Below are 132,500 nucleotides of genomic sequence, written 5' to 3'. Positions count from 1 at the left end.
AAACCACACACACACACACAAAACCACACACACACACACACACACACACACACACACACACACACACACACACACACACACACATCTCCTGTATAAAAGTGAACTCTGTCTCACTGGTGGATCGATGATTCAGACCAGGTTTGGTTGTTGCTGTGTTCTTGAGTCCCTCTCCTCTGATGATGTCATACTTCAGGACCAAATCCCAGCACAGAGATAGGGTCTGCGTCCTAAATGGCATCCTATTTCCTATATAGTGCACTACTTTTGACCAGGACCCATAGCGCTCTCATCAAAAGTAGTGCACCATGTAGCGATTAGGGTGCCATTTGTGACACATGCTGGGAGTCCTTAGGGAATGAGGACTGGGAATAGTGCCATAACAACCCCAAAATCAGCCTCACCGGTTCATGGGGATAGAGGAACGTACTGTAGTTAAGGCCGGTCAGCACCGGTGCCATGGAGTTCTCTACCATCCCCGCAGGTGATAGACTCACTAAACACTGCTGAACAAATTAGTGATGGTGTGGTGTTGGGACAAACTGTAAGTGGTTCCATGGTAACCGATAATGACTTCCAGACATGTTTTATTGTTTTCATTTCAAACAAAAGTTAGCATTTATATGGTATTTTCCCTGCAAGAGTAAGGCTGAAAGAATAGTATTTGTGCCCTGTATAATCCTACATGGTAGGGATGTACTGGGTAGGACTCTGTGTGTGTGTGGTAAGTTATATTAGACAGCAGTATGTGTGGTAGGTTTATACTGGGCAGGAGTGGGTATGTACCCGGTAAGATTATACTAAGTAGGAGAGTTTACCAGGTAAGTTAAACTAGGTAGGAGAGTTTACCAGGTAAAGTTATACTAGGTAGGAGAGTTTACCAGGTTAAGTTATACTATAGGTAGGAGAGTTTACCAGGTAAGTTATACTAGGTATGATAGTTTACCAGGTTAAGTTATACTAGGTAGGAGAGTTTACCAGGTTAAGTTATACTAGGTAGGAGAGTTTACCAGGTAAGTTATACTAGGTAGGATAGTTTACCAGGTTAAGTTATACCAGGTAGGATAGTTTACCAGGTTAAGTTATACTAGGTAGGATAGTTTACCAGGTTAAGTTATACTAGGTAGGAGAGTTTACCAGGTAAGTTATACTAGGTAGGATAGTTTACCAGGTTAAGTTATACCAGGTAGGATAGTTTACCAGGTTAAGTTATACTAGGTAGGAGAGTTTACCAGGTAAGTTATACTAGGTAGGAGAGTTTACCAGGTTAAGTTATACTAGGTAGGAGAGTTTACCAGGTTAAGTTATACTAGGTAGGAGAGTTTACCAGGTAAGTTATACTAGGTAGCAGAGTTTACCAGGTTAAGTTATACTAGGTAGGATAGTTTACCAGGTTAAGTTATACTATAGGTAGGAGAGTTTACCAGGTTAAGTTATACTATAGGTAGGAGAGTTTACCAGGTAAAGTTATACTAGGTAGGAGAGTGTGTGTGAGTCAGTACTTTATGCCAGTCTCCAAGTGAAAGCCAGTCCATCTGAATGGCCACGGCTGAGCCTCTCCTCTAAGCCACCTGTCCAGTGTCTATAGGAAACACAAACCGTGGGTTAAGGCCTTGTCCAGGGAAAGCTGGATTTCCTAGAACTGGACCGGAGCCAGACGTTCCCGACGTTCCCTTTTATCCCACAGGAGTGTTAATCCCGCCGGGGATGAACTCGATCAAGGCACTGTAATTCTATTATTACTAATGTAGGAGCTTTCCTTTAAACCAAATGAAAAAACGGATGGAGGAAATAGGAATCTTTAACGTGGCCTCAATGACATGCATGTCTACGCACTGTTATGTAATGAACAGAAAGGTCATGCATGTCTATGCACTGTTATGTAATGAACAGAAGGTCATGTATGTCTATGCACTGTTATGTAATGAACAGAAGGTCATGTATGTCTATGCACTGTTATGTAATGAACAGAAAGGTCATGCATGTCTATGCACTGTTATGTAATGAACAGAAGGTCATGTATGTCTATGCACTGTTATGTAATGAACAGAAGGTCATGTATGTCTATGCACTGTTATGTAATGAACAGAAAGGTCATGCATGTCTATGCACTGTTATGTAATAAACAGAAAGGTCATGGGAAATAAGAATGGATTTTGATCGTCTACATTCAATTTCATTAATCTAAAATGACTGTTTTCCGGTAATTCCGAAAACATTGTGGGGGTTAGAGCATGTTTGAATCGTCATACAGTTCAGGTTATTTTTGTTTTACACATTAAACACTGTTTTATCAATGACATGAATCCAAACATTCTCACAGTAGCCTACATGAACAAGAGCCGTCGGTTTCCAAAAAGTGATGTAAAACATAGTACCAAAACACATGAAACTGTGTGGACAGAGGACACAGCCCATGTGGCGAGGGAGAACTTCAATCATTCAAGAGTCCACATCCCTGTAACCGTCTTCATAAAATATGAATACAAACATTTTTAGAACTCGTGCAAGCGTTCAAACAGTGGACCCATCTTTGTCTCGCCTCAGTACCTTCCGCCTGTCTTTTAGTGTGAATTATTAAGAGCCATAGGGGTTGGGGGAGAGGTAAAACACTCAAAGTAGAGAAACGTTGACCTTTGACGTCCTGCTCATTCCTCTGTGAATCCCCTTCAGATGAGCGAACACCATCACCATCAGAATATAAGGCAGAGAGTCAAATTTGAATGAGGATGAGAGCGAGAGAAAGAGAGAGAGAGCGACAGAGGCACGTGAGCACACACACACAAACACAAATGCGCACACACACATACACACACAAACACACACACACACACACACACTGCAGGACTGTTTTGCCAGCACAGACTGGAATATGTTCTGGGATTCATCCAATGGCATTGAGGAGTATACCACCTCAGTCACCGGCTTCATCAATAAGTGTATCGAAGACATCGTCCCCACAGTGATCGTTCGTACATATCCCTACTGAAAGCCATGGATTACAGGCAACATCCGCACCGAGTTTAAGGCTGGAGCTGTCGCATCAAGGAGTGGGACACTAATCTGGATGCTTATAAGAAATCCCGCTATGCCCTCAGACTAACCATCAAACAGGCAAAGCGTCAATACAGGACTAAGATTGAATCCTACTACACCTGCAGGTCTTGCAAACTATTACGGACTACAAAGGGAAACCCAGCCGTGAGCTGCCCAGTGACGCAAGCCTACCAGATGAGCTTTATGCCTTTTATTCTCGCTTTGAGGCAAGCAACACTGAAGGATGCATGAGAGCACCATCTGTTCCGGACAGCTGTGTGATCATGCTCTCCGCAGCCAATGTGTGCAAGACCTTTAAACAGGTCAACATTCACAAGGTCGCGGGGCCAGACGGATTACCAGGACGTGTACTCGGAGCATGCGGAGGACCAACTGGCAAGTGTCTTCAGTGACATTTCAACCTCTCCCTGACCAAGTCTGTAATACCTACATGTTTCGAGCAGGCCACCATAGCCCCTGTGCCAAAGAAAGCAAAGGTAACCTACCTAAATGATTACCACCTTGTAGCACTCACGTCGGTAGCCATGAAGTGCTTTGAAAGGCTGGTCATGGCTCACATCAACACCATCATCCCATAAACCCTAGACCCACTCCAATTCTCATACCGCCAGTGGTTTAAAGTACTTAAGTAAAAATACTTCAAAGTACTACTTAAGTAGTTTTTTGGGGTATCTGTACTTTCCTTGACTATTTTTGGCAACTTTTACTTTTACTTCACTACATTCTTAAAGAAAGTATGTACTTTTTACTCCATACATTTTCCCTGACACCCAAAAGTACTCGTTACATTTTGACAGGAAAATGGTCCAATTTACACACTTATCAAGAGAACATCTCTGGTCATCTCTACTGCCTCTGATCTGGCGGACTCACTAAACAGAAATGCTTTGTTCGTAAATGTTGGAGTGCCTGGCTATCCGGCAATAACAAAAGAAAACAAGAAAATTGTGTCGTCTGGTTTGCTTAATATAAGGAACTTGAAATGATTTATACTTTTACTTTTGATACTTAAGTACATTTTAGCAATGCCATTTACTTGTGATACTTAAGTATATTTAAAACCAAATACTTTTTTACTTTTACTCAAGTTGTATTTTACTGGGTGACTCACTTTTACTTGAGTCATTTTATATCAAGGTATCTTTACTTTTACTCAAGTATGACAATTGAGTTATTTTTCCACCACTGTATACCGCCCCAACAGATCTACAGATGACACAATCTCAATTGCACTCCACACTGCCCTTTCCCACCTGGACAAAAGGAACACATATGTGAGAATGCTGTTCATTGACTACAGCTCAGCGTTCAACACCATAGTGCCCACAAAGCTCATCACTAACCTAAGGACCCTGGGACTAAACACCTCCCTCTGCAACTGGATCCTGGACTTCTTGGCAGGCTGCCCCCAGGTGGTAAGTGTAGGCAACAACACATCTGCCAAGCTGATCCTCAACACAGGGGCCCCTCAGGGGTGCGTGCTTCGTCCTCTCCTGTACTCCTTGTTCACCCATAACTGAGTGGCCAAGCACGACTCCAACACCATCATTAAGTTTGCTGACGACACAACAGTGGTAGGCCTGATCACCGACAAGGATGAGACAGACTATAGGGAGGAGGTCGAAGACCGGCCGTGTGGTGCCAGGACACCAACCTCTCCCTCAACGTGAGGAAGACAAAGGAGCAGGTCAAGAGTTTCAAGTTCCATGGTGTCCACATCACCAACCAACTATCATGGTCCAAACACATCAAGACAGTCGTGAAGAGGGCATGACAACACCTTTTCCCCATCAGGAGACTGAAAAGATTTGGCATTGGTCTCCAGATCCTCAAAAAGTTCTACAGCTGCACCATCGAGAGCATCCTGACCGGTTGCATCACCTCCTGGTATGGCAACTGCTCGGAATCCGACCGTAAGGCACTACAGAGGGTATTTCGTATGGCCCAGTACATCACTGGGACCAAGCTTCCTGCCATCCAGGACACACAGTATATACTAGGCAGTGTCAGAGGTATGCCCAAAAAATTGTCAAAGACTCCAGTCCCCCAAGTCATAGACTTTTCTCTCTGCTACCGCACGGCAAGCGTCACCGGAACGCCACCCCCCAAATTACCTCGACTAACCTATACCCATTTAATTTAATTTTTTATTTTAGTTTATTTAGTAAATATTTTATTAACTCTATTTCTATAACTGCATTGTTGGTTAAGGGTTACCTGTTGATTTCATTTGAAATTTGATTTCATTTGATTTTACACGCATGGAACTCACGTGAAACCCTCATGAACCCCACATACAGAAGTGAATACTGTATACACACTCACACGCATGCACACAGACACACACACACACCACCACACACTGATGATGAGTCGATATGGCAGTCCCCATCCTAACCCCGAGCAGACACATCTGGGAATCAACTGTCTGCAGATTTAGTCTGTAAGCTTGTCATCCTCCTATGTGTCAGCATAATCGCTCAGTGGACCATGATAGACCACTTTAATTGCATTTATATCATCGGATATTACCTAAAAATGTCTCATGAGAATTCCAAACTGGAGGAAAGGTGGTGCAGCCTACTTCAAGTTTATGTGTATACTGTAATAGCAACAATGCAGTCCAGAACTGGACAGCATTATAGGCCCTTAGTCAAGATCAAAAGTGTTTTAAGGCCTTTCTGAGTGACTAAATATTGTCCTGAGTGACTAAATATTGTCCTGAGTGACTAAATATTGTCCTGAGTGACTAAGTATTGTCCTGAGTGACTAAGTATTGTCCCGTGTGACTAAGTATTTTCTTAAGTGACTAAATCAAATCAAATCAAATTCAATTTTATTTGTCACATACACATGGTTAGCAGATGTTAATGCGAGTGTAGCGAAATGCTTGTGCTTCTAGTTCCGACAATGCAGTAATAACCAACAAGTAATCTAACTAACAATTCCAAAACTACTGTCTTGTACACAGTGTAAGGGGATAAATAATATGTACATAAGGATATATGAATGAGTGATGGTACAGAGCAGCATAGGCAAGATACAGTAGATGGTATCGAGTACAGTATATACATATGAGATGAGTATGTAAACAAAGTGGCATAGTTAAAGTGGCTCGTGATACATGTATTACATAAGGATACAGTCGATGATATAGAGTACAGTATATACGTATGCATATGAGATGAATAATGTAGGGTAAGTAACATTACATAAGGTAGCATTGTTTAAAGTGGCTAGTGATATATTTACATCATTTCCCATCAATTCCCATTATTAAAGTGGCTGGAGTTGAGTCAGTGTCAGTGTGTTGGCAGCAGCCACTCAATGTTAGTGGTGGCTGTTTAACAGTCTGATGGCCTTGAGATAGAAGCTGTTTTTCAGTCTCTCGGTCCCAGCTTTGATGCACCTGTACTGACCTCGCCTTCTGGATGATAGCGGGGTGAACAGGCAGTGGCTCGGGTGGTTGATGTCCTTGATGATCTTTATGGCCTTTCTGTAACATCGGGTGGTGTAGGTGTCCTGGAGGGCAGGTACCCAGGGTCTCGAGCTTGATGACGAGCTTGGAGGGTACTATGGTGTTGAATGCCAAGCTGTAGTCAATGAACAGCATTCTCACATAGGTATTCCTCTTGTCCAGATGGGTTAGGGCAGTGTGCAGTGTGGTTGAGATTGCATCGTCTGTGGACCTATTTGGGCGGTAAGCAAATTGGAGTGGGTCTAGGGTGTCAGGTAGGGTGGAGGTGATATGGTCCTTGACTAGTCTCTCAAAGCACTTCATGATGACGGAAGTGAGTGCTACAGACACAAGAGGTAGTCGTTTGGCTCAGTTACCTTAGCTTTCTTGGGAACAGGAACAATGGTGGCCCTCTTGAAGCATGTGGGAACAGCAGACTGGTATAGGGATTGATTGAATATGTCCGTAAACACACCGGCCAGCTGGTCTGCGCATGCTCTGAGGGCGCGGCTGGGGATGCCGTCTGGGCCTGCAGCCTTGCGAGGGTTAACACGTTTAAATGTCTTACTCACCTCGGCTGCAGTGAAGGAGAGACCGCATGTTTTCGTTGCAGGCCGTGTCAGTGGCACTGTATTGTCCTCAAGCGGGCCTGAGTTTAGTCTGCCTGGGAGCAAGACATCCTGGTCCGTGACTGGGCTGGATTTCTTCCTGTAGTCCGTGATTGACTGTAGACCCTGCCACATGCCTTTTGTGTCTGAGCCGTTGAATTGAGATTCTACTTTGTCTCTGTACTGACGCTTAGCTTGTTTGATAGCCTTGTGGAGGGAATAGCTGCACTGTTTGTATTCAGTCATGTTACCAGACACCTTGCCCTGATTAAAAGCAGTGGTTTGCGCTTTCAGTTTCACGCGAATGCTGCCATCAATCCACGGTTTCTGGTTAGGGAATGTTTTAATCGTTGCTATGGGAACGACATCTTCAACGCACGTTCTAATGAACCCGCACACCGAATCAGCGTATTCGTCAATATTGTTATCTGACGCAATACGAAACATGTCCCAGTCCACGTGATGGAAGCAGTCTTGGAGTGTGGAGTCAGCTTGGTCGGACCAGCGTTGGACAGACCTCAGCGTGGGAGCCTCTTGTTTTAGTTTCTGTCTGTAGGCAGGGATCAACAAAATGGAGTCGTGGTCAGCTTTTCCGAACTAAGTATTGTGCTAAGTGACAAAGTATATCCTAAGTGACTAAGTATTATCCTGAGTGACTAAATATTGTCTCGAGTATTGTCCTGAGTGACTAAATATTGTCTCGAGTATTGTCCTGAGTGACTAAATAGTGCCCTGAGGGACTAAGTATTTTCCCAAGTGACTACGTATTGTCCTGAGTGACTAAGTATTGTCGTGACTAAGAATTGTCCTAAGTGACTAAGTATTGTCCTGAGTGACTAAGTATGGTCCTAAGTGACTAAGTATTGTCCTAAGTGACTAAGTTTTGTCCTGAGTGACTAATAATTGTCCTGAGTGACTAAGTATTGTCCTGAGTGACTAAGTATTTTCCTAAATGACTAAGTATTGTCCTGAGTGACTAAGAATTGTCCTGAGTGACTAAGTACTTTCCTAAGTGACTACGTATTGTCCTGGGTGACTAAGTATTGTACTGAGTGACTAAGTATTGTTCTGAGTGACTAAATATTGTCCTGAGTGACTAAGTATTGTCCTAAGTGACTAAGTATTGTCCTGACTAAGAACTGAGTGACTAAGAATTTTCCTACGTGACTATGTATTGTCCTGAGTGACTAAGAATTGTCCCGAGTGACTAAGTATTGTCCTGAGTGACTAAGTATTTTCCTAAGTGACTAAGAATTGTCCTGAGTGACTAAGTACTTTCCTAAGTGACTATGTATTGTCCTGACTAAGTATTGTTCTGAGTGACTAAATATTGTCCTGAGTGACTAAGTATTGTATTGTATTGTATTGTCCTGAGCGACTAAGTATTGTTCTGAGTGACAAAGTATTAAATTGAGTATTGTCCTGAGTGACTAAGTATTGTCCTAAGTGACTAAATATTGTCCTGAGTGACATAAGTATTGTCCTAAGTGACTAAGTATTGTCCTAAGTGACTAAGTATTGTCCTTAGTGGCTAAGCATTGTCCTGAGTGACTAAGTATTGTCTTGGGTATTGTCCTGAGTGACTAAGTATTGTCTTGAGTATTGTATCAAGTGACTAAGTATTGTCCTGTGTGACTAAATATTTTCCTGTGTGACTAAGTATTGTCCTAAGTGACTAAGTATTGTCCTGAGTGACTAAGTATTTTCCTAAGTGATTAAGTATTGTCCTAAGTGACTAACCATTGTCCTACATGACTAAGTATTGTCCTGAGTGACCAAGAATTGTCCTGAGTGACAAAGAATTGTCCTGAGTGACTAAGTACTTTCCTAAGTGACTAGGTATTGTCCTGACTAAGTATTGTCCTGAGTGACTAAATATTGTCCTGAGTGACTAAGTATTGTTCTGAGTGACTAAGTATTGTATTGTATTGTCCTGAGTGACTAAGTATTGTTCTGAGTGACTAAGTATTGAATTGAGTATTGTCCTGAGTGACTAAGTATTGTCCTAAGTGACTAAGTATTGTCCTTAGTGACTAAGTATTGTCTTGGGTATCGTCCTGAGTGACTAAGTATTGTCTTGAGTATTGTATCAAGTGACTAAGTATTGTCCTGAGTGACTAAATATTTTCCTACGTGACTAAGTATTGTCCTGAGTGACTAAGTATTGTCCTAAGTGACTAAGTATTGTCCTGACTAAGTATTGTCCTGAGTGACTAAATATTGTCCTGAGTGACTAAGTATTGTATTGTATTGTCCTGAGCGACTAAGTATTGTTCTGAGTGACAAAGTATTAAATTGAGTATTGTCCTGAGTGACTAAGTATTGTCCTAAGTGACTAAATATTGTCCTGAGTGACATAAGTATTGTCCTAAGTGACTAAGTATTGTCCTAAGTGACTAAGTATTGTCCTTGGTGACTAAGCATTGTCCTGAGTGACTAAGTATTGTCTTGGGTATTGTCCTGAGTGACTAAGTATTGTCTTGAGTATTGTATCAAGTGACTAAGTATTGTCCTGTGTGACTAAATATTTTCCTGTGTGACTAAGTATTGTCCTAAGTGACTAAGTATTGTCCTGGGTGACTAAGTATTTTCCTAAGTGATTAAGTATTGTCCTAAGTGACTAACCATTGTCCTACATGACTAAGTATTGTCCTGAGTGACTAAGAATTGTCCTGAGTGACAAAGAATTGTCATGAGTGACTAAGTACTTTCCTAAGTGACTAGGTATTGTCCTGACTAAGTATTGTCCTGAGTGACTAAATATTGTCCTGAGTGACTAAGTATTGTTCTGAGTGACTAAGTATTGTATTGTATTGTCCTGAGTGACTAAGTTTTGTTCTGAGTGACTAAGTATTGAATTGAGTATTGTCCTGAGTGACTAAGTATTGTCCTAAGTGACTAAGTATTGTCCTAAGTGACTAAGTATTGTCCTTAGTGACTAAGCATTGTCCTGAGTGACTAAGTATTGTCTTGGGTATTGTCCTGAGTGACTAAGTATTGTCTTGAGTATTGTATCAAGTGACTAAGTATTGTCCTGAGTGACTAAGTATTTTCCTAAGTGATTAAGTCTTGTCCTAAGTGACTAACTATTGTCCTGAGTGATTAAGTATTGTCTTGAGTGACTAAGTATTGTCCTGAATGACTAAGTATTTTCCTAAGTGATTAAGTATTGTCCTAAGTGACTAACTATTGTCCTGAGTGATTAAGTATTGTCCTAAGTGATTAAGTATTGTCCTGAGTGATTACGTTTTGTCCCCCCATACAGTCCCCTACTTAGCCCAAATCTATATCTGTCTGCAGTGGAAGAAATCAGTGCCAATGACTTAAATGGCAGATTCTGCTGACTCATCAGTCCAGGATCCGTCCCAACAGTAAATAATGTTTAGTGAGCACTTAAAGAGATATGGATATTAGGGATTGCCTGTGTGTTTAATAATCCATACTCAGCTGAAATAGATTTTTACTCTGATATAAATCAGCTTACTTTAGCCAACACTAATGTCTCCTGGTATCGAATCTCAGCATTTAATTTGAACTTTAAATGAGTATCAATCAGTGAGCTAAATATGGTGTGTGTGTGTGTGTGTGCGTGTGTGTGTGTGTGTCTGTGTGTGTGTGTGTGTGTGTGTGTGTGTGTGTGTGTGTGTGTGTGCGGCTATATTACCAGAGTAACAAGATAAACATTGACACTCCCAAGAGGTGGGTCAAAGGCTACACAGCCACGCTTGTTGAAGTCAGGTTATCCCAATGTTTGAAGTAAAAGTCAAAGACAATATTTTGGTGTGCGAGGACCCTGGCTCACAGTGGAGTGCTATGCTGTCAGACAAGGGCTCCATTGATGCCTCTGGAGAGGAAAGTGATGGGAGGTTTCCCAGGGGAGGTCCCTGGACTGTTGTATCTGAAGGGGGTCTAGGAAGCTCTGCTGGCCAAACCAACCGTACTGTGATGGCTCAGATATTTTGCGTGCGCACGCATATGTATGAGCAGGTGCCTGTGAGCAGTGGGTCTCTCTTTGGTGTTTCGAGTTGCATTTACCAATTGACTGGGATATGAGAGAGAGAGACAGACAGACAGACGGACAGACAGGCAGACAGGAAAACAGGCAGACAGAGACACAACAACGTGATGCAACAGGATGTAAACTATCTGATAGGAGTTATAGTGGATGGAGGACTCCCTTGACACTTCCATCACTTCTACAGGAAGAGGAGGAAAGGTTCAACTCACATACAAGAATATACCCTATCGTCAGGATCCAGCCAACCCAGTTTAGCTGTAATTTAAGATATTTTATAGAAGGACCATTACAAGAATATTGGTGTCATGATTTTGTCCAAATGAAAATCAGGTAAATTGAAAAAAGCCCACTTTCTTTAACCTCAAAGTCAACTTGTTTTGACATTGTATTGTTGTTTTTAGCTGTATAGATGATGTATTTTGGATGTTTTTGAATGTATTTTCAACTATTTCAGACAATGCCGTTTAGTCACTGCCATAATATTAGTACAATAACATTAAACAAGTTAACTGGAGTTGACTGATGAGCTCTGACAGCCCTATTATGGACAGAGAGAATATTCATCTTTCCACTTCCTCCGTCTATTCTGAACAGTACACTGTAGCACAAGGCCCTCGGGCTCGGCCTGATTGACATATCCAATGGTGAAAAGCATCAAGGTAGCCCACTCTATAGTCTTTAATTCAGATCTACGACTATAATAATTGATCATTGAATCTATTTTGACACAATAACTGTAAAGAACCTTAATGTAATTAGACCCATACAGCAGATACATTAGGCTAGTGCAGCAGGAAACTTCTTCTTAGTTTTAAAGGCAAAATGAAACTAATCTGGCAACACGCCATTTCTGGTCCTCATTCATTCTCAAAGTGGTGGCAAACCTGGCAACCCGCCTGTTTTTTCCTCTCCTGGTTACAGAGGAGCGGAGGGCCCAGAGCCATGGCTGTCACTGTGTTTTTATGCCCCCCTCCTAACAGTACAACCGGGGTCCTGTTCGGTCCAGCAGAATACACAATCACAACTGCTGAGTGTCAAGTCAGCAGAGAGAGGGATTTACAAACTGCCATACGCTTCATATTGATGGGAAGCCATGTCTGAGTCACACTAGAATAGGGAAGAGAATGGGGGGGTATCCATTTTGTGTAACGGAGACATTGGAGAATGAGTGGTGAGTAACCTTGTCTGAGACTAAAGACTTATGGTAGCTGTAATGCCTAGGCTTCAGCTCAGAGGGCTAACAGAGTCTTGTGTTCAAACCCCATCAAGTCACATATGATTATTTCCTATACAAGACCATGAAACCTGTGGAAGGGGTCATCAAATACGAACTCTACTATGGTCAAGCACCAAAACCAGGAACTTCAATACCTGACTAACTACTCTAATTTAATTCAGTGAAGGCATTCCTCTGGATCAGAGCGGTAGCCGTGAGTGAAATTCCACTCCGAACTTTGTAGAGCTTCGTATTGGCCTCTTACTCAAGGATTCAGCTCTTTTGTGTTGATCTGCCCTTCTAGAAAGTACCAAGTCGTTGAGCGAGTGAAGCACCTTTCCTTCCTGTCACAATAAGCCGCCCTGATCTAGAGAAATCAACAGACAGATGGAAAAACAAAACACAAGTCAAACGATGCAGATTATTTCACGAGGAATAGTTCATGTGTGACAGGAAGCGTTTGACTGATGCCTCAAAACCTTGCAGACTTGGCGGCTACAGAGTTAGCACTGAGAGTTAGTTTTCATCTTATATCTGCATGCTGTGGGTGTTACACTGCTACTTTGTGATGCATCGCTGCCAAAAATAATGGCCTTACATTTGTCCTGCATGGTAAGGGAGTTTTGCAGTCGCTGATACGGTCAAAACAAATATTAAGTCATGAAAGGTGTACCCAAACGTGCTTCAGCCCAGCTTGAACAGAAATATAAAGGATGAAAAGTATTCATACAGGATGCTCGACAGGCTTTGCCCCCTCGATCCACATGGTCTGGATTTGCCATCTCCAACCATCTTGCGGTTCAAATACACAACAGCTCTGATTCTCTTCTTTCCTCGGCCGAGGAGCTGGGTTCTCCCTACGACACACTCCTCTCCTCCAGCCTTGACTCTGTTGCACTTCTGATAACACGGACTGTGTCCTTCTCCTTCTCTGCTCCCTGGTTTACCTCTGAGCTGCATTCTCTGGTTTACCACTGGCCGACAACTGGAGAGGCTCTATAAAAAAATCTGGTCACACAGTCCACTCAGAGGCCTGGAGGACTAAACGGTGCTCTCTCCCAGGCCAAATCAATCTACTACTCCAACCTCATCAATAACGGCCAAGGCAATCCCAGAACCCCTTTCTCCACCATCAACAGCCTAGTCAGGCCTTTGGATTCCTCCCCCTCACTGGCTCTTTACAGCCTTGTAATACATGTCTGGGCTTTTTTTCAGTCAAAAATGGAATACATCTGGCAGCAGCTTCAGATGTCCCCCAGCCTGCACCCAGACCCAGTTGTGGTGAACACGACCCACACAGCTTTCTGAAAGGCTCTTTAAATCCCACATATTACTATTTTATTGTTATTGTTTAGGATATGAAAGTGGAAAAGTTTTCGGGCATTTTGGGGGACACATTTAGATCCACATTCGGGTTCTCTTCCCGTTAATGGTTGGGGACTTGGAGGAGACCGCTCTGGGTGTTGTAGGGCAGTGTTGTAGGACAGTGTTGTAGGGCAGTGTTGTAGGGCAGTGTTGTAGGGCTGTGTTAGTGCAGTGTTGTAGGGCAGTGTTGTAGGGCAGTGTTGTAGGGCAGTTTTGTAGGGCAGTGTTGTAGGGCAGTGTTGTAGGGCAGTGTTGTAGGGCAGTGTTGTAGGGCAGTGTTGTAGGGCAGTGTTGTAGGGCAGAGTTGTAGGGTAGTGTTGTAGGGTAGTGTTGTAGGGCAGTGTTGTAGGGCAGTGTTGTAGGGCAGTGTTGTAGGGCAGTGTTGTAGGGCAGTGTTGTAGGGCAGTGTTGTAGGGCAGTGTTGTAGGGCACTGTTGTAGGGCAGTGTTGTAGGGCAGTGTTGTAGGGCAGTGTTGTAGGGCAGTGTTGTAGGGCTGTGTTGTAGGGCAGTGTTGTAGGGCAGTGTTGTAGGGCAGTGTTGTAGGGTAGTGTTGTAGGGCAGTGTTGTAGGGCAGTGTTGTAGGGCAGTGTTGTAGGGCTGTGTTGTAGGGTAGTGTTGTAGGGCAGTGTTGTAGGGCACTGTTGTAGGGCACTGTTGTAGGGCAGTGTTGTAGGGCAGTGTTGTAGGGCAGTGTTGTAGGGCAGTGTTGTAGGGCAGTGTTGTAGGGTAGTGTTGTAGGGTAGTGTTGTAGGGCAGTGTTGTAGGGCAGTGTTGTAGGGCAGTGTTGTAGGGCAGTGTTGTAGGGCTGTGTTGTAGGGCAGTGTTGTAGGGCAGTGTTGTAGGGTAGTGTTGTAGGGCAGTGTTGTAGGGCAGTGTTGTAGGGCAGTGTTGTAGGGCAGTGTTGTAGGGCAGTGTTGTAGGGCAGTGTTGTAGGGCTGTGTTGTAGGGCAGTGTTGTAGGGCAGTGTTGTAGGGCAGTGTTGTAGGGTAGTGTTGTAGGGCAGTGTTGTAGGGCAGTGTTGTAGGGCAGTGTTGTAGGGCAGTGTTGTAGGGCAGTGTTGTAGGGTAGTGTTGTAGGGCACTGTTGTAGGGCACTGTTGTAGGGCAGTGTTGTAGGGCAGTGTTGTAGGGCAGTGTTGTAGGGCAGTGTTGTAGGGCAGTGTTGTAGGGCTGTGTTGTAGGGCAGTGTTGTAGGGCAGTGTTGTAGGGCAGTGTTGTAGGGTAGTGTTGTAGGGCAGTGTTGTAGGGCAGTGTTGTAGGGCAGTGTTGTAGGGCAGTGTTGTAGGGTAGTGTTGTAGGGCAGTGTTGTAGGGCACTGTTGTAGGGCAGTGTTGTAGGGCAATGTTGTAGGGCAGTGTTGTAGGGCAGTGTTGTAGGGCAGTGTTGTAGGGCAGTGTTGTAGGGCAGTGTTGTAGGGCAGTGTTGTAGGGCAGTGTTGTAGGGTAGTGTTGTAGGGCAGTGTTGTAGGGCAGTGTTGTAGGGCAGTGTTGTAGGGTAGTGTTGTAGGGCAGTGTTGTAGGGCAGTGTTGTAGGGCAGTGTTGTAGGGTAGTGTTGTAGGGCAGTGTTGTAGGGCAGTGTTGTAGGGCAGTGTTGTAGGGCAGTGTTGTAGGGCAGTCACTGACCTAAAGAAAAGGAAGAAGAGAAAGTCAACAGAGTTTCTTCTTTAAAACACTTTAAAAAAGCATCTTTCCTGCCCGTATTATCATTAAAAGTGAATGTTTTTGTATAACAGCAACGTGTGTGACTGAATAATATCAACACTTTTATTTAAGCTTTTTGCTGACACTTGCAAATATATTTTGTAACATTTCCCATTAATAAAGCATTTGTAATAATACTAATACAAAAACGTAGTTATAACTGTTAGTAGAATGTCCTATTACTACCAGAGCAAATGTATATTAGGAGACAAAGTATAAAAGCAACCATTCTGTCAAGTAGCCTTATCAATATCAATTAGAACCGTATCACGCCCTTACATCGAGAGTGACCATTCTATCCAAAGGGGGGTGCGCATCTCTCACTCTGACTAGAATGAAAACACAATTATATGACTGAAGAAATTAGTTTGAAGAAAAAGGCTCTGGGTTGTTAAAAGTTAGCCTACCTACAATTAAATTGTGACAAACATGTCCTTAATTTGAGATTTAAAACACCCTCAAACGATTCGTAGGTTCAAAACTCCCCTTTTAACAGCTGTAGTGGGATCTCCGCACAACATCACAGCGCCTGCAAAGCCAGCCAGGCAGATAGCCACTTGGTAGGAGAGAGACACGTACCGGACAGTGGATACTCTATGGGCTACTGTGCATAGGCCAACGCGCTCTGCTTCAGCCTTCGTATGAAACTAACTTTCTCCAGCAACGTAAATGCACCGATAAAGAAAGGTAAGGTTTGTAAAAAATAAATACAAATAAAATGGTCGTGAGACAGCAATTGAATGAACTTATTTTTCTGGAAAGTTTGACTGCCAGGCAATTTGATCATATTTGAGTAACCATATTTACATTTCGTAGAAGATGCTTATGTCAAATAATTATTGACTGAACAAGCAACTTCATATAAATGGTGTTATCAGAATGACAAACGCGGTAGAATCTTTGTTATTTGACTCTAGGACGTCTCGTGTTGCGTCAATGTACTGTCCCTTCGATAGATTTTTCAGATCAATTCTGTTATTGGATTTTCGGTTGAGGTCAGTATGTGCATCCCGAATCGATTTTAGGCTACCTATGCGCGCAAGATGTTGGCCGGATAGACAAAAGGCAAGAGGTTGGAATCATACCACTAGAGTAAGACTGTCTGATCACTCTGCGGACTGCTTTAGGGCATTAGATACAGTATCATGCACATCTTTACGACGCAGCCCTTGACATAATTGTCATGTTATTGTCTGTTCCAGGCCATATAACATCGATGTTGCCCCAAACTTTGCAACTTTGCTCATCATTTTGGTTAATTATTGCCACTCGTCGATAGAGTGCAGAGTTGAGCAGCAGTTGTCCTTGGGTTTACAGTAGTCTCTGGGTTTACAGTAGTCTCTGGGTTTACAGTAGTCTCTGGGCTTACAGTAGTCTCTGGGTTTAGAGACTACAGTAGTCTCTGGGCTTACAGTAGTCTCTGGGCTTACAGTAGTCTCTGGGTTTAGAGACTACAGTAGTCTCTGGGCTTACAGTAGTCTATGGGTTTACAGTAGTCTCTGGGTTTACAGTAGTCTCTGGGTTTACAGTAGTCTCTGGGTTGAGATACTACAGTAGTCTCTGGGTTTACAGTAGTCTCTGGGTTTACAGTAGTCTCTGGGTTTACAGTAGTCTCTGGGCTTAGAGACTACAGTAGTCTCTGGGTTTACAGTAGTCTCTGGGCTTACAGTAGTCTCTGGGTTTACAGTAGTCTCTGGGTTTACAGTAGTCTCTGGGTTTACAGTAGTCTCTGGGCTTACAGTAGTCTCTGGGTTTACAGTAGTCTCTGGGTTTACAGTAGTCTCTGGGCTTACAGTATTTGTGTTGATACTGTAATGTCTAAAATGTTTCCTGCACCAGTAGACAGCGAGATAGTTTATCACGATGTTTGAAAATACCACCGTGATGTATTTCTTCCTCACCTAATGGCTTTAATATCACACTTGGTGGCTGGTTCATGATGTTTCATGACTACAGCTATAATGTGTCTAAAGTTATCTCATTCTCTGTAAATTCTCATCTGTAATGTAATCTGTGATGATGTACCATGTATATCCCTCAATGAGTGATACTGTATTCTTTGGGGCAAAGACCTGGTTTGTGGCACTCTGTGTCTCAATTCAATTCAGAGCCTACATTGGCATCCATCCATCCATCCGTCTCTCTCTCCATCTCTCTCTCTCTCTCTCTCTCTCTCTCTCCATCTCTCTCTCTCTCCATCTCTCTCTCTCTATCTCTCTCTCTCTCTCTCTCTCTCTCTCTCTCTCTCTCTCTCTCTCTCTCTCTCTCTCTCTCTCCCTCTCTCTCCATCTCTCTCTCCATCTCTCTCTCTCTCTCTCTTTCAATTTAATTCAATTAAATTCTATTTGCTTTATTGACATGACGTAACAATGTACATACTGCCAAAGCTTACTTTGGAGATTTACAATATTAACATAATTAATAAAAATAATCAATATTGTCAACGGAACAACAGTAACAACAATAACCAAGGGTCAAAATAACCACACATTGACCAATACCAATAATCATAGAGGACATGTGCAGGTTGATTGGTCTGTCAGACACTGTCCCTCATCTTATGGCAGGCAGCAATGTAGTGCGCTGCCAACCCACAGCTCTCTGCTCCTCTGTTTAATCTGTTCTAAACAGACCTATTGAGGAGTCAATGATTCAATAGCTTCCCTCAATTCATCTCCCTCAGCGCAAGTCCAGTTCACGTTTACAGATCTGTTCATAAAGGCTGTAATGACTGCCTCACCCTGTCCTACCTGGCTACAGAAGTGGAACATGAGCTTCAGTGATAAGGGCTAGAAAAGGTCAGGGGGTAGACAAGAACTTGTGTCCATTGTGAGTTGGCGCACCTTCACAGACAAGAGCAGTACAGCAGTCAACTACAAGACCTGAGGAGAGAGGAGGAGAGAGACATTGATTATATTCCATTCTAAACAACTCTGGTAGCATGTCTGTGTACAACATGATCGGAGCTGAGAGAGGAACGTGGAGAGAGGAGAGGAGAGAGATGCTTGTTACTGCATGTTAAAACTATTGTCTGGTGGAGTATGCTACAACAGAGATTTAATGGCTTGGACCTGCGGGGCTCAGCTCTGGTCTGTCTGTCTGTCTGTCTGTCTGTCTGTCTGTCTGTCTGTCTGTCTGTCTGTCGGCCTGTCTGTCTGTCTGGCTGCCTACATGTCTCTGTCTGTCTGTCTGTCTGTCGGCCTGTCTGTCTGTCGGCCTGTCTGTCTGTCTGTCCGTCGGTTGTCCTGTCTGTCTGTCTGCCTGTCTGCCTGTCTGCCTGTCTGCCTGTCTGTCTGCCTGTCTGCCTGTCTGTCTGCCTGTCTGTCTGTCTGTCTGTCTGTCTGTCAGCCTGTCTGCCTGTGTATTCTTAGGTCTCAGGAGTAGTGTTTCTCTGCTGAATCGCTTCAGCTCTTGTCCCAACAACACAGAAACAAAAGTACTACTCCCCAGGCTGCTCAGAAGAGTACCTCTGATGTATTTGAGTACGGCTTGGTGCCATGACTTATCCATGTGTTTAGTTACATCTGCGTGTTTCTCATCGGAGAACACAAAGAATGCTCCCCCGTACCCTGTCAACACACGCTCGCTCACTTGCTTGTACACACACACACACACACACACACACACACACACACACACACACACACACACACACACACACACACACACACACCTCTCAGTGATCTGCTGTAACAGACTAACTGTGACTCCATTGCATTTGGGATTGTGATTCTTGCTCTGTAGGTCTCTGGTGTTTGATGGGAAACGGTCAAATCTAGAGGACAGTTTCCCCTTCCACTACATTAATAATACAGTAAGACTGTTGAATGATTCATTGATACAATCCCCACTAAACTCAACCTCTGTGACCTCTTTCACTTGCCCATTTAATTCCTAGTAATTTCTCATCTCCTGTTTATGTTTAACAGGTTGGATTAAATGTGTATTTGATGTGTATGGACATATATACAGTAGGGTGTTAATTTGAGCCAGTTTACCACAGCAGGAACAAGACATGTGAAATGTGGATTATTATTAAGGGACTGTTTTATGGATGGAAACATTATTAGTAAGGGAAAATCAAGTCGAACATTTCAAAGTGGAAATGACAAACTTCAGAAGCCTTTTTTAAACCTCATATACAATAAAAGTTGAACATGTTCTGCATTGCAGGAAAGTTCTCCTGCAAACAGGGTGATCAAATGAAGATCCTACATCTGTATGGCAACCACCTGGCCCAGACAAACAACGCTGCTCTCTCTCAGCATCAGGTCTACAGAATACAGCCTTTACTATGCGGCTGGTGGAAGCAGCCATTAAATCATTTTAGTGCCAGACAGACCGCCACAGGCTGACTCTCAAATGGCACCCTATTCCCTTTGTAGTGCACTACTTTAGACCAGGGTCTCTGGTCTCCAAAAGTAGTGCACTGTATAGGGAGTAGGTTAGCCAGAGACCACAGCTCCCCTCTCTCTCTCCACTGCTGTTTTACTGGGATGGCGGGAGGGGGGAGGGCGGGGGGAGGGGGGAGAGTCACCTGGCCAGGGGGGCTATGGTGGTCACCCTGCACAGACCATGTCATTCACTAAGGGAGCTTAGATGTGTGTGTGTGTGCGTGTGTGCGTGTGTGCGTGTGTGTGTGTGTGTGTGTGTGTGTGTGTCTGTGTGTGTGTCTGTGTGTGTGTGTCTGTTTGTGTATGCATGTGTGCAGCTATATTACCAGAGTAACAAGATAAACGTTGACACTCCCAAGAGGTGGGTCAAAGGCAGCACAGCCACGCTTGTTGAAGTCAGGTTATCCCAATGTTTGAAGTAAAAGTCAAAGACAATATTTCGGTGTGCGAGGCCCCTGGCTCACAGTGGAGTGCTATGCTGTCAGACAAGGGCCCCATTGATGCCTCTGGAGAGGAAAGTGAGGGGAGGTTTCCCAGGGGAGGTCCCTGGACTGTTGTATCTGAAGGGGTCTAGGAAGCTCTGCTGGCCAAACCAACCGTACTGTGATGGCTCAGATATTTTTGTACATTCCAGTACAGTTCCATCAACTATGGTAAATGGGTAAGTCTAGCACAGACTTACCCATCGCTGTCAACCCTGACCTAGCCTTGACTCCTGTACCCTGACCTAGCCTTGACTTCTGTACCCTGACCTAGCCTTGACTCCTGTACCCTGACCTAGCCTTGACTCCTGTACCCTGACCTAGCCTTGACTCCTGTACCCTGACCTAGCCTTGACTCCTGTACCCTGACCTAGCCTTGACTCCTGTACCCTGACCTAGCCTTGACTCCTGTACCCTGACCTAGCCTTGACTCCTGTACAGTGTGAGTGTGAGTGTGAGTGTGAGTGTGAGTGTGAGAGTGTGAGTGTGAGTGTGAGAGAGAGAGAGAGAGAGTGAGAGTGAGAGTGAGAGTGTGAGTGAGAGAGAGAGAGAGAGAGAGAGAGAGAGAGAGAGAGAGAGAGAGAGAGAGAGAGAGAGAGAGAGAGAGAGAGAGAGAGAGAGAGAGAGAGAGAGAGAGAGAGAGAGAGAGAGAGAGAGAGAGAGAGAGAGAGAGAGAGAGAGAGAGAGAGAGAGAGAGAGAGAGAGAGAGAGAGAGAGAGAGAGAGACAAGACTTCACAAACACCAAATTGAGACTCTGCACGCAGAATTCTGAAAAAATATCCTCCGTGTATAACAAAAAACAGAGCAAAAAACAGAGTAAACTAGGATGCTATTTGGCCCTAAACAGAGAGTACACAGTGGCAGAATACCTGACCACTGTGACTGACCCAAACTTAAGGAAAGCTTTGACTATGTACAGACTCAGTGAGCATAGCCTTGCTATTGAGAAAGGCCGCCGTAGGCAGACATGGCTCTCAAGAGAAGACAGGCTATGTGCTCACTGCCCACAAAATGAGGTGGAAACTGAGCTGCACTTCCTAACCTCCTGCCCAATGTATGGAACAATCTGTAGTTTCCAAGTAATGGTAACTAAGCCTTATAAGGCATTATGAAGGGTCATGCATGCTTATAACAACTAATGAAGCGTTATACCTGCATGTTGGCTTTAAGTGAAGTCTTAGGATTATATCTGTCAAAAAGTCTTACTGAAATTTATTTTTCTTTATTTAACTAGGCAAGTCAGTTAAGAACAAATTCTTATTTTCAATGACAGCCTAGGGGTTAACAGTGGGTTAACTGCCTGTTCAGGGGCAGAACGACAGATTTGTACCTTATCAGCTCGGGGGTTTGAACTTGCAACCTTCCGGTTACTAGTCCAACGCTCTAACCACTAGGCTACCCTGCCGCCCCCAAATAAAAAACATTATCTGACTACTCTATTTTCTCCCCCATTTCCACTTCGATTTGTCTGCAAAAGTTGCTCTCCTAAGTGTCTGGCCGTGCTACAAACTCTATCTCTCAACCTGAGGTGATGACAACAGCACTGTGAAATCACTTTACACTGTGACTCTGGGGTTGGGCTGAAAGTTTAGCAAAAGCAAAAGGCCCCCCTCAGTCTCTTGGGGTTGGGGTAGTCTACCGAGCCAAGCTAAGAAAGATGAACGAGCCGCCTCCCGCGTCTTTCAAGGTTAGGGGTTCAATCGCTGGAGACTATTTGTCTCTGCTCTGCTGGACAGACGGGCCAAGTGGAGGGTTTTTTCAGCTGACGTGATTTATGGTCACTGTGAATTGCTATAATATGTGTTTGAGCAGAGGGTTGTTCTCCTACCTTGTGTTTTCCTGTTAGATTGGCGTTTAATTCCTTGGTTGGGAGACTCTTGTAGTACAATGACACATCATAGGGGTTTGTGTCTCAATGTAGACGTGTTGTTGTCACTGTCCTGCCCTTTGAGACTTCCTGTTAGCCACTTCTAAGCAGGGCTCTGGATGTGCTCTGTCACAGGTGAAAGATTCAACCTTTTACAACTGACACTTTTGGCATAATGATAAATTGTCATTTCAAAAAGGTAAACTAATATTTCTCAAAGCTAATCAGATGTGGTATTGTCTTTGTGACGCACTCGCCCCTTCATTTACACATTAATGAGACGTATTCCTGCTCCCTGGAGCGATGGCGTTGATTTCCGGCCCAAATTAAATGTCCACCTTTAGGTAATGGCTTTACAAATTAATTAATCAGGAAAATCAATTTGGAAGTGAAAAAAAAATCTGGGAGATTGCACACAATGTGGAAATAAAACATAAACAATCATGTCTTCAACCAGAATATTTTTGGTGATCTTCTCCTTTCCTCTCCTGTCTCTCTCTCTCTCTCTCTGTGTTTAGTTGAAACAGCTGATGGATAGTAGGTAGTTCATCTTGTGAACAGATCATCATTTTTTTTCACCTTCCCTCTGATGTTTGACAGAAGAGAAAATCTTTATCTCCATAACTCTTGTCACTCTCTCCATGTTCAGTCTCTCTCTATCTTTTTCTCCTGCCCTGCCTTCCCAGTGGGGGTTCTCTCTGTCTCTCTCTGTCTCTCTCTGTTTCTCTCTGTCTCTCTCTGTTTCTCTCTATGTCTCTCTCTGTCTCTCTCTGTCTCTCTCTGTCTCTCTGTTTCTCTCTGTCTCTCTCTGTTTCTCTCTGTCTCTCTCTGTCTCTCTGTCTCTCTCTGTCTCTATCTCTGTCTCTCTCTGTCTCTATCTCTGTCTCTCTCTCTCTCTCTCTCTCTCTCTCTGTCTCTCTCTGTCTCTCTCTGTCTCTCTCTGTCTCTCTCTGTCTCTCTCTGTCTCTCTCTGTTTCTCTCTGGCTCTATCTCTGTCTCTATCTCTGTCTCTATCTCTGTCTCTATCTCTGTCTCTATCTCTGTCTCTATCTCTGTCTCTATCTCTGTCTCTATCTCTGTCTCTATCTCTGTCTCTATCTCTGTCTCTCTCTGTCTCTCTCTGTCTCTCTCTGTCTCTCTCTGTCTCTATCTCTCCTTCCAGTTGTATTGGTCTGTATTGACAGACTGTTTCTCCTGCCCTGCCTTCCCAGTGGGGGTTCTCTCTGTCTCTCTCTGTCTCTGAAGGTTAAGCTGTTGAGAGACACACACACCAGGCCTCCAGACCAAGCTCCCAAACCACCAGAGGACAAGACACACACGTACACAAAAACAAGCACACACACACGCAAGCGGACACATGCACACACACGCTCGTACACACATACCTTAATGCGAACACAAACACACACGTAAATTGTGTTTAAACTTCAACTTTATATAAAAGTTTCAACAGAACATTCTGCGTTGTTTTCATTGTTGCCTCCGTCGTATTCTCCTCTCTTGCTAGTTTGACGTTTCCTGACCTTCAACCCCATGGTGTTTCACTCAGAGGGAATCCATACATCATAAGAATGGCTGCAGATGCTATGCCCATCAGACATGTGACAAAATGGGGCGGCAGGTAGCCTAGTGGTTAGAGGGTAGGGGCAGCAGGTAGCCTAGTGGTTAGAGGGTAGGGGCAGCAGGTAGCCTAGTGGTTAGAGGGTAGGGGCGGCAGGTAGCCTAGTGGTTAGAGGGTAGGGGCAGCAGGTAGCCTAGTGGTTAGAGGGTAGGGGTGGCAGGTAGCCTAGTGGTTAGAGGGTAGGGGCGGCAGGTAGCCTAGTGGTTAGAGGGTAGGGGCGGCAGGTAGCCTTGTGGTTAGAGGGTAGGGGCGGTAGGTAGCCTAGTGGTTAGAGGGTAGGGGCGGTAGGTAGCCTAGTGGTTAGAGGGTAGCGGCGGTAGGTAGCCTAGTGGTTAGAGGGTAGGGGCGGCAGGTAGCCTAGTGGTTAGAGCATTGGACTAGTAACGAAAGGTTGCAAGACCGAATCCCCGAACTGACAAGGTCAAAAAAAATCTGTCGTTCTGCCCCTGAACAAGGCAGTTAACACACTGTTCCTAGGCCGTCATTGAATTTAAGAATTTGTTCTTAACTGACTTGCCTGGTTAAATAATGGGTGAAAAAAAATATTTAAAAAACAGTCCTGTAAAAGTTTTAAAAAGTGGACAACCACTTCCAACAACAGACACAAATGTCCCAGTGGTTAGAAAACATGAGACTTTTCTTAGATGCACACAGATTGACCCTCTTTATTCATGTAGTCTAATGGTTCTCTATATGTTTCCCTTGTAGATTTAACTAGACATACTGAATTAGAGTGATATAAATCATTTACAACCTCAACGCTATTACTGTAAATATTAGCCTATGTTCCCTTATTCCCTGACTACACTGTCGTGTGCGCAAGCGAAATAAATGTAGGAATCCATGTTATTCAATTATTGCACCCACACTGCTCACGCGCGTCAACGAGCGTCTGCGTTGCCAAGGGCTAAAATAGAAGTCATTGCTATTTCTGACGCAGATCGCACTGCTAGTCCTGCCTCTCCCATCTCCTCATTGGTTTATAGAAGCAGGTACCCACGTGCCATCTCCTCATTGGTTATACCCACATGGGTGATTGAAAGACAAACTGTTTCCGGTTGTCGTGGTAATACTATGAAAGTTTAGATGCCAATCACCATATAAGTTAAACGATGAAAAAGCCTGGAAGGAGGAGAGTTGACTAGAAACGATTCGGTTGACCGTTTTTATGTATGGATTAATTGTCGGAGTAGAGGACCTTGTGCATTTCAGGTAAAATAACAACCTAATGTTTATATTCCAGGACAAATTAGCTAGCAACAGCAAGCTAGCTAAATAGGACAAATTATAGAAGGTCAAAACCAGATTCTGAGTCCAGGAAGTAAAGAGTGGCAGACAGGCTAGATGTCAGGGCAGGCAGAGGGGTCAGACAGGCTAGATGTCAGGGCAGGCAGAGGGGTCAGACAGGCTAGATGTCAGGGCAGGCAGAAGGGTCAGACAGGCTAGATGTGCAAGCTAAATTGCCATAAGTGTTTAATGCTTTTCGACCTGTTGTCACGCCCTGACCTTAGAGCAATGTCTCTATTTTGGTTTGGTCAGGGTGTGATTTGGGTGGGCATTCTATGTTCCCTTTTTCTATGTTTTTGTATTTCTTTGTTTTGGCCAGGTATGGTTCTCAATCAGGGACAGCTGTCTATCGTTGTCTCTGATTGGGAACCATACTTAGGTAGCTTTTCCCACAGGGTTTTTGTGGGTAGTTAATTTCTGGTTAGTGTTTTGCACCTTTCAGGACTGTTTCGGTTATTCCCTTTGTTATCGTGTTCAGTTTTAATAAAGACAGCATGAACACTTTCCACGCTGCGCTTTGGTCCGATGATTCCTCTTCTTCAGACGACGAATACCGTTACACCTGTCCCCAAGTTAATGTTTATTGGTTCAGAGTTTGTTTTGATATTTTAACCTGCGTGTCGTGATCAGGTTTGGTGTAGGGGGACAAAATACATTTATGCACAATGGCTCCGCCGGTTTGGGTTACGTGTCAGGTTTTTAAATGTAAACCTAACCAAGAGACACGCATGAATACACACACACACACACACACACACACACACACACACACACACACACACACACACACACACACACACACACACACACACACACACGTGCCTGTATGCACCCCATTGTTTGTTTGGGTATTATTTTTCCTCTGTTGTCCTTCTTGTCTCTCCTGGAGGACCGTTTGTTAACTGACCCCAATCAGGTCCTCCTGGGGGACAGAGGTTAAAGGAGGTTTAAACACTGCAAATCCTCACACACACAAACACACACAGACAAACACACACAAACACACAGACAAACACACACAGACAAACACACACAGACAAACACACACAAACACACAGACAAACACACACACAAACACACACAGACAAACACACACAAACACACACAGACAAACACACACAAACACACAGACAAACACACACAGACAGACACACAGACAGACAGACAGACAGACAGACAGACAGACAGACACACACACACACACACACACACACACGCTCACACACAAACACACAGACACACAGACAAACACACACAGACAAACACACACACAGACAGACAGGCAGACAGGCAGACAGACAGACAGACAGACAGACAGACAGACAGACAGACAGACAGAGACACACACACACACTTGGTCACACATGAGTGCACCAGCAAATCTTTAGCCATCAGACTGCACCCTACTGTGAAGCCTGCAGTCCCCTACCAGAGGAGACTGGAGGGGAGCTAGGTGGGGGGCTGGGAGGTTCCCCTAACAGAGGAGACTGGAGGGGAGCTAGGTGGGGGGCTGGGAGGTTCCCCTAACAGAGGAGACTGGAGGGGAGCTAGGTGGGGGACTGGGAGGTTCCCTTAACAGAAGAGACTGGAGGGGAGCTAGGTGGGGGGCTGGGAGGTTCCCTTAACAGAGGAGACTGGAGGGGGGCTAGGTGGGGGGCTGAGAGGTTCCCTAAACAGAGGAGACTGGAGGGGGGCTAGGTGGGGGACTGGAAGGTTCCCTCAACAGAGGAGACTGGAGGGGAGCTAGGTGGGGGACTGGGAGGTTCCCTTAACAGAGGAGACTGGAGGGGGGCTAGGTGGGGGGCTGAGAGGTTCCCTTAACAGAGGAGACTGGAGGGGGGCTAGGTGGGGGGCTAGGTGGGGGACTGGGAGGTTCCCTTAACAGAGGAGACTGGAGGGGAGCTAGGTGGGGGGCTGAGAGGTTCCCTTAACAGAGGAGACTGGAGGGGAGCTAGGTGGGGGACTGGGAGGTTCCCTTAACAGAGGAGACTGGAGGGGGGCTAGGTGGGGGGCTGAGAGGCTAGGAAAAACAATACTGATCAACCAGATGTCCCTGGCCTGTAGCTCAGACATATAGGGAACTGTTGTAATCTGATGTAACCCTCTTCTCATCAGACATATAGGGAACTGTTGTAATCCTCTTCTCACCAGACATATAGGGAACTGTTGTAATCTGATGTAATCCTCTTCTCACCAGACATATAGGGAACTGTTGTAATCTGATGTAACCCTCTTCTCATCAGACATATAGGGAACTGTTGTAATCCTCTTCTCACCAGACATATAGGGAACTGTTGTAATCTGATGTAATCCTCTTCTCACCAGACATATAGGGAACTGTTGTAATCTGATGTAATCCTCTTCTCACCAGACATATAGGGAACTGTTGTAATCTGATGTAACCCTCTTCTCACCAGACACTCATGCAAGACTACTTGTATATTGTGTTGTTACAGCGAGATAAACTGCCCTATATCAGATTTTTGGATTTATTTTTGATATAAACTTCATTTAACTAGGCATATGAGATTGTTACCTGGTTGACTTGGTTGAAAACGCTGATCTGATGTGGCTGGATATTTGTTATCCTGGACATTGGCTGATGTTTTCTTATCTGGCTATTTGCCCTCTACATTATACAGATAATGTCTGAACAGTATTAATTGGGGATCTGGATCAGTTGCTATTCTCTATCACCATCCTGCTGTGTAGATAATGAGTGGCTTAGTCATGTACACACACACACACACACTCGCTTGCTACTTTGGTATATTATCCCCCTCCGCAGAATGCCCTGCAGCGCATGCTAATTGGGCTTACTGTAATTAACACTAGACCAAAGCTCCTGGTACTCCTGCTCATTTAATTAGTTTTTCACAATGTGTTCATTTAGAAATGAGAAAACACAGGCCTCAATCTTTAAACTCAACCTTAACCATTTTCCCATCTTCCTTGAACTCTGAACAGTTTCTGAGAAAATCCAGAGAGAGTATGGAGCAGTCAAACACACACACACACACACACACACACACACACACACACACACACACACACACACACACCACATTCCACCAGGCTACTTGGTCACTTGCTTGTTGGCTCAGTGTGTGTGTCACACCCTGATCTGTTTCACCTGTCCTTGTGATTGTCTCCTGTCTCTCCGTGCCAGTGTATTTATCCCAGTGTTTCCTGTCTCCCTGTGCCAGTGTATTTATCCCAGCAATTACTGTTTCTCTTTGCCAGTGTATTTATCCCAGTGTTTCCTGTCTCTCTGTGCCAGTGTATTTATCCCAGCGTTTCCTGTTTCTCTGTGCCAGTGTATTTATCCCAGTGTTTCCTGTCTCTCTGTGCCAGTGTATTTATCCCAGTGTTTCCTGTCTCTCTGTGCCAGTGTATTTATCCCAGTGTTTCCTGTCTCTCTGTGCCAGTGTGTTTATCCTAGTGTTTCCTGTTTCTCTGTGCCAGTGTATTTATCCCAGTGTTTCCTGTCTCTCTGTGCCAGTGTATTTATCCCAGTGTTTCCTGTCTCTCTGTGCCAGTGTATTTATCCCAGTGTTTCCTGTCTCTCTGTGCCAGTGTATTTATCCCAGTGTTTCCTGTCTCTCTGTGCCAGTGTATTTATCCCAGTGTTTCCTGTCTCTCTGTGCCAGTGTATTTATCCCAGCGTTTGCTGTTTCTCTGTGCCAGTTCATCTGGTACATCTAGCCTGTCTGACCCCTCTGCCTGCCCTGACATCTAGCCTGTCTGACCCCTCTGCCTGCCCTGACATCTAGCCTGTCTGACCCCTCTGCCTGCCCTGACATCTAGCCTGTCTGACCCCTCTGCCTGCCCTGACATCTAGCCTGTCTGACCCCTCTGCCTGCCCTGACATCTAGCCTGTCTGACCCCTCTGCCTGAGATCTAGCCTCTCTGACAATCTTTACTTCCTGGACTCAGAATCTGGTTTTGACCTTCTGCCTGTCCAATACCATTCTCTTGCCTTCCCCTTTTGGATTATAAATACACTACAAAGACTCTAACCATCTGGCTCCTGTGTCTGCATCTGGGTCTCGCCTTGTGCCCTTATAGTATGAGCTGCATAATGTGCTTACTGTGTGGTGTTACAGTCTGGGGGTGTTTCACAGGATTGTGTTGTCCAGCCAATTCAAAAGGTGGAAACTGAGCCGGTGTTCAGTCTGTCAGTGGACAACACACAATACTTTCCCAACGCAGGAGAGCAGTATAATCAGTGTATGTACTGTATATACCTGCTGTGTTATTGCCACTCCTGTGCTGAGCAGTACCGATAGATACTTTACTGTCCATTGTGTGATGGGAATTAATCTGCTGCCTTTCCCAACTCCCCCCAGACACACACACACACACACACACACACACACACACACACACACACACACACACACACACACACACACACACACACACACACTGAAAGACACAAGATCAGTTCTGGGGTTAAGAGGGTACAGCGGCAGGAAATGTACCTGGGATCTGACCAGCAGCCCTACGGTTGACTGTTTAGTTCCCATTTCTTTACATTTAATTTCAAGTGGTAGCGAGAAGGCAGCAGTGGTACGTGAGGACAGACAGACAGACAGACAGACAGACAGTTGTCAGAGAACAGCCCTTACTAAGGTGTGATGTCAACAACTGCTATAGCAGTAGTGTCTGTGTAAACCTGACTTCCTGTCATACAGGGCCCTTCACTTTTTCCACATTTTGTTACGTTACAGCCTTATTCTACAATGGATTAATTAAAGACACGAAAAAGAGCTCAGGTGCATCCTGTTTCCATTGATCATCTTCGAGATGTTTCTACAACTTGATTGGAGTCCACTTGTGGTAAATTCAATTGATTGGACATGATTTGGAAAGGAACACACCTGTCTATATAAGGTCCCACAGTTGACAGTGCATGTCAGAGCAAAAACCAAACCATGAGGTTGAAGCAATTGTCCGTATAGCTCCGAGACAGGATTGTTTCGAGGCACAGATCTGGGGAAGGGTACCAAAACATTTCTGCAGCATTGAAGGTCCCCAAGAACACTCTGGCCTCCATCATTCTTAAATGGGAGAAGTTTGGAACCAACAAGACTCTTCCTAGAGCTGGCCGCCCGGCAAAACTGAGCAATTGGGGGAGAATGGCCTTGGTCAGGGAGGTGGTCAAGAACCCAATGCTCACTCTGACAGAGCTCCATAGTTCCTCTGTGGAGATGGGAGAACCTTCCAGAAGGACAACCATCTCTGCAGCATTCCACCAATAAGGCCTTTGTGGTAAAGTGGCCAGACGGAAGCCACTCCTCAGTAAAAAGGCACATGACAGCACGCTTGGAGTTTGGAAAAAGGCACCTAAAGACTTTCAGACCATGAGAAACAAGATTCTCTGGTCTGATGAAACCAAGATTGAACTCATAAGCCTGAATGCCAAGCGTTACATCTGGAGGAAACCTGTCACCATCCCTACGGTGAAGCATGGTGGTGGCAGCATCATACTGTGGGGATGTTTTTCAGCGGCAGGGACTGGGAGACTAGTCAGGATTGAGGCAAAGAAGAACGGAGCAAAGTACAAAGAGAAACTTGATGAAAACCTGCTCCAGAGAAGCTCAGGACTTCAGACTGTGGCGACAGTTCACCTTCCAACTGGACAACAAACCTAAGCACACAGCCAAGACAACGCAGGAGTGGCTTGGGACGAGTCTCTGAATGTCCTTGAGTGACCCAGCCAGAGCCCGGACTTGAACCCGATCAAACGTCTCTGGAAAGACCTGAAAAAAACTGTGCACCAATGCTCCCCATTGAACCTGACAGCTTGAGATGATCTGCAGAGAAGAATGGGAGAAACTCCCCAAATACAGGTGTGCCAAGCTTGTAGTGTCATACCCAAAAAGACTCAAGGCTGTAATCGCTGTCAATGGTGCTTCAACAAAGTACTGAGTACAGGGTCTGAATACTTATGTAAATGTCATATTTAAGTTTTTTATTTGTAATAAATCTGCAAAAAATTCCCAAAAACTGTTTTTGCTTGGTCATTATGGGGTATAACACCTAGATTGATAAGAGGGGAAAAAAATATTTAATCAATTTTAGAATACGGCTATAACCTAACAAAATGTGACAAAGTCAAGGGGTCTGAATACTTTCCGAAGGCACTGTAGAGAGGCAGGAGGTACTGTATAAATGGTCCAGGGAATAAACAGTCCCCTCCTCCCTTCCCCCATCCCCCTCCTCTCCTCCTCCTCCTCTCCCCCTCCTCCCTTCCCCCATCCTCCTCCCCCAACCTCTCTGTCTGGCTCAGAGCGGGCACAGTTGGGCAGCCCCATGCCCCCCTCCCTCCATCCCTCCTTCCCTCCCGTCTCTTTCTCAGTACACACTCACACCCCCACTCCATTGAGAAAGTTAACGGTTTGTTTTTCACAAGCGAGGAATGCTTTACGGTGGAGGGAGCGGCCAGCCAGTTTGTGTGCTGATGGGTTACAATGTTTCTCTCTCTCTCTCTTTCTCTCTCTCTTTCTCTCTCCCTCCTTCAATGTTTCTCTCTCTCTCTCTCTTTCTCTCTCTCTCTCTCTCTCTCTCTCTCTCTCTTTCTCTCTCTCTCTCTCTCTCCCTCTCTTTCTCTCTCCCTCCTTCAATGTTTCTCTCTCTCTTTCTCTCTCTCTCTCTCTCTCTCTCTCTCTCTCTCTCTCTCTCTCTCTCTCTCTCCCCCTCCTTCAATGTTTCTGGAGGGTTGATACATGAAAATATGCTCTGGTTTATTTGAACATCTAATCAAATGGCTACCCAGACTATTGGTATTGCCCCCCATCTACATGTACATATTACCTCAATTACCTCGACTAACCCCCGCACATTGACTCTGTACTCTGTAGATAGTCTCGCTATTGTTATTTTACTGCTGCTCTTTAATGTAGGTGCCAGTCTTTCCCTCTAAGAATGAGTGTCTGTGATGCTGTGCTGCTTCCTCCTCCCTCATTGGCCAGTGAAGGACTGTCCATGTGACCTGGTTTGTCTGTTTCTCCCCCTCCCTCATTGGCCAGTGAAGGACTGTCCATGTGACCTGGTTTGTCTGTTTCTCCCCCTCCCTCATTGGCCAGTGAAGGACTGTCCATGTGACCTGGTTTGTCTGTTTCTCCCCCTCCCTCATTGGCCAGTGAAGGACTGTCCATGTGAACTGGTTTGTCTGTTTTCTCCCCCTCCCTCATTGGCCAGTGAAGGACTGTCCATGTGAACTGGTTTGTCTGTTTCTCCCCCTCCCTCATTGGCCAGTGAAGGACTGTCCATGTGAACTGGTTTGTCTGTTTTCTCCCCCTCCCTCATTGGCCAGTGAAGGACTGTCCATGTGACCTGGTTTGTCTGTTTTTTCCCCCTCCCTCTATCTGTGGTGGACACATGGTCATCAGGGTTGGGGTCAATTCCATTTCAAATTTCAATTAATTTAGGAAGTTTAGGATGTATACAGTTAAATTATGGCTTTTCAGTAAGAAATATTTTTCTGACATTTCTCAAAATGAAACTGACCCCAACCCTGATGAACATCACTCCCATATCACTGTACCCCCCCCCCCCCCGTCTCTCCTGCGTCTACAAACCGGATGTTATTGGACACACTGTTGTCTGTCAGTGTGAGCGTGTATGGATCAGTATCCCCTCTGTGCCGTCACCCCGGGGCTCTCTCCTGCGTCTACAAGCCGGATGTTATTGGACACACTGTTGTCTGTCAGTGTGAGTGTGTATGGATCAGTATCCCCTCTGTGCCGTCACCCTGGGGCTCTCTCCTGCGTCTACAAGCCGGATGTTATTGGACACACTGTTGTCTGTCAGTGTGAGCGTGTATGGATCAGTATCCCCTCTGTGCCGTCACCCCGGGACTCTCTCCTGCGTCTACAAGCCGGATGTTATTGGACACACTGTTGTCTGTCAGTGTGAGCGTGTATGGATCAGTATCCCCTCTGTGCCGTCACCCCAGGGCTCTCTCCTGCGTCTACAAGCCGGATGTTATTGGACACACTGTTGTCTGTCAGTGTGAGCGTGTATGGATCAGTATCCCCTCTGTGCCGTCACCCCGGGACTCTCTCCTGCTGTGGGAACCATGCCCTTTGTTCTGCTGTCTGTCTGACTGAAGCATGTGTGCTGGAATGGGGAGGGGAGGAGGTGGTGGGCACTGTGGTGGATCCATGGCTAATGTCTGTGTTGTCTCTACAGCTGCTGGAAGGGCGCGTGGTAAGGCAAAGAGTCACACGTTGCACTTGATAAATCCGTTAGAAGCTGTTTATTCAGAAGATGTTATTCTCATCCGTGTTCTATTAAACATGATCATCCAATGCACAATAATGTATTATTAAACATGATCATCCAATGCACAATAATGTATTATTAAACATGATCATCCAATGCACAATAATGTATTATTAAACATGATCATCCAATGCACAATAATGTATTATTAAACATGATCATCCAATGCACAATAATGTATTATTAAACATGATCATCCAATGCACAATAATGCAATTCCTTTTTGTTTTAAATTATGGGGTCAAAAACAGCTTTACTGTTGCAGCAGCTGGACAGATAAACAATATGAAATGCTCTTCCAGGCACCAACACTGATAATCAAAACATGTGCTGATTTGATTCTCTGTTGTACTCCTAGTTTGACAAACTGTAGTTGCAGCGTGTGATGTAGTGACTAACTCGTTGTAATGCTCTCCCTATGAGCAAAAGACGTTGAAAAACATATTTTTGGTTGAAAATATGTTAAAAATAAATGTCTTAGTTTTTTAGCTCACTGGGCTGTAGCCTCCAGTACTCTGCTTAGAGTCGTTAACACGAGGGTTCTCTGATTTGACCAACTACACTGCTCTACTGGCAAAACCTTTCCTTATCATCTCTCCAAGTCTCTATTTTTAAATCCTCCTTTGTCACTGTGTTATTATCTTTGTAATATTCTATGTGTGTACGTGTCTAATCCATGTTGCATCACAGATTGTTTAGCCCGTTTATTCAAATGTTTCCTTCATGTGATTTGAAGCAGAAGAAAGATATGCAGATATGCAGATAAGAGGGAGTTAGAGAGAGCAGTGCAGCTGTGGTCCTGTTTATCATTCTGTTATCTCCCTCCAGCCTCCTAGTCCTGTTTATCATTCTGTTATCTCCCCCCAGCCTCCTAGTCCTGTTTATCATTCTGTTATCTCCCCCCAGCCTCCTAGTCCTGTTTATCATTCTGTTATCTCCCCCAGCCTCCTAGTCCTGTTTATCATTCTGTTATCTCCCCCCAGCCTCCTAGTCCTGTTTATCATTCTGTTATCTCCCCCCAGCCTCCTAGTCCTGTTTATCATTCTGTTATCTCCCCCCAGCCTCCTAGTCCTGTTTATCATTCTGTTATCTCCCCACAGCCTCCTAGTCCTGTTTATCATTCTGTTATCTCCCCCAGCCTCCTAGTCCTGTTTATCATTCTGTTATCTCCCCCCAGCCTCCTAGTCCTGTTTATCATTCTGTTATCTCCCCCAGCCTCCTAGTCCTGTTTATCATTCTGTTATCTCCCCCCCAGCCTCCTAGTCCTGTTTATCATTCTGTTATCTCCCCCCAGCCTCCTAGTCCTGTTTATCATTCTGTTATCTCCCCCCAGCCTCCTAGTCCTGTTTATCATTCTGTTATCTCCCCCCAGCCTCCTAGTCCTGTTTATCATTCTGCTATCTCCCCCGGCCTCCTAGTCCTGTGTATCATTCTGCTATATCCCCCCAGTCTAGTCCTGTTTATCATTGTTATCTCCCCCCTAGTCTCATAGTCCAGTTTAACATTCTGCTATATCCCCTCAGTCTAGTCCTGTTTATCAACTTGTTATCTCCCCCAGCCTCCTAGTCCTGTTTCTCATTCTGTTATCTCCCCCCAGTTTAGTCCTGTTTATAATTATGTTATCTCCCCCCTGGTCTAGTCCATTTTATCATTCTGTTATCTCTCCCCAGTCTAGTCCTGTTTATAATTATGTTATCTCCCCCTGGTCTAGTCCATTTTATCATTCTGTTATCTCTCCCCAGTCTAGTCCTGTTTATCATTCTGTTATCTCTCCCCAGTCTAGTCCTGTTTATCATTCGGTTATCTCCCTCCCTAGTCTCCTAGGCTAGTCCAGACAAAGTAGCATCATTAGCTTTGGCAAATGACCCACGCAGCCATTGTGTTTCAGCCATGGCATGTTAGTGTGTCTTTTAACTGTGGCTAAACAAGTCCATTCATTTGTAAAAGAGAGCCACCATTGGCAGATACTTGGCAAGTCTAACAGAGGAGGCTTTCACACGAGGAGGAAGGATCTTGGAGGGAAAAAAATACACAAAAAAAACATCACACCGCCTCAGACATTTCTTGGCGTTGAGGAAATATTCATAGTCACATTTGAGTTGACCTAACAAAATGTGGGACACCCCTGTTCAGACTCTGAGGGTCTGGGTTTTATTAGTTAGCTGTAGCCTAATAATACAGTCTCATACAGCAGCCTAGTTGGGCAGTGAGGATGAGGAAGCCCAGAAGTTCATTTTAGAGCGATGTGTTTAGGAGGAGGGCTGTTGTTTTGCGACCCTCTTTGTTCCGGGTGGAATTTGGGGGTTGCGGGGCCAGTGGGTCCTACCCATTCCTTTTAATCATGTTTGGAAGGAGTCCAATCCTTCCCAGAGAGGAGGAGTGGCTCCTAAATTAGGAAGCAAATAAGTTTTCCCTTTTCTTATTGTGCTCTAATACAGAATATATTAAATATATTATAGATATAGATAATATTATAATATAGACAGTAAGCAAAAACATCAAGACCGGACCACATAGACATAGGGAGTCCTTATAAAACATCAAGACAGGAACGTTTGTGTCATTTGAGAAATCTGGTAATGTGAGTATGAACAAGTGTTGAGTGTAGTGTCCAACACAGAGACCTCACGGTCACCTGAGGGGTCAGTGTGAGAACTCTGTCATTGTATTCTCTCTACTGAAGAGAAGAAAAGAGAGGAAAGACATCTGAATTAGGAAATTGTGACGCTTCATTTCCATGTCATCGATCTGCATTAGTTTCAGAAACTCACACCACTCCGTTCAGTCAACAACTTGGCAGTTCTATAGATCCATCAGGGTTCGGCTACAATGGCTGTTTCCTGATTTCAGGGTTGAGCCGTGACCGAACGCCTGTTCCCCAAACCCAATGGTTGTGTGCCACGTCACCGACTATGCCGTAGGGCACCGGATTGCAATAACAGATGATGGTTAGCTGATAGGTAAAATACCTATCCAGGTGTTGTAAGCTCTGGCAAGTATCAACAACACCTGGGCAGAGGAACGTGTCCACAATGTCTGTTTTCCTACCATGTGTATACTCTGTGAATATGATCCATTACATTGTCTGTTTTCCTACCATGTGTTTACTCTGTGAATATGATTCCATTACAATGTCCGTTCTGCTACCATGTGTACACTCTGTGAATATGATTCATTACAATGTCTGTTTTCCTACCATGTGTTTACTCTGTGAATATGATTCATTACAATGTCTGTTCTGCTACCATGTGTTTACCCTGTGAATATGATTCATTACATTGTCTGTTTTCCTACCATGTGTTTACTCTGTGAATATGATCCATTACAATGTCTGTTTTCCTACCATGTGTTTACTCTGTGAATATGATTCATTACATTGTCTGTTTTCCTACCATGTGTTTACTCTGTGAATATGATTCATTACATTGTCTGTTTTCCTACCATGTGTTTACTCTGTGAATATGATTCCATTACAATGTCTGTTTTCCTACCATGTGTTTACTCTGTGAATATGATTCCATTACAATGTCCGTTCTGCTACCATGTGTTTACTCTGTGAATATGATCCATTACAATGGATGGATATAGAGAGAGAGATTTCAGCGTTATACAAATTCTGCAGATAAACTTCATATTAAGCATGGAATTATATATCTATGGAATGATTTATGTCAGGGAATGATTTATCTATGGAATGATTTATGTCTGGAATAATTTATCTATGGAATGATATATCTATGGAATGATATATCTATGGAATGATATATCTATGGAATGATATATCTATGGAATGATATCTCTATGGAATGATATATCTATGGAATGATATATCTATGGAATGATTTATGTCTGGAATGATTTATGTCTGGAATGATTTATGTCTGGAATGATTTATGTCTGGAATGATTTATGTCTGGAATGATTTATCTATGGAATGATTTATCTATGGAATGATTTATCTATGGAATGATTTATCTATGGAATGATTTATCTATGGAATGATTTATGTCTGGAATGATTTATGTCTGGAATGATTTATCTATGGAATGATTTATGTCTGGAATGATTTATCTATGGAATGATTTATGTCTGGAATGATATATTTATGGAATGATTTACGTCTGGAATGATATATTTATGGAATGATTTATGTCTGGAATGATTTATCTATGGAATGATTTATGTCTGGAATGATTTATGTCTGGAATGATTTATCTATGGAATGATTTATGTCTGGAATGATATATTTATGGAATGATTTACGTCTGGAATGATATATTTATGGAATGATTTATGTAGGTGGAGGCCTGGAGGGAAGGAAAGGGGAAAAGAACGGCTAAGTGGTGATAGTTAGTGGCCAGGTTAAAGATCATGTGGGTGAAAGATTCCTTCCTGTGGTTAAACGATGTGATGGTTAACATGCCTGACTGAACTGTGAGAACCCAACCATCCCACAACGTTTCTGAATGGCCCACTTGGCTCCGATAATACTAGGTTGCATTCAGTGGGAACCAGCATAGCAAAACGTTTTGCAGTCGAAAACTAAAAATATGTGTTATTGTTATTGGAGGAGTTCAGATCATTTATTGTCATTTCACTAACATTTTCTTCCCCACTGAACAGGGCCTAGTGGTGGTATGTAGGCTTTATGGAGTCTGGTACAGAGAGGGGGTCTGTTATAGAGAGGGGGTCTGCTATAGAGAGGCTTAGAGAGGGTGTCTGGTATGCTATAGAGAGGGGGTCTGGTATAGAGAGGGGGTCTGCTATAGAGAGGGGTCTGCTATAGAGATGGGGTCTGCTATAGAGAGGTGGTCTGGTATAGAGAGGGGGTCTGGTTTAGAGAGTGGGTTTGGTATAGAGAGGGGGTCTGGTATAGAGAGGGGGTCTGTTATAGAGAGGGGGTCTGGTATAGAGAGGGGGTCTGTTATAGAGAGGGGGTCTGTTATAGAGAGGGGGTCTGGCTTAGAGAGGGGGTCTGTTATAGAGAGGGGTCTGCTATATAGATGGGGTCTGCTATAGAGAGGGGGTCTGGTATGTTATAGAGAGGGGGTCTGGTATAGAGAGGGGCTCTGTTATAGAGAGGTGGTCTGTTATAGAGAGGGGTCTGGTATAGAGAGGGGGTCTGGCTTAGAGAGGGGGTATGGCTTAGAGAGGGTGTCTGGTATAGACAGGGGTCTGTTATAGAGAGGGGGTCTGGCTTAGAGAGGGGGTCTGGTATAGACAGGGGTCTGGCTTAGAGAGGGGGTCTGCTGGTATAGAGAGGGGGTCTGGTATAGAGAGGGGGTCTGGTATAGAGAAGGGGTCTGTTATAGAGAGGGGGTCTGGCTTAGAGAGGGGGTCTGTTATAGAGAGGGGTCTGCTATAGAGATGGGGTCTGCTATAGAGAGGGGGTATGGTATGTTATAGAGAGGGGGTCTGGTTTAGAGAGTGGGTCTGGTATAGAGAGGGGGTCTGTTATAGAGAGGGGGTCTGTTATAGAGAGGGGTCTGTTATAGAGAGGGGGTCTGTTATAGAGAGGGGTCTGCTATAGAGAGGGGGTCTGGCTTAGAGAGGGGGTATGGCTTAGAGAGGGTGTCTGTTATAGAGAGGGGGTCTGGTATAGACAGGGGTCTGGCTTAGAGAGGGGGTCTGGTATAGAGAGGGGGTCTGGTATAGAGAGGGGGTCTGGTTTAGAGAGTGGGTCTGGTATAGAGAGGGGGTCTGGTATAGAGAGGGGGTCTGGTATAGACAAGGGTCTGGCTTAGAGAGGGGATCTGGTATAGAGAGGGGGTCTGGCTTAGAGAGGGGGTCTGGTATAGACAGGGGTCTGGCTTAGAGAGGGGGTTTGGTATAGAGAGGGGGTTTGGTATAGAGAGTGGGTCTGGTATAGAGAGGGGGTCTGGTTTAGAGAGGGGGTCTGGCATAGAGAGGGGTTCTGTTATAGAGAGGGGGTCTGTTATAGAGAGGGGGTCTGGTTTAGAGAGGGGGTCTGGTTTAGAGAGGGTGTCTGGTTTAGAGAGGGGTCTGCTATAGAGAGGCTTAGAGAGGGTGTCTGGTATACCTCTGGTATAGAGAGGGGGTCTGGTATAGAGAGGGGGTCTGGCTTAGAGAGTTGGTCTGGTATGCTATAGAGAGGGGGTCTGGTTTATAGAAGGGGTCTGTTATAGACAGGGGGTCTGGTATGCTATAGAGAGGGGGTCTGGTATAGAGAGTGGGTCTGGTATGCTATAGAGAGGGGGTCTGGTTTATAGAAGGGGTCTGTTATAGAGAGGGGGTCTGGTATGCTATAGAGAGGGGGTCTGGTTTATAGAAGGGGTCTGTTATAGAGAGGGGGTCTGGTATGCTATAGAGAGGGGGTCTGGTTTATAGAAGGGGTCTGTTATAGAGAGGGGGTCTGGTATGTTATAGAGAGGGGGTCTGGTTTATAGAAGGGGTCTGTTATAGAGAGGGGGTCTGGTATGCTATAGAGAGGGGTCTGTTATAGAGAGTGGGTCTGGTATGCTATAGAGAGGGGTTCTGTTTAGGAGTAGCAGTAGTTAAGAGTCAGAACAGAGTTTTTAAACGGCTCACAGAACACGTAACATAGTGGCATTAAAAATAAAACGACTTCTAATCTCCTGTTTTAGATTAGCATGTTTGTCCACTTCCTAAAACTGTGTTTTGTTTATTCCTTCCCACAAAAGATTAGTTGTCTTCAAATAATGTTTTTAGCTGACAGGGAGAGTCGTAGTAGAAGACAGACCAGGGCTGAGCAGGCTGAGCGACTTCAACTCTAAATCTCTTCTACCAGTAATTCACATGGTTAACTTTCATGATTATCTCATGTTTATTTACTTTGTAGAAATCATTACATGGCAGACTGACACACACGCAAGCTCACACACACACACACACACACACACACACACACACACACACACACACACACACACACCCCACACACACGCAGACACACAGAAAGCTAGTATGTGCAGCTAGTTGTGGTTTGATTTGATTGGTTAGGATCTCCCATTAGCCCACGCCAATGGGGACAGCTATTCTAACTGGGGTCCGACACACAACGAAAAATACATTACAGACAAGACAACAATTTACATACATTTAAAAACATTAACATGTAGCGTGTGTGTAGGTCACATGTCAGTACATACACACAACCAGTAGGTCACATGTCAGTACATACACACCAGTAGGTCACATGTCAGTACATACACACCAGTAGGTCACATGTCAGTACATACACACAACCAGTAGGTCACATGTCAGTACATACACACCAGTAGGTCACATGTCAGTACATACACACAACCATTAGGTCACATGTCAGTACATACACACACCAGTAGGTCACATGTCAGTACATACACACAACCAGTAGGTCACATGTCAGTACATACACACCAGTAGGTCACATGTCAGTACATACACACAACCAGTAGGTCACATGTCAGTACATACACACCAGTAGTTCACATGTCAGTACATACACACAAGTAGGTCACATGTCAGTACATACACACAACCAGTAGGTCACATGTCAGTACATACACACAACAAGTAGGTCACATGTCAGTACATACACACACCAGTAGGTCACATGTCAGTACATACACACAACAAGTAGGTCACATGTCAGTACATACACACAACCAGTAGGTCACATGTCAGTACATACACACAACCAGTAGTTCACATGTCAGTACATACACACAAGTAGGTCACATGTCAGTACATACACACACCAGTAGGTCACATGTCAGTACATACATACAACCAGTAGTTCACATGTCAGTACATACACACAAGTAGGTCACATGTCAGTACATACACACACCAGTAGGTCACATGTCAGTACATACACACAACCAGTAGGTCACATGTCAGTACATACACACACCAGTAGGTCACATGTCAGTACATACACACAACCAGTAGGTCACATGTCAGTACATACACACCAGTAGGTCACATGTCAGTACATACACACAACCAGTAGTTCACATGTCAGTACATATACACAAGTAGGTCACATGTCAGTACATACACACACCAGTAGGTCACATGTCAGTACATACACACAACCAGTAGGTCACATGTCAGTACATACACACACCAGTAGGTCACATGTCAGTACATACACACAACCAGTAGTTCACATGTCAGTACATATACACAAGTAGGTCACATGTCAGTACATACACACACCAGTAGGTCACATGTCAGTACATACACACAACCAGTAGGTCACATGTCAGTACATACACACAACCAGTAGGTCACATGTCAGTACATACACACAACCAGTAGGTCACATGTCAGTACATACACACCAGTAGGTCACATGTCAGTACATACACACACCAGTAGGTCACATGTCAGTACATACACACAACCAGTAGGTCACATGTCAGTACATACACACAACCAGTAGGTCACATGTCAGTACATACACACCAGTAGGTCACATGTCAGTACATACACACACCAGTAGGTCACATGTCAGTACATACACACAACCAGTAGGTCACATGTCAGTACATACACACACCAGTAGGTCACATGTCAGTACATACACACAACCAGTAGGTCACATGTCAGTACATACACACAACCAGTAGGTCACATGTCAGTACATACACACAACCAGTAGGTCACATGCCATTACATACACACCAGTATTTCACATGCCATTACATACACACAACCAGTTAGTCCCATGCCCTCATGTCTCTGTATAATACTGTAAGATGGAAGGGTGTTCCATGCACTCATGTCTCTGTATAATACTGTATATAAGATGGATGGGAGTTCCATGCCCTCATGGCTCTGTATAATACTGTATATAAGATGGATGGGAGTTCCATGCCCTCATGGCTCTGTATAATACTGTATATAAGATGGAAGGGTGTTCCATGCACTCATGTCTCTGTATAATACTGTATATAAGATGGATGGGAGTTCCATGCCCTCATGGCTCTGTATAATACTGTATATAAGATGGAAGGGTGTTCCATGCACTCATGTCTCTGTATAATACTGTATATAAGATGGATGGGAGTTCCATGCGCTCATGGGTCTTTACAATACTGTACGTTTCGTGGAATTTGTTCTGGGCCTGGGGACTGTGAAAAGACCCCTGGTGGCATGTCTGGTGGGGTGCACAGCCACGTGGTAGTACAGTCCTTCTCCAGGACAGTGGGGTTCTCCCCGGGGAGTGTGGGAAACACAGAGGCACCCTCACAGAGCTGTCACACACTCTCATAATCCCATGTAAAGCCCTGTGTGTGTGTGTGTGTGTGTGTGTGTGTGTGTGTGTGTGTGTGTGTGTGTGTGTGTGTGTGTGTGTGTGTGTGTGTGTGTGAATGATTTGGATCGTCAACAGACCTGGCTTCAAATAGTATTCATTTTCTTTTAAATACTTTAGCTGTGCTTGCCTGGCGCAATGTAACTAACAAAATAGTCCCAAAATTGCAAACTGCAAACCCCGTCCATCTGGCATCTCCAGGCAGGCTCAATCAAACCCTCACAGCATTTGAAAGAAAACAAACACTATTTGAACACAGGTCTGATTGGGGCGAAACCCCTGTCAATCGGCTACCCAGTTACCCAGCCTCAGTCCCCTTGTAATTGCGTCATTTACGTGTCAAGAAGTTGCCGTCAATCAGTACAAAAAAAAAACCTGGAGGGAGCTGACACCTGTTCCCCTATTCAAGTCAACGAACAAAGCAGTCAGAACATTGGGCCTCGCCTGGGTCTGCCTCTCTCTGCCCCTCTGTGCCTCTGTCTGTCTGTCTGTCTCTCTCTCTCTCTCTGCCCCCTCTCACAGCCAGAGCTCTTCTAGCAACAAAGGCAAGTTCAGAAATGGAATGGCAGCACTAGTTGGTTCATTAATCATCACAAGTTCACAACTGCTGAGCACCCAGCAGGTTGCAGCCAGGGCCTTCGGCCTCCAGAGTCCAGGTCATTCTCTCTGTTGGAGAAGGGGCACAGTGACCCACCCACACAATGACCTGCCTCTCACACTGTAGCCAACGGTGTAGGGTGAGGTTGACATTAGATGCTGATGTTGGGTCAGGGTGCCCTTTGGGATGCAATCACAGTAGGAAGGTGTCAAGTCTGAATCCTGGGCTGAATGCTCTCTCTTCTGCCTGATAGCAGCCATTAGCTGAGGGACTCCGGGACCAGGGAGACCAGGGATGCAGTGACTCAGGGATGCAGGGACTCCGGGACCAGGGAGACCAGGGATGCAGTGACTCAGGGATGCAGGGACTCCGGGACCAGGGACTCAGGGAGACAGGGACTCAGGGACTCAGGGAGACAGGGACTCAGGGACCAGGGACTCAGGGAGACAGGGAGACAGGGACCAGGGAGACAGGGACTCAGGGAGACAGGGACTCAGGGAGACAGGGACTCAGGGATGCAGGGACTCAGGGACCAGGGAGACAGGGACTCAGGGACTCAGGGAGACAGGGACTCAGGGAGACAAGGAGGCAGGGACTCAGGGAGGCAGGGACTCAGGGAGACAGGGACTCAGGGAGACAGGGACTCAGGGAGACAGGGACTCAGGGACTCTGGGAGGCAGGGACTCAGGGAGAGGGACTCAGGGATGCAGGGACTCAGGGAGACAGGGACCATTATCCAGGCTCAGCTGTACCACTCTGAAGCACAAGGTAGATAGAGACTTGCATCAAGCCTTTAGAAGTCAAGAAGACAGAAGTTATCATGCTGTTTTGCTGTATTGTTGGTTTTCGTGGAAGGTACATAAAGGCTTGAATGGGAGGCATGTATGTAGGATCTTAATTTGATCACCCTGTTGCTGCATCAATATTTTCCTGCTGTGAGACAGCAGAGAGAGAGTAACGGAGTAAAGTGCTTTACTATTGCACACCAAACTGATAAGCCCAATACAATACAGGGCGCAGGACACTATACCAGACAACCCAAAACCACAGGGTGTCCAGTATAGAAAATAAAATACACCACGACCTAATATGTACACACGTAACATAAAGACAATCCCCCACAAAACAAGGGCGGGTCAAACTACTACATATAGGGAAGCTAATTAAACCAGAATACACACAGGTGAAACGAATAAGACAAAACCAACAGACAAACGAAAAAGGGATCGGTAGCAGCTAGTAGGACGGTGACGACGACCGCCGAGCACCACCCGAACAGGCAGGGGAGCCAACTTCTAGTAGGACGGTGACGACGACCGCCGAGCACCGCCCGAACAGGCAGGGGAGCCAACTTCGGCGGAAGTCGTGACACATTGACCCCCCCTCCCCCATTTTCACTTTTATAACTACGGGTCACCAACATATTCAAATAATGACTGACATATTTTCATTAAAAACATTATTTTGATGAATGTATCCGTACTATTTGATCCTTCCATGGTATATGGTCCCGTTCGTTTGTCTGACCCAGTCGTTAAGTTTCTTTGTTCTAAATCTGTGGAGTTGTTTGTTCTAATGATGGCTGGCAACGTTCTTATACCTTGCTTGCTAGCGTGCCAAATTCGGCGAACACAGTCACGTGCAGCTAGAATAATAGCAAAGTAGCTGCATTTGCGTTTGTTTAAGCTGTTGTCTAGTGATTTTATTTGAATACGTCTATAACAATGAGCTAATGATGAGAAATTTCGCCTGGCACAGAACATTTGCTCTCTCTCCAGGACACTGTTCAGAGGAGCTAGCCAACTACACAGCTAACACAATCACTTCAAACTGAAGCTGGAATGACAGCAAACTAACTGTATTTCTTTGTATATATCCATAGAAATGTTCCTGATTCATGATTTCAGCTGGCTGAGAAAAGCTGCCAGTCTGTCTGTCTCGTCCCGACTCCCGACATATTCATTACCCTAGTTAACCTGGAGATCGAATTTCAATATTGAAACAATGTTTAAAATGTCATAGAGACAGACAGCAAGTTTATTACAAATCTGCGCTGTTGAAAACCAAATGTTAGTCTAAAAGAATTGGGAGATAATGTCTAGATGTTTTTTAGAGGGTAGATCTAGTATATAAATTGCCTGGCTGGGCTGATGAGACAGTGGATTGCACAGTCAGATGGAACAGAGTAAATAGGCATTTCAACATCATAGATTTAGCCGGTGGTAACTTGTGGAATAGACACCGGCTGTAATGCGGTTTTAACCAATCAGCATCCAGGATTAGACCCACCCATTGTATAACACTGCATACCAATACCAAGCTGTACCAATACCAAGCAATACCAAGCTGCTTACCAATGTAATTACAGCAGTAAAACTAAATGTTTTGACATACCCGTGGTATACGGTGTGATATACCATGGCTTTCAGCCAATCAGAATTCAGGGCTCAAACCACCCAGTTTATAAAGTACAATATATCATTAATATCTCACTGATTCATCTCATTGTTGTCATGTAAATGTGTGTCTTGAAGATGTTGCTTGATAGTAATGGTGTGGTTATGGAAAGGCTACTCTGTTGTCCCTGTCCAGCAGAGACGAGGCTCCCTGCTTTCTTAAGGAAATAATGAATACATTATCCTACTCCACTCACTGTTCAGATTAGCAAAGTAATCTTGTTTATGTGGTTTTAAACAGACACCTTGCCAGCATGTAGAATGTTAGGTTGAGTTAAAACAGCGACTAGTCGTGGGAGCCTGCCAGTAGGAGCAGCCTTTTAGCCGGGACAGAGTGAGTGTGAGGAGAGACTTCACAGGCCAGTGTTTAGCTACAGCATTAGAGGGAACAACGGAACACAACAGGTCAGGGCAGGAAATCAATAAAGACTTACACACTGGTGATTCACAGGGAAACATCTGGGGAAAGATCAGTTAGTAGCAGGCCACTGGAGCCTGGACTGGGACTGGAGAACATTAGTTGTTTACTTGTTTTGTCCATGTAAGTATCTAAGTGTATACTTGTTTTGTCCATGTAAGTATCTAAGTGTATACTTTTTTTTGGTCCTCTTTTCTGAGAAGTGAATACAATTAGTGAATAATTGAAGTGAATACAATTAGTTATTTTGTTTTTTATTCAGGAAACATTCAGAAAAACGTAGTGTTTTGGTCTCATAAAGAGTTTTCATTATGAGAAGTGCATTGTATTTATTTATTATCATTAAGATAGGGATATATTTGTCAAGGGAGCCCTGACCAAAATATATTATCATAATGGTGTATAAAGGTAGCAGCATAATGGTGTATAAAGGTAGCAGCATAATGGTGTATGAAGGTAGCAGCATAATGGTGTATAATGAGAGCAGCATAATGGTGTATAATGAGAGCAGCATAATGGTGTATAAAGGTAGCAGCATAATGGTGTATAATGAGAGCAGCATAATGGTGTATAAAGGTAGCAGCATAATGGTATATAATGAGAGCAGCATAATGGTGTATAAAGGTAGCAGCATAATGGTGTATAATGAGAGCAGCATAATGGTGTATAAAGGTAGCAGCATAATGGTGTATAATGAGAGCAGCATAATGGTGTATAAAGGCAGCAGCACAATGGTGTATAAAGGTAGCAGCATAATGGTGTATAAAGGTAGCAGCATAATGGTGTATAAAGGTAGCAGCATAATGGTGTATAATGAGAGCAGCATAATGGTGTATAAAGGTAGCAGCATAATGGTGTATAATGAGAGCAGCATAACGGTGTATAATGAGAGCAGCATAATGGTGTATAAAGGTAGCAGCATAATGGTGTATAAAGGTAGCAGCATAATTGTGTATAAAGGTAGCAGCATAATGGTGGATAAAGGTAGCAGCATAATGGTGTATAAAGGTAGCAGCATAATGGTGGATAAAGGTAGCAGCATAATGGTGGATAAAGGTAGCAGCATAATGGTGGATAAAGGTAGCAGCATAATGGTGGATAAAGGTAGCAGCATAATGGTGGATAAAGGTAGCAGCATAATGGTGTATAAAGGTAGCAGCATAATGGTGGATAAAGGTAGCAGCATAATGGTGTATATTGTGGTGTCATTTCTCACACATTGACTGGTTTATCAGATTTATACTTTTTCTTCAAACTTCACTCCAGATCCTCACTATTTGTCGATCTCCAAATCCTTTTAATTCCACTCTGTTTCGTCCATGAAGACAACATTTCATTTCCCAAATGAGGCATTAGTTCAGAGTCTGCTGAAACCCCTGTACAACCAAGTGCTAATGTAGTTACAATGTTAGTAATATATTGATAGAAGGAACACTTCTCTGAGAATTAGCCATAAGTGAAATAGTTGACATTCTGAAACCTTTAACAAGACACATTTCTAGGAACTGCCAGTATGGTGTGGTAGTTGTTGTGTCTAGACTTTCATTGGCCAAAAACATGTAAAGCATCTCATGGCTGTGAGAGAAAGGGGGGGATAGATTCTGTCTGCCAGGCCTTGCTCTGCTCCCTCTCCAGAGAGAGTGCCTTGTCATTCCATGTAAAAGCTGTGGTCCCACTTTAAACCAAGCAACCATTTAAAAGCCTTTTTAAGACCTTCACAGACGCTTCACAGATCATTAATCAATAAATGGTATGTAAAGGATGGGAAAAAGGGTTATACCACATATCCAGATATATCCTTAACACCTGTTATATAGTGTGACTTTGCTTATAAAACCTTTGTGAAGCATCTACGAAGGCCTTATAAAGGGTTTACGAAGCCTTCATTAAGCGTTGACTTTAAACATGCTGTTTGTTGGTCATTACGCCCCTGTTAGCAGCACATCCTCATTGTTCCAGTATATACAGTACTGTAGTCCCACGGCTGTCCCAGACAGGCCACCAACGCAGCATTTATCCACTCCTTCCATCAGGGGGTTTTCACCATGGTTGACACATCATCTCTCGCTCTACCCAGTAGTTAGACTGTCTCATCTTTCACAGATGATCACATTTGATACGTCCATAAAAGGACTTGGCATCCGTATAAAGGAGCTTTATGTGCTTTTACAACACATTGTTCTCTGTCTTCATCTTTTCTCCTCGCTCCCTTCTTTTCTCCTCCCTCCCTCCCCGTCTCTTTCCCTCTCTCTTCCTCTCTTTGGTTCAAGCTCATATCTGAATGGAGCTGGATCATAGAGGGCTCTAGAGATGCCACCCCTGGTTTGGGAGTAGGCTTTAGAGGGATTTTGTGGGTCTGGGCCATTGAGGTGGATTAGACATGGTCAATACAGACCTGACTTTAGGGGGTCTGGAGAGAGTGGAGGGAGAATGAGATAGTCTGTGGCAGGCCAGAGGAGAACGGGTAACGCTCATTAGAAGACGTGGAGGGGGTGTGTGTGTGGGGAAGGTGTGTGGGTGTTAGGGTTACAGCTACAGACACCCTCCTATCAGGGCCATGTCTGCCTCAAAAAAAAACAGGCTACAGAGCAGTCCAGACCCTACTCTCCCCTGTCTGTCTGGACCAGCCCCAACTCTCTCCTGTCTGTCTGGACCAGCCCATACTCTCTCCTGTCTGTCTGGACCAGCCCCTACTCTCTCCTGTCTGTCTGGACCAGCCCCTACACTACCCTGTCTGTCTGGACCAGCCCCTACTCTCTCCTGTCTGTCTGGACCAGCCCCTACTCTCCCCTGTCTGTCTGGACCAGCCCCTACTCTCCCCTGTCTGTCTGGACCAGCCCCTACTCTCTCCTGTCTGTCTGGACCAGCCTCTACTCTCCCCTGTCTGTCTGGACCAGCCCCTACTCTCTCCTGTCTGTCTGGACCAGCCCCTACTCTCTCCTGTCTGTCTGGACCAGCCTCTACTCTCTCCTGTCTGTCTGGACCAGCCCCTACTCTCCCCTAACTGGAGTCAATCATGAGCTCTGAACTACTGCTATTCTCTCTCTCTCTAACTGGTGGAGCCTAAACACTTCTTCATACTAAACATACTAAACACTTCTCCATACTGAGATCCAGTGGTGGAAAGTAGTTAAGTAAACATATTTTAAAGTATTACTTAAGTAGTTTTTTGGGGTATTCGTACTTTACTTTACTATTCATATTTTTGGCAACTTTTACTTCACTACATTCCTAAAGAAAATAATGTACTTATTTACATTTTGACAGGAAAAGGGTTCAATTCACACACTTCCAGAGAACATCCCTGGTCATCCCTAATGCTTCTGACCTAGTGGACTCACTAAACATAAATGCTTCTTTGTAAATGGGTTTCGTAGTGTGCCCTTGGCTATCCGTCTCAATAAAAAATATACTTTTACTTTTGATACTTAAGTACATTTGAGCAATTTAATTTACTTTTGATACTTAAATATATTTTAAAACCAAATACTTATAGACTTTTACTCAAGTTGTATTTTACTGGGTGACTTTCACTTTTACTTGAGTCATTTTCTATCAAGGTATCTTTACTTCTACTCAAGTATGACAATTGAGTAGTTTTTCCACCACTGCTGAGATCTAACATCTATTCATAACTGGTGGAGAGTCATTGGCTAGAAGTTGCCCAGCTGTGAGACTGTGACACGGACTACTAGCCTCTATTGTCCAGTTTGATTCATGGTTCTTCAGAACTGTATTGCATGGGCTCTGGTCCAAGGTAGTGCACTCTATAGGGAATAGGGTGCCATTTGGGATGCACACACTGTGTAGGGCAGCAGTTTAATGAGTAACTTGCCTGGTCAGGACTTAGATCCAAAGGCCAATTAGAGACAACAGAGGGCCTGGAGTAAAGCCTATAATCAAAAGTTGTGTTGCATGATTGATTTATTGCTGGCTGGGTGGTAGGAGGGTGGGTGGTAGGAGGGAACCCAGACTGTGTCTGGGTTCCACAGAGTGTAAGAAACAGGCGCACTTTAAATCCGGTCCAAAAATGACAGCACATGAGAACAATAACGTGCCAAAAACACGGAACATAGTAAAAGTATAGCGCCTGACAAAATCCACATCACAATAAACAATTACACACAAAGACATGGTTGGGAACAGAGGCCTAAATACATGCAGTAATTATGGAATGAAAACCAGGTGTGTAATGGAACAAGACAAAACAAATGGATATATGAGAAACCCCGAAAGGAACAAGGAGAGGAGAACGCCGCCCCAACAAGGAGAGGAGAATGCCGCCTGAACAAGGAGAGGAGAACGCCGCCCCAACAAGGAGAGGAGAACGCCGCCCCAACAAGGAGAGGAGAACGCCGCCCCAACAAGGAGAGGAGAACGCCGCCCCAACAAGGAGTGGAGAACGCCGCCTGAACAAGGAGAGGAGAACGCCGCCCCAACAAGGAGAGGAGACCGTTGGTGTCAACACGAGCCGGCTTCCCTGTGGAACACTTTCAACACCTTGCAGAGTCCATGCCCTGACGAATTGAGGCTGTTCTGAGGGCAAAAGGGGGTGCAACTCAATATTAGGAAGGTGTTTCTAATGTTTTGTTAATCAATATTAGGAAGGTGTTCCTAATGTTTTGTTAATCAATATTAGGAAGGTGTTCCTAATGTTTTGTTAATCAATATTAGGAAGGTGTTCCTAATGTTTTGTACCCTCAGTGTACAACATGTATAGGCTACATCACAAACTCCTAATTAAGACACTCTATAAAAAAATGCATCTGTTCATAATCATCCACATCACTAATCATCTCCATCAGCAATACATGTTGTTACCATGACAACCTACTGTATCCACTGCCATAATCAACAGAAGGAGACCCTCCCTTCTCTCATCCAAGATACCTGACTCTGATCATGTACACACACACACACACACACCCCTGGCAGCTGCTTGGCGCCCAAACACCAAGTCATTACAGTTGTGGCTGAACGCCTCTTATGGTTCACTGCCAACATTAATGATCAACTTTACTTTGTTAAAAACTATCCAGTCCTTCAGCACTACAACAAGGACATTGGGGAGAGAGGGAATGTGAGAAGGAGCATGCCTGCCTGCCAGCTGTGTGTGTGTGTGTGCGTGTGCGTGTGTGTGTGTTTTCCTCAGTGATGTACAGTACAGTGTGTGTGCCAGCGTCTGCTGATGCCCATGGTGATAGTGGGGCATTAAGCACCCAGATGGTTTTAGACTGGACTTGTGCCAAGTTGCCAACTCCAGTGGTCTCTGAGGCTGCTGTGAGCAGCTAGCTAGGGCCAGATGTTTAGGACTGCAGCAACTTACGCTTGATGCTTCCTTCTCCCTTCACTTGCTCCACATCTTTAAAGGGGAAGGAGGGTTCCACATCTGTGCCCACAACATGCAGGAGAGACACACGGTTGAATAACTACACCAGAAGTTTACAGTAACAGATGTAGTGTAATTATTTGAGTCTGTCCGTCTTGGGGGTGTTGGGAGCAGAACAGAAGAAGAATGTCAGTCTCTGATGGACTAATATACACTATTCTATTCTGGACTATTCTATTCTACACTATTCTATTCTACACTATTCTGGACTATTCTATACTATTCTATTCTACACTATTCTATTCTAGACTATTCTATACTATTTTATACTATTCTAGTTTACACTATTCTATTCTAGACTATTCTATACTATTCTATTCTACACTATTCTATACTATTCTATACATTCTATTTTACACTATTCTAGACTATACTATACTATTCTATACATTCTATTTTACACTATTCTAGACTATACTATACTATTCTATACATTCTATTTTACACTATTCTAGACTATACTATACTATTCTATACATTCTATTTTACACTATTCTAGACTATACTATACTATTCTATACATTCTATTTTACACTATTCTATACTATTCTATTCTACACTATTCTAGACTATTCTATACTAACCTATTCTATACTATTCAAATCAAATCATACTTTATTTGTCACATGCGCCGAATACAAGTATAGACTTTACCGTGAAATGCTTACTTACAAGCCCACATCCCCCTGAATACAACAAGTGTAGACTTTACTGTGAAATGCTTAATTACAAGCCCTTAACCAACAGTGCAGATCAAGAAGAAGAACATATTTATGATGTAGACTAACATAAAAGGTCATAATAAATATTAACACAATAAGAATAACAACAACAAGGCTTTATACAGGAGGCACCTGTACCGAGTCAGTGTGGGGGGGGTATATACAGGAGGGACCTGTACCGAGTCAGTGTGGGGGGGTATATACAGGAGGGACCTGTACCGAGTCAGTGTGGGGGGGTATATACAGGAGGCACCTGTACCAAGTCAGTGTGGGGGGGTATATACAGGAGGGACCTGTACCGAGTCAGTGTGGGGGGGTATATACAGGAGGCACCTGTACCAAGTCAGTGTGGGGGGGTATATACAGGAGGGACCTGTACCGAGTCAGTGTGGGGGGGTATATACAGGAGGCACCTGTACCAAGTCAGTGTGGGGGGGTATATACAGGGGGCACCTGTACCAAGTCAGTGTGGGGGGGTATATACAGGGGGCACCTGTACCGAGTCAGTGTGGGGGGGTATATACAGGAGGCACCTGTACCAAGTCAGTGTGGGGGGTATATACAGGAGGCACCTGTACCAAGTCAGTGTGGGGGGGTATATACAGGAGGGACCTGTACCGAGTCAGTGTGGGGGGGTATATACAGGAGGCACCTGTACCAAGTCAGTGTGGGGGGGTATATACAGGAGGCACCTGTACCAAGTCAGTGTGGGGGGTATATACAGGGGGCACCTGTACCAAGTCAGTGTGGGGGGGTATATACAGGGGGCACCTGTACCGAGTCAGTGTGGGGGGGTATATACAGGAGGCACCTGTACCAAGTCAGTGTGGGGGGTATATACAGGAGGCACCTGTACCAAGTCAGTGTGGGGGGGGTATATACAGGGGGCACCTGTACCGAGTCAGTGTGGGGGGGTATATACAGGGGGCACCTGTACCAAGTCAGTGTGGGGGGGTATATACAGGAGGCACCTGTACCAAGTCAGTGTGGGGGGGGGTATATACAGGGGGCACCTGTACCGAGTCAGTGTGGGGGGGTATATACAGGGGGCACCTGTACCAAGTCAGTGTGGGGGGGGTATATACAGGGGGCACCTGTACCGAGTCAGTGTGGGGGGGGTATATACAGGGGGCACCTGTACCGAGTCAGTGTGGGGGGGGTATATACAGGGGGCACCTGTACCGAGTCAGTGTGGGGGGGGTATATACAGGAGGCACCTGTACCGAGTCAGTGTGCAGGGGTACAGGCTAGTTGAGGTAATCTGTACATGTAGTTGGGGTGAAGTGACTATGCATAGGTAACAAACAAACAGCGAGTAGCAGCAGTGTACAAAAGGGAGAGTGAATGTAAATTGTCCGGTGGCGATTTTATGAATTGTTCAGCAGTCTTATGGCTTGGTGCTAGAAGCTGTTGAGGAGCCTTTTGGTCCTAGACTTGGTGCTCCGGTATTCTATTCTATACTAAACTTTTCTATACTAAACTAAACGATTCTATTCTAAACATTTCTACACTAAACTATTCTATACTATACTAAACTATTCTATACTAATCTATTCTACACTATACTATTCTATAATAATATATTCTATACTGAACTATTCTATTCTAAACTATTCTATACTAAGCTATTCTATACTAAACTATTTTATTGTAAACTATTCTATTCTAAACTATTCTATTCTAAGCTATTCTATACTGAACTATTCTATACTAAACTATTCTATACTGAACTATTCTATACTAAACTATTCTATTCTAAACTATTCTATACTAAACAATTTTATTGTAAACTATTCTATACTAAACTATTTTATTGTAAACTATTCTATACTAAACTATTTTAATGTAAACTATTCTATACTAAACTATTATATTGTAAACTATTATATTCTAAACTATTCTATTCTAAGCTATTCTATACTGAACTATTCTATTCTAAACTATTCTATACTAAACAATTTTATTGTAAACTATTCTATACTAAACTATTTTATTGTAAACTATTCTATACTAAACTATTTTAATGTAAACTATTCTATACTAAACTATTATATTGTAAACTATTATATTCTACACTAATCTATTCTACACTAATCTATTCTATACTGAACTATTATATTCTAAACTATTATATACTAAACTATTCTATACTAAACAATTTTATTGTAAACTATTCTATACTAAACTATTTTAATGTAAACTATTATATTCTACACTAATCTATTCTACACTAATCTATTCTATACTGAACTATTATATTCTAAACTATTATATACTAAACTATTCTATACTAAACTATTTTAATGTAAACTATTCTATACTAAACTATTTTAATGTAAACTATTATATACTAAACTATTCTATACTAAACTATTTTAATGTAAACTATTCTATACTAAACTATTTTATTGTGAACTATTCTATACTAAACGATTCTACTCTATGAAAATAGGCCATTGTTCTCTTATTCTATTGGCTAAAGGGGATGAAGGTGGACCACACACTGTTCCCTCAACCCCTGCATATCTATCTTCATACCACACACTGTTCCCTCAACTCCTGCTTATCTATCTTCATACCACACACTGTTCCCTCAACCCCTGCTTGTCTGTCTTCATTTGAATTAATGTGTGTGATTATCAGTAATGACAGGATAAGTTTGTTGGGGTTTGGGATAGGGGGAGTAGCTCAATTACTGTTGCGTTGCTATAACCTTTGACCCCGCTAATGTCATTTGGGTCAGCGTTGGTGGCCACTCACTCCAGCTCTGCACAATGTCAGCACACTAGACAGGTGTCAATTGGCCAGCCCATAAAACAGTCAAAAGTACAAGTCCCAGGGGTCAGGAAGGCTTGGGGTCACTAAAGGTTTAAATGAAGTGATCAGATTTGTTAAATGGATCTATTCTGGCATAGAGGTAAAACATATTATTATCTGTGGTCTGTGGTGTTCAGTTGACACGCTGCTCTTGCTACCTTGATTTCCCATATCTTTCAAGGAGTAAAAATATCTAAAAGCTCAAATACATTTTATACAGAAGACAATGTGATTGGCTGTCTGTATGTTATAATCAATCGTCATTGGCCATGTGTATGTTTGACTGACAGCTCTGTCCTTCCTCCCTCAGGTGTGTCCTGTGAGGACCAGTTAGAGGTATGGTGGGCGTGGTTGGCCCCGTAACCATGGCGACGTCTCTGTGGGAGGTTGTGTCCCTTCCTCCCGTTGGTCTACTGCTGCTCCTCTGCCTGCCACTCTGTCTATGCCAGCAGCCATTGGTCAACTTTGAGAGCCCGTTCCCACCCCTACTGGAGTGTACCAGGAAAGTTCATCCCATCGTCCCATACAAAGGTGAGCACATTAGATACTTTGAGCATTTGCCTGTTGTGCCGGATAGGCAGGGTTTTCATTTTTAAGAGTATGCAATTGGTTACGGTGCTCCAGGCAGCTCAGTCAAGCATAGCGAAAGTATTTGACAGATTTCCAATACCATTTTGTAAATCTACTCCTCACTAGCATCATCATTCCAATGAGACGTTTCACAATGGTTTGCTATTCACTGCTATCTCCTCTGAGGATTCTGCAGCCTCATCCTTCTCAATCACTCCTCTGCCCGGAACGCCAGCTATATGGGTCTGGCCCAAGAGAAACCGAAAGGACAGCAACATTTTGTGATTGTAGATAATTGGACTCCTCTCATTTCTGGAGCCTTTTCCCTTTTAAGAGAGCTGTCTATTCTTTCTCTCTCTCATCCCCAAAACCCCTCCCTCGCTCCTTCTCTCCACAGTCAGCTCTTTTCAGGGTTCCATTATCTAGAGAGAGAGAGAGAGAGAGAGAGACTACTTTCCACTCCATTTGGATGTCTGTTAGAAAGTGTCTGTCCTTTGCCAGGATGCTCCCCCCCTCAGGGGTGTAGTTTCTGAAAGGGGTCTGAGGAGAGGAGGTGGGGGAGGAAGAGAGGGGGGAATGGCAAACTGTTCTGTCAGTCAACTGTCAATCATCAGACACTTGTCACACTTGTCACATGCTGGTTCAATGTGGCTGAGACTGGCATCACTATGTACCTCAGGGAACACTGCTGTCTGCTATTGTTGTCTTACTGGAGACCGGATGGGCAACTCTGATGTGGGTGGGACCACAAGAAATCTGAACTCATCATGAGGGGCCACTGTGGCTCGCGGGTCTGTGTACCCACACAGGGCTCCCGAGTGGCTCGCGGGTCTGCCTACCCACACAGGGCTCCCGAGTGGCTCGCGGGTCTGCCTACCCACACAGGGCTCCCGAGTGGCTCGCAGGTCTGCCTACCCACACAGGGCTCCCGAGTGGCTCGCGGGTCTGCCTACCCACACAGGGCTCCCGAGTGGCTCACAGGTCTGCCTACCCACACAGGGCTCCCGAGTGGCTCGCGGGTCTGTCTACCCACACAGGGCTCCCGAGTGGCTCGCGGGTCTGCCTACCCACACAGGGTTCCTGAGTAGCGCAGCGGTCTAAGGCACTGCATCTCAGTGCTTGAGGTGTCACTACAGACACCCTGGTTCAATTCCAGACTGTATCACAACCGGCTGTGATTGAGAGTCCCATAGGGCGGTGGCCCAGCGTCCTCCGGGTTTGGCCGAGGTAGGCCGTCATTGTAAATAAGAATTGTTGCTGTCAGTGACTGACATATTTTGGGGGTGGAAATGATCGCAGGCCTACAAAAGAAGCAGTTGCCCATCTCCCGCTGTATACAAACATGGCAATGGACTGAAGCCTTTTAAAGATGGCGTCGACAGAGAGGCCTGCCTCGCTTCTAGTCCTTTTACAAGCATTTTGCTACACTCCCAATAACATCTGCTAACCATGTGTATGTGACCAATAACATCTGCTAACCATGTGTATGTGACCAATAACATCTGCTAACCATGTGTATGTGACCAATAACATCTGCTAACCATGTGTATGTGACCAATAACATCTGCTAACCATGTGTATGTGACCAATAACATCTGCTAACCATGTGTATGTGACCAATAACATCTGCTAACCATGAGTATGTGACCAATAACATCTGCTAACCATGAGTATGTGACCAATAACATCTGCTAACCATGTGTATGTGACCAATAACATTTGATTTGAAGCCATTCAGATCCAGTGACATTGTGTCAAGCATGCCTGTATGTTGCTGCACATTTCCCTATGAGAAATGAAAGTATTCAATATATTTATTCATTGATCCATCTACTAGAGAATACAACTGTAGCCACTGCATGTTCTGACCTGGTGTGAAACAGGCACAACTACACAACATTGTGTGAGTGAGAACTAGGTTAGACATCTTGTAAAGAGCTCATAGCAGCGTACAGTAGCGACTCTATCCAGAAGGGGATGTTTATGGTGTGATACGAATGCTGTCAGAAGTTGTGTGCCATTTTTCATTTTTAATATTGTCGTCATTGAAAGGTTTCAGAGGGACTAACCTTTATGCAGGGTAACATTTCTCATTTTTGAAGGAGATTATTCCTACCCAGGGGGAGCATTAAGATTATTTTATGGACAAAGAACCAAAGGTCTGTTTTAACAGTGTGGGGTTTGGGGTACTAGTGGTTCTGATTAACAGTCTGTCTGTGTTAGCGGAGTGGTGTGGACTTTCACATTTTACAATACTATCTCAATGGCTGAGGCTTTTTTATATTACAGTATTATGATTTTGAAATACACTTAACATCACCTGTCGTCTGTAGAAATGATCTATATATTAAACTGTTGCTGAGATACAGTACACTGAACTTTGTTGCAAGAATCTAGTTTAGGCTGATATCACGTCTATATGAGAACGTCTTTGCTCGCCTTCTCTGACTTTTCCCATTTGTTTTGAAGTTGTGTCTCTATCTCCTCAATTTAAAGTCCCCAGTTGGACGCATCTAAGCTAAACTGTTTATATTTGCCCATCAAACAGTCTTTCTATTGGTGCAGATTCCCGAGCCTTGGCTATTTTGACTGGGTGTCGAGTTACATTAACATCAGGACACCAAAACAAACCCTGGCTTTATTGCTTTGGGTACATCCCTCCCTCCCCCCAATGACCTCTTTGTCTCCCCCATCTCTTTATCTCTCTCTAACACCCGCTCTCTCTCCCTCTCTCTCTCTGTCTTCCTCTGTCTCTCGCTCTCTCTCTCTCTGTCTTCCTCTCTCGCTCTCTCTCTCTCGCTCTCTCTCGCTCTCTCTTTTTTTCTCTCCCTGCCTCTTTCTCTCTCTCCCTCCCACTAACTCTCCCTCTGTCTCTCATTCTCCATCTAATGAAGCAGGCTAGCGTTAGCTCAGCCTCTGGTAAGGGTCAGCATGCGTTTCAGCACAGGGCTCAAGGAGAGATTATCTGCTGGTTTGGCAGCTTTTGGTTTTGAGCCACCCGCTCTCACAGTCGCACTGATCTTGATATGATACAGATGTGTCAACATGCTACTACTGTGTTAGCCTGCTACTGTCATAATGGATCTACAGGAGCTGGTTTGAACTGATATCTGGTGAAAAATCAGTTGATGACACAGGCTGAAAGGCTCATCTCCATGTTCCAGGTAAAACGTCAGGGGAGAGACATTTCACACAGTCAGAGCAGGGCCTGAGCCAGCGACCGTTTAGTGTCAACTTCCCAACTGACTGGATGTTCACACTCGTTTCACCTCCTCATCCTGCTCTTCTTCCTTCCCTCCTCTTCCTCCTTTCAGCATTGAGTCCCTGGATGTCAGGATTCTCTCGTCCCGGAGTGAAGGACTTTTCCCAGCTGACCCTTGACCTGACCAGAAACCAGCTGATTGTGGGAGCTAGGTGAGATACACACACACACACACACACACACACACACACACACACACACACACACACACACACACACACACACACACACACGTGCAACCCACACACAGACCCCCTATTTTACATGTACACACACATCCAACACAACAGACTTTTGCTTGTTTCTTTACTGATGTTGGTTAGAACTCTCTCTCCTCTATCTTCAGAAATCACCTCTTCAGACTGAGTCTCAGTAATGCTTCTCTCTTACAGGTAAGCCGTTCACAGCTCTCCATGCTCCCACTGTTATTACACACCACATTACTTAGGGCTGTTTTCACTCTTCCAAATGGTAGCTAGGCAACCATATAGTTTGTTGAAATTGTAGAAGAGACCAGACACATCAGAGTAACTGTTGGCCAGTAGGCTCCGTTCCTTAGCTTAGTGTGGGGGGGGGGGTTAGGAATGTCAACACACTGAGGGTTTACTGGGCCAAATTGGTGTTTACCAGGGGTTACATCACACAGGAACGGGATCTACCCAGCTACCTTTACTCTGCCCACTCGCTCTCTGTCCATTTCAATTTAAGGGGCTTTACTGGCATGGGAAACACATGTTTACATTGCCAAAGCAAGTGAAATAAATAATACAAAATTACAGTAAACTTTACTCTACATTCACAGAAATACTAAAGAAATGTCAAATTCAGATTATGTGCAAATAGTTAAAGTACAAAAGGGAAAATAAATAAACATAAATCTCTGGCTGTTTATCTCTCTCTGTCTCTCTCTCGCTCTCTGTCTCTGTCTATCGCACTCTCTTTCTCTCTGTCTTGCTCTCTGTCTCTCTCTCTGTCTCTCTCTGTCTCTCTCTGTCTATCGCGCTCTCTTTCTCTCTGTCTCGCTCTCTCTATCCCTTGTTTCCTCTCCCTCCCCTGATCCCTACCCTGTCATTGCTAAACGGCTGATCAATTTGATGTCAGTCATGAACTTTCTGTCAGATTTGTCCTGAGGGCCACGTCATTGCTTTCTTGGGATAATACCCATCAAACGTCTCCCTAAAATCAATCTGAATAAGCTGTTTTGGAAATGTCACAGTGCTGCACTAATGTCTTCCTGTCCATCTGGCCGTCTGGCTGTCTGTCTTAGGGATATTATAAATATATTCCATCTCTTACAATGGCTCCTTGATATGTCATTAACTGTATGAATTGCTTTTCATCAGTATACAACTAAAGGACATACCGTGAATATTACAAAGTACCTCTCTCCTTTAATGTTATGATTGTAGTGTTTTTTCTCTACGAATTATGATCCATTTGTATCCATGGATACAAGGTACAATGATTTAATTTGGAAGTTCAAGGATGACTGCATATAACATAGATAATTTCTTACAAGGTCGTTTTACAATTTCAATATACAGATGTAGGATCTTAATTTGATCACCCTTTTTCAGGTGAACTTTCCTGCTGTGCAGGAAATTTGAACTTGTAGTATATTTCAGGTTTAAAAAGGCTTCGGAAGTTTGTAATTTCCACTTTGAAAGCGTTAGGTTTAAAATCCGATTTTATGAATTTGTGGCTGTGCTAGCGAGTGACCACTCCCGCAGCGCTGCCTCCAGAACAACATTAATGATGAAAAACGCTAATATGCTACAAAGATGACCATTAATTATAATCCACATAATAATTAACATTTCCTCTTGCTGCAGGATTTTCTTCCTTCTGTAGCAAACTGGTTCAAATTAAGATCCTACATCTGTACCACTATTAAAAAGTACTGAACTTTGGTGTCAATATACATCTAGGTACTTAAGGAGTGTAGTCAGTACACATCCAGGTACTTAAGGAGTGTAGTCAGTACACATCCAGGTACTTAAGGAGTGTAGTCAGTATACATCCAGGTACTTAAGGAGTGTAGTCAGTATACATCCAGGTACTTAAGGAGTGTAGTCAGTATACATCCAGGTACTTAAGGAGTGTAGTCAGTATACATCCAGATACTTAAGGAGTGTAGTCAGTATACATCCAGGTATTTAAGGAGTGTAGTCAGTATACATCCAGGTACGTAAGGAGTGTCCTTGAACAATGAGCCCACTGACCGTCTCAATAAGAGTCTCATGTCATTTATCAATGCTATACTGAATGAACGGACAAGGAGCAGGCTGGGGGAGAGAGGGACATGTGTGACTTTGGAGGCCCTGGTTGGCCTATCAGAGCAAGCGAACATGAATGACACCTCTGAGAACCAACTCCTTAATCGACCACTGCACCAGTGGCCACAATGGCATTATGCAAACACAGTGAAGAGTTTTCAGTTTGGTAATTCATTCACGCTTTGTCCCTGATCTTTAGAAGTAGATTTGGGAGCTCTGTTGTCAGGGGTGACTGAGGGAAAGACTTGGTGGGAGTGAGTTTAGCAGTGAACGTTCACGAGGCTGAGGCCAGTTTCAGTGGCTCCAAAGTAAAGCACAGTGAACGTTCAGGAGGCTGAGGCCAGTTTCAGTGGCTCCATAGTAAAGCACAGTGAACGTTTAGGAGGCTGAGGCCAGTTTCAGTGGCTCCATAGTAAAGCACAGTGAACGTTCACGAGGCTGAGGCCAGTTTCAGTGGCTCCAAAGTAAAGCACAGTGAACGTTCACAAGGCTGAGGCCAGTTTCAGTGGCTCCATAGTAAAGCACAGTGAACGTTCACAAGGCTGAGGCCAGTTTCAGTGGCTCCAAAGTAAAGCACAGTGAACGTTTACGAGGCTGAGGCCAGTTTCAGTGGCTCCATAGTAAAGCACAGTGAACGTTCACGAGGCTGAGGCCAGTTTCAGTGGCTCCAAAGTAAAGCACAGTGAACGTTTACGAGGCTGAGGCCAGTTTCAGTGGCTCCAAAGTAAAGCACAGTGAACGTTCAGGAGGCTGAGGCCAGTTTCAGTGGCTCCATAGTAAAGCACAGTGAACGCTCACAAGGCTGAGGCCAGTTTCAGTGGCTCCATAGTAAAGCACAGTGAACGTTCACGAGGCTGAGGCCAGTTTCAGTGGCTCCAAAGTAAAGCACAGTGAACGTTCACGAGACTGAGGCCAGTTTCAGTGGCTCCAAAGTAAAGCACAGTGAACGCTCACAAGGCTGAGGCCAGTTTCAGTGGCTCCAAAGTAAAGCACAGTGAACGTTCACGAGACTGAGGCCAGTTTCAGTGGCTCCAAAGTAAAGCACAGTGAACGTTCACGAGACTGAGGCCAGTTTCAGTGGCTCCAAAGTAAAGCACAGTGAACGCTCACGAGGCTGAGGCCAGTTTCAGTGGCTCCAAAGTAAAGCACAGTGAACGTTCAGGAGGCTGAGGCCAGTTTCAGTGGCTCCATAGTAAAGCACAGTGAACGCTCACGAGGCTGAGGCCAGTTTCAGTGGCTCCAAAGTAAAGCACAGTGAACGCTCACGAGGCTGAGGCCAGTTTCAGTGGCTCCAAAGTAAAGCACAGTGAACGCTCACAAGGCTGAGGCCAGTTTCAGTGGCTCCAAAGTAAAGCACAGTGAACGCTCACGAGGCTGAGGCCAGTTTCAGTGGCTCCAAAGTAAAGCACAGTGAACGCTCACAAGGCTGAGGCCAGTTTCAGTGGCTCCAAAGTAAAGCACAGTGAACGCTCACAAGGCTGAGGCCAGTTTCAGTGGCTCCATAGTAAAGCACAGTGAAATGCTACAGTATCCTGTAAGGTGTGTCAGTGTAAGGACTCCCCTTAAGTTTGAGGGTCTGAGAGATATATCGGTTTAATAGAAAATAGGAAATAGTTAGAGCAGGTCAGCATTGTAATGGTAGGACACATACCAGTTTATTTATCAGCTATTTTAGTGAAATTAAATTGCAGTCTTGGATGGCAATTTTGGGCCTTGAGATGTGCACGCAATTGTATTTACTACGTTTGTTTACACTGATATTTATGGTGTAAACAAACCATGATTTACAGTTTCCCAGAACTATGATAACATTTCCCCCAAAATGAGGTGCTGCTTTTCACTCTCAGGACCACAATGAAACTGTAGGAACAGAGAATACAGTTGAATTATACTACTATTCTTATGCCCGATTATTTATTTACCTTTATTTACCTTTATTTACCTTTATTTACCTTTATTTACCTTTATTTAACCTTTATTTAACCTTTATGTAACCTTTATTTAACTTTATTTACCTTTATTTACCTTTATTTAACCTTTATTTACCTTTATTTACCTTTATTTACCTTTATTTACCTTTATTTACCTTTATTTAACCTTTATTTAACCTTTATTTAACCTTTATTTAACCTTTATGTAACCTTTATTTACCTTTATTTAACTTTATTTACCTTTATTTACCTTTATTTAACCTTTATTTACCTTTATTTACCTTTATTTAACCTTTATTTAACCTTTATTTACCTTTATTTAACCTTTATTTAACCTTTATTTAACTTTATTTACCCTTTATTTAACCTTTATTTCCCTTTATTTCCCTTTATTTACCTTTATTTAACCTTTATTTACCTTTATTTAACCTTTATTTTACCTTTATTTACCTTTATTTCCCTTTATTTAACCTTTATTTACCCTTTATTTACCTTTATTTACCCTTTATTTAACCTTTATTTCCCTTTATTTCCCCTTTATTTAACCTTTATTTACCTTTATTTAACCTTTATTTTACCTTTATTTACCTTTATTTAACCTTTATTTTACCTTTATTTCCCTTTATTTACCTTTATTTAACCTTTATTTACCTTTATTTAACCTTTATTTAACCTTTATTTACCTTTATTTAACCAGGCAAGTCAGTTAAGAACAAATTCTTATTTACAATGACGGCCTAGGAACAGTGGGTTAACTGCTTGTTCATGGGAAGAACGACAGATTTTTTACATTGTCTTCTCTGGGATTCGACCTTTCGGTTACTAGGCCAACGCTCTAACCACTAGGCTTCCTTACTGAACCCAAAAAACTATTCCTTGGAAAGTTATATGCAAAATAGGGGAACCTTGTGCAAATGTTGTTAGAACATTTTGTGTTAGCTGGATGACTTGTGTTTTTGTTTTTGTTTGGCCTGTGGTCAAGATCCAATTGGTGTAGCCATGGTGATTAGACTGGAGTGATTGAGTTGGGGGGAGTAACCATGGTGATTAGACTGGAGTGATTGAGTTGGGGGGAGTAACCATGGTGATTAGACTGAGTGATTGAGTTGGTGGGAGTAGCCATGGTGATTAGACTGGAGTGATTGAGTGGGGGGAGTAACCATGGTGATTAGACTGGAGTGATTGAGTTGGGGGAGTAACCATGGTGATTAGACTGGAGTGATTGACTGCAATCGAGGACAGAGTATTTTTATGCACAACACACTTCAGCACTCGGCGGTCCCGTTCTGTAAGCTTGTGTGGCCTACCACTTCACAGCTGAGCCATTGTTGCTCCTAGACGTTCCACTTCACAATAACAGCACTTACATTTGACCGGGGCAGCTCTAGCAGGGCAGAAATTTGATGAACTGACTTGTTGGAAAGGTGGCATCCTATGATGGTGCCACGTTGAAAGTCAGTATGGGTCATTCTACTGCCAATGTTTGTCTATGGAGATTGCATGACTGTGCGCTCAATTTTATACACCTGTCAGCAACGGGTGTTGATTAAAAAAGGTGTCCACATACTTTTTGTGTATGTGTATGTATAGTAGTATATACAGTACATATCCCATACTAAATCTGATTTAGCAAGGATCCAATCTACACATTCTGTCCACGTTATGGTGCACACGTTTATATGTCATTTTTTAAATGTGATTTTCTTCTCTAGGCAGTAGAATGGGGACCAGATGAAGACACCAAGCGGTCCTGTCAGAGCAAAGGAAAGACAGAGGTATTATAGCTGTCTGGCAGTTCTGGACACTTTAGATAGAGAAAGACAGACCACTGGTAGAATTCTACATTAAAGGGGCTGCCCTCACCAGAGATATTTAGATAGAGACAGACGACTGGTAGAATTCTACATTAAAGGGGCTGCCTTCACCAGAGATATTTAGATAGAGAAAGACAGACTACTGGTAGAATTCTACATTAAAGGGGCTGCCCTCACCAGAGATATTTAGATAAAGGCAGACGACTGGTAGAATTCTACATTAAATGGGCTGCCCTCACCAGAGATATTTAGATAGATAAAGAAAGACAGACGACTGGTAGAATTCTACATTAAAGGGGCTGCCTTCACCAGAGATATTTAGATAGAGACAAACGACTGGTAGAATTCTACATTAAAGGGGCTGCCCTCACCAGAGATATTTAGAGAAAGACAGACGACTGGTAGAATTCTACATTAAATGGGCTGCCCTCACCAGAGATATTTAAATAGAGAAAGACAGACGACTGGTAGAATTCTACATTAAAGGGGCTGCCCTCACCAGAGATATTTAGATAAAGACAGACGACTGGTAGAATTCTACATTAAAGGGGCTGCCCTCACCAGAGATATTTAGATAAAGACAGACGACTGGTAGAATTCTACATTAAAGGGGCTGCCCTCACCAGAGATATTTAGATAGAGACAGACGACTGGTAGAATTCTACATTAAAGGGGCTGCCTTCACCAGAGATATTTAGATAGAGACAGACGACTGGTAGAATTCTACATTAAAGGGGCTGCCTTCACCAGAGATATTTAGAGAAAGACAGACGACTGGTAGAATTCTACATTAAAGGGGATGCCCTCACCAGAGATATTTAGATAGAGAAAGACAGACCACTGGTAGAATTCTACATTAAAGGGGCTGCCCTCACCAGAGATATTTAGATAGAGAAAGACAGACCACTGGTAGAATTCTACATTAAAGGGGCTGCCCTCACCAGAGATATTTAGATAGAGACAGACGACTGGTAGAATTCTACATTAAAGGGGCTGCCTTCACCAGAGATATTTAGATAGCTTCAATGAAGTGTACCAGAAGCTGTACTAACCTTGTACAGGAAGAAATGAATAGACTATTGTATGGTGGTGTTATGACATCTTTGACCTCCCGTGTTCCCGTCCCCGCAGGATGAATGTCAGAACTACATCCGGGTCCTGCTCATCACCGGGAGGCGGATCTTTACCTGTGGAACCAACGCCTTTACCCCCGTCTGCACCACCCGGCAGGTGAGAGAGAGAGGGAGAGGAGGATAAAGATAGAGTTGAAGGAGATGAGAGAGGAGTAACAGGAGAGGGGGGTGAGAGAGTAACAGGAGAGGGAGATGAGAGAGAGGAGTAACAGGAGAGGGAGATGAGAGAGGAGTAACAGGAGAGGGAGATGAGAGAGAGGAGTAACAGGAGAGGGAGAGGGAGATGAGAGAGGAGTAACAGGAGAGGGAGAGGGAGATGAGAGAGAAGTAACAGGAGAGGGGGTTGAGAGAGGAGTAACAGGAGAGGGAGATGAGAGAGAGGAGTAACAGGAGAGGGAGATGAGAGAGAGAGAGGGGTAACAGGAGAGGGAGAGGGAGATGAGAGAGAGGAGTAACAGGAGAGGGAGAGGGAGATGAGAGAGGAGTAACAGGAGAGGGGGGTGAGAGAGGAATAACAGGAGAGGGAGATGAGAGAGGAGTAACAGGAGAGGGAGATGAGAGAGAGGAGTAACAGGAGAGGAAGAGGGAGATGAGAGAGGAGTAACAGGAGAGGGAGAGGGAGATGAGAGAGCAGTAATAGGAGAGGGGGGTGAGAGAGGAGTAACAGGAGAGGGAGATGAGAGAGAGGAGTAACAGGAGAGGGAGATGAGAGAGAGGAGTAACAGGAGAGGGAGATGAGAGAGGAGTAACAGGAGATGGGGGATATGAGAGAGGAGTAACAGGAGAGGGAGATGAGAGAGGAGTAACAGGAGATGGAGATGAGAGAGGAGTAACAGGAGAGGGGGGTGAGAGAGAAGTAACAGGAGAGGGAGATGAGAGAGGAGTAACAGGAGAGGGGGATGAGAGAGGAGTAACAGGAGAGGGGGGATGAGAGAGGAGTAACAGGAGAGGGGGGATGAGAGAGGAGTAACAGGAGAGGGGGGATGAGAGAGAGGAGTAACAGGAGAGGGAGATGAAAGAGGAGTAACAGGAGAGGGAGATGAGAGAGGAGTAACAGGAGAGAGGAGTAACAGGAGAGGTAGATGAGAGAGGAGTAACAGGAGAGGGAGAGGGAGATGAGAGAGGAGTAACAGGAGAGGGAGATGAGAGAGGAGTAACAGGAGAGGGAGATGAGAGAGGAGTAACAGGCGAGGGAGATGAGAGGAGTAACAGGAGAGGTAGATGAGAGAGGAGTAACAGGAGAGGGAGATGAGAGAGAGGAGTAACAGGAGAGGGAGATGAGAGAGAGGAGTAACAGGAAAGGGAGATGAGAGAGGAGTAACAGGAGAGGGGGGGTGAGAGAGAGGAGTAACAGGAGAGGGAGATGAAAGAGGAGTAACAGGAGAGGGAGATGAGAGAGGAGTAACAGGAGAGGGAGATGAGAGGAGTAACAGGAGAGGTAGATGAGAGAGGAGTAACAGGAGAGGGAGAGGGAGATGAGAGAGGAGTGACAGGATGGAGCACTCTGTTCACGATGTTGAACAGCAAACCACTGACCCACACGACGCCACGACACGCTTTCTGACATCTGCCGGTACAGTAGAATCCGGGATTCATCCGTAAAGAGCACACTTCTCCAGCGTGCCAGTGGCCATCCTAGGTGAGCCTTTGCCCACTGAAGTCGGTTACGACGCCGAACTGCAGTCAGTTCAAGACGACAAGAACACAGATCAGCTTCCCTGAGACGATTTCTGGCAGTTTGTGCAGAAATTATTTGGTTGTGCAAACCCACAGTGTCATCCGCTGTCCGGGTGGCTGGTCTCAGACGAAGAAGCCGGATGAGGGCTGGCGTGGTTCGCGGTTGTAAGATCAGTTGGACCTACTGCCAAACGACGTTGGAGTGGGCTTATGGTAGAGAAATGAACATTCACTTCTCTGGCAACAGCTCTGGTGGACATTCCTGCAGTCAGCATGCCAATTGCACCCCCCTCAAAACTTGAGACATCTGTGGCATTGTGTTGTGTAACAAAACTGCACATTTTAGAGTGGCCTTTTATTGTCCCCCACATAAGTATGGAACATTTCTGGACATTTCTGGGATCTTTTATTTCAGCAGATGAAACATGGGACCAACACTTTCCATGTTGCGTTTCTATTTTTGTTCAGTATAGAATTAAGTAATGTTTTGGCCATGCATACTATATAGCAGGTGTCTGCGCCAAAACTGTAACAAATCTGTTCTCCAGTATTCCCACGAGTAAAAGAGGAGACATGATTGTGTCTCAATGTAATCAACGTATGAAGGGATTGTTATTTTCAAATACAATTAATTTTTCGGCTTAGTTGTGGTCTGTTTACAGTGTAAAAATTATAATAATTATGTTCCGGGCCCCTGACATCCGCTCCGACAAAAATCATCCCTTAGCTGAATGGAGTGGCCTGTTCCTGCTGTTTAGGATCCTAGTATGGACATCTGGACATACCTCTATCTAAACACCCTCTATCCTCACCCTTCTTCCATCCTCTTCCAGATAGGAAACATCAGTCGGGTGATGGACACGGTGAACGGGGTGGCGAGATGCCCCTACGACCCGCGTCACAACTCCACTGCCATGGTAACAGAGAAGGGCGAACTCTACGCCGCCACTGTCATCGACTTCTCGGGTCGTGACCCCGTCATCTACCGTAGCCTTGGTAACATGCCGCCGCTGCGAACAGCCCAGTACAACTCCAAATGGCTCAACGGTAAACACTCATGTGTACCATACACTCTTTGAAAAAAAGAGAACCCTTTGAAGAACCCTTTTAGTTCCAGGTAAAACTATTTTGGTCTCTAGGTAGAACCCTTTTTGGTTCCAGGTAGAACCCTTTTGGGTTCTAGGTAGAACCCTTTTGGGTTTGATATAGAACCCAAAAAGGGTTATCCTATAGGGACAGCCGAAGAACCCTTTTGGAACTATTTTGTCTAATAGTGTAGGAATAGAATTACAATTGGATCATGACTGTACTTCCTGCTTTGCTTCCTGGTTATGGGTACATTCAATATGGCTGCCGGTCCACACATCAGGGAACATAGACTTGATGGGGTATTTGCATTCTAGCAATTCTATGTCAATGCCAATACATTACTGAACAGCCAACTGTAACTGGCTTGAGGCACTCCTTATGTTCTAACGTGAAAGGAATCCTAGAGGATGAGTCCTAATGGTAACGTGAAAGGAATCCTAGAGGATGAGTCCTAATGGTAATGGGAAAGGAATCCTAGAGGATGAGTCCTAATGGTAACGTGAAAGGAATCCTAGAGGATGAGTCCTAATGGTAATAGGAAAGGAATCCTAGAGGATGAGTCCTAATGGTAATAGGAAAGGAATCCTAGAGGATGAGTCCTAATGGTAATGGGAAAGGAATCCTAGAGGATGAGTCCTAATGGTAATAGGAAAGGAATCCTAGAGGATGAGTCCTAATGGTAATGGGAAAGGAATCCTAGAGGATGAGTCCTAATGGTAATGGGAAAGGAATCCTAGAGGATGAGTCCTAATGGTAATGGGAAAGGAATCCTAGAGGATGAGTCCTAATGGTAATGGGAAAGGAATCCTAGAGGATGAGTCCTAATGGTAATGGGAAAGGAATCCTAGAGGATGAGTCCTAATGGTAATGGGAAAGGAATCCTAGAGGATGAGTCCTAATGGTAATGGGAAAGGAATCCTAGAGGATGAGTCCTAATGGTAATGGGAAAGGAATCCTAGAGGATGAGTCCTAATGGTAATGAGAAATTGTAAGGAAAAGAAAACTACTGATTCCATGCCAAGAACATCACTGCTCACATTCCTGCTGCTGCATCAGCCGTTTGGAGCTGAAATGCCATATCTCATGTCTAACTTACACCTTCCCTCCCTCTCTTTCTCTATTCCTGTCTTCTCCCCTCCCCTTCTCCCTTCTTCTTCTTCCCCCCCTCTAACTTACACCTTCCCTCCCTCTCTTTCTCTATTCCTGTCTTCTCCCCTCCCTCTCGCCCTCCCCTTCTCCCTTCTTCTTCTTCCCCTCCTCCCCTCCCTCCTTCCCTCTCTCCTCCAGACCCTCACTTTATCTCAGTCTACGAGGTGGGTCTCTTCACCTATTTCTTCCTGAGAGAGAACGCAGTTGAACATGACTGCGGTCGCACCGTGTTCTCCCGGGTCGCCCGGGTCTGTAAGAACGACGTGGGCGGTCGCTTCCTATTGGAGGACACTTGGACTACGTTCATGAAGGCGCGGTTGAACTGCTCGCGGTCAGGAGAGATCCCCTTCTACTATAACGAGCTGCAGAGCACCTTCTATCTGCCCGAACAGGACCTCATCTACGGTATCTTCACCACCAACGTGTGAGTGACACACGCGCACACACACACACACACCTACACACACACATAAAATGAACACACACATTGTCAGTCATACACACACAGGTACTTGTACATGTACAGAACCAGTCAGTAGTTTGGACACCTACTCATTCAAGGGTTTATCATTATTTTGACTATTTTCTACATTGCAAAGCTGTCATCAAGGCTACTTTGAAGAATCTTAAATAGAAAATATTTGTTTAACACTTTTTTGGTTACTACATGATTCCATATGTGTTATTTCATAGTTTTGATGTCTTCACTATTATTCTACAATGTAGAAAATAGTAAAAATAAAGAAAAACCCTGGAATGAGTAGGTGTGTCCAAACTTTTGACTGGTACTGTATATATATATACATGTATAGATGCAGGCACACACACACACACACACACACACACACACACACACACACACACACACACACACACACACACACACACACACAACAGACGCACAAGTTCACTTACACACAGCTTTATTCTCCATCTATCCAGTCCTACTTTGTTTTAGTCAATATATTTACACATTGCCCTAACGGCATCCTGTTGAAGGTTTTACAGATGCTAAGAAGCATATTACACATTTCAAGCTGTTTGGACAAATGCTGAGAGGAGGGAAGTGAAAATCACTTCTCAAGTCTTTTCTTCTCCCGTCTCTGTCTGTGTTGGTGGCCTTGGCTTAGTGACAGAGCAGAACCTTGTCTGGGAGAGACGCTTTAGTCCGCCAGGAAGAACGGTGTTGGAGGATGACCAGTTAAGAGCATTTCTGTGTGACTGTGAAACACTTCAATAGTTTTCAAACTCAAAGGCTTGTGGAAATCGATTGTGGGGAACCATTTGTGTTAGTTAACCCTGTCAGGTTGCTGTCTGTCTGTCAGTCAGTCTGACGGTCCTACTCTGTGCATAGCCCAAAGCATCATATCCTGTCCAGAAGCTCCTCCCTGCCAGTCTATAGTCCCATGTGCCTTATCATTGGTCTGTTCAGAACCCCTCTCTGCCAGTCTATAGTCCCATGTTCCTTCTCATTGGTCTGTTCAGAACCCCTCTCTGCCAGTCTATAGTCCCATGTGCCTTATCATTGGTCTGTTCAGAACCCCTCTCTGCCAGTCTATAGTCCCATGTGCCTTATCATTGGTCTGTTCAGAACCCCTCTCTGCCAGCCTATAGTCCCATGTGCCTTATCATTGTTCTGTTCAGAACCCCTCTCTGCCAGTCTATAGTCCCATGTTCCTTCTCCTTGGTCTGTTCAGAACCCCTCTCTGCCAGTCTATAGTCCCATGTTCCTTCTCATTGGTCTGTTCAGAACCCCTCTCTGCCAGTCTATAGACCCATGTGCCTTATCATTGGTCTGTTCAGAACCCCTCTCTGCCAGTCTATAGTCCCATGTTCCTTCTCATTGGTCTGTTCAGAACCCCTCTCTGCCAGTCTATAGTCCCATGTGCCTTATCATTGGTCTGTTCAGAACCCCTCTCTGCCAGTCTATAGTCCCATGTGCCTTATCATTGGTCTGTTCAGAACCCCTCTCTGCCAGCCTATAGTCCCATGTGCCTTATCATTGTTCTGTTCAGAACCCCTCTCTGCCAGTCTATAGTCCCATGTGCCTTATCATTGTTCTGTTCAGAACCCCTCTCTGCCAGTCTATAGTCCCATGTGCCTTCTCCTTGGTCTGTTCAGAACCCCTCTCTGCCAGCCTATAGTCCCATGTTCCTTCTCCTTGGTCTGTTCAGAACCCCTCTCTGCCAGTCTATAGTCCCATGTTCCTTCTCCTTGGTCTGTTCAGAACCCCTCTCTGCCAGCCTATAGTCCCATGTTCCTTCTCCTTGGTCTGTTCAGAACCCCTCTCTGCCAGTCTATAGTCCCATGTTCCTTCTCATTGGTCTGTTCAGAACCCCTCTCTGCCAGTCTATAGACCCATGTGCCTTATCATTGGTCTGTTCAGAACCCCTCTCTGCCAGTCTATAGTCCCATGTTCCTTCTCATTGGTCTGTTCAGAACCCCTCTCTGCCAGTCTATAGTCCCATGTGCCTTATCATTGGTCTGTTCAGAACCCCTCTCTGCCAGTCTATAGTCCCATGTGCCTTATCATTGGTCTGTTCAGAACCCCTCTCTGCCAGCCTATAGTCCCATGTGCCTTATCATTGTTCTGTTCAGAACCCCTCTCTGCCAGTCTATAGTCCCATGTTCCTTCTCCTTGGTCTGTTCAGAACCCCTCTCTGCCAGCCTATAGTCCCATGTTCCTTCTCCTTGGTCTGTTCAGAACCCCTCTCTGCCAGTCTATAGTCCCATGTTCCTTCTCCTTGGTCTGTTCAGAACCCCTCTCTGCCAGCCTATAGTCCCATGTTCCTTCTCCTTGGTCTGTTCAGAACCCCTCTCTGCCAGTCTATAGTCCCATGTTCCTTCTCCTTGGTCTGTTCAGAACCCCTCTCTGCCAGTCTATAGTCCCATGTGCCTTATCATTGGTCTGTTCAGAACCCCTCTCTGCCAGTCTATAGTCCCATGTGCCTTATCATTGGTCTGTTCAGAACCCCTCTCTGCCAGTCTATAGTCCCATGTTCCTTCTCATTGGTCTTCAGAACCCCTCTCTGCCAGTCTATAGTCCCATGTGCCTTATCATTGGTCTGTTCAGAACCCCTCTCTGCCAGTCTATAGTCCCATGTTCCTTCTCATTGGTCTGTTCAGAACCCCTCTCTGCCAGTCTATAGTCCCATGTGCCTTATCATTGGTCTGTTCAGAACCAAAACCCAGAATCCCCTCTCTGCCAGTCTATAGTCCCATGTTCCTTCTCCTTGGTCTGTTCAGAACCCCTCTCTGCCAGTCTATAGTCCCATGTGCCTTCTCCTTGGTCTGTTCAGAACCCCTCTCTGCCAGCCTATAGTCCCATGTTCCTTCTCCTTGGTCTGTTCAGAACCCCTCTCTGCCAGTCTATAGTCCCATGTGCCTTATCATTGGTCTGTTCAGAACCCCTCTCTGCCAGTCTATAGTCCCATGTTCCTTCTCATTGGTCTTCAGAACCCCTCTCTGCCAGTCTATAGTCCCATGTGCCTTATCATTGGTCTGTTCAGAACCCCTCTCTGCCAGTCTATAGTCCCATGTGCCTTATCATTGGTCTGTTCAGAACCCCTCTCTGCCAGTCTATAGTCCCATGTGCCTTATCATTGGTCTGTTCAGAACCAAAACCCAGAATCCCCTCTCTGCCAGTCTATAGTCCCATGTTCCTTCTCCTTGGTCTGTTCAGAACCCCTCTCTGCCAGTCTATAGTCCCATGTGCCTTCTCCTTGGTCTGTTCAGAACCCCTCTCTGCCAGCCTATAGTCCCATGTTCCTTCTCCTTGGTCTGTTCAGAACCCCTCTCTGCCAGTCTATAGTCCCATGTTCCTTCTCCTTGGTCTGTTCAGAACCCCTCTCTGCCAGCCTATAGTCCCATGTTCCTTCTCCTTGGTCTGTTCAGAACCCCTCTCTGCCAGTCTATAGTCCCATGTTCCTTCTCCTTGGTCTGTTCAGAACCCCTCTCTGCCAGTCTATAGTCCCATGTGCCTTATCATTGGTCTGTTCAGAACCCCTCTCTGCCAGTCTATAGTCCCATGTGCCTTATCATTGGTCTGTTCAGAACCCCTCTCTGCCAGTCTATAGTCCCATGTTCCTTCTCATTGGTCTTCAGAACCCCTCTCTGCCAGTCTATAGTCCCATGTGCCTTATCATTGGTCTGTTCAGAACCCCTCTCTGCCAGTCTATAGTCCCATGTTCCTTCTCATTGGTCTGTTCAGAACCCCTCTCTGCCAGTCTATAGTCCCATGTGCCTTATCATTGGTCTGTTCAGAACCAAAACCCAGAATCCCCTCTCTGCCAGTCTATAGTCCCATGTTCCTTCTTCTTGGTCTGTTCAGAACCCCTCTCTGCCAGTCTATAGTCCCATGTGCCTTCTCCTTGGTCTGTTCAGAACCCCTCTCTGCCAGTCTATAGTCCCATGTTCCTTCTTCTTGGTCTGTTCAGAACCCCTCTCTGCCAGTCTATAGTCCCATGTTCCTTCTTCTTGGTCTGTTCAGAACCCCTCTCTGCCAGTCTATAGTCCCATGTGCCTTATCATTGGTCTGTTCAGAACCCCTCTCTGCCAGTCTATAGTCCCATGTTCCTTCTCATTGGTCTGTTCAGAATCCCTCTCTGCCAGTCTATAGTCCCATGTTCCTTCTCATTGGTCTGTTCAGAACCCCTCTCTGCCAGTCTATAGTCCCATGTTCCTTCTCATTGGTCTGTTCAGAACCCCTCTCTGCCAGTCTATAGTCCCATGTTCCTTCTCATTGGTCTGTTCAGAACCCCTCTCTGCCAGTCTATAGTCCCATGTTCCTTCTCATTGGTCTGTTCAGAACCCCTCTCTGCCAGTCTATAGTCCCATGTTCCTTCTCATTGGTCTGTTCAGAACCCCTCTCTGCCAGTCTATAGTCCCATGTGCCTTATCATTGGTCTGTTCAGAACCCCCCTCTCTGCCAGTCTATAGTCCCATGTGCCTTATCATTGGTCTGTTCAGAACCAAAACCCAGAATCCCCTCTCTGCCAGTCTATAGTCCCATGTTCCTTCTCCTTGGTCTGTTCAGAACCCCTCTCTGCCAGTCTATAGTCCCATGTTCCTTCTCATTGGTCTGTTCAGAACCCCTCTCTGCCAGTCTATAGTCCCATGTTCCTTCTCCTTGGTCTGTTCAGAACCCCTCTCTGCCAGTCTATAGTCCCATGTTCATTCTCCTTGGTCTGTTCAGAACCCCTCTCTGCCAGTCTATAGTCCCATGTGCCTTATCATTGGTCTGTTCAGAACCCCTCTCTGCCAGTCTATAGTCCCATGTTCCTTCTTCTTGGTCTGTTCAGAACCCCTCTCTGCCAGTCTATAGTCCCATGTGCCTTCTCCTTGGTCTGTTCAGAACCCCTCTCTGCCAGTCTATAGTCCCATGTTCCTTCTCCTTGGTCTGTTCAGAACCCCTCTCTGCCAGCCTATAGTCCCATGTTCCTTCTCCTTGGTCTGTTCAGAACCCCTCTCTAATAGACTCAGTGCCAGTAGTTATAACACACTATATTAGTGTGGTAGGCTTCTAACCCATCTACCTCTCCTCCTAGAGACATGATGTAAACCTACACACTGCAGTACAGTCAGCCACAGTACAGTCAGCTACAGCCAGCTACTGTACAGTCAGCCTCAGTACAGTCTGATACAATACAGTCAGCTACAGTACAGTCAGATACAGTACAGTCAGCTACGGTACAGTCTGATACAGGACTGTCTGATACAGTATAGTCAGCTACAGTACAGTCAGCTACAGTACAGTCAGATACAGTACAGTCAGCTACGGTACAGTCTGATACAGGACTGTCTGATACAATATAGTCAGCTACAGCCAGCTACAGTACAGTCAGCTACAGCCAGCTATAGTACAGTCAGATACAGTACAGTCAGCTACAGCCAGCTATAGTACAGTCAGCTACAGTACAGTCAGCTACAGCCAGCCACAGTACAGTCAGCTACAGTACAGTCTGATACAGTACAGTCTGCTACAGTACAGTCAGATACAGTACATTCAGCTACAGTACATTCAGCTACAGTACAGTCAGCTACAGTACAGTCAGATCAGTACAGTCTGCTACAGTAGAGTCAGATACAGTACATTCAGATACAGTACATTCAGCTACAGTAGTCTGCTACAGTACAGTCAGCTACAGTACAGTCTGACACAGTGCAGTCAGCTACAGTACAGTCTGACACAGTGCAGTCAGCTACAGTACAGTCAGATACAGTACATTCAGATACAGTACAGTCAGATACAGTACAGTCTGCTACAGTACAGTCAGCTACAGTACAGTCTGACACAGTACAGTCTGACACAGTGCAGTCAGCTACAGTACAGTCAGATAGAGTACATGCAGATACAGTACAGTCTGCTACAGTACAGTCAGATACAGTACAGTCAGATACAGTACAGTCTGCTACAGCACAGTCTGCTACAGTACAGTCTGCTACAGTACAGTCAGCTACAGTACAGTCAGATACAGTACAGCCTGCTACAGTACAGTCAGATAGAGTACAGTCAGATAGAGTACAGTCAGCTACAGTACAGTCAGCTACAGTACAGTCAGCTACAGTACAGTCAGCTACAGTACAGTCTGCTACAGTACAGTCTGCTACAGTACAGTCAGATACAGTACAGTCAGATACAGTACAGTCTGCTACAGTACAGTCAGATACAGGACTGTCTGATACAGTATAGTCAGATACAGTACAGTCAGCTACAGTACAGTCAGATACAGTACAGTCTGCTACAGTACAGTCTGCTACAGTACAGTCTGCTACAGTACAGTCAGATACAGTACAGTCTGCTACAGTACAGTCTGCTACAGTACAGTCAGATACAGTACAGTCTGCTACAGTACAGTCTGCTACAGTACAGTCAGATACAGTACAGCCTGCTACAGTACAGTCAGCTACAGTACAGTCAGCTACAGTACAGTCTGCTACAGTACAGTCTGCTACAGTACAGTCTGCTACAGTACAGTCTGCTACAGTACAGTCAGCTACAGTACAGTCTGCTACAGTACAGTCAGATACAGTACATTCAGCTACAGTACAGTCTGCTACAGTACAGTCAGCTACAGTACAGTCAGCTACAGTACAGTCTGCTACAGTACAGTCTGCTACAGTACAGTCTGCTACAGTACAGTCAGATACAGTACAGTCTGCTACAGTACAGTCAGCTACAGTACAGTCAGATACAGTACAGTCAGATACAGTACAGTCTGCTACAGTACAGTCAGATACAGGACTGTCAGATACAGTACAGTCTGCTACAGTACAGTCAGATACAGGACTGTCTGATACAGTATAGTCAGATACAGTACAGTCAGATAGAGTACATGCAGATACAGTACAGTCTGCTACAGTACAGTCAGATAGAGTACAGTCAGATACAGTACAGTCTGCTACAGTACAGTCTGCTACAGTACAGTCAGATACAGTACAGTTTGATACAGTACAGTCAGCTACAGTACAGTCAGCTACAGTACAGTCTGCTACAGTACAGTCTGCTACAGTACAGTCAGCTACAGTACAGTCTGCTACAGTACAGTCTGCTACAGTACAGTCTGCTACAGTACAGTTTGATACAGTACAGTCTGATACAGTACAGTCTGCTACAGTACAGTCTGCTACAGTACAGTCTGCTACAGTACAGTCTGCTACAGTACAGTCAGATAGAGTACAGTCTGCTACAGTACAGTCAGATACAGTACAGTTTGATACAGTACAGTCAGCTACAGTACAGTCAGATACAGTACAGTCTGCTACAGTACAGTCAGATACAGTACAGTTTGATACAGTACAGTCAGCTACAGTACAGTCAGCTACAGTACAGTCAGCTACAGTACAGTTTGATACAGTACAGTCAGATACAGTACAGTCAGATACAGTACAGTCTGCTACAGTACAGTCAGAGTACATGCAGATACAGTACAGTCAGCTACAGTACAGTCTGCTACAGTACAGTCTGCTACAGTACAGTCTGCTACAGTACAGTCAGATACAGTACAGTCTGCTACAGTACAGTCTGCTACAGTACAGTCAGATACAGTACAGTCTGCTACAGTACAGTCAGATACAGTACAGTTTGATACAGTACAGTCAGCTACAGTACAGTCAGCTACAGTACAGTCTGCTACAGTACAGTCAGATACAGTACAGTCTGCTACAGTACAGTCAGCTACAGTACAGTCAGAGTACATGCAGATACAGTACAGTCTGCTACAGTACAGTCAGATACAGTACAGTCATACAGTACAGTCTGCTACAGTACAGTCAGATACAGTACAGTCTGCTACAGTACAGTCTGCTACAGTACAGTCTGCTACAGTACAGTCAGATACAATACAGTCTGCTACAGTACAGTCAGATACAGTACAGTTTGATACAGTACAGTTTGATACAGTACAGTTTGATACAGTACAGTTTGATACAGTACAGTCTGATACAGTACAGTCTGATTCAGTACAGTCTGATACAGTACAGTCTGCTACAGTACAGTCAGATACAGTACAGTTTGATACAGTACAGTCAGCTACAGTACAGTCAGCTACAGTACAGTCTGCTACAGTACAGTCAGATACAGTACAGTCTGCTACAGTACAGTCAGATACAGTACAGTTTGATACAGTACAGTCTGCTACAGTACAGTCAGCTACAGTACAGTCTGCTACAGTACAGTCTGCTACAGTACAGTCTGCTACAGTACAGTCAGCTACAGTACAGTCTGCTACAGTACAGTCAGCTACAGTACAGTCTGCTACAGTACAGTCTGCTACAGTACAGTCTGCTACAGTACAGTTTGATACAGTACAGTCTGATACAGTACAGTCTGCTACAGTACAGTCTGCTACAGTACAGTCTGCTACAGTACAGTCAGATAGAGTACAGTCTGCTACAGTACAGTCAGATACAGTACAGTTTGATACAGTACAGTCAGCTACAGTACAGTCAGATACAGTACAGTCTGCTACAGTACAGTCAGATACAGTACAGTTTGATACAGTACAGTCAGCTACAGTACAGTCAGCTACAGTACAGTCAGCTACAGTACAGTTTGATACAGTACAGTCAGATAGAGTACAGTCAGATACAGTACAGTCTGCTACAGTACAGTCAGAGTACATGCAGATACAGTACAGTCAGCTACAGTACAGTCTGCTACAGTACAGTCTGCTACAGTACAGTCTGCTACAGTACAGTCAGATACAGTACAGTCTGCTACAGTACAGTCTGCTACAGTACAGTCAGATACAGTACAGTCTGCTACAGTACAGTCAGATACAGTACAGTTTGATACAGTACAGTCAGCTACAGTACAGTCAGCTACAGTACAGTCTGCTACAGTACAGTCAGATACAGTACAGTCTGCTACAGTACAGTCAGCTACAGTACAGTCAGAGTACATGCAGATACAGTACAGTCTGCTACAGTACAGTCAGATACAGTACAGTCATACAGTACAGTCTGCTACAGTACAGTCAGATACAGTACAGTCTGCTACAGTACAGTCTGCTACAGTACAGTCTGCTACAGTACAGTCAGATACAATACAGTCTGCTACAGTACAGTCAGATACAGTACAGTTTGATACAGTACAGTTTGATACAGTACAGTTTGATACAGTACAGTTTGATACAGTACAGTCTGATACAGTACAGTCTGATTCAGTACAGTACCCCAATGGTTCCTTTCATACCTGTACTAATGGTCCTATTGAGAGAGAGCGGTAGCATCAATTTGGGCCCATATTACTGGCACAAGCACTCTTCTGTCTGAGGTCCATTTTGGACTCACCCAGGGCAGAGCTAAAAGGCTTGTAAACTCTGAGGTATTGAGAAAGACATCTTATCCCAGTCGCACAGACAAAAGACAGGCTGCAAGGCATTGAAACGATAGTGATCTCAGGTATCCTCCAGGGATAACAGGAACAACTCTGAAAGACCTTAGTGATGAAGACGTGGTGTGTCTGGTTCTTCTCCGATTCGGAGGGTTTTTACCATATAAATAGAATCTATAGAAAGGGCTTGGAACCTCTGACCCTGGCAATTTGACTGTTACACCGGTGCACTCGCAATGGCTGCCAGTCCACCCATTATGACATCATTGACTTGAATGTTCTGTAGATTCTATTACTATGAGTTTTGCCTTGTGTTTCGGTTGCAGTTCCTTTTCCTAGTCCTTTTTTAGTCCTACTTACCCTTTTCTACCCTCCCTCCTTTTAACAGTGAATACCTTTGTCTGTGTTGCAGCTGAGAGGTTTGAATGACTGTGAGGATTGTTTACGATGAGATGGGAGCACAGGTCTATAGGAAAGAAAGACATGTCTGTGCCAGCACTGGGAGATCATCAAAAATCATTATCCTGTCATTATCCTGTCATTATCCAATTATTATCCAATTATGTGCCATATTGTACCTTATATTCGTAGTGATAACTATTATAATTGATAGATAAATGTCTCTGTATACTGTAGACGTCATTAAGCTCTCTTTTGAACTAAGAACATAAGTAGGTCTTACGCATCAATTCAGTTCTTTATGAACAGTGGTTTCCTGTCTCAAATAGGCTGCTGTATTTTTCCTGCTGATGTCCGTACAAAAGGCTTTATAGATACATTTGGTGGATTGGATTGAAAAAAAGTGGACGGCGCTCAACCAACGCGAGTCGAGGTGCTACCAAAACATTTGATCCTCATTGAAAAGGAAAGGGCACAACGCTCGCTCACCGTTAAAAAAACGTATCGATTGGTTCACTGCCATGGCCTCTGAGTCACGGTTTCCTGACGTCTTTATGTCCCTCTCTTCCTAACAGGAACAGCATCTCTGCGTCGGCTGTGTGTGCTTTCAACCTCAGCGCCATCACCCAGGCGTTCAACGGACCGTTCCGTTACCAGGAGAACCCTCGTACAAGCTGGCTCTCCACCCCCAACCCCATCCCCAACTTCCAGGTAGGGGACGATGCAAAGTCTACTGTCTGGTCTTCTACTAGATTCCTTCTTTCACTGTTTCCCAGCCCTCTACTCAGGGACCAAGATGTTTCACGTATGTCTGAACTAGCACACCTGATTCCACTAGTCGATGACTCAAATGAGCCTTTCATCACACCTGATTCCACTAGTCGATGACTCAAATGAGCCTTTCATCACACCTGATTCCACTAGTCGATGACTCAAATGAGCCTTTCATCACACCTGATTCCACTAGTCGATGACTCAAATGAGCCTTTCATCACACCTGATTCCACTAGTCGATGACTCAAATGAGCCTTTCATCACACCTGATTCCACTAGTCGATGACTCAAATGAGCCTTTCATCACACCTGATTCCACTAGTCGATGACTCAAATGAGCCTTTCATCACACCTGATTCCACTAGTCGATGACTCAAATGAGCCTTTCATCACACCTGATTCCACTAGTCGATGACTCAAATGAGCCTTTCATCACACCTGATTCCACTAGTCGATGACTCAAATGAGCCTTTCATCACACCTGATTCCACTGGTCAATGACTCAAATGAGCCTTTCATCACACCTGATTCCACTAGTCAATGACTCAAATTAGCATTTCATCACACCTGATTCCACTGGTCAATGACTCAAATGAGCCTTTCATCACACCTGATTCCACTAGTCAATGACTCAAATGAGCGTTTCATCACACCTGATTCCACTAGTCGATGACTCAAATGAGCCTTTCATCACACCTGATTCCACTAGTCGATGACTCAAATGAGCCTTTCATCACACCTGATTCCACTGGTCAATGACTCAAATGAGCCTTTCATCACACCTGATTCCACTAGTCAATGACTCAAATGAGCGTTTCATCACACCTGATTCCACTAGTCGATGACTCAAATGAGCCTTTCATCACACCTGATTCCACTAGTCGATGACTCAAATGAGCCTTTCATCACACCTGATTCCACTAGTCGATGACTCAAATGAGCCTTTCATCACACCTGATTCCACTAGTCGATGACTCAAATGAGCCTTTCATCACACCTGATTCCACTAGTCGATGACTCAAATGAGCCTTTCATCACACCTGATTCCACTAGTCGATGACTCAAATGAGCCTTTCATCACACCTGATTCCACTAGTCGATGACTCAAATGAGCCTTTCATCACACCTGATTCCACTAGTCGATGACTCAAATGAGCCTTTCATCACACCTGATTCCACTAGTCGATGACTCAAATGAGCCTTTCATCACACCTGATTCCACTAGTCGATGACTCAAATGAGCCTTTCATCACACCTGATTCCACTAGTCGATGACTCAAATGAGCCTTTCATCACACCTGATTCCACTAGTCGATGACTCAAATGAGCCTTTCATCACACCTGATTCCACTAGTCGATGACTCAAATGAGCCTTTCATCACACCTGATTCCACTAGTCGATGACTCAAATGAGCCTTTCATCACACCTGATTCCACTAGTCGATGACTCAAATGAGCCTTTCATCACACCTGATTCCACTGGTCAATGACTCAAATGAGCCTTTCATCACACCTGATTCCACTAGTCAATGACTCAAATTAGCATTTCATCACACCTGATTCCACTGGTCAATGACTCAAATGAGCCTTTCATCACACCTGATTCCACTAGTCAATGACTCAAATGAGCGTTTCATCACACCTGATTCCACTAGTCGATGACTCAAATGAGCCTTTCATCACACCTGATTCCACTAGTCGATGACTCAAATGAGCCTTTCATCACACCTGATTCCACTGGTCAATGACTCAAATGAGCCTTTCATCACACCTGATTCCACTAGTCAATGACTCAAATGAGCGTTTCATCACACCTGATTCCACTAGTCGATGACTCAAATGAGCCTTTCATCACACCTGATTCCACTAGTCGATGACTCAAATGAGCCTTTCATCACACCTGATTCCACTAGTCGATGACTCAAATGAGCCTTTCATCACACCTGATTCCACTAGTCGATGACTCAAATGAGCCTTTCATCACACCTGATTCCACTAGTCGATGACTCAAATGAGCCTTTCATCACACCTGATTCCACTAGTCAATGACTCAAATGAGCCTTTCATCACACCTGATTCCACTAGTCGATGACTCAAATGAGCCTTTCATCACACCTGATTCCACTGGTCAATGACTCAAATGAGCGTTTCATCACACCTGATTCCACTAGTCAATGACTCAAATGAGCCTTTCATCACACCTGATTCCACTAGTCGATGACTCAAATGAGCCTTTCATCACACCTGATTCCACTGGTCAATGACTCAAATGAGCGTTTCATCACACCTGATTCCACTAGTCGATGACTCAAATGAGCCTTTCATCACACCTGATTCCACTAGTCAATGACTCAAATGAGCGTTTCATCACACCTGATTCCACTGGTCAATGACTCAAATGAGCCTTTCATCACACCTGATTCCACTAGTCAATGACTCAAATTAGCATTTCATCACACCTGATTCCACTGGTCAATGACTCAAATGAGCCTTTCATCACACCTGATTCCACTGGTCAATGACTCAAATGAGCCTTTCATCACACCTGATTCCACTGGTCAATGACTCAAATGAGCCTTTCATCACACCTGATTCCACTGGTCAATGACTCAAATTAGCCTTTCATCACACCTGATTCCACTAGTCAATGACTCAAATTAGCATTTCATCACACCTGATTCCACTGGTCAATGACTCAAATGAGCCTTTCATCACACCTGATTCCACTGGTCAATGACTCAAATGAGCCTTTCATCACACCTGATTCCACTGGTCAATGACTCAAATGAGCCTTTCATCAAGCTCCTAGGCTCCACCTTGTGATCTCTGGTTTATTGCAAATTAAATCAGTATAATTTAGGAAACATTTTTGGGAAAAAACGAATCAAAAAGGTGTCCTTCCCCCTGTCTGCCCTCTCAGTGTGATACCCTGGAGGAGCGAGGTCCAGGGGAGAACCAGACGGAGCGCAGCCTGCAGGACGCCCAGCGTCTCTTCCTCATGTCTGACGTGGTGCAGCCCGTCTCCACCGACCCCCTCCTGTACCAGGACAACATCCGCTTCTCCAAGCTGGTGGTGGACATCGTGCAGGGCCGAGACACCCTCTACCACGTCATGTACATCGGCACTGGTGAGTGAACAGGGAGGGAGGGAGAGGCAGGCAGGCAGCACGGGAGGGAGGGAGGGAGGGAGGGAGGGAGGGAGGGAGGGAGGGAGGGAGGGAGGGAGGGAGGGAGGGAGGGAGGGAGGGAGGGGCGGGCGGGCGGGAGAGAGAGAGAGAGAGAGAGAGAGAGAAATGGAAGCTAGATGTCTCATTTTGTCTGTTTGTCCAATAAGAATACGGCACCATCCTGAAGGCCCTCTCCACGACCAATAAGAGTATGCGGGGGTGTTACCTGGAAGAGATGAGGCTCCTCCCCGAGGGCGAAAGCGAGCCAATCAAGAGCCTTCAAATCCTCCACAGCGATAGGTCGTTGTTTGTGGGGCTTAGCGACAGGGTGCTGAAGATCCCACTGGAAAGATGCTCCAGCTACAAAACTGAACGGTAAGAAGACCACTCCCACACACCCTCTTCAATGCCCCACCACTTATACAGCTGCAGTTCACTCAAACCTGCCTTTGCAATGTTTACGAAGTGTCTTTGTTTATAAACTACTTCCTGTACACTTCTTGTTCTGGAAAGTGGATGTATCTACTGGTGAGGGCAAAGTCCAGAAGATAACAATAATATTGTATCAGTATTCTACCTGAAGCTAATCATCTTAGTGACAGTTAATTGGAAAGAAGCCAAATGTTCTGTCCTCCAGCCTAGCCTAGTCTCCAGCCAGTCTGACTGATCCAGACAGGAAGTTGTCAAGTGCAGGAATGGTGGCATTATTACTGTTATGACTACTGATATATGAGGTCTCCTCCACCCCACAGCCCTCCGTAGATGCCATAGGACCTCAGACACCCAATCATATCACACCTTACTGTACAGTATGAAGAATGGTGGTGTTATCACTGTAATGATATCACACCTTACTGTACAGTATGAAGAATGGTGGTGTTATGACTATAATGATATCACACCTTACTGTACAGTATGAAGAATGGTGGTGTTATCACTATAATGATATCACACCTTACTGTACAGTATGAAGAATGGTGGTGTTATGACTATAATGATATCACACCTTACTGTACAGTATGAAGAATGGTGGTGTTATGACTATAATGATATCACACCTTACTGTACAGTATGAAGAATGGTGGTGTTATGACTATAATGATATCACACCTTACTGTACAGTATGAAGAATGGTGGTGTTATGACTATAATGATATCACACCTTACTGTACAGTATGAAGAATGGTGGTGTTATGACTATAATGATATCACACCTTACTGTACAGTATGAAGAATGGTGGTGTTATGACTATAATGATATCACACCTTACTGTACAGTATGAAGAATGGTGGTGTTATGACTATAATGATATCACACCTTACTGTACAGTATGAAGAATGGTGGTGTTATGACTATAATGATATCACACCTTACTGTACAGTATGAAGAATGGTGGTGTTATGACTATAATGATATCACACCTTACTGTACAGTATGAAGAATGGTGGTGTTATCACTATAATGATATCACACCTTACTGTACAGTATGAAGAATGGTGGTGTTATCACTATAATGATATCACACCTTACTGTACAGTATGAAGAATGGTGGTGTTATCACTATAATGATATCACACCTTACTGTACAGTATGAAGAATGGTGGTGTTATCACTATAATGATATCACACCTTACTGTACAGTATGAAGAATGGTGGTGTTATGACTATAATGACTACTGATATATAAGGTTTCTTACACTCCTGTAGCTTCCATAGGTTCCACATCCTGTCCACCTCTAACAGCCAATGCCATGACACCTCACCATACATACACAGTGTTATGACTACTGATATATGGGGTTTAATACATATTAGCATATCATTATTTAATATGTACATTCATTTATAATATATGCCATTTAGCAGGTGCTTTTATTCATTCCGTATCAGCCGAACAGCATTTGCCAGTCCTTCACTCATGAATAACACCATACTTAATCTGCCATGTCATTACCCCCTGTTTATACTGTACAGATGCAGTCAGATATATTGGCACCAATGCATGATATATTGGCACCAATGCATGATATATTGGCACCCTTGCATGATATATTGGCACCCTTGCATGACTCACCTTTTCTTCTCAAATACGTTTTTTTTGGGGGGGGAGGGGGGTTCTAACTGAAATTGAAAAAAAAATGATTGGCCTAGACTAAATTATTCAAAATTCTAATTAACTTGGTTGGAGGCAAAGATTCTCATTTACTGTGTAATTTATCTCACCTGTGGTAAGTTGCAGGTGCCTGCAGGGTAAAAATAGCAATTGAACAAGTTTTGAAAAGAAAAAAACAGCTCATTCTACTCAGTTGCACTCCTTTTGTAAAGTGCAATGTGTCAACATTTGGCCACATCTGTAAGTAACCAATCCAGCTGAGGCTTCCTGTAATTACATTTGACCTCTCCCGTTGGATGAACCCCTGCTAGCTCCTTGTGAACACTGCCCTCTGCCTCTCCCGGTGCTAGTGGGGAAAAAACTAATTTCCTCTGGTTCTGGCTGCAGACTGGAGCCAGTACAATGGCAGTCTGGGATGGTGTTGCAGTGCCAGCAGAGGTTTTCTGTGCGATCCATCACTCTCATCTGTCAGAGGGGAGGAGGGAGGAGGGGAACAGGAAATACATACAGTCAGAGAAAAATAGAGAGGGAGAGAGGGTTGTCGTTGTGGGAAAGATAGTGAACTGACCACCTCCCTAACTGACTGGACATAGATGGATGTTAATGTGAAAGGCATCCCATTACTACAATAGATTAAGTAGTTGTCATGGTGATTGCATGTGTCCTACCCCTAGCTTTTACCACATATTTTACATATCATCCTGTGTATTAACTGTGTAATAACCATCGGCATACCACCCTGTATCCCATGTCTCTGAAGCTAAGATCCCAGTGCCCCAGGGCAGTGATTGGGGACATTGCCATGTGTAGGGTGACGTTTTTCAGATGGGATGTTAAACGGGTGTCCTGATTCTTTGTAGTCATTAAAGATCCCATGGCACTTATCATAAGAGTTGGGTTGTTAACCCCGGTGTCCTGGCTAAAATATACAATCTGGCCCTCATGGCCACCTAATCATCCCCTTAGCCACTCCCTTCCAACCCCATGTCAGGAACCACCTTGCCTAGCCACTCCCTTCCAACCCCATGTCAGGAATCACCTAGCCACTCCCTTCCAACCCCATGTCAGGAACCACCTAGCCTAGCCACTCCCTTCCAACCCCATGTCAGGAACTACCTAGCCTAGCCACTCCCTTCCAACCCCATGTCAGGAACTACCTAGCCTAGCCACTCCCTTCCAACCCCATGTCAGGAATCACCTAGCCTAGCCACTCCCTTCCAACCCCATGTCAGGAACTACCTAGCCTAGCCACTCCCTTCCAACCCCATGTCAGGAACTACCTAGCCTAGCCACTCCCTTCCAACCCCATGTCAGGAATTACCTAGCCTAGCCACTCCCTTCCAACCCCATGTCAGGAACCACCTTGCCTAGCCACTCCCTTCCAACCCCATGTCAGGAATCACCTAGCCACTCCCTTCCAACCCCATGTCAGGAACTACCTAGCCTAGCCACTCCCTTCCAACCCCATGTCAGGAACTACCTAGCCTAGCCACTCCCTTCCAACCCCATGTCAGGAATCACCTAGCCTAGCCACTCCCTTCCAACCCCATGTCAGGAACTACCTAGCCTAGCCACTCCCTTCCAACCCCATGTCAGGAACTACCTAGCCTAGCCACTCCCTTCCAACCCCATGTCAGGAATTACCTAGCCTAGCCACTCCCTTCCAACCCCATGTCAGGAACTACCTAGCCTAGCCACTCCCTTCCAACCCCATGTCAGGAACTACCTAGCCTAGCCACTCCCTTCCAACCCCATGTCAGGAACTACCTAGCCTAGCCACTCCCTTCCAACCCCATGTCAGGAACTACCTAGCCTAGCCACTCCCTTCCAACCCCATGTCAGGAACTACCTAGCCTAGCCACTCCCTTCCAAACCCATGTCAGGAACTACCTAGCCTAGCCACTCACAACCCCATAAACCCCAGTGTGCCCCCAGGTTACGTTTTCTCTCATTATACTCTGTGCTCTACAGACCAGGGTTACCGATTGCGTGTGGAGACATTTTGGCTCTACAGACCAGGGTTACGGACTGCGTGTGGAGACATTTTGGCTCTACAGACCAGGGTTACCGACTGCGTGTGGAGACATTTAGGCTCTACAGACCAGGGTTATGGACTGTGTGTGGAGACATTTTGGCTCTACAGACCAGGGTTACGGACTGCGTGTGGAGACATTTTGGCTCTACAGACCAGGGTTATGGACTGTGTGTGGAGACATTTAGGCTCTACAGACCAGCGTTTGACTTGCAGCCAGCCACACAGGGAAATATTGTATTACATGCATAATGGAGGAGAGCCCTCTCTTACTAGCAGCTTGCTTAGTGTAGTAGCTATAATCCTATCATCTATGGTAGTTATTGGCCAAGTGGGTTTAGCTAGTGTGTTAGCCTCTTAATATCTCAAAGAGCTCCTTGGTTATCTTCTCCATAGCAGAACTGCGAGGAGAGTAGAATGGGGAAGCGGTTAACTGTGAGGAGAGTAGAATGAGGAAGTGGTTAACTGTGAGGAGAGTAGAATGAGGAAGTGGTTAACTGTGAGGAGAGTAGAATGAGGAAGTGGTTAACTGTGAGGAGAGTAGAATGAGGAAGGGGTTAACTGTGAGGAGAGTAGAATGAGGAAGGGGTTAACTGTGAGGAGAGTAGAATTAGGAAGTGGTTAACTGGGGTGAAGCGTGATGGAGGCAGGGTTTGAGGGGAAAGAGGTAGAGGCTGGGATTGGTGGGAAAAGGGGTAGAGGTTGGGGTTGGGGGGAAAGCGATAGAGGCTGGGATTGGTGGGAAAAGGGCTGGAGGCTTGGGTTGGAGGGAAAGAGGTAGAGGCTGGGATTGGTGGGAAAAGGGATAGAGGCTGGGGTTGGGGTTGGGGGAAAGAGGTAGAGGCTGGGATTGGTGGGAAAGGGGTAGAGGCTGGGGTTGGGGGGAAAAGGGGTAGAGGCTGGGGTTGGTGGGAAAGGGGTAGAGGCTGGGGTTGGGGGGAAAGAGGTAGAGGCTGGGATTGGTGGGAATAGGGGTAGAGGCTGGGGGGAAGAGGAGTAGAGGCTGGGGTTGGTGGGAAAAGGGGTAGAGGCTGGGGTTGGGGGGAAGAGGAGCCCGGGGTTGGGGGGAAGAGGAGTGGGGGTTGGGGGGGTGGAGTGGAGTGGAGGCTGGCATTGGGGGGAAGAGGACTAGAGGCTGGGGTTGGGTGGGAAGTTTTCTACAATAATGTAGGGGCTTTATTGGGGTTTTCCTCCCAGGATAAATACACAAACACAACCGCACACACACACACACACACACACACACACACACACACACACACACACACACACACACACACACACACACACACACATAATAATTTGTGTAACACACACACACCCTATGACCATACCCCTGCCCCCTTCCCATCCCTCTTAGACAACCATTATTTACTGTAGTCTGTAGCCGCCAGCCCGTCAGCAGGGTGATCAACACAGTGGTTGTTAGGTTGTTAGTCTCTCTCCCGCTACCTGCTAAACTGATATTACTGCTGATTATCAGGAACTGATCTGTCAACTGTTTATTGCAGGGGAGTGTTTTGTTGGTCGCGCTCCCTATACAGAATACCAATAAGTCCTAGATAGGCTGGTGTTAGTGCAGTTATATTCCATTCATCAGATTGTTACTAGACTTTACCGTGAAACGCTTCCACAATGTCGACACACTATCTCTTCCGTTCCATAATGTAAGGCAGACAGACAGTCCATTGGATGGCTTTATCTAGGGAAATACTGAGATATTGATTACTGGTGATTGATAGATGTACATATTGATTACTGGTGATTGATAGATGTACATATTGATTACTGGTGATTGATAGATGGAGATGTTGATTACTGGTGATTGATAGATGTACATATTGATTACTGGTGATTGATAGATGGAGATGTTGATTACTGGAGGTATATGGTGATATTTATTACTGGTGCAGCTTGGGAGTGGCTTTCTTTATACTATCCCCTCTCCTGTCACATCATCTCTTTCTCCCTCCTTTCCTTTCCTCTCCTCTCACCTTCCTTCTCTCCATCCCTCTCTTGTGTACCCCCAGAGTGAGACCTTGTCTGGTAGACTGGGGGCTGTCGTGTGATAAACTGTTTCCAGAGTGGGGTCACAGTGAGACCTTGTCTGGTAGACTGGGGGCTGTCGTGTGATAAACTGTTTCCAGAGTGGGGTCACAGTGAGACCTTGTCTGGTAGGCTGGGGGCTGTCGTGTGATAAACTGTTTCCAGAGTGGGGTCACAGTGAGACCTTGTCTGGTAGACTGGGGGCTGTCGTGTGATAAACTGTTTCCAGAGTGGGGTCACAGTGAGACCTTGTCTGGTAGACTGGGGGCTGTCGTGTGATAAACTGTTTCCAGAGTGGGGTCACAGGGAGACCTTGTCTGGTAGGCTGGGGGCTGTCGTGTGATAAACTGTTTCCAGAGTGGGGTCACAGGGAGACCTTGTCTGGTAGGCTGGGGGCTGTCGTGTGATAAACTGTTTCCAGAGTGGGGTCACAGTGAGACCTTGTCTGGTAGACTGGGGGCTGTCGTGTGATAAACTGTTTCAGAGTGGGGTCACAGTGAGACCTTGTCTGGTAGACTGGGGGCTGTTGTGTGATAAATTGTTTCCAGAGTGGGGTCACAGTGAGACCTTGTCTGGTAGACTGGGGGCTGTCGTGTGATAAACTGTTTCAGAGTGGGGTCACAGTGAGACCTTGTCTGGTAGACTGGGGGCTGTCGTGTGATAAACTGTTTCAGAGTGGGGTCACAGTGAGACCTTGTCTGGTAGACTGGGGGCTGTCGTGTGATAAACTGTTTCCAGAGTGGGGTCACTCAGTGGGAGATGAGGCGAGGGTTTGAGGGACAGTTAGGGGGTCTGGGGGGACTTGTTAACCCCCCCCCCCCCCCCCCCCACTGCTTAGCAATGTATTGTTGCTGTAGAGAGAGGCTCTCTGAACCTGGAGAAAAGAGTCTTCACTGGACTGGAAGCCCAAACTAACCCATCCCTGTTCTGACTCGGGTCTCACAGTGAAACGTTTATACTCCCAACCTCTCTCTCTCACACACACACACACACACACACACACACACCCTATGACCATATCCCTGCCCATCCCTCTTAGACAACCATTATTTACTGTAGCCTGTAGCCACCAGCCCGTCAGCAGGGTGATCAACACAGTGGTTGTTAGATAGTCTCTCCCCCGCTGCCTGCTAAACTGATATTACTGCTGATTATCAGGAACTGATCTGTCAACTGTTTATTGCAGGGGAGTGTTTTGTTGGTCGCGCTCCCTATACAGAATACCAATAAGTCCTAGGTAGGCTGGTGTTAGTGCAGTTATGTTCCATTCGTCAGATTGTAGATGGCTTAGTCCCAAATGGCACCCTATTCCCTATGTAGTGCACTACTTTTGACGAGGGCCCATTGGTAGTAGTGTAATATATAGGGAATAGGGTGGTATTTGGGACTGACCCGTTTGTCTTGCACAGATACAAGGGAACAGGAGATACAAAGACAGCAAATAATCAAACAATCTGTAAAAGGCTTTATAGAGCGTTCACAAAGTCTTCATAAGCACTACATAGGTCATAAGAAAAGTCATACTAGACTTTACCGTGAAACGCTTCCACAATGTTGACACACTATCTCTTCCGCTCCATAATTCAAGGCAGACACACACACACTGGCCTCTTGCTCTGTACATCAGCCTACTGAGTGCTCTGGGTCAACATGACCTGTTTTCTCTGCTCCATCTGGGCCTCATGGAGCCACATAAACAACCAGGAAGAGAAGGACCCCTCACAGAGTCCTGCATAAAGAGGCTGCCCTAACCTGTGCCTGTCACACAGGGTCCTACGGTAAAAAGGCTGTCCTCACCTGTGCCTGTCACACAGGGTCCTACGGTAAAGAGGCTACCCTGACCTGTGCCTGTCACACAGGGTCCTACGGTAGAGAAGCTGTCCTCACCTGTGCCTGTCACACAGGGTCCTACGGTTAAAAGGCTGTCCTCACCTGTGCCTGTCAGACAGGGTCCTACGGTAGAGAGGCTGTCCTCACCTGTGCCTGTCAGACAGGGTCCTATGGTAAAAAGGCTGTCCTCACCTGTGCCTGTCACACAGGGTCCTACGGTAAAAAGGCTGTCCTCACCTGTGCCTGTCACACAGGGTCCTACGGTTAAAAGGCTGTCCTCACCTGTGCCTGTCAGACAGGGTCCTACGGTAGAGAGGCTGTCCTCACCTGTGCCTGTCAGACAGAGTCTTATGGTAGAGAGGCTGTCCTCACCTGTGCCTGTCACACAGGGTCCTACGGTAAAGAGGCTGTCCTCACCTGTGCCTGTCACACAGGATCCTACGGTAGAGAGGCTGTCCTCACCTGTGCCTGTCAGACAGAGTCTTATGGTAGAGAGGTTGCCCATTGACTTTGATAGACATCGCATCATTGTATCTGTCCCATTATGGCGTCTGTGAGAGCACTGGCAGCACCAATTGAAGCCATCTCCATTTTGAAGTAGTCCACGTTCTTCTTCTACTACTTCTATAAGTTGGTAAACACTAGAGTCCTGTACCAATTTCTATTTCTATGGGCTGCCCTGACCTGTGCCTTTTCACAAACACGTTGTCAAACAGCATTCCTAAGCTAGGGGGTTCCCTTCCCGGGGTCTCTGACAACTTCTTTTCATTAACAATCCTGGATTTAATGACTGAAATTAGCTTGTGTTTTTTCTGGAGCATACACACACTTAGCTGCAGTGAATCGTGCTGTATGGCACGGTGCCTTACTGTGGAGCATATGTCAGAGTATGTCCTTCTTGATGTGTCAACACCTCAACTAGCACCAGTCTGATACTGTATGGGTTCTATTGGGAGCTGTTTTCCTAGCTTTACGCTAACATGTTGTTGAGTGAGTTGAGGTGTGAGGTGTTTTTTCTAGTGCTGTCCCTCTCCACTGACTGCTGTCTTTGTGCCCTGGGGTCCTACAGGCACTGCCTGGACGCCCGAGACCCCTACTGTGGCTGGGACCGTAAGCAGAAGCGCTGCACCACCATCGAGGACAGTTCCAACATGAGCCAGTGGAGCCAGAATATCACTGAGTGCCCGGTAAGGGTCACACACACACCTCATATCATATGTAACATACACACCTCATATGTAACACACACACACACACCTCATATGTAACACACACACACCTCATATGTATCACACACACACACACCTCATACTGTATGTAACACACACACCTCATATGTAACACACACACCTCATACTGTATGTAACACACACACACCTCATATGTAACACACACACCTCATATCATATGTAACACACACACCTCATATCATATGTAACATACACACACACCTCATATCTATCACACACACACCTCATATATAACATACACACCTCATATCATATGTAACACACACACCTCATATCATATGTAACATACACACACACCTCATATCTATCACACACACACCTCATATATAACATACACACCTCATATCATATGTAACATACACACCTCATATGTAACACACACACACCTCATATGTATCAGACACACACACACCTCATATGTAACACACACACACATTTTGTTTTCATGAAATATCAGAACTTTTTAGAGTGTAAAAATGTTTGACCATTAAAAATCCTATTTTCCCTAACCCCTAAACCTAACCCTACTACCAACCTTAACCCCAAAAACCCCTAACCCTAACCTTATACCAAACCCTTAAACCTAAACCTAACCATAACACCAAAAGCCTGAATCTAACCTTTAAGCTTAAAATAGCATTCAGGTGAAATGTTAGTGTGTCCTGATAATGTTGGAAAACAAACACACACACACACACACACACACACACACACACACACACACACACACACACACACACACACACACACACACACACACACATTAATTTACTTTCCCCACACACCTTCCCCTCTCTCCTACCACCTTCCCCTCTCTCCTACCACCTTCCCCTCTATCCTACCACTTTCCCCTCTCTCCTACCACCTTCCCCTCTCTTCTACCACCTTCCCCTTTGTCCTACCACCTTCCCCTCTATCCTACCACTTTCCCCTCTCTCCTACCACCTTCCCCTCTCTCCTACCACCTTCCACTCTCTCCTACCACTTTCCCCTCTCTCCTACCCTTCCCCTTTGTCCTACCACTTTTCCCCATTAGCCACCATTCTGACCCAATCTCTGATTGGTCCCTTCTGATGCTGAACTCCTGCCCGCTCACAGGTAAGGAACCTGACCCAGGACGGTGGCTTCAGCCCCTGGGCGCCATGGCAACCCTGTAACCATGACGACAGGGAGGGAGCCAGCACCAGTTGCGCGTGTCGCTCACGCTCTTGTAACAGTCCAGTCCCTCAGTGTGGAGGCTCCAACTGCAAGGGCCCCACCATCCAGGTGGCCAACTGTTCCAGGTACTGTAGAGGAAGAAGACAAGGGATGCTAGTCTACTATTCATCATTCAGTACCAAACATCATAACGGTTACTGACTTCCCAAAAGTGGAATAGTCATGACCGTCAGCAGAGTCAGAGTATGTTTCCTGGAGCTTTTGGGGATTATCAAGTCCCTCATTTGAGCACCTGATTCACGTTTTTTGTTCCAGTTGGGCTGACGCGCGTTTGAGTCCGCTCTCATTCTATGTTTCCAGCATGTTAACAAACTGTCAGTATATTTGACAGAAGGTATTGTACATGTTGACCTTAAATGGATCTCTAGACAAAGACAAGTAGTAGCATGAGACTTCAGACCAGCAGCAGACAAGCACACGTAGACTCAGCAATGTTTGTTCTATTCTTGATGAGTTCTATTCTTCTGCTTTCAGAGAGTTTACATTAGACTTCCAACTACCAGACAGTGTTGACATGTTCTCAGAGGAAACTCAAGTAGTAGAATCAGACCAGCAGCAGAGTCCAACTACCAGACAGTGTTGACATTTCTCAGAGGAAACTCAAGTAGTAGAATCAGACCAGCAGCAGAGTCCAACTACCAGACAGTGTTGACATGTTCTCAGAGGAAACTCAAGTAGTAGAATCAGACCAGCAGCAGAGTCCAACTACCAGACAGTGTTGACATGTTCTCAGAGGAAACTCAAGTAGTAGAATCAGACCAGCAGCAGCAGAGTCCAACTACCAGACAGTGTTGACATGTTCTCAGAGGAAACTCAAGTAGTAGAATCAGACCAGCAGCAGCAGAGTCCAACTACCAGACAGTGTTGACATGTTCTCAGAGGAAACTCAAGTAGTAGAATCAGACCAGCAGCAGAGTCCAACTACCAGACAGTGTTGACATGTTCTCAGAGGAAACTCAAGGACTCCCTTGCCCTCTATTATTAGAGGTTTCCCTCATTAGGCAAAAGAGATTGGATTTATCTAGAGAGTGAGTTGAAAACCCAAGGACTGCCACCTCTCAGTATAGCACGTCTATGTGTGTGTGTGTGTGTGTGTGTGTGTGTGTGTGTGTGTGTGTGTGTGTGTGGCTTTACTATCCTTGTGGGGACCAGAAGTTCTCACAAGGATAGTAAAACAAGGAAAATTCAGACAAGTGGGGACATTTTGCCAGTCCCCACAATGAAAGGCTATTTTAGGCTTTGGGATAGGATTAGAATTAGGGTTAGGGGTTAGGATTAGGGTTGAGAGATAGGGTTAGGTTAAGGGTTTGGGGTTAAGGGAAATAGGATTTTGAATTGGACTCCATAAATTGGGTGCGTTTGTGTGTGTGTGTTATTAGAGAGATTACGGTCTTCACTGGTGGCTTCCTGTTGCTTACTTGACCGTGTTACTATGCAGGAGAGAGGTGCTGAAATTAAATTGTCTTTTACAGGAAGCACCAATTTAATTAGAAGGGAAGCTCCACCAGCCTGAAGCACTTAAACACATTAGGTGGATTTTTTTATGCCTCAGCCCAGTCAGCTTCCCAGACAAGCACACGTTGCCTCAGCAATGTTTGTTCTGTTCTTCTATTCTTCTGCTTTCAGAGAGTTTACAATAGACTAGGCTATTAGAGTTTACAATAGACTAGGCTATTAGAGTTTACAATAGACAAGGCTATTAGAGTTTACAATAGACTAGGCTATTAGAGTTTACAATAGACTAGGCTATTAGAGTTTACAATAGACAAGGCTATTAGAGTTTACAATAGACAAGGCTATTAGAGTTTACAATAGACATGGCTATTAGAGTTTACAATAGACTAGGCTATTAGAGTTTACAATAGATAAGGCTATTAGAGTTTACAATAGACAAGGCTATTAGAGTTTACAATAGACAAGGCTATTAGAGTTTACAATAGACAAGGCTATTAGAGTTTACAATAGACAAGGCTATTAGAGTTTACAATATACAAGGCTATTAGAGTTTACAATAGACAAGGCTATTAGAGTTTACAATAGACTAGGCTATTAGAGTTTACAATAGACAAGGCTATTAGAGTTTACAATAGACAAGGCTATTAGAGTTTACAATAGACAAGGCTATTAGAGTTTACAATAGACAAGGCTATTAGAGTTTACAATAGACAAGGCTATTAGAGTTTACAATAGACTAGGCTATTAGAGTTTACAATAGACTAGGCTATTAGAGTTTACAATAGACAAGGCTATTAGAGTTTACAATAGACAAGGCTATTAGAGTTTACAATAGACAAGGCTATTAGAGTTTACAATAGACAAGGCTGTATCGTGTCTTTACTATCATTAACTGAAGACTGATAGTTTTTTATCAAAGATTCTCTGTAATGAGTTATTACGCGATCAACTGATTAATCACGTAACTAATTAACTAGGAAGTCAAGGAAGTCAACCAAGGAAAAATATTCAGATTACAAAGTTATCATTTCCTAAAATAACTTTTCAGATATTTTATCTGATCAATTAGTCTTCTAATTAATTATTTACTTTACCTCACGTTAGTCTCATTCCAAACGTCGTAAATTGTTGGTTATCTGCACGAACCCAGTCTTCACTATGAGTCATCCATACATCAATTGTCTTAAATAATTTATTTATTACTAACTAAGTAATTCACAGAAATGCATAAACAAACAAGGTAAATGAAATGATAGGAGGATGTGCCCCTAGTGGGCTAAACCGGCATGGCAGCTTGTTAGACAAAAGGGGAAGTGGGGGTCGACTAAGAAGTCACTACAAAGTGATAATTATAACAATTGAAATTATAATCCTTTACACATGAACGCTCACTCATTCGGGAACAATTGCAATCAATATATATATTTACGCTCAGTGTGTCGTCTTGATCGCTGGTGAAAAGTACATTTCTTTTGTAGAATTGTCCGTCTCTCTCTCTCTCTCTCTAGGTTGTGGTTAGAGGGGATTGTTCAGAGTGACATTCGTTATAGAATGGATGTTTTGGTGGTTGTCGTTCTTCGCGTTCAATGATACCGAATTCCTAGCTGCAGACTAGTAATTCATATCAAAGACTTGTTCTTATTCTGTTGGTATCGATAGTCTAAGAGTTTAACCACGTGGTATGGTTAAAAGATTCAGCAATGGTCTACAATCTTTGTCCTCCTGATGGAGAAAAACATGGTCTGCAACCTTTGTCCTCCTGATGGAGAAAAACATGGTCTGCAACCTTTGTCCTCCTGATGGAGAAAAACATGGTCTGCAACCTTTGTCCTCCTGATGGAGAAAAACATGGTCTGCAACCTTTGTCCTCCTGATGGAGAAAAACATGTTCTACAACCTTTGTCCTCCTGATGGAGAAAAACATGGTCTGCAACCTTTGTCCTCCTGATGGAGAAAAACATGGTCTGCAACCTTTGTCCTCCTGATGGAGAAAAACATGGTCTGCAACCTTTGTCCTCCTGATGGAGAAAAACATGGTCTGCAACCTTTGTCCTCCTGATGGAGAAAAACATGTTCTACAACCTTTGTCCTCCTGATGGAGAAAAACATGTTCTACAATCTTTGTCCTCCTGATGGAGAAAAACATGTTCTACAACCTTTGTCCTCCTGATGGAGAAAAACATGTTCTACAACCTTTGTCCTCCTGATGGAGAAAAACATGGTCTGCAACCTTTAGCCATCTCGTAATTCGGTCTGCTGATCAAAAACCCGAGTGGGGGTTTTATTCGGAATGGCAGAAAAGGGCTGTACCAGGAGGTCTGACCCTAACTGGGCTCAGGGGCGGTCCTCTGATTTAGTTCAAATCCAATTCCTTTTTGAGTTTTCCTTCATTAAACAGTCCAAAATCACATCGTAACATTGTGTAAACAGTATCAGACTCACTCATTCATCTTATACAACAATTAGATGTACTAACAGATATAGCCCTCGGTTCTTCCCAGACCTGACTGCTCTTAACCAACACAAAAACATCCTATGGCGTTCTGCATTAGTATCGAACAGCCCCCGTGATATGCAGCTTTTCAGGGAAGCTAGAAACCAATATACACAGGCAGTTAGAAAAGCCAAGGCTAGCTTTTTCAAGCAGAAATTTGCTTCCTGCAACACTAACTCAAAAATGTTATGGGACACTGTAAAGTCCATGAGAACACCTCCTCCCAGTTGCCCACAGCACTGAAGATAGGAAACACTGTCACCACTGATAAATCCACTATAATTGAGAATTTCAATAAGCATTTTTCTACGGCTGGCCATGCTTTCCACCTGGCTACCCCTACCCCGGGCAACAGCACTGCACCCCCCACAGCAACTCGCCCAAGCCTTCCCCATTTCTCCTTCTCCCAAATCCAGTCAGCTGATGTTCTGAAAGAGCTGCAAAATCTGGACCCTTACAAATCAGCCGGGCTAGACAATCTGGACCCTTTCTTTCTAAAATTATCCGCCGAAATTGTTGCCACCCCTATTACTAGCCTATTCAACCTCTCTTTCGTGTCATCTGAGATTTCCATAGATTGGAAAGCAGCTGCGGTCATCCCCCTCTTCAAAGGGGGGGACACTCTTGACCCAAAATGCTACAGACCTATATCTATCCTGCCCTGCCTTTCTAAGGTCTTCGAAAGCCAAGTCAACAAACAGATTACCGACCATTTCAAATCTCACCATACCCTCTCTGCTATGCAATCTGGTTTCAGAGCTGGTCATGGGTGCACCTCAGCCACGCTCAAGGTCCTAAACGATATCATAACCGCCATCGATAAGAAACAATACTGTGCAGCCGTATTCATTAATCTGGCCAAGGCTTTTGACTCTGTCAATCCCCACATCCTCATCGGCAGACTCGACAGCCTTGGTTTCTCAAATGATTGCCTCGCCTGGTTCACCAACTACTTCTCTGATAGAGTTCAGTGTGTCTGTCTGTTGTCCGGACCTCTGGCAGTCTCTATGGGGGTGCCACAGGGTTCAATTCTTGAACCGACTCTTTTCTCTGTATACATCAATGATGTCGCTCTTGCTGCTGGTGAGTCTCTGATCCACCTCTATGCAGACGACACCATTCTGTATACTTCTGGCCCTTCTTTTGACACTGTGTTAACAACCCTCCAGGCAAACTTCAATGCCATACAACTCTCCTTCCGTAGCCTCCAATTGCTCTTAAATACAAGTAAAACTAAATGCATGCTCTTCAACCGATCGCTGCCTGCACCTGCCCGCCTGTCCAACATCACTGCTCTGGACGGCTCTGACTTAGAATACGTGGACAACTACAAATACCTAGGTGTCTGGTTAGACTGTAAACTCTCCTTCCAGACCCACATCAAACATCTCCAATCCAAAGTTAAATCTAGAATTGGCTTCCTATTTCGCAACAAAGCATCCTTCACTCATGCTGCCAAACATACCCTTGTAAAACTGACCATCCTACCAATCCTCGACTTCGGCGATGTCATTTACAAAATAGCCTCCAATACCCTACTCAACAAATTGGATGCAGTCTATCACAGTGCCATCCATTTTGTCACCAAAGCCCCATATACTACCCACCATTGCGACCTGTATGCTCTCGTTGGCTGGCCCTCGCTTCATACTCGTCGCCAAACCCACTGGCTCCATGTCATCTACAAGATCCTGCTAGGTAAAGTCCCCCCTTATCTCAGCTCGCTGGTCACCATAGCATCACCCACCTGTACCACGCGCTCCAGCAGGTATATCTCTCTGGTCACCCCCAAAACCAATTCTTCCTTTGGCCGCCTCTCCTTCCAGTTCTCTGCTGCCAATGACTGGAACGAACATAAAAAAGTATCTGAAACTGGAAACACTTATCTCCCTCACTAGCTTTAAGCACCAACTGTCAGAGCAGTTCACAGATTACTGCACCTGTACATAGCCCACCTATAATTTAGCCCAAACAACTACCTCTTTCCCTACTGTATTTATTTATTTTATTTATTTATTTTGCTCCTTTGCACCCCATTATTTTTATTTCTACTTTGCACATTCTTCCATTGCAAATCTACCATTCCAGTGTTTTACTTGCTATATTGTATTTACTTTGCCACCATGGCCTTTTTTGCCTTTACCTCCCTTCTCACCTCATTTGCTCACATTGTATATAGACTTGTTTATACTGTATTATTGACTGTATGTTTGTTTTACTCCATGTGTAACTCTGTGTTGTTGTATGTGTCGAACTGCTTTGCTTTATCTTGGCCAGGTCGCAATTGTAAATGAGAACTTGTTCTCGACTTGCCTACCTGGTTAAAATAAGGTGAAATAAAATAAAATAAAAGATGTAAACCTCATATCTGGGGCTATTATATAAACAGTGTTATGGTAATGTGGCCACACCGTCTCCCATGAGCTTCCCCAAGTCGTTACAAACGGACCAGTTCGTAGCTGGATTCTTCACCGATCTTTTATACTTTCTCCGGAACATGAAATGTGTTCGTACCTCAAGTTCTGTGAGGTGGAAGCTATTTCTTTGTCCTCTATGAAGACTTACTCTCTCTATACTATGTGTCCATGAGGAGATCCTCAGGAATTTACGACGTCTCTCTGACCACAGCAACCTAGTTGAAGGAGGAAAGGGGGAGGCAGGGAGAGGGGGATGGGGCATGCTATACCCAAAGAGGCCAACGTCGTGACAGCTGTTAGAGTTTACAATAGACTAGGCTGTTAGAGTTTACAATAGACTAGGCTATTAGAGTTTTAGGTGAATCTGTGTGTCTTCCCAGTTGTTCTGAGTTTCTCTCTGTCTCTCTCTCTCTCTCTCTGTCTGTCTCTATCTGTCTCTCTCTGTCTCTCTCTGTCTGTCTGTCTCTGTCGGTCTCTCTGTCTCTGTCTCTGTCCGTCTCTCTCTGTCTCTATGTCTATCTGTCTCCTCTAGGAACGGAGGCTGGACCCCCTGGTCCACCTGGGGTCTGTGCAGCACCAGCTGTGGCATCGGGTACGAGGTGCGCCAGCGCTCCTGCAACAACCCCTCACCCCGGCATGGGGGGCGTGTCTGTGTGGGACAAGGCCGAGACGAGAGGTGAGACAGAGGGACTCAATGCAGTACATACAGTCAGGTTCACCTTCAGTCAGGTTCACATTCAGTCAGGTTCACATTCAGTCAGGTTCACATTCAGTCAGGTTCACATTCAGTCAGGTTCACATTCAGTCAGGTTCACATTCAGTCAGGTTTTCTTGTGGCGTTGCAGGAGACCCTCGTTCAGCGTGGCAATGCCCTGAAATGGTGCACATATTGTAAAGCAGCGGTTCACCTTCTCTTACAGAGACCACCAGGCAGAAAGAGTAGAACTGCAGGTTTACCGTGTGTGTGTGTGTGTGTGTGTGTGTGTGTGTGTGTGTGTGTGCGCAGGCTGTGCAATGAGAAGAGCCCATGTCCCCTGCCTGTGTTCTGGTCATCTTGGGGCTCCTGGTCTCAGTGCAGTGCAGAGTGTGGAGGAGGGGTCCATTCTCGGGTCAGGAGCTGTGAGAAGGGGAACACCTGCCCAGGATGTGCTCTGGTACACACACACACGCACACACACACACACACACACACACACACACACACACACACACACACACACACACACACACACACACACACACACACACACACACACACACACACACACACACACAAACAAACACACAAACACACACACACACACACACACACACCCCAAAGGCATCCTTTACTATAACTTTTTCACAGATAACACCCTTATTTGATCTAGTGAATGGCATCTTTCATTATTCATTTATCATAGCCTGAGGATGAACAGTCAGGTTGAAGCTGACATATCCTGTCTCCTTTTCCTACATCCTTCAAACCTCTCTCCTCTTCCCTAAAACACACTCCCTTAGGAGTACAAGACCTGTAACCTGGAGGCGTGTCCGGAGGTCCGTCGCAACACCCCCTGGACCCCCTGGATGCCGGTGAATGTGACCCAGGACGGGGCCCGCCAGGAGCAGAGGACCCGCTACACCTGCAGGGCCCTCCTTCCAGACCCTCATCAGCTGCAGCTGGGCAAGAAGAAGGTGGAGACCCGCGTCTGCCCCAACGACGGCACCGCCGCCTGTGAGACTGAAGGTAAGTCTGAGGCCGTCCCACTCATACATATGTACTGGACATACACTCACACACTTTCTCCATACACCTACACAGACAGGCAGACAGACAGACAGACAGACAGGCCTGCTAAGCCTCTGATGTCATGCAGTGGGCTGTGGTTTTTAACCGGCCAGCTGGGATGACCCATGCTGTGCTCACTGGGGCGAGACGATCTGGGCGGTCGTACCCAGTGACAGGCTCCCCGGGGTGGGGTAGGTGTCACAGTCCACAGCCTCTCATTGATTTAAAGGTCAGACAGGCAGGCAGAACGCCTCTCCTGCTGACAGTAACTAGACGGGGGAGAAGGGTGTGTGTGTGTGTGTGTGCATATTTAAGACAGGCTCCATGTAAAGCAAGGCATATAGAGAGGATGTGTTTGCGCCGATTTGCAGATTACAGAGCAACCGCGTGGTCACCGGGCCTAAACACCATGTCACAGGCTGTCACTGGGCCTAAACACAATGTCACAGGCTGTCACTGGGCCTAAACACAATGTCACAGGCTGTCACTGGGCCTAAACACAATGTCACAGGCTGTCACTGGGCCTAAACACAATGTCACAGGCTGTCACTGGGCCTAAACACAATGTCACAGGCTGTCACCGGGCCTAAACACAATGCCACAGGCTGTCACCGGGCCTAAACACCATGTCACAGACTGTCACCGGGCCTAAACACCATGTCACAGGCTGTCCCCGGGCCTAAACACAATGTCACAGGCTGTCACCGGGCCTAAACACAATGTCACAGGCTGTCACCGGGCCTAAACACAATGTCACAGGCTGTCACTGGGCCTAAACACAATGTCACAGGCTGTCACTGGGCCTAAACACAATGTCACAGGCTGTCACCTGGCCTAAACACCATGTCACAGGCTGTCACCGGGCCTAAACACAATGTCACAGGCTGTCACTGGGCCTAAACACCATGTCACAGGCTGTCACTGGGCCTAAACACAATGTCACAGGCTGTCACCGGGCCTAAACACTGTGTCACGGAGGCGCTGTCTAGACTCAAGAGGAGACATCTGGCCTCACAGTAACATGGGCAGTATGAAATATTACTGCTGCCCTGGTTTCAAACCACACAGAAAATAAAAAGCTTTCAATTCATTATTGAAGTAATTTCCATAATTTAGGTGACGTGTTGCTTTTCTTTCACTTTTCAAAGAGTTCATCTGGAACCGATTAACCCAGATTTTACCACACGGTTGAATGTTTGGCCCAGATTCTAACTGCACAGCCATGTAATGAGGAAGGAAGCCTCTGCACTCTTAGAACCAGCACATTGTCTGTTATTTCATTGCCAAGCTTTAGGTCACAGAAGACCATTGTTTATCAGAGCTGTTCTCCTACCATACCATTAGGAAAACAACATATTTAGGACTTTGAGAAGTAAAAATAATATTGTAAATCACCTTTTGTGTTGTAATGTCTCATGTATGAGTATATCTGTGGTTCAGCCCTGGTTGAAGACTTGGTCAGGGCCAGTGGAGGAGGCAGTAGTGGTCGACCTTTGCTCCGACAACCAGGTGGCACCAGGTGGTCGCCGTGGGAGACATGGTCGACCTGCTCCCAGGAGTGTTCCAAAGGCTTCCGCACGCGCAAGCGCACCTGTGCCTCAGCCGAGGGCAAGAGCAGCCCCAGTGCCTGTAGTGGATCCCCAGTGGAGTACCAGGACTGCAACTCCCAGCCCTGCCCAGGTAAGACACTGACTACTCCAGTGCCTGTAGTGGATCCCCAGTAGAGTACCAGGACTGCAACTCCCAGCCCTGCCCAGGTAAGACACAGACTACTCCAGTGCTGCTGTATATCTGCTCAAATACTGTACTGATCTATTCACCTAACGGGCAGTGTAGAACTGAGATTGGGATTCCTTCAAAGCTGACGATAGCCTTTTAAAGGCAATTTCCCCACGTTCTGAGAGATCGCATTCGAGGTAAAAGCTGCTTAAGCGTAAATTGCCTTTAAAAGTCTGTAGTGAAAAACAAACTGGTCTAATAAACATGAATAAAATGTTTTGTTTTCATGTGCTGAAAACATGTTAAAAAAAACTCAGTATCTGGATAAATAGTTAACCCCTTACACTCTTTATGGATTGGGCTAAATTGAAATGTTTCTTACAGAAGAAATATGGAAAGTATATGCAAAACCATGGCAGCAATTAAAAGGGAAAGGTTTGGAGATGATGGGAAAATGATGACTAAAGTTGAGGACACAACAGTTCACCTGACTGACACAAGACTGAATCCAATTTATGTGCATTTTACATTTACTGTACTTTTTGCCGCATTTGTTGATAACAAAATCAAAAAAAATCAGAGGTGTCAACTATAAGGCACTATTTTTAGCTCTCATTGTTGTTTAGTTTGGAACACAACCCTGCATCTCCTCCTTCACACAATTACTGTTGTTGTTTTGTTTGGAACACAACCCTGCATCTCCTCCTTCACACAATTACTGTTGTTGTTTTGTTTGGAACACAACCCTGCATCCCCGCCTTCACACAATTACTGTTGTTGTTTTGTTTGGAACACAACCCTGCATCCCTCCTTCACACAATTACTGTTGTTGTTTTGTTTGGAACACAACCCTGCATCTCCTCCTTCACACAATTACTGTTGTTGTTTTGTTTGGAACACAACCCTGCATCCCTCCTTCACACAATTACTGTTGTTGTTTTGTTTGGAACACAACCCTGCATCCCTCCTTCACACAATTACTGTTGTTGTTTTGTTTGGAACACAACCCTGCATCTCCTCCTTCACACAATTACTGTTGTTGTTTTGTTTGGAACACAACCCTGCATCTCCTCCTTCACACAATTACTGTTGTTGTTTTCGCATTCCAAAAACAGTCCATTATAAATCACAATCTGGGTCAGATGGGCATCATTTCAAAGCTTGTTCTACTGCCAACATGACTAGCTAAATGATAAAATACGTTAGGTTTTCACAAGGCAATTCAGAGAAGCAGGTCATCATTTTGATGCGCATAGAATGGAGTCATGAACAGTGGTGTAAAGTACTTAAGTAAAAATACTTTCAAATACTACTTAAGTAGTTTTTTGGGATATCTGTACTTTACTATTTATATATTTGACAACTATTACTTTTACTCCAATACATTCCTAGAGAAAATAATGTACTTTTTACTCCGTACATTTTCCTTAACGCCCAAAATTACTAGTTACATTTTGAATGCTTTGCAGAACAGGAAAATGGTCTAATTCATGCACTTATCAAGAGAACATCCTTGGTCATCCCTACTGCCTCTGATCTGGCAGACTCACTAAACACAAATGCTTAGTTTGTAAATCATGTCTGAGTGTTGAAGTGTGCCCCTGGCTATCTGTAAATGTAAAAAAACAAGAACATCGTGCTGTCAGGTTTGCTTAATATTAGGAATTTGAAATGATTTATACCTTTACTTTTGATACCTACAGTTGAAGTCGGACGTTTACATACACCTTAGCCAAATACATTTAAACTCAGATTTTCACAATTCCTGACATTTAATACTAGTAAAAATCCCTGTCTTAGGTCAGTTAGGATCACCACTTTATTTTAAGAATGTGAAATGTCAGAATAATAGTAGAGAGAATTATTTCTTTCAGCTTTTATTTCTTTCATCATGGGTAGCCTTCCACAAGCTTCCCACAATAAGTTGGGTCAATTTTGCCCATTCCTCCTGCTGGTGTAACTGAGTCAGGTTTGTAGGCCTCCTTGCTCACACACTCTTTTTCAGTTCTGCCCACAAATTTTCTATAGGATTGAGGTCAGGGCTTTGTGATGGCCACTCCAATACCTTGACTTTGTTGTCCTTAAGCCATAACTTTGGAAGTATGCTTGGGGTCATTGTCAATTTGGAAGACCCATTTGCGACCAAGCTTTAACTTCCTGACTGATGTCTTGAGATGTTGCTTCAATATATCCACATAATTGTCCTCCCTCATGATGCCATCTATTTTGTGTACCCCCACAACATGATGCTGCCACCCCTGTGCTTCACGGTTGGGATGGTGTTCTTTGGCTTGCAAGCCTCCCCCTTTTTCCTCCAAACATAACAACGGTTATTATGGCCAAACAGTTCTATTTATGTTTCATCAGACCAGAGGACATTTCTGCACATTGGGACAAAAGTTCTTTGTCCCAATGTGCAGTTGCAAACCGTAGTCTGGCTTTTTTATGGCGGTTTTGGAGCAGTGGCTTCTTCCTTGCTGAGCAGCCTTTTGGGTTATGTCAATATAGGACTCGTTTTACTGTGGATATAGATACTTTTGTACCTGTTTCCTCCAGCATCTTCACAAGGTCCTTTGCTGTTGATCTGGGATTGATTTGCACTTTTCGCACTAAAGTACATTAATCTCTAGGAGACAGAATTATGAATTATAAGTGAAATAATCTGTCTGTAAGCAATTGTTGGAATAGTTACTTGTGTCATGCACAAAGTAGATGTCCTAACCGACTTGCCAAAACTATAGTTTGTTTACAAGAAATTTGTGGAGTGGTTGAAAAACGATTTTGAATGACTCCAACCTAAGTGTATGTAAACTTCCGACTTATATTTTTTGCGATTACATTTACTTCTGATACTTAAGTACATTTAAGACTTTTACTCAAGAAGTATTTTACTGGGTGACTTTCACTTTTACTTTGTTTTCTTTGAAGGTATCGATATTTTTACTCAAGTATGACAGTTGGGTACTTTTCCCACTACTGGTCATGAATGTATTCTGCTGCGTGGACCACGGAACATGTTGACAATGTAACTAACACAGACTCATTCTGTCCAGGACAACCCAGGGTATAACACAGACTCATTCTGTTCAGGACAACCCAGGGTATAACACAGACTCATTCTGTCCAGGACAACCCAGGGTATAACACAGACTCATTCTGTTCAGGACAACCCAGGGTATAACACAGACTCATTCTGTTCAGGACAACCCAGGGTATAACACAGACTCATTCTGTTCAGGACAACCCAGGGTATAACACAGACTCATTCTGTTCAGGACAACCCAGGGTATAACACAGACTCATTCTGTTCAGGACAACCCAGGGTATAACACAGACTCATTCTGTTCAGGACAACCCAGGGTATAACACAGACTCATTCTGTTCAGGACAACCCAGGGTATAACACAGACTCATTCTGTTCAGGACAACCCAGGGTATAACACAGACTCATTCTGTTCAGGACAACCCAGGGTATAACACAGACTCATTCTGTTCAGGACAACCCAGGGTATAACACAGACTCATTCTGTTCAGGACAACCCAGGGTATAACACAGACTCATTCTGTTCAGGACAACCCAGGGTATAACACAGACTCATTCTGTTCAGGACAACCCAGGGTATAACACAGACTCATTCTGTTCAGGACAACCCAGGGTATAACACAGACTCATTCTGTTCAGGACAACCCAGGGTATAACACAGGCTCATTCTGTTCAGGACAACCCAGGGTATAACACAGACTCATTCTGTTCAGGACAACCCAGGGTATAACACAGACTCATTCTGTTCAGGACAACCCAGGGTATAACACAGACTCATTCTGTTCAGGACAACCCAGGGTATAACACAGACTCATTCTGTTCAGGACAACCCAGGGTATAACACAGACTCATTCTGTTCAGGACAACCCAGGGTATAACACAGGCTCATTCTGTCCAGGACAACCCAGGGTATAACACCATGTCATCTTGTAACTAACATAGACTCATTCTGTTCAGGACAACCCAGGGTATAACACAGACTCATTCTGTTCAGGACAACCCAGGGTATAACACAGACTCATTCTGTTCAGGACAACCCAGGGTATAACACAGACTCATTCTGTTCAGGACAACCCAGGGTATAACACAGACTCATTCTGTTCAGGACAACCCAGGGTATAACACCATGTCATCTTGTAACTAACACAGACTCATTCTGTTCAGGACAACCCAGGGTATAGCACAGACTCATTCTGTTCAGGACAACCCAGGGTATAACACAGACTCATTCTGTTCAGGACAACCCAGGGTATAACACCATGTCATCTTGTAACTAACACAGACTCATTCTGTTCAGAACAACCCAGGGTATAACACAGACTCATTCTGTTCAGGACAACCCAGGGTATAACACAGACTCATTCTGTTCAGGACAACCCAGGGTATAACACCATGTCATCTTGTAACTAACACAGACTCATTCTGTTCAGGACAACCCAGGGTATAACACAGACTCATTCTGTTCAGGACAACCCAGGGTATAACACAGACTCATTCTGTTCAGGACAACCCAGGGTATAACACCATGTCATCTTGTAACTAACACAGACTCATTCTGTTCAGGACAACCCAGGGTATAACACCATGTCATCTTGTAACTAACACAGGCTCATTCTGTTCAGGACAACCCAGGGTATAACACAGACTCATTCTGTTCAGGACAACCCAGGGTATAACACAGACTCATTCTGTTCAGGACAACCCAGGGTATAACACAGACTCATTCTGTTCAGGACAACCCAGGGTATAACACCATGTCATCTTGTAACTAACACAGACTCATTCTGTTCAGGACAACCCAGGGTATAACACAGACTCATTCTGTTCAGGACAACCCAGGGTATAACACAGACTCATTCTGTTCAGGACAACCCAGGGTATAACACCATGTCATCTTGTAACTAACACAGACTCATTCTGTTCAGAACAACCCAGGGTATAACACAGACTCATTCTGTTCAGGACAACCCAGGGTATAACACAGACTCATTCTGTTCAGGACAACCCAGGGTATAACACCATGTCATCTTGTAACTAACACAGACTCATTCTGTTCAGGACAACCCAGGGTATAACACAGACTCATTCTGTTCAGGACAACCCAGGGTATAACACAGACTCATTCTGTTCAGGACAACCCAGGGTATAACACCATGTCATCTTGTAACTAACACAGACTCATTCTGTTCAGGACAACCCAGGGTATAACACCATGTCATCTTGTAACTAACACAGGCTCATTCTGTTCAGGACAACCCAGGGTATAACACAGACTCATTCTGTTCAGGACAACCCAGGGTATAACACAGACTCATTCTGTTCAGGACAACCCAGGGTATAACACAGACTCATTCTGTTCAGGACAACCCAGGGTATAACACAGACTCATTCTGTTCAGGACAACCCAGGGTATAACACAGACTCATTCTGTTCAGGACAACCCAGGGTATAACACAGACTCATTCTGTTCAGGACAACCCAGGGTATAACACAGACTCATTCTGTTCAGGACAACCCAGGGTATAACACAGACTCATTCTGTTCAGGACAACCCAGGGTATAACACAGACTCATTCTGTTCAGGACAACCCAGGGTATAACACAGACTCATTCTGTTCAGGACAACCCAGGGTATAACACAGACTCATTCTGTTCAGGACAACCCAGGGTATAACACAGACTCATTCTGTTCAGGACAACCCAGGGTATAACACAGACTCATTCTGTTCAGGACAACCCAGGGTATAACACAGACTCATTCTGTTCAGGACAACCCAGGGTATAACACAGACTCATTCTGTTCAGGACAACCCAGGGTATAACACCATGTCATCTTGTAACTAACACAGACTCATTCTGTTCAGGACAACCCAGGGTATAACACAGACTCATTCTGTTCAGGACAACCCAGGGTATAACACAGACTCATTCTGTTCAGGACAACCCAGGGTATAACGCCATGTCATCTTGTAACTAACACAGACTCATTCTGTTCAGGACAACCCAGAGTATAACACAGACTCATTCTGTTCAGGACAACCCAGGGTATAACACAGACTCATTCTGTTCAGGACAACCCAGGGTATAACACAGACTCATTCTGTTCAGGACAACCCAGGGTATAACACAGGCTCATTATGTTCAGGACAACCCAGGGTATAACACCATGTCATCTTGTAACTAACATAGACTCATTCTGTTCAGGACAACCCAGGGTATAATGCCATGTCATCTTGTAACTAAAACAGACTCATTCTGTTCAGGACAATCCAGGGTATAACACAGGCTCATTCTGTTCAGGACAACCCAGGGTATAACACAGGCTCATTCTGTTCAGGACAACCCAGGGTATAACACAGACTCATTCTGTTCAGGACAACCCAGGGTATAACACAGACTCATTCTGTTCAGGACAACCCAGGGTATAACACAGGCTCATTCTGTTCAGGACAACCCAGGGTATAACACAGACTCATTCTGTTCAGGACAACCCAGGGTATAACACAGGCTCATTCTGTTCAGGACAACCCAGGGTATAACACAGGCTCATTCTGTTCAGGACAACCCAGGGTATAACACAGGCTCATTCTGTTCAGGACAACCCAGGGTATAACACAGACTCATTCTGTTCAGGACAACCCAGGGTATAACACCATGTCATCTTGTAACTAACACAAACTCATTCTGTTCAGGACAACCCAGGGTATAACACAGGCTCATTCTGTTCAGGACAACCCAGGGTATAACACAGACTCATTCTGTTCAGGACAACCCAGGGTATAACACCATGTCATCTTGTAACTAACACAGACTCATTCTGTTCAGGACAACCCAGGGTATAACGCCATGTCATCTTGTAACTAACATAGACTCATTCTGTTCAGGACAACCCAGGGTATAACGCCATGTCATCTTGTAACTAACATAGACTCATTCTGTTCAGGACAACCCAGGGTATAACACAGACTCATTCTGTTCAGGACAACCCAGGGTATAACACAGACTCATTCTGTTCAGGACAACCCAGGGTATAACACAGGCTCATTCTGTTCAGGACAACCCAGGGTATAACACAGACTCATTCTGTTCAGGACAACCCAGGGTATAACACAGACTCATTCTGTTCAGGACAACCCAGGGTATAACACAGACTCATTCTGTTCAGGACAACCCAGGGTATAACACAGACTCATTCTGTTCAGGACAACCCAGGGTATAACACAGACTCATTCTGTTCAGGACAACCCAGGGTATAACACAGGCTCATTCTGTCCAGGACAACCCAGGGTATAACACCATGTCATCTTGTAACTAACATAGACTCATTCTGTTCAGGACAACCCAGGGTATAACACAGACTCATTCTGTTCAGGACAACCCAGGGTATAACACAGACTCATTCTGTTCAGGACAACCCAGGGTATAACACAGACTCATTCTGTTCAGGACAACCCAGGGTATAACACAGACTCATTCTGTTCAGGACAACCCAGGGTATAACACAGGCTCATTCTGTCCAGGACAACCCAGGGTATAACACCATGTCATCTTGTAACTAACATAGACTCATTCTGTTCAGGACAACCCAGGGTATAACACAGACTCATTCTGTTCAGGACAACCCAGGGTATAACACAGACTCATTCTGTTCAGGACAACCCAGGGTATAACACAGACTCATTCTGTTCAGGACAACCCAGGGTATAACACAGACTCATTCTGTCCAGGACAACCCAGGGTATAACACAGACTCATTCTGTTCAGGACAACCCAGGGTATAACACAGACTCATTCTGTTCAGGACAACCCAGGGTATAACACAGACTCATTCTGTTCAGGACAACCCAGGGTATAACACAGACTCATTCTGTTCAGGACAACCCAGGGTATAACACCATGTCATCTTGTAACTAACACAGACTCATTCTGTTCAGGACAACCCAGGGTATAACACAGACTCATTCTGTTCAGGACAACCCAGGGTATAACACAGACTCATTCTGTTCAGGACAACCCAGGGTATAACACCATGTCATCTTGTAACTAACACAGACTCATTCTGTTCAGAACAACCCAGGGTATAACACAGACTCATTCTGTTCAGGACAACCCAGGGTATAACACAGACTCATTCTGTTCAGGACAACCCAGGGTATAACACCATGTCATCTTGTAACTAACACAGACTCATTCTGTTCAGGACAACCCAGGGTATAACACAGACTCATTCTGTTCAGGACAACCCAGGGTATAACACAGACTCATTCTGTTCAGGACAACCCAGGGTATAACACCATGTCATCTTGTAACTAACACAGACTCATTCTGTTCAGGACAACCCAGGGTATAACACCATGTCATCTTGTAACTAACACAGGCTCATTCTGTTCAGGACAACCCAGGGTATAACACAGACTCATTCTGTTCAGGACAACCCAGGGTATAACACAGACTCATTCTGTTCAGGACAACCCAGGGTATAACACAGACTCATTCTGTTCAGGACAACCCAGGGTATAACACAGACTCATTCTGTTCAGGACAACCCAGGGTATAACACAGACTCATTCTGTTCAGGACAACCCAGGGTATAACACAGACTCATTCTGTTCAGGACAACCCAGGGTATAACACAGACTCATTCTGTTCAGGACAACCCAGGGTATAACACAGACTCATTCTGTTCAGGACAACCCAGGGTATAACACAGACTCATTCTGTTCAGGACAACCCAGGGTATAACACAGACTCATTCTGTTCAGGACAACCCAGGGTATAACACAGACTCATTCTGTTCAGGACAACCCAGGGTATAACACAGACTCATTCTGTTCAGGACAACCCAGGGTATAACACAGACTCATTCTGTTCAGGACAACCCAGGGTATAACACAGACTCATTCTGTTCAGGACAACCCAGGGTATAACACAGACTCATTCTGTTCAGGACAACCCAGGGTATAACACCATGTCATCTTGTAACTAACACAGACTCATTCTGTTCAGGACAACCCAGGGTATAACACAGACTCATTCTGTTCAGGACAACCCAGGGTATAACACAGACTCATTCTGTTCAGGACAACCCAGGGTATAACGCCATGTCATCTTGTAACTAACACAGACTCATTCTGTTCAGGACAACCCAGAGTATAACACAGACTCATTCTGTTCAGGACAACCCAGGGTATAACACAGACTCATTCTGTTCAGGACAACCCAGGGTATAACACAGACTCATTCTGTTCAGGACAACCCAGGGTATAACACAGGCTCATTATGTTCAGGACAACCCAGGGTATAACACCATGTCATCTTGTAACTAACATAGACTCATTCTGTTCAGGACAACCCAGGGTATAATGCCATGTCATCTTGTAACTAAAACAGACTCATTCTGTTCAGGACAATCCAGGGTATAACACAGGCTCATTCTGTTCAGGACAACCCAGGGTATAACACAGGCTCATTCTGTTCAGGACAACCCAGGGTATAACACAGACTCATTCTGTTCAGGACAACCCAGGGTATAACACAGACTCATTCTGTTCAGGACAACCCAGGGTATAACACAGGCTCATTCTGTTCAGGACAACCCAGGGTATAACACAGACTCATTCTGTTCAGGACAACCCAGGGTATAACACAGGCTCATTCTGTTCAGGACAACCCAGGGTATAACACAGGCTCATTCTGTTCAGGACAACCCAGGGTATAACACTGGCTCATTCTGTTCAGGACAACCCAGGGTATAACACAGACTCATTCTGTTCAGGACAACCCAGGGTATAACACCATGTCATCTTGTAACTAACACAAACTCATTCTGTTCAGGACAACCCAGGGTATAACACAGGCTCATTCTGTTCAGGACAACCCAGGGTATAACACAGACTCATTCTGTTCAGGACAACCCAGGGTATAACACCATGTCATCTTGTAACTAACACAGACTCATTCTGTTCAGGACAACCCAGGGTATAACGCCATGTCATCTTGTAACTAACATAGACTCATTCTGTTCAGGACAACCCAGGGTATAACGCCATGTCATCTTGTAACTAACATAGACTCATTCTGTTCAGGACAACCCAGGGTATAACACAGACTCATTCTGTTCAGGACAACCCAGGGTATAACACCATGTCATCTTGTAACTAACACAGACTCATTCTGTTCAGGACAACCCAGGGTATAACGCCATGCCATCTTGTAACTAACACAGGCTCATACTGTTCAGGACAACCCAGGGTATAACACCATGTCATCTTGTAACTAACACAGGCTCATACTGTTCAGGACAACCCAGGGTATAACACCATGTCATCTTGTAACTAACATAGACTCATTCTGTTCAGGACAACCCAGGGTATAACACCATGTCATCTTGTAACTAACACAGACTCATTCTGTTCAGGACAACCCAGGGTATAACACAGACTCATTCTGTTCAGGACAACCCAGGGTATAACATCATGTCATCTTGTAACTAACATAGGCTCATTCTGTTCAGGACTACCCAGGGTATAACACCATGTCATCTTGTAACTAACAGACTCATTCTGTTCAGGACAACCCAGGGTATAACACAGACTCATTCTGTTCAGGACAACCCAGGGTATAACACCATGTCATCTTGTAACTAACATAGACTCATTCTGTTCAGGACAACCCAGGGTATAACGCCATGTCATCTTGTAACTAACATAGACTCATTCTGTTCAGGACAACCCAGGGTATAACGCCATGTCATCTTGTAACTAACATAGACTCATTCTGTTCAGGACAACCCAGGGTATAACGCCATGTCATCTTGTAACTAACATAGACTCATTCTGTTCAGGACAACCCAGGGTATAACACCATGTCATCTTGTAACTAACTGTACGTCAACATAGTGATCATAAACGTTGACACTATCTGACATGAGTTTTATGATATGGAAATGTGAAGTTCGCATTTGGACTCACGGGTGTTTGGCTTGTATGACGTTAAAGCGGTATTTATTATAATTCTCAACGTATCCTCTTTCAAAATACATCGAGTCCTTGTAATTTACAGCATTCCCCTACTCAGACAACAACAAATGTGAAAAAGTTGCCTAATTATCTGGAGGGATGGGGGGCAACTTCTTGTTGCGCGAGGAGCACAAGTTCAGAACGTCTGTCAGTTCAGAACGTCTGTCAGTCGAAACCCATACAGAGCTGTGAGGCGCAGAGCCAGAGCTGTATAACATGTTACTATACAGCCACTGTGTTCCAATGTAGGTGCTTATCAGTGTCCAAATCAGCCCTTTTCAACCTGTATACTGACTGTGAAGGACTATAGGAAATAAACCGTTTATATTTTCTATAAAAGTTTGGTGTGTGTGTGTGTGTCCAGTGAAAGGAACCTGGTCGTGCTGGGCATCATGGTCTCACTGCTCCGCCACCTGTGGAGGTGGGCACTACCAGCGTACCCGTACCTGTAGCAACCCTGCCCCCGCCAACGGAGGTGACATCTGCATCGGCCTGCACACTGAAGAGGCCCTGTGCAACACACACACCTGTGAAGGTATGCAGAATGAACAGATTCACAGATGAAAGATATGCAGCACTCAGTCATACACAGATACACAACATTCAATCATATCCTGCACAGGTACACAACATTCAATCATATCCTGCACAGGTACACAACATTCAATCATATCCTGCACAGGTACACAACATTCAATCATATCCTGCACAGGTACACAACATTCAATCATATCCTGCACAGGTACACAACATTCAATCATATCCTGCACAGGTACACAACATTCAATCATATCCTGCACAGGTACACAACATTCAATCATATCCTGCACAGGTACACAACATTCAATCATATCCTGCACAGGTACACAACATTCAATCATATCCTGCACAGGTACACAACATTCAATCATATCCTGCACAGGTACACAACATTCAATCATATCCTGCACAGGTACACAACATTCAATCATATCCTGCACAGGTACACAACATTCAATCATATCCTGCACAGGTACACATATTTGCAGCATTCGTTCATACAAATATTGTTTTCAAAATGTTCAGCATTCAAAGTAAGTCATTTCATTTAAATGCTGGTGCATAAGTCATGTTAAGGTTATGTAGCTGCTATGCTGAGTTCACTGTGGCTTTACTTTGACTTATAGTGGTACCACAACTCATCATCTTCTCTTGTCTCCGTCCACCCTCTCCTCCAACCCCCTCCACTCCTCATCTGCTGTTCCTCCAGGTGGCCGGCTGCCGTGGTCAGAGTGGGGGGAGTGTGACGAGGAGGGGCTGCAGCATCGCAGCAGGGAGTGTGGGGAACGGGAGGCAGACCCCAGCCTGTGTCAGGGCAATGCCACCGCGAGCAGGCCTTGCCAGCCCCCCGAGGTGCCAGGTCAGTCCCCAACATTTTGAACACACTGCTAAATAGCCAGCTGACCATCACTTTATGAGCAGTGCTTGGTTGGTTTTGCTGCAGAAAGTGATACTATGTGATTGTGGGGAGCTTTGACTCTACTGGCTGGTTGAATTGTGCATTGCAGTAACAGTCTGTTTCTCTCTCGGTTCCTCCCTATGTCTTTCCTCTTCTTCTATCTTATTTTCTCTCTCCCACTTAACATACTGCTTGACTAGTTGGGCCCAAGCTTGCTGTACAACATTAAAACCTATTCAGTCTGTCTACAAACAGGCTCTCAAAGTGCTTGATAGGAAGCCCAATAGCCATCATCATTGTCACATTCTTAGAAAGCATGAGCTCTTGAGTTGGGAAAATCTTGTGCAATACACCGACGCATGTCTTGTATTCAAGATCCTTAATGGCCTGGCTCCCCCTCCACTCAATATTTTTGTTAAACAGAAAACCCAGACATATGGCAGCAGATCCACAAGGTCTGCCATGAGAGGTGACTGTATAGTTCCCCTAAGGAAAAGCACCTTTAGTAAATCTGCATTATCTGTGAGAGCTTCTCATGTCTGGAATACACTGCCATCAGACACACATAACTGCACCACATATCACACTTTCACAAAATGCTTGAAGACATGGCTAAAGGTCAATCAGATTTGTGAACATGGTCCCTAGCTGTGTGTTGCCGCTTTCCATGTTGTCTGTTGTCTGTAGCTTGTGAGGTGTGGAAACACTTTGTTGCTTTTATGAATTTTGTCTTGCTGCTTTTTGTTTTATGTTGCTCTGTCTGTATGCTACGTCTTGCTTGTCCTATGTTGCTCTGTCTGTATGCTACGTCTTGCTTGTCCTATGTTGCTCTGTCTGTATGCTACGTCTTGCTTGTCCTATGTTGCTCTGTCTGTATGCTATGTCTTGCTTGTCCTATGTTGCTATGTCTTGCTTGTTCTATGCTGCTATTGTCTATATTGTAATTGTTTTTAATAACCTGCCCAGGGACTGCGGTTGAAAATTAGCCGGCTGGCTAAAACCGGCACTTTTACTGAAACGTTGATTAATGTGCACTGTCCCTGTAAAAATAAAAATAAACTCAAACTCAAACTCTGTTTCTCCGCAGTCGTTCTGCCTGGACAGGATAACGATCAGCGCTGTGGGGGTAAGTGACTTACGAGATTCCCCTCCCCCATCCCAGTGGGGGGTTACAGGGACCCCAAGGACATGGAGCGTGACTCTCGCCACCCCCTTTTTCCCCCCTCTCCACTTGTTTTACGCCCTTCCCACTCCCGTTGAATCACAAACGAACCATCGCCACCCTGATTCCACACAATGCTATCATTCCTAAAAGCTTTAGGCCTAGATTCAATCAGATCAAGTGTTAACGGGCGATAGCAAATACCCGCAGCTGATATTTTGGCGGTGTCGGAGGTGTAACTGTGTTGGAGCTGTCAAATCAGGGAGCAGCTGATATTTTGGAGGTGTCGGAGGTGTAACTGTGTTGGAGCTGTCAAATCAGGGAGCAGCTGATATTTTGGAGGTGTCGGAGGTGTAACTGTGTTGGTGCTGTCAAATCAGGGAGCAGCTGATATTTTGGCGGTGTCGGAGGTGTAACTGTGTTGGAGCTGTCAAATCAGGGAGCAGCTGATATTTTGGCGGTGTCGGAGGTGTAACTGTGTTGGAGCTGTCAAATCAGGGAGCAGCTGCTGTTGATCATTGTCCAGAAGCCACACCCCGTCCCACTCGCATTACAAGTTCACAATGACAAAGTGTAGAATGTATAGAAATAATTGCTCTCAAATCAAAAATCATTAAACAAAAATAATGAGGATTTCTATCAGCCTAATCAAGGTGTAGATTACATCTCACATTCCAGTGTTAAAACTTCTAAACAAGGCTGCAAGGGATTTCTCTTAATGCGACACCGTTCAGCCAATGGCAATGTCTGCTTTAGGAATGATGCCAGGAGCCGCTTGTGGGTCTGACAGCTCTAACGCAGTTCCAACTCTAACACTGCCAAAACAACCACTATGTGGATGTAGGCTAAAGCGGATCTGATTGAATAAAGCCTTGTTCACATTGGCAGTTTGAAGTGATTCAAATTCAATTTTTTTCCATATCCGGTCCGAATCTGTTATTTTTTCCTGCAGTCTGAACAGCCAAAAAGTACATGGAATCAAATATTTCAAGCCATATTTCAAACCACCTACATCAGATGCGAATCTGATTCCTGGCTGTGCAACTTCTGTCTGAACGGTCAAATTTGATTTATTTGGTAAATATTGTTGCTTACTAACTAGTGGGTTGACAGTTTTGACAAGACCATGTGGAAGCTAATTAGCTTGTTAATTTAAGAACAATTTACTGAATGTGCTAGAAAGCTAAACAGCTAGCTAGCTGACGGCTGTGGCTAGCTGGCTGACGGCTGTGGCTAGCAAGCAGACGGCTGTGGCTAGCTGGCTGACGGCTGTGGCTAGCTAGCTGACGGTTGTGGCTAACTAGCTGACGGCTGTGGCTAGCAAGCAGACGGCTGTGGCTAGCTAGCTGACGGCTGTGGCTAGCCGAAAAGGATTAGTTTTGAAAGTTGGATCATGTTATCCTTTGAGGTTTAAAAAAAAGTGTTCTCCCTCTATGAATTTGAACATTCAAAACAACAGGGAGGCATTGTTGTCACCTTAGCTTGCTAGATAACTTCTGAGTGATAGGAAGCACGAGCACCACCAATCAGGCTACACCACCACGCACACATCCGTCGTTACTATGACAACTAGCATAGCAACATCAGCAAATTACTGCTGTCTGAACACACACAAATCTGATTTGGTCACTTGTAACTTGCTGTTTGGACAGTCAGTATTCCAAAACAGATTAGAATAACTAATTTGAGTCTTAAGGCGTGCAGTGTGAACAAGGCTTTGATTTCAGTATGATTCTTGGTCTTTTGAGCGGATCCTCTCATGACAAAAACATTATGGAGCTATTGCAATGTTGCGAGTAGACCTGGGTTCAAATACTATTTGTAATCTTTCCAAGACCAGGGTTCACACTTTTATATGACCAGGGTTCATACTTTTATATGACCAGGGTTCACATTTTTAGAAATGTTCCATTTAGCCAGGCAAGCTCAATTAAGCACAGATAAGGCCTTTTAACTGATTTCAAATAGTATTTGAAACCAGGTCTGATCACTAGCTTAGCTGCACTTAGCCTTCAAAACCGGTTTGAACTCACAATTTTTAGGGAACAAGACTACATTGCCAAAACAAACATATTGGAACATATTAAATCAATGATGATGTAGTAAATAATACCAATGATACCAAACTCTGTCCCTTTCTCTCTCCTCCCAGCAGCCTTCTCTCTGTTCCACCTGATGGCCACGGGAGCGTTGTGTTTCTTTGCAGCGGTGGGGCTGTCGGTCCTGGTCTACGCCTACTGCCAACGACTCCACAAGCCCTCCCAGGAGTCAGCCGTCATCCACCCCACCACGCCCAACCACCTCAGCTATAAGGGCAACACGACGCCAAAGAACGAGAAGTACACCCCCATGGAGTTCAAGGTGGAGTATTCCACTCTTTCTACCCCCCCCCCCCCCCCCCACACACACACACACACACACTTACACACAGGGAATGGAACAATCCGTTAGGGTAGAGTCAGACCTGCAGGTTCAGATAGATAACATTGGTTTTCTTTCAAATACTTTTCATTAAGTCTGCCTGGAGTGCCAGATGGGTGGGGTTTGCACTTTTGGAACTACTCCATTGGTTCCATTGCATCAGGCGAGCCCAATCAAGCACAGATGATGAATTTGAAAGAAAGTAAATATTATTTGAACATAGGTCTGCTTCAAATACCAAATATCAGACCTCAAATGGTCAGGTCATTGTAGTCCTCATTGTCTGTCATTGTAGTCATTGTCTGAGTGTGCCTATTTTGCTCTTTGGTAGAATGGCAGAGAGACCGTGTCCGTCCGTCCGTCCTGCCCTTGTGATGTCCCAGTGATATACCATCTGTTTGCCTCCCACTCTTTATTAATGTGTTCATTAGCCTGTTAACCTATCAGAAAGGAGGGCGAGACTCACACAGCTGTGTTTGATTAATCGAGCCATTACTTGAATTAATTAACTAACGTCTGCTCTTTGGCTTTCTCCTCATACACACACACACACACACACACACACACACAAACCATCCCTCATGTCCTTCCTGTGTCTGCCTCTCGCCATGGTTACCAGCGATTACCACCATGGTTTGTCTGTCTGAGACCCCCTAAAGGGATCGGTACTCCATCTGTGTGTGATTGATCGTGTCTACTTGTTGATACAGTTTTATGTATTATACTATCTCTGTGTGATTGATCGGGTCTGTGTGTGAAGATACAGTATGATGTAACTGTGGGAGAGAATCTCAATTGCATACTCCTTGTGTCCTCTCCTCGCCTCCGTCTCAAAACCCAAAGCCCCTTGACCTCCTCCACCAATGGGTTTTGAGAAGGAGGCGAGGAGAGAGATTCTCCCTGAGTGTTAGTGGGTGGTACAGTAGGGCGTTGCAGGGAAGTGGAACTGGAAACAAAAATGAGCTTTCTCATTGGACGAGATCAGGTAGCGCCTCCTGCCTTTAGAAACGTTTTCTCCCATGTTGCACCTACTGAACACCCCCTGTTCTGTTTCCTTCTGTCTTCCACAGACGCTGAACAAGAACAACCTTCTCCCGGACGAGAGCTGCAACTTCTTCCCCTCGTCCCTCTCGCCCCTCCCCTCTCTCCCCCAGAATAACGTTTACACCACCACCTACTACCCAGCACCCCTGGGCAAATACGACCACCCCTTCCACCCCGACTCACCTTGCAGGAACTATATGCACCACAGTTGAGACAGGACCCCCCCCCCCCCCCTCCAACTCTCTTCTCTATGGGAAGTTGGAAACACTCCTGCACCCCAGACCCTTCACCGTTTCCTCTCCTCTCTCCTCTCCTCTATTGAGTGTGTACTTTGCTACAGTGAGGGGGAGCTGTGTTAACGACCGGGCAGACCCTTGAACTGGGTGTGTCCTCTCAAGGTCCGAACCATGCACGTTCTTCTCAATCACCAGTGCGGGCGGAGGTTGAACTGTCCCTGTCAACCAACAGGACAATCATTTCGTATCATTGTGACTGTTCAGTTGATATGACTGTTTTATGACGTTGTTTTTCTACTCTACTGTGCAGTACAGCAACTCATCTCAAGACGAGGAAGTAGACTGGACCATGTGGAATGCTGGGAGTTGGAGTCTTATGAGGGAGCTGGGCTGTAGCAGCCTTATGGTTCAGTATGGAGATTCACTACATGTGGAATCTGTTCTAAAACAACACTGTTAAAAGTCTCCTGTAAAACCCTACGGTATCAGATCATGTATATCACAAAAATCCACATACTTCACATTCAATCTGAGGAGAATATAAGACATTGTGGCTGGTTTGTATTCGATATAGACGGCAAAATCAACCGTTCCCAAAGGATACCGTACCGGAATATGCTGACCAAGACACCTTCCAGCTCTAAAAACCGGCTTTATGATGGTGAAAGTGCAGAACTCATTGACACTGACAGTATGGGCACGTTTGTCATGCTTCTGCTCACCAACTTGTTTCTCCTGTCTGTTTGGACACGCTGCGTCAGATTAGCCTCATGGTCAGGTGCTCCCGCAGTGTGGACTAACAGAGAGGGGAAGAGAGTGAGGGGCTGGTACTGCTTTCATCTGAGCAGCCCAAGGACTCCTGTATCACGTCCCAAATGGCACTCTATTCCCTATATAGTGCACTACTTTTGACTAGAGCCCAATGGGCCCCGGCTGAAAGGAGTGCACTATGTAGGGAATAGGGAGCCAAATGGGGCGTGACCATGGCCTCTGAAATCAAATCAAATCAAATTTATTTATATAGCCCTTCGTACATCAGCTGATATCTCAAAGTGCTGTACATAAACCCAGCCTAAAACCCCAAACAGCAAGCAATGCAGGTGTAGAAGCAGGGTGTAGAAAGGGTTTATAATCCTGTAACTACCTGCACCGACACCCAAAAATGACAATGGCGGCGATTCAGAGTCGATGTAAATTTTGAGAAAAAACATGTATTTTGAACAACCCAGATACTCAGCTAAGGCTCAGCGATCCTGTCTCACCACCCTCATCCCTTCAAATGGATAGCTGTCTCACCACCCTCATCCCTTCAAATGGTTCGCTGTCTCACCACCCTCATCCCTTCAAATGGATCGCTGTCTCACCACCCTCATCCCTTCAAATGGATCGCTGTCTCACCACCCTCATCCCTTCAAATGGTTCGCTGTCTCACCACCCTCATCCCTTCAAATGGATCGCTGTCTCACCACCCTCATCCCTTCAAATGGATCGCTGTCTCACCACCCTCATCCCTTCAAATGGTTCGCTGTCTCACCACCCTCATCCCTTCAAATGGATCGCTGTCTCACCACCCTCATCCCTTCAAATGGATCGCTGTCTCACCACCCTCATCCCTTCAAATGGATCGCTGTCTCACCACCCTCATCCCTTCAAATGGTTCGCTGTCTCACCACCCTCATCCCTTCAAATGGATAGCTGTCTCACCACCCTCATCCCTTCAAATGGATCGCTGTCTCACCACCCTCATCCCTTCAAATGGATCGCTGTCTCACTACCCTCATCCCTTCAAATGGATCGCTGTCTCACCACCCTCATCCCTTCAAATGGATCGCTGTCTCACCACCCTCATCCCTTCAAATGGATCGCTGTCTCACCACCCTCATCCCTTCAAATGGTTCGCTGTCTCACCACCCTCATCCCTTCAAATTGATAGCTGTCTCACCACCCTCATCCCTTCAAATGGTTCGTTGTCTCACCACCCTCATCCCTTCAAATGGTTCGTTGTCTCACCAATCTCATCCCTTCAAATGAATAGCTTTCGCACCACCCTCATCCCTTCAAATGGATAGCTGTCTCACCACCCTCATCCCTTCAAATGGTTCGTTGTCTCACCACCCTCATCCCTTCAAATTGATAGCTGTCTCACCACCCTCATCCCTTCAAATGGTTCGTTGTCTCACCACCCTCATCCCTTCAAATGGTTCGTTGTCTCACCAATCTCATCCCTTCAAATGGATAGCTGTCTCACCACCCTCATCCCTTCAAATGGTTCGCTGTCTCACCACCCTCATCCCTTCAAATTGATAGCTGTCTCACCACCCTCATCCCTTCAAATGGATAGCTGTCTCACCACCCTCATCCCTTCAAATGGTTCGCTGTCTCACCACCCTCATCCCTTCAAATGGTTCACTCTCCCACCACCCTCATCCCTTCAAATGGTTCGTTGTCACACCACCCTCATCCCTTCAAATGGATAGCTGTCTCACCACCCTCATCCCTTCAAATGCTTTGATGTCTCACCACCCTCATCCCTTCAAATGGATAGCTGTCTCACCACCCTCATCCCTTCAAATGGATCGCTGTCTCACCACCCTCATTCCTTCAAATGGATAGCTGTCTCACCACCCTCATCCCTTCAAATGGATAGCTGTCTCATCACCTTCATCCCTTCAAATGGATAGCTGTCTCACCACCCTCATCCCTTCAACTGGTTAGCTGTCTCACCACCCTCATCCCTTCAAATGGTTCACTGTCTCACCACCCTCATCCCTTCAAATGGATCGCTGTCTCACCACCCTCATTCCTTCAAATGGATAGCTGTCTCACCACCCTCATCCCTTCAAATGGATAGCTGTCTCATCACCTTCATCCCTTCAAATGGATAGCTGTCTCACCACCCTCATCCCTTCAACTGGTTAGCTGTCTCACCACCCTCATCCCTTCAAATGGATAAATGGATGCATCAAATTGGAAATGTGGGAAAATGATCTGTATACCAAACCTTGACGTGAAGCATGATGAATACAGTTAGTGTGTAAGGGCACTGTTTCATCATCATGCTACAGGGAAATGGGTTTGTCATGTTGATATAATGAAATATGTTTTGAATGGTGGCAGATAAGGTCATCACCTGGATTACAATGCTGGATCACTCAGCACCTCCTCCACTAGATCACAATACTGGATCACTCAGCACCTCCTCCACTAGATCACAATACTGGATCACTCAGCACCTCCACTGGATCACAATACTGGATCACACAGCACCTCCACCACGAGATCACAATACTGGATCACTCAGCACCTCCACTGGATCACAATACTGGATCACTTAGCACCTCCTCCACTAGATCACAATACTGGATCACTCAGCACCTCCACTGGATCACAATACTGGATCACTCAGCACCTCCTCCACTAGATCACAATACTGGATCACTTAGCACCTCATCCACTGGATCACAATACTGGATCACAATACTGGATCACTCAGCACCTCCTACACTAGATCACAATACTGGATCACTCCGCACCTCTTCCACTAGATCACAATACTGGATCACTCAGCTTTGCTTCCACTGGATCATAATACTGGATCACTCAGCACGTCCACTGGATCACAATACTGGATCACTCAGCACTTCCACTGGATCACAATACTGGATCACTCTGCACTGCTTCCACTGGATCACAATACTGGATCACATTACTGGATCACACTACTGGATCCCATTACTGGATCACAATACTGGATCCCATTACTGGATCACAATACTGGATCCCATTACTGGATCCCATTACTGGACCCCAATACTGAATCACAATACTGGATCCCATTACTGGACCCCAATACTGAATCACAATACTGGATCCCATTACTGGACCACAATACTGAATCACATTACTGGATCCCATTACTGGACCCCATTACTGGATCACATTACTGGATCCCATTACTGGACCCCAATACTGAATCACAATACTGGATCCATTACTGGACCACAATACTGAATCACATTACTGGATCCCATTACTGGACCCCAATACTGGATCATGTTATGGTAATCATCTGCAGAAGGAGATTGCCATACTGTGTGTGTGTGTCTTGCTGGGCCATTCATTGTTGTATATGTTACTGTGAGTGTGGAGAGTATCAATGTGATGATATTAGAGTAGTGATGATCAACTCCTATCTCTTCCAGTCATTCAAGTTGTTCATGTTACAGATCTGAGCCCCATATAAACTGATGGTAGGACATCTTCACCTAAATTATACTGAGCTGATGGTAGGACATCTTCACCAAAATGATACTGAGCTGATGGTAGGACATCTTCACCTAAATGATACTGAGCTGATGGTAGGACATCTTAACCTAAATGATACTGAGCTGATGGTAGGACATCTTCACCTAAATGATACTGAGCTGATGGTAGGACATCTTCACCAAAATGATACTGACCTGATGGTAGGACATCTTCACCTAAATGATACTGAGCTGATGGTAGGACATCTTCACCTAAATGATACTGAGATGATGGTAGGACATATTTACCTAAATGATACTGAGATGATGGTAGGACATCTTCACCTAAATGATACTGAGATGATGGTAGGACATCTTCACCTAAATGATACTGAGCTGATGGTAGGACATCTTCACCTAAATGATACTGAGCTGATGGTAGGACATATTCACCTAAATGATACTGAGATGATGGTAGGACATCTTCACCTAAATGATACTGAGTCTGGAAGTTTACTGTGAAGGTTCTCAAACTATTCATTCTCCATTCGATGAATGTTAAGTAATGTTTTCTTAAACAGCTAATGTTAATTTGTTCATAGATGCTGTTCCATGCTAAAGGCAATGCAACCTAGTCAGTATGGTTTGTAAAATGTATATTGTATAGCTTTTCTGTGTTTTTAAAGGCTTCTAGTTGTAAAAATGGATATGTTTTGTAAATATCAAGAAGGAGATGGAGGTTTGTACCTGTCAGTAACCGAGGTTTGAGTTGTTCTCCATCCTGGATTTGATGTGAGTGCCAGTCTGTTTGTGCTGTCATGCCAACCCCTCATCACTCATTGTCACATGGCTTGACAATGACCAATGGGGTTGGCAGGAGCACAAACAGATCAGGGACAAGGCTAGATGTTATGTAGCATAATGTTCATCCCTGTAATGTAGTAATGACAGATCTGAGACCAGGTTAGATGTTATGTAGCATAATGTTCAACCCTGTAATGTAGTAATGACAGATCTGGGACCAGCCTAGATACTATGTAGATTAATGTTCAGCCCTGTGATGTAGTAATGTAGCCACACATAGGTTTAGCTGCCATGGTATCTGTTACCCTCAAATCTCAAGATACAACCCTCTTCATGTATTTCAATTAGTTTAATTGTGTGTGTGTGTGTGTGTGTGTGTGTGTGTGTGTGTGTGTGTGTGTGTGTGTGTGTGTGTGTGTGTGTGTGTGTGTGTGTGTGTGTGTTAAAAATACAATTCAAATAAATATTACTGTACATTCATTGTTGTGGACATTCACAGGACACATTCACTTCGTTTTGTCATCGTGATTGAACATGCTGCTGTTGCATGTTGGAAAAACGCCGATCGGGGGGGGTCTGCACCCTTCTACGCAATCAACCAGGTGGTACTGTCAGCTGGGTATTGTAGTCCTGCTCACAAGCTATTGCTCTTTTCCAGAACTACAAACATGGCTGTTGGATTTGCGAATTGAGACTTTTTAATCACTGCCTTTTAGACACTGTGAATTTTTTGCTACTCTATATTTTTGTATATTGTACATTGTAAAAAATGAATAAAAATTAACTTTGGTGCCAAACATCTGTCAACTGTGGCCTTCTACATTCACTAGGAAGCTTGGTTGATTACTCCATTGTAAAGACACTACCATTCAGTTAGCCTCACTAAATCACTAGGAAGCCTCACTAAATCACTAGGAAGCTTGGTTGATTACGCCATTGTCAAGACACTACCATTCAGTTACCCTCACTAAATCACTAGGAAGCTTGGTTGATTACTCCATTGTCAAGACACTACCATTCAGTTAGCCTCACTAAATCACTAGGAAGCTTGGTTGATTACTCCATTGTAAAGACACTACCATTCAGTTAGCCTCACTAAATCACTAGGAAGCCTCACTAAATCACTAGGAAGCTTGGTTGATTACGCCATTGTCAAGACACTACCATTCAGTTACCCTCACTAAATCACTAGGAAGCTTGGTTGATTACTCCATTGTCAAGACACTACCATTCAGTTAGCCTCTTGCTCGTTCCCTACAGTCACCATGTATTCAAACTGTATTTGTGCTGAGTCCGACTTCAGTCTTCCTACATATATGGTACATGGCAACAAGAAGCATAGAGTTGGCCAACACATACAGTACAGGATGGATACAATCAAATGTCTTTTACAAAGCCCTTTTTACATCAGCAGTTGTCAGACAGTGATTTACAGACACCCATCCTAAAACCCCAAAGAGCAAGCAATGCAGATGTAGAAGCACAGTAGCTAGGAAAAACTCCATAAAGGCAAGAATCTAGGAAGAAACCTAGAGAGGAGCCAGGCTCTGAGGGGTGGCCAGTCCTCTTCTGGCTGTACCGGGTAGAGAGGAGCCAGGCTCTGAGGGGTGGCCAGTCCTCTTCTGGCTGTACCAGGTAGAGAGGAACCAGTCTCTGAGGGGTGGCCAGTCCTTGTCTGGCTGTACCGGGTAGAGAGGAACCAGTCTTTGAGGGGTGGCCAGTCCTCTTCTGGCTGTACCGGGTAGAGATATAAGAGTAGGTGTGGCCATTAAAGCCAGAATATGAGACTATACTTATCATACACACACTGTTTGTTTCCAGGACTGTGTGAGTCCCAGCTTGACTGTTTCATCACCAGTACTGTGTGAGTCCCAGCTTGCCCACTTTGCTTGTTTTGTTTACAAGTGTCTCACTGAATGGTATCAGATTGTTATTACTACTGAAACACACCACCATTGACCCCTCATTCCGAAACCTGTCAGAGAGAATCCAGATCCACACTGACTTGTGATGCTACGGTACTCTCTTTCCCCCCCAACACATCCTAGCGTGAGATCAAGGTTGACTTTGGCTTTGCTTCGGCATTCACACGGTGTTATGCACTATTTGACGCCCAAGATAAATTGTGTGAAACCTGTCACCTGCAATCAACCAATTCATGCACAACCTGGCATGAACTCAAGTACGCATGCACACATTCACAAAAAGATGCACACACACACAATCTCTCTTTCTCGCTCTCACACAAATAAACACACTCTCTCTTTTTCTGTCTGTCTGTCTGTCTGTCTGTCTGTCTGTCTGTCTGTCTGTCTGTCTGTCTGTCTGTCTGTCTGTCTGTCTGTCTGTCTGTGTCTCTGTCTGTCTGTCTGTGTCTCTGTCTCTGTCTCTGTCTCTGTCTCTGTCTCTGTGAAGAACACCCTTCCAGTAGAACAGACCCCTGTTGCCACAATGGCTGTGTTTACACCGGCAGCCCAATTCTGATATTTTGAAACTAATTGGTCTTTAGACCAATCAGATCAGATCTCTTGTCAATTATTGGACAAAATATCTAAATTGGACTGCCGGTATAAACACAGCCAATGACAAAGCAAAGCCCTCCAGAGGCATGCTGGGATATTTATGGAGCTGAGGTAAGGAGGATGGCCTATAGCCAGCCTCAAGGTATCTCACGGAAACTGGACAGGGCTTTTTCACCATCCTGTACTAGCCAGCTAAAGCACCAACCCAGATCAGTAAACTTTAAAACATGCTTTTAACCTTTATGTCAGCCTTAAAATGTATCCTTCAGCCCGTAGAGTCATACCTTAGCCCCTAAAGTCATACCTCAGCCCCGAGAGTCGTACCTCAGCCCCGAGAGTCGTACCTCAGCCCCTAGAGTCGTACCTTAGCCCCTAAAGTCATACCTCAGCCCCGAGAGTCGTACCTCGGCCCCGAGAGATGTACCTCAGCCCCTAGAGATGTACCTCGGCCCTAGTGTCGTACATCAGCCCCTAGAGTCATACATCAGCCCCTAGAGATGTACCTCGGCCCCGAGAGATGTACCTCGGCCCCTAGAGTCGACCTCGGCCCTAGAGTCGTACCTCGGCCCTAGAGTCGTACCTCGGCCCTAGAGTCGTACCTCGGCCCTAGAGTCGTACATCAGCCCCTAGAGTCGTACCTCAGCCCCTAGAGTCGTACATCAGCCCCTAGAGTTGTACCTCAGCCCCTAGAGTCGTACCTCAGCAGTTATCACCATCTAATGTATATGTCGCCCTGCATTTAGTAAATACCCTCATTCATCACAGACCTACAATATGAAGGACTCAAAAGTTTTTTTTCTTCTTTCAATTACTCAACTGAAAATGCGTTGTATTATTAAGTATATCCCCTGATGCCTCTTAGAAAACAATTCACACACATTTACATGCAGTCATAACTTACCAGGCCAACATGAGTCTGGCAGCCAAAGTGACCGAGACATTTCATAAGGATGGTGACTCAATATTATGATTGATGGTGTTTGTATTAAGTCCTGATGGATTGTGATAGTATTTTAATGAGCTGGGCTGTGTATTGGCTTTCCCATTAAATAGAAGGAAACCATCCATTTCCTAACAGATGTTGTAGATTAGAGGGTGGTTGAGGACGTCCTGTGGGACATATGTATGTGTGTGTGTGTGTGTGTGTGTGTGTGTGTGTGTGTGTGTACAGAGATCAGTCAGACAGTATATCAATGATAATCCACATGTTCACTATGTTCATACAACCTGAAACTACATCCTACATCCTGTTTTTTACCCTCATCGTTCTCTAGGATGTTTCCACTCTTGAGTCTATTGGATTTCCCACTATAATGGTGAGTCACACACACAGTCTCCCCCTCCAAGGAGATCTCTCTCTGATGGGAGGAACAAACCTCCTGGTTCTCTACGCCAAGCAGCCTCTGATGGGAGGAACAAACCTCCTGGTTCTCTATGCCAAGCAGCCTCTGATGGGAGGAACAAACCTCCTGGTTCTCTATGCCAAGCAGCCTCTGATGGGAGGAACAAACCTCCTGGTTCTCTATGCCAAGCAGCTTCTGATGGGAGGAACAACCCTCCTGGTTCTCTATGCCAAGCAGCCTCTGATGGGAGGAACAACCCTCCTGGTTCTCTATGCCAAGCAGCCTCTGATGGGAGGAACAAACCTCCTGGTTCTCTATGCCAAGCAGCCTCTGATGGGAGGAACAAACCTCCTGGTTCTCTATGCCAAGCAGCCTCTGATGGGAGGAACAAACCTCCTGGTTCTCTATGCCAAGCAGCCTCTGATGGGAGGAACAAACCTCCTGGTTCTCTATGCCAAGCAGCATCTGATGGGAGGAACAAACCTCCTGGTTCTCTACGCCAAGCAGCTTCTGATGGGAGGAACAACCCTCCTGGTTCTCTATGCCAAGCAGCCTCTGATGGGAGGAACAAACCTCCTGGTTCTCTACGCCAAGCAGCTTCTGATGGGAGGAACAACCCTCCTGGTTCTCTATGCCAAGCAGCCTCTGATGGGAGGAACAAACCTCCTGGTTCTCTATGCCAAGCAGCCTCTGATGGGAGGAACAAACCTCCTGGTTCTCTATGCCAAGCAGCCTCTGATGGGAGGAACAACCCTCCTGGTTCTCTATGCCAAGCAGCCTCTGATGGGAGGAACAACCCTCCTGGTTCTCTACGCCAAGCAGCCTCTGATGGGAGGAACAAACCTCCTGGTTCTCTACGCCAAGCAGCTTCTGATGGGAGGAACAACCCTCCTGGTTCTCTATGCCAAGCAGCCTCTGATGGGAGGAACAACCCTCCTGGTTCTCTATGCCAAGCAGCCTCTGATGGGAGGAACAAACCTCCTGGTTCTCTACGCCAAGCAGCCTCTGATGGGAGGAACAACCCTCCTGGTTCTCTATGCCAAGCAGCTTCTGATGGGAGGAACAAACCTCCTGGTTCTCTATGCCAAGGTGACTATAACAAATCCCTCAGGTACTATGCCAGGTATATGGCGAAAACAAGCAGAATTAAATGTTATTTTCTGCTCAAAAATATATATACACTTTGAATACTAATACCATGGCTGGTATACAGTTGAAGTCGTAAGTCTACATACACCTTAGCCAAATACATTTAAACTCAGTTTTTCACAATTCCTGACATTTAATCCTCGTAAAAATGTGCCTGTCATTGGTCAGTTAGGATCACCACTTTATTTTAAGAATGTAAAATGTCAGAGTAATAGTCGAGAGCGATTTATTTAAGATTTTATTTCTTTCAACACGGGTAGCCTTCCACAAGCTTCCCACAATAAGTTGGGTATATTTTGCCCATTCCTCCTGCTGGTGTAACCGAGTCAGCTTTGTAGGCCTCCTTGCTCGCACACGCCTTTTCAGTTCTGCCCACAGATTTTCTGTAGAATTAAGGTCAGGGCTTTGTGATGGCCACTCCAATACCTTGACTTTGTTGTCCATAAGCCATTTTGCCACAACTTTGGAAGTGTGCTTGGGGTCATTGTCCATTTGGAAGACCCATTTGCAACTTCCTGACTGATGTCTTGAGATGTTGCTTCAATATATCCACATAATGTTCTTTCCTCATGATGCCATCTATTTTGTGAAATGCACTAGTCCCTCCTGCA

The 132,500-nt window shown here is 44.9% G+C and overlaps 1 protein-coding gene across 2 annotated transcripts; it reads left to right on the top strand.

Annotated features, from left to right (window-relative positions):
• Positions 1–15,962: 15,962 nt before the first annotated feature.
• On the top strand, positions 15,963–122,822 carry LOC110527256 (semaphorin-5B). Of its 2 annotated transcripts, none has more exons than XM_036982412.1 (22): positions 15,963–16,106; positions 55,357–55,577; positions 58,931–59,030; positions 59,225–59,270; positions 64,798–64,860; positions 66,031–66,129; positions 68,543–68,756; positions 70,086–70,371; positions 80,757–80,892; positions 83,876–84,083; positions 84,290–84,497; positions 93,214–93,331; positions 94,493–94,677; positions 101,511–101,654; positions 101,985–102,132; positions 102,479–102,704; positions 104,187–104,426; positions 115,891–116,061; positions 116,776–116,925; positions 118,052–118,090; positions 120,282–120,487; positions 121,618–122,822. In XM_036982412.1, the coding sequence occupies exons 2-22, from the start codon at positions 55,385–55,387 to the stop codon at positions 121,801–121,803; spliced, it is 3,366 nt and encodes a 1,121-aa protein (XP_036838307.1). In that variant the 5' UTR covers positions 15,963–16,106; positions 55,357–55,384; the 3' UTR covers positions 121,804–122,822. The 2 variants fall into 2 exon arrangements, with proteins under 2 accessions (XP_036838307.1, XP_036838306.1); XM_036982411.1 differs by having other exon boundaries at positions 120,279–120,487.
• Positions 122,823–132,500: the final 9,678 nt, after the last annotated feature.

This window comes from Oncorhynchus mykiss, chromosome 7, assembly GCF_013265735.2.
Source record: "Oncorhynchus mykiss isolate Arlee chromosome 7, USDA_OmykA_1.1, whole genome shotgun sequence".
Classification (NCBI taxonomy): domain Eukaryota; kingdom Metazoa; phylum Chordata; class Actinopteri; order Salmoniformes; family Salmonidae; genus Oncorhynchus; species Oncorhynchus mykiss.
This window is presented reverse-complemented; position numbering and strand designations above follow the sequence as displayed.

Excerpts from the sequence above, each read along its gene's own strand:
- LOC110527256 (XM_036982411.1), top strand. The coding sequence starts at position 55,385 with ATGGTGGGCGTGGTTGGCCCCGTAACCATGGCGACGTCTCTGTGGGAG. Across the intron at positions 102,133-102,478 it reads CCTGCCCAGGATGTGCTCTG|GAGTACAAGACCTGTAACCT; the intron begins GTACACACACAC and ends ACACTCCCTTAG. Across the intron at positions 102,705-104,186 it reads CGCCGCCTGTGAGACTGAAG|CCCTGGTTGAAGACTTGGTC; the intron begins GTAAGTCTGAGG and ends TCTGTGGTTCAG.